The following is a 136,375-nucleotide window of genomic DNA, read 5'->3' on the forward strand; positions in this document are numbered from 1 at the left end:
AAAGGCTACTTTGATCAGTAAAAGCAAGATTTCTGCCCCCCCCCAAAATCATCTCCAATTGTTAATTTGTTTTGTCCTTTAATGAAAAAAAAGTTGTTCAAAAGTTTTGACCCGTCAACCATCATTGACACCCACACACACACACCCCTCCAAATACCCCACTCCCCCCGTTTCACACACACACACATCCTGCCTCCCCCCTCCCAATCTTACTTGGTGAGGGCGGAGGGTGAGCCCGAGCGGTGGAAGTGGACTATCTGCCACTTGCCATCGCGGCGGTGCCAGATGCGCGTCTCCTCCGACTGGGCAGTGCGGGGCATGCCCTGGGCGTCCAGGTACTGGGTGATGCGGATGTAGGCAATGCAGGCCGCCTCCTCGCCCATCAGGTGGATGTGGGGGTTCAGGATGGTGGTGTGGACTGGTTTGCTATTCTTGGACCACACTGGGGGGAGGGGGGGGGGGAGGGACAGGAACACACACGCACACGGCGCACACACGCAACAATTCACACACACAAACACCCACGGGCACGCACACACATATCAGACAATTAGACAAGGCGCAGGGATAATGGATGTTATCATTATCTCTGTCTGGTCACTGTCTAAAACTCTGACAGCATGAGAGAGAGAGAGAGAGAGTGTGTACATATGTGCGGATGTGTGCGAGCGTGTGTATGTGCGTGTGCGCGTACAGTTTTCAAAGTAGAAGTGGTGGAAGTCCAGGCCCTCTACCAGGTTCCCCAGAGCCTCTGGTTCAAACGCCGTCACACTGGGGTCACACATCTTCCTGTGGGGAGGGGGGTGGGAGGAGGGAGGGGAGCATAGGGGGAGGAAAGGGAAGGGAGAGGAGAAGGGTGGGAGAGTGGGAGGAAGGTGGAGGGAGGGAGGGAGGTAGGGCAGGGGCGGAAGGAGGTCGATTGGAGGAGGGGGGTGAAAGGGAGAGGGAGGGAGGGAGGGAGGGAGGGAGGGAGGGAGGGAGGGAGGGAGGGAGGGAGGGAGGGAGGGAGGGAGGGAGGGAGGGAGGGAGGGAGGGAGGGAGGGAGGGAGGGAGGGAGGGAGGGAGGGAGGGAGGGAGGGAGGGAGGGAGGGAGGGGATTAAAGGAACAGGGAGATGAGAGTAGGGGAGGGGGAAGGGGGGTGAGGAGGGGAGGAAAGGAGGAGCAGATGAGAGCAGAGAAAGAATGACGTAGGAAGTAGATGCACAAGACTTTCCCCTCCCCTCCTGTCCTCCTTTTCTCTACTCTCCACTCCTCCCTTTCCTCTCCATTCCTCTCTTTCTCTCCCCTCCTTGTGAACAGGTGTCAAGATGACCTATCCACCCTATTCCTGTGTATGTGCGTGTGTGTGGGGTTTGTGTGTGTGTCTGTGTGTGTGTGTGTGTGTGGGAGGGGGGGGATAGGGGTGTCATTAGAAGTGAGTGTTACTCACGTGTAGCTCTCAAAGTCTCCATTGCTGATGGCTTCAATAAGCTGCTCCGTCACTTTGATGATCTCTTGTTTCCTAACTGTAAACACACACGCACAGACACAACCACACGTTCACAACCACATGCACACATGCCCAATTATGTTATTTATTGCAAACTGATAACACACAACGTAATATGTATTCGTCCTCTATCTTACAAACACACACACACACACACACACTCACACAGGCACACATAACCACGCACATATTAGCCAGTTTGATAAATGGGACTGCCACTGAGTTCATTATTTCCCGGTATAGCTGCTGCTCAGTCAGGAAGATAAATGATCATTAGTGGTGTTCTGGCAGTGAGATTTGGTTAGCTTGTTAAACTGTACTACAGTAGCTCTGAGATAGCTGTTAGCCTGTTAGCCTGGCCTGTTTGCTTGCAAGACTGGACTAGTTCTGAGATAGCTGTTAGCCGGTTTGTTTGTTTGTTTGTTTGTTTGTTTGTTTGTTTTTCAGGCTACACTACCTCTGATAAAGCTGTTAGCCTGTTAGCTTGTTTGACTGGACTAGTTTTGAGACAGATTTTATCCAGTTAGCTTGTTAGACTGGACTAGGTCTGAGATTACTATTGATAGTTGACCGGCTGTATTTGGCCCAGCCTAGCTCAGAGATAACTGTTGACGGTTGACTGGCTGTCTATTTCTCAGCTTAGCTCAAAGAAATCAAAAAAGGATAGACTGACTGTGATCAGCCTAGCTCAGAGATAACTGATGATGATAGACTGGCTAATCAGCCTAGCTCAGATAGTTTGATTGATGGTTGACTGCTTACATAACCAAAAACACAGCAGCAGCTGCTGCTGCAACATGTGAAGCAGCATTTCATAAGATACTGTAGGTAGGAGGTAATGTTTCTGTGTGTATCTCTTGGTGCATTGTTGAGTGTGTGTGTGTGTGTGTATGTGTGTGCGTGTCTCAGTGCGTTGTTATTGTTGTATGTGAGTATCTTGGTGAGTTGTTAAGTGTGTATGCGTGTGTGTGTGTGTACATGTGCATATGTATATTTGTGTGTCTGTGTGTGCGTCTCAGCGTGTTAAGTGTGTGTGTGTGTGTGTGTGTGTGTGTGTGGGTGTGATCTGCCCACACTGAGTGCTGAAAGCGCCAGCAAAGAGAATCATTTCCTCCCACCCAGCTTAGTTCTGAGAGGGAGGGCTTGCTACTGGCATATGGATGTGTTTGTGTGTGTGTGTGTCTGTGTTTGTCTATGTGTGTGTCTGTGTGTGTGCCTGTGCGTGTATGTGTCTGTGTGTCAATGGATGTGTGTGTTTGTATGTGTGTGTGCGTGTGTGTTTGTGTGTGAGAGACATATGGAGGACAGTGGCACTTCCAGCTAAACAGGTTGCCCTCTCTCATTTTCTCCACATAATAGAAAGAGAGAGAGGGAAAGAGAGAGAGGGAAAGGGAGTGAGAGAAAGGGGGAGAGAGAAAGGGGGAGAGAGGAGGAAAGGGATAGGGATGCAGAGGAAGAGAGAAAGAGAGGGAGGGAGAGATGAAGAAGGCGAAAAAGTGAGAGAATAAATCACAGTACCAACTTCAGTCTCTATCGTTGTCATGACAATAAAAGCAGATGAAACAGCTGAACCCAACTTCAAACATCAGCGGCTTACATAACAGTGAGATACATCACACAGCACTAACTAACTGGATAACTGAATGACTGGTTGAGTGACTGATTGATTCACTTTCTACCTGGCTGGCTGGCTGGCTGGCTGAATAAATGATTGGTTGAATGACTGACTGGTTGACAGGCTGGCTGGCTGGCTGGCTGGCTGGCTGGCTGGCTAGCTAGCTGGCTGACTGGCTGCCTGAATGATTCGTTGAACGACTGACTGGTTGACAAGCTGGCTGGCTAGGTGAATGATTGGTTGAATGACTGACTGATTCACAGACTGGCGAGCCGGCTGGCTGGCTGGCTGGCTGGCTAGCTAGCTGACTGGCTGCCTGAATGATTGGTTGAATGACTGACCGGGTCTCCAAGACTCCGTCAGATAGTGATCCACCATGGCTGGAACGCACAGCTCTTCACCTGTCCTCCCACTCCCTCGTCCCTCTCTAACCTTCATCTATCCATCTCTTCAACGCTCTCTCTCCCACTCACTCTTTTTCACTGTCTCTGTTTTTTTCCATCCCCTCAGTCCAGCTTGCTAGTCTCCCTCATCCACTCTCCTTTGGCCCTCTCCCCTCCTACATTTCTCTCTCCTCCCCGCTCTCCCTCCTGTCCTCTCCTCCTCCTTGTGTATTTGAAGGTCGGTAATCAGACCAGATCAGAATCAGAAACCATAGGATAGGTGCGTGTGGTTCCATTTTACAAGTTTAAGTCCAGTGCAGCTCCAGTCTAACTCCATTGCAACTACAGTGTAACTTCAGTCTAGCTCCAATATAACTTTGGTGTAACTCCAGTCTAATTCCAGTGTAACTGTGATGTCACTCCAATCTCACTCCAGTCTAACTGTAGTGTGACTCCAGTGCAACTCTCTCTAGTTTTAAGCTCTGCACTTCCAGTGATGGTGGATGTCTATACTATATATAGCATTATGGAGTGTCCCTTTCCCAGTCACTGACAGACACGTCCCAACAGCTATCTGTGTGTATGTCAGCGAGTGTTGATGTGCTTGGGTGAGTGTGCGAGTGTGTGCTTGCGAAAGCGTGTTGGTGTGCGTGTGCGCGTGTGCTTGTGAGGGTGTGTCGGCTTACCCCTGGTGTCCTCATCTTCTATAGTGGTGTTGGTGCTCTCAGAAGATTCCTATGAACGACAGACACTCCATTAGACACACACACACACACACACACACATACACATACCCACAAACACTGACGCAAGACACGCACACACCTAACAACACACAGAGAATGTCTACAGCAGCCTGCATCCTGCCCCTTTAGAAGAGAAACCAGTCAGAGAGTCAGGTGGTTAGCAGGACAGGGAGAAGGGGAAGGAGGTGGGAGGGGGGGGGCACACCTATACTGGGAGGATGGTTGTCTCACAGATCCGTCATGTTAGAGCCAGCCCCAGACAGTAGCGACGAGGCTGGGTTAGAGGATGGGATGTGTGTGTGCGTGTGGGGGGGTGTATATGTGTGTGTGTGTCTGTGTTTGTCTGTGTGTGTGTGTGTGTGTGTGTGTGTGTGTGCGATGGGATGTCCACAGAGATAAATCGACAAAAAGAAAGTCCAGCTCCATTCTGAATGAACCACAGCTGTTAGCCACGCGTTCATTGGACGATTTTTTTAGTTTGTTCGCGGGAGTTATTCTAGAGTTCCTTCTGGCCAGTGCGCTAATCAATCACTTTCCCGAGTGTTAGGGGGCGGGATAAAGCCAGGCGCGGCACTGAGGGGGGGGGGGGCGCGCGGTCGACAGGAAGTGACATCACTCACCATCAGCTGCACGCTGGAACTGGACTTCCTTTTCTGGAAGAGAAGTTAGAAGAGGTTAAGGAGCGACAGAAGGGATGGACGGATGGAGGGATGGAGGTATGGAGGGCCGATGACAGGCCGGGCAGGACACGCAAGTGTGCGCGTGCGAGTGTTTGAGTGTGCACGTGCGTGTCCACGTGTATTTGCTTGAGTGTGAGTGCGAACGTGTCCGCGTGTGTGTGTGCGCGTGTGAGCGTGTGTGTGCGTGTGTGTGCGTGCATTCCTACAGCATTCCTCTCACTCTGCTCCTGTGGTTAGCCGCTGCAAAGCATCCAGGGAGCTTGGAGAGAGTCACCTGTGACCCTTTTTAAAACACAGAAACTACACGCACACACACACACACACAAACATACAAACACATGCATACACACACAGACATATACACATCCACATATATACACATGCACACACACATACTTGTACACAGACACATACACACATATGTTCACACACACTCACACATAACACACACACATACATATATACGGTATATCTATGCACAAACAGTCACTCACACTCACCCGTATACACATCTACAGACACACCACACTTGTATAGAGGTTTGATGCCCTCTTGGACATCATCGTGTCAACCATACAGGGTAGGAGATCTGGGAAGTAGGGATGGGTTTGTGAGTGGACCTGTCTGTCAGTGTGTAAGTGTGTGTGTGTGTGTGTGTGTGAGCCCTACCTTCACACCGTCAGCCTTCTTGTTGGCTCCGCTCTTCCCCCCTGAGCGAGAGAGAAACAGGAAGAGGGAGAACACAGCCATGAGGACGGGCACAAACGCCCAAAAGAGGAGGGCGAAGGGCATGACCCCTGACCCCTGAGCCCCTCACCCCTGACCCTCGCTCTTGGAAGAGACCGCCTTCAAAGGGGGAGGTAGGAAAGAGTAGATTCCATGGCAACGGAACGAGGAAAAAGGAGAGGAGGAGCGGAGGTTTCCGGAAGGGTGTGGTGGGAACCGTGGGGTCAGACGGTCGTTGCTGTGGAGACCGCAGAGCTCCGTGGATTAGCGTTCATCAGAGCAAACGTGTTTCCGATATTCTCAGACCCAGACCCAGACAGCCTTGAGAAGCAGCAGGCAGGCAGGGTGAGAAGAAAACTGGCTGGACTGAGGAGCCCCACCACCCAGCAGAAAGAGAGGAGGAGGGGCCCTCACCCACCCTCCCAACCGCCCCAATCCCCCACGTTCCTGCCACGCCGCCCTCCTCCCTCCCCCCCAGGGAGGCCAGATATAGGAGCACTTGAGATATGGCACATTCCATACCTTCTCTCTCTCTCTCTCTCTCTCTCTCTCTCTCTCTCTCTCTCTCTCTCTCTCTCTCTCTCTCTCTCTCTCTCTCTCTCTCTCTCTCTCTCTCTCTCTCTCTCTCTCTCTCTCTCTCTCTCTCTCTCTCTCTCTCTCTCTCTCTCTCTCTCTCTCTCTCTCTCTCTCTCTCTCTCTCTCTCTCTCTCTCTCTCTCTCTCTCTCTCTCTCTCTCTCTCTCTCTCTCTCTCTCTCTCTCTCTCTCTCTCTCTCTCTCTCTCTCTCTCTCTCTCTCTCTCTCTCTCACCATCACTATCTGTGTGTCTCTCTCTCTCTCGTGTTCTCCACTGGTCTATGAGCTTGAACTTGAACTCTCTCTCGCTAGCATGCTCTCTCTTTCCCTCTCCCCCTTTTGACTTTTTCCCTGCGTCACCCTCTGAAAACTCACAGCACCTTAACTATCAGGAGGGGGGCATGGGGACCAGGGGGGTCGGTGGGGGGGCATCGGGGGGGGGGGGGGTTAGAGGGGCCTCGGGGGGACCGTGGGGGGTCATGAAGGGCAGGGTGGTTTCCCCTCATTCATCAACATGCGTCTATTTTTAGCAGTGGTCTGTCCTGGTCTCACACAGACAGACATCCACACACACACGCCCGCACACACACATACACACACACACATACCCGCACACACACACATACACACCCGCACACACATACTACAGACCTACAGACGTACATACATTATTGTTAGTAGACGTAGTAGTAGTGGTAGTATTATTATAGCAAGTAGTAGTATTAACTTTGTTCATGACAATTGGTGCTGTTGTTGTAATTATAATGACATTGGACAAGTGTGTGTGGGTGTTAGTGTTAGTGTGTGTATGTACAGAACAGAGAATGTATAAATAGACTTGTGATATGTTATCTGCTCATAAATCTGCCTGGTGTTCCCTGTCTGGGGGGGATGAAGAGGAGGGGAGGAGGGAGAGAGAGAGAGGGAGGAAGGGAGGAAGGGAGGAAAAGATAGAGGGAGAGAGGGATGAGGAGAAGGGAAGGGAAGGAAGGAGGGGTGAGGAGGGGAGGGAGTAAAGGAGATAGGGGAGGGAGGGAGGTCTGGTCTGTGACGGGTGTTCTATTCCAGACTGGAATGAGAATGTGGACCCTAACAGAACCCAATAAAATATTTTGTGTTGCTAATATAGCCTATATTAAACGATGTGACTACAATTCAAATGACTTCATGAAACAAAAGAACGTTATCTGTGATCACGTCACTCTGAGCATGAGCAGAAAGGTGGTTATCAGGTAGGGGGTTGTTCCTGGGAGAGACAGAACTTACCAGAGAAGTTCCTTGTGGCCAGCATGGTAGTGAGGATGGCACCCTGTAACCAATCACAGACAAGTTATCATCCCTCTTCTCCAATCACACAACAGTTATCATTCCACTCCATCAATCACTGACAATATATCACCATTCCCCACTAATCCTCAAGTCAATTTGTTGACAGTGGTTGAGAGTATTATGTTTCCTTTGTTGCCAACAGGGTGATTATGTGTTTCCTGTGTGCCGCAAGTTGCTGATCCAAGTTGCTGATGTGTGATGATCCGAGGGCCAATCCCAAGAAAAGCAGGAACAAGGGGGTGCAGGTTACCATGGTGACCAACAGGACATACCTTGAGCTTCCGTCGGGCGTTGAACTTCTTGAGACACTCTACTGTCTCCTGTCTGTGCATACAAGAGGCCACGGTGGAGCGATGCTGAGGGGGGAGCGGGAAGGGGGGAGGAGGGCAGGAGAGGGAGAGAGAGAAGAAGAGAGGGAGAGGAGTGAAGAAAAAGGGAGAGTGAGACAGAGGGACAGGGAGGGAAAGAGAGGGAGAAAGAGGGAGAGACAGAGGGAGGGAGAGAGATGGAAAAAAGAGGGAGAAGGAGAGAGGGAGAGAGAGACAGCGGGAGAGAGAGAGAGATAATGTTATTCATGAACAAGGTAAGGTTCAACAGAGTTTCCAGGATGTGAAAGGATCTACATCAGGTTGATTATCCTCATTATCATCTAGACAATGACTTCACTCCCGCCTCCCATCGCCCCTTTCCTCCCCGTCTCCCCTCTCGTCCTCCTCCTTTCCCCTCTCCACCTCCTTCCCCATGCTCCCCTTCCTCCCCCCTGCTTTCCTCTTCTCCCCCACGGCTCTCCCCTTCCTCCCTCCTGCTCTCCCACCCCCCTCTGCCCTCCTGCTCTCACCTCCTTCCCCCTCCTCCTCCTCCCTTCCCCCTCCTCCCTTCCCCCTCCTCCCCCTCCTCCTCTGTCCTCCCTTCCCCTTCCTCCATCCTCTTTCCTCCCTCCTCCCTGGTCTTACAGAGATCCAGGGGTGTTTGAGGACCTCAGCAGCAGTGATGCGTTTGGCAGGGTTGATGGTCAGCATCTTGTTGATCAGATCCTTGGCCTCGGGGGTCACTGTGTCCCACTCTGGAGATGGAAACTGTGGAGGGGGGAGAGGGAGCAGGGGGAAGGAGGGGGGAGGTGAGGAGGGGTAGCAGGGGGAGGAGGGGGGAGGTGAGGAGGGGGAGCAGGGGGAGGAGGGGGGAGGTGAGGAGAGGTAGCAGGGGGAGGAGGGGGGAGGAGAGGGGAGCAGGGGGTGTGAGGGGGGAGGTGGGGAGAGGAGGTGAAAGAGGGGAGAGGAAAGGGGAGCAGGGGGTGTGAGGATGTGTGAGGGGGGAGGAAGGGAGAGGAGGAGGAGCAGGGCAGGAAGGAGGGAGGGTTGAGGAAGGGGGCACCTTCTAGCAGGTCATCTCTATAGATGCTATTACATGAATGTGAAATCATAAGATGACATATATCCACAGAGAGAGGCTTATGGAGTAGCTCACGTCATACGCCCCCGCCTTGATCTGCTGGTACAGTCTGTGCTGGTCCTCGTCCCAGAAAGGGGGATAACCCACCAGGAGGATGTACAGAATCACACCTGGCAACCCACACAACATGCAACATGTCAGAACATACACACACTCTCTCACACACACAGTACACACAGACTGTCTCACGCATGGGCACACTCCCACCCACACACACACAGATGCTCACACACAGTTCACACACTCACACACAAGGGCTACACACACACGGGCACACGCACACTCAAATACACACACACACGTACATATACACTCACGCACGGTACACCCACACTTACACACGAACATACCTTATACCCAAACACACACACACAAACCAACCTACTGTCACAGACACACACACACACACACACTCCTACTCACCACATGCCCACAGGTCCACAGCCTTGCCATACGGGTCCTTCCTCAGAACCTCTGGTGACAGATAGCCTGGGGTTCCAGCGAAGCCTGCATACACACCAAAACACACACACCAAAACACACACAATCACACATGCACACAAACACACACGCACACACTCAAGCACACACGTGCAGAAACACACACGCATACACACAATCCATTTGACGTTTAATGTTATAACGGTACAAATGGTGCACACAGAAACACCTGTACACACACATCTACACACAAATACACATCTACAGGTACACAAATATACACATAGACACCCCACACACACACTCACACACACACACACAGACAGACATTTACTCAAACACAGAGATAGAGACAAAGACATACAAACACCCACTCACACTGACACTCACCTGAACACACACCATACACACACACGTACATACACACCTACACATCCATACATCTACACACAAAGTCGCACCGACACACCGAGATACACACCTGCACAGATGCACACACACAGACACGCTTGCACATACACACAGACACCTACACATAGACACACGCCATACGTATCTACACGTCGACACACAAAGATGCACCTACACACATACACACACCCAGGGATACCGGCACAGATACAGACACACACACACCTGCTGTACACGCGCACACACGCACAGACCTAGAGTGTGCAGACACGTCGACACACACCTACGCCCCTACATGTCTGCACTCCTACACACACCTACGGCAGGGCTTGTGAGAGACAACAGCGTGACTCAGAGATAATGTTCTCTAATGAGCCTGGAGCCCCATCCTCTCCTCACCCTGTCATTAGACTCCTTAGGCTTCACCGCACACCCCAGAGTGTGTGTGTGCGTGTAGGTGTCGGCGTGTGTAGGCGCGCGCAGGTGTGTGTGTGCGCATGTATGTGTGTGTGTATGCGTACACATTAAATCATTTTTCGAGCCTGGAGGCTGAAGTCATGACCAAGACATACCTCTCCTCTCCCTCCGTCCCTCCCTCTTCTCCTTCCTTCCTTCCTTCCTTCCTTCCTTTCATTTCTCCCTCCCTCCCTCCTTCCCCCCCTCCCTCCCTCCCTCCCTTAAATGAAAGAAGAGTTGTCAGTTCATGTAAACCTACCAATTTTTGTCCTCTAGTTTGTGGCTGTTCAGCTCGGATTAAATATGCCATTATATTACTGTACATTTCAATACTGTAATAATGATTTTACAAAAATGAAAAAAATGTCCATATTTCCCTCTAACACTAATGGTTTTCCTGTTTTTACTTCATAAACTTTGTATCCCAAATGTTTTAATCACATCAAATGTGAGATTTCATTCCGAAATTGAGTTCAGCGGTAGAGCATGAGTCCGTAGTTCAAATCCCGACTCTGAATAAAATCTTTTCAGTACAAATCATTTTGTTTTTGATTTCAAAAACAGACCGAAAAAAGAGAGCAGCAGACGGTTAAGTAACACGCTTGAAATCATGCTGGATGGAACCACTTGATTCACAATGGAAATGTAGCATCAAGCTACGCGGATGACACGGCAGCAACGAGAGCTGCCTCCTGCAGTCGTGGAGCGGGGGGGTGAGGGTTGCGATGATTCATCCCACCCATTCACGTTCACGCCATCCACTGGAAGTAAAACATAAACGTACACGGGCCTACGTGTCTGTATCTGAATCGGCGTGGGATGCAAATACAGGGCAAGGTGGGCGGGAAAACCCAAACCGAAAAGCCAGCAAGTCTTTCTTTGGACCAAACGGAGGAACACGAAGGACAGAGCCCTTCTTCCTAAGGACAGGACACCCAGAACGAACCGACAAACTGACAAAGACACACCAGGGAAGCCACCGTGACTGCACACGAGGACCAAACGAGACACAGGTGAAACCACTCCAGCTGAAAAGCAAACTGAAGCGCGCTCACACTGAGCAAGACAACAGGTGTAGCTCATCACTCTGATACTGAGAATTGGTCGGAAGAATCTACGCAGAGTGAAAGCTGCAATTGAATCGGTAATCGTGGAGTCCACCGACACTTTCGAAATAACTTCTAAGTTCACCTTGACCTGGATCTTGACTTTTTTGACCTTGCTATAAGCTCCAAATTGAGCAGTCTCTTCTGGGTCATTCTGATGTGTCACATCACACATACATACGAGAGGCCGTATAGGCCATAATTCATGCTTGGTTTCACATACATGCCATGACTTCACATATATACCATTATACTCTCACATATATACCATTATACTCTCACATATATACCATTATACTCTTGCACATAAACAACTTGGTCTCACATACGACACCATAACCTCACATATACACTATTATACTCTCACATATAACTATTATACTCTCACATATTCACCATTATACTGTCACACATACACTTTTATACTCTTGCACATAAACTGGCAAACTCTCCTACACAGACAAAAATACCCTTGTATATATACCATCATACTAAAGTATGACAATATGTGTAAGAGAGATAAATAGTATGTGTGAAACAGAATGATAGGATATGTAAGTAAGATTACTATTCTATGTGTATAAGAATAGTTATATGTGCAAGAGAGAATACTTGTCTATGTGAGAGTTTGATTGAAACGGAAAACAGTTTGATTGAAAAGGAAGTAGTATTGAATTCTCAGTTCGTGATTGGCTTACGGCCTTGTAGCTAGAGCACTGCTTGCTAAACTGGAGCAACAAGGCACAATTAACAAGCAGTAAAATTACGCTTAAAATAAACATTTACAGTTTTTTGTTAGCGAGTTTAGCACGGTAGACATGATTTTTCATTAGATGTACCTTCTTTAGCTAGGCCCGTTTGTTTTTGTGGAAGTTAATGGAAATGAGGAGGACATTACGTTGTTTTTTACAAATACAATGCGGTGTGTTCATGACATTATAAAGGGAACTGACAGCATGGGTCCTGACAGCATGGTTTTGCAAAGATTATTTAGCGAGGTTACACACGGACAATGTTTTCCTTTATTTTTGATTAGCCAGCAGTTAAGAGGGAGTGACAATCGGGAAAGTTTGGGTGCACTTGAGGCTACGTATGCCTCAAGTGAGGGCGACTAGGAAGACCATTTCTGATCGTTGGAGGTGCTCTTGAATCAAACATAGCTCGTTGTCTCACTTCTAATGATTTCGAATTTTCATTTGAACTGATGATCGAACGAAGACAGGCATACGTAGCCTCAAATGCACGCAAACTTTCCCGACTGTCACTCCCTCATCACCGCTGGCTATTCAAAATAAAGGAAAACATTGTCCGTGTGTAAAAATCAAGCTCGCTAAATAATCTTTGCAAAACCATGCTGTCAGGACCCATGCTGTCAGTTCCCTTTATAATGTCATGAACACACCGCATTGTATTTGTAAAAAACAACGTAATGTCCTCCTCATTACCATTAACTTCCACAAAAACAAACGGGCCTAGCAAAAGAAGGTAAATCAAAAGAAAAATCATGTCTACCGTGCTAAACTCGCTAACAAAAACTGTAAATGTTTATTTTAAGCGTCGTTCTACTGCTTGTTAATTGTGCCTTGTTGCTCCAGTTTAGCAAGCACTGCTCTGGCTACAAGGCCGTAAGCCAATCAGGGACTGAGAATTCAGTACTACTTCCTTTGCAATCAAACTGCCTTCCGTTTCTATCAAACTCTCTCACATAGACAAGTATTCTCTCTTGCACATATAACTATTCTTATTCACATAGAATAGTAATCTTACTTACATATCCTATCATTCTGTTTCACACATACTATTTATCTCTCTTACACATATTGTTATACTTTAGTATGATGGTACATATAAGAGGGTATTTTGTCTGTGTAAGAGAGTATGCCAGTTTATGTGCAAGAGTATAATGGTGTATGTGTGAGAGTATAATGGTGTATGTGTGAGAGTATAATGGTGTATGTGTGAGAGTATTATGGTATATATGTGAGAGTATAATGGTATATATGTGAGAGTATAATGGTATATATGTGAGAGTATAATGGTATATATGTGAGAGTATACTGGTATATATGTAAGAGTATAATGGTATATATGTGAGAGTATAATGGTATATATGTGAGAGTACAATGGTATATATGTGAGAGTATAATGGTATATATGTGAGAGTACAATGGTATATATGTGAGGTCATGGCATGTATGTGAGACCAAGTATGAATTATGGTCTATACGGCCTCTCATACATACACACTGGTTCAAGCCTCTCCAATGTAACACCGACATGAAGCAACATGTGTATATGTGTGTTTGTGTGGATGTGTGTGCGTGTGGACGTGTACGTGTGAATATGTGTGTGTATGTGTGATGTACCGAACCAGGCCTGTTGGTCCCCCTCCACCTCTATGGCCAGGCCAAAGTCTGCCAGCTTGACTGCTGCTCCCTTAGACTTGGACGCCAGGAGGAGGTTCTCCGGCTGGGGAGGGGAGGGTGTGCGAAGGGGGGGGAGAGAAAGTGATGTTTATCACAGCATCTCTGGTAACAGAAACATATTCACATGCTAAATGGTTGAGGTGTGTGTCTATTATGTTACACCTGTTACTGCAATCGTGAAGAATAGTACTGTATGTAATAGTACTCTCTCTCCTCTCTCTCTCTCTCTCTCTCTCTCTCTCTCTCTTCTCTCATCTGCTCTCTTTTCTCCTTCCCCCTCCTCCTCCCTTTCCTTTCTTCTCCCCTCTTCTCCTCGCCTCTCCTTTCCCATTTCCTCTCCTCCTCTCCTTTCTGTCCTTTCCCCTCTTCTCCTCTCATCCCCGTCATTTTCTCTCTCCTCCTCTGCTCTCCGCTCTTCCCCCGTCCTCCTCTCATTTCCTCTCCTCCTCCCCCATCCCCTCCCCTCTTTCTCGTTACGCCACTCTTCTCTCTCCTCTCTCACCTTTCCTGTCCCCTCTCTCTGCTCCTCCCCCCTCCTCTGCTTTTTATGACTAGAACGTGTGGGCGTGAGGATCTCTGCCGTGATGGTCTACTGAGACACGGACGAGGAGCGCTTGAAGAGAAGGGTTCTCTCTGTGTGTGTGTGTTGGTGGGTGCATGTGGGTGGGCGGGTGGCTGAGTGGGTGCATGTGTTAGGGTGTGTGTTCCATGCGTGGGGGCTTGTATGTCTTTAAGGTACCTTCAGGTCTCTGTGGACGACTCCCATCTGATGACAATGTAGCACCGCCTCCAGAATCTGTTGAATACAATGACTGATGCAGACATAGAGAGATAGAGAAAGAGAGAGAGAGCAAGAGAAAGAGAGAGAGAGAGCAAGAGAGAGAGAGAGAGAGAGAGAGAGAGCAAGAGAGAGAGGGAGACAGGGACAGAGAGAAAAAGACAGAGGAATATAGAGAGAACATAGAGAAGAGAGCAGGGAAAGAGAAGGAGTGGGCAGGAAGTCAGAAGGCTGAATTGAAGGCTATTGAGAATAAATTTGAACATTTAATCCTGGCATCCTACGCACTCCGGAGACCAAATAAGAATGAAGAGCTGTGATCTGCCACTGGAGCACACAGGTTATGTGTGCGTACGTGTGTGTGCGTTTTTGTGTTTCTTTGCGAGTGACCGAAGGTCATAGACATGTATGAGACTCTGTTCCCCCTCCACCTCCACCTCCCCTTCCTCCCCTCGTCCCCCTCCTCATCCTCCTCTCTCTCATCCTCCCCTCCACCTCCACCTCCCCTTCCTCTCGTCGTCCTCATCCACCTCTCTCATCCTCCCCTCCACCTCCACCTCCACCTCCCCTTCCTCTCGTCGTCCTCATCCACCTCTCTCTCATCCTCCCCTCCACCTCCACCTACACCTCCCCTTCCTCTCGTCGTCCTCATCCTCCTCTCTCTCATCCTCCCCTCCACCTCCACCTCCACCTCCCCTTCCTCTCGTCGTCCTCATCCACCTCTCTCATCCTCCCCTCCATCTCCCCCTCCTCCTCCACCTCCCCTTCCTCCCCTCGTCCTCATCCTCCTCTCTCTCATCCTCCCCTCCACCTCCACCTCCTCCCCTCCACCTCCTCCTCCCCTCTCGTCCTCTCAGAGGAGAGGAGAGCAGACTCACCTGGCGTCCGCTTCGCTGTAGTACTCTCTGGCTACAATGTCTTCAAACAGCTCTCCTCCTGTCACCCTGCGGGAAGGAGAGGGAGGGGGGGGGAGGTTGTGTCAATCGGTCTGAGGGGAGGCGGGGGGGAGGGATGTGGGAGGAGAGGGGGTGAGGGAGACAGGGAGGGGGGGGAGGTTGTGTCAATCGGTCTGAGGGGAGGCGGGGGGGAGGGATGTGGGAGGAGAGGGGGTGAGGGAGACAGGGAGGGGGGGGGAAGTTGTGTCAATCGGTCTGAGGGGAGGCGGGGGGGAGGGATGTGGGAGGAGAGGGGGTGAGGGAGACAGGGAGGGGGGGAGGTTGTGTCAATCGGTCTGAGGGGAGGCGGGGGGGAGAGATGTGGGAGGAGAGGGGGTGAGGGAGACAGGGGGGGGGGGGGTTGCGGCTGGAGGGTGGAGGGTGCTGTCTGAAGAGGATCCAGATGGTCAATAGACCATGGAGAGAATGGGAGATGGACAGCAGAGCACTAACACACACTAACACACTAGCACAAACTAACACACACTAAAACACACACTAACACGCACTAGCACACACACTCACACACTTACACACAGTAACACACACACTAACACACTTACACACACTAACACACACACTAACACACAGTAACACACGCACTTACACGCGCACTAGCACACACACTAACACAGACACACTATTACAAACAAGCATGTACACACATAAATATATAGAGATCCAGAAATGGAGATTACAATTTTTTACAATCACTTTGACACTAATTTCAGAACCGTGCCGTCCTTTTTCAAAACTCTAGATACAAAACTCAAAACAGTCATTACTTGTAACACAGACTGTCACATTTTCAAAGCACTGCATTGTATGTTCATATCTTTAAAGACACCTTGTGCATGCAGAATCATTAGTTCAAAAAACAAATTGATCATGAAATACCATAGGAACATTCACTTACATCATGCACACACAAGACACCCATAGATTCACCATGTAGTGTTTTGTACTTGTATTGTACCACAAAATATGTGATACATGTTTCATAAGACATCACATCACCATAAATGGACTAAGAGGGAATACTACAGACAGTGGAGTCATTGAGCAAAATCAGAAATGTATTCATGAAATACGATCCAATTCCAACATTTCTTCGTTTTTTTTCTAGTATCAAAGCAAACCTAATTAGCTACAAAGGAAAACGATGCTACAGTACGTTAAACATGTACGGCAGTGTTCCTCACCTGGCTCAAAAATCAAACAAACAAAGCAGAACAAAGGATTGATTACTCTCCTACATATCCGTCAATCCTGTCTTGTGGATTTGGCCACAAGTTTTCATCCATATTGCAGTGGATGTTTTCATTTGACAAACATCTGTGAAAGAATCTCCGGGCATGGTGAATCCAGGCCTGACACTGGTCTGCTGTGATGTAATAGTATCCCTCATCCATGGTCTGGAGAAGAGTAACTTGTTCATGTTTATTGTACACCTTCCACCTCCAAGGGGAGAAAAATCCTCAATAGGGTTGAGGAAGGGAAAGTATGGGGTCAAGTACAAGGCTGTAAAATGTGGATGGGCCTGAAACCATGCTTGCACCAATTGAGCATGGTGTCAATGGATCTCATAAACTGTAACTTTCATGTTCTAAACTTGGAATATTGTTTGTCAGTTTCTATAAAACTATGCATTACAGTAAGAGTAATGCAACAGTTACTTATATCATTTATCATTCATTGTATCAATTGACAGTTAGGTCATCGTAATGTAAGAAAATGACAGACAATTCAGATGTTATTTGTGAATTTCATTTTAAAATGGTGATACTTTGATGTTTAGTTTTGTCTCTTTGAACAGATGATTTAAGTTCAATGAACAAATGATCCAAGGTGTATCTTTATTGTATCCAAGCAATTAAAAATTGTGTTAGGGTTTTGAAAAAATTGCATTTTGATCATCAGTTGTGAGTTTTGTGCCTAGAGTTCTGAAAAAGGACATCAATGTTCTGAAATTAGTGTCAAAGTGATTGTAAAAAACTGTAAGAGATGGAGATATTTTGAGAGATAGATAGATAGACAGATAGATAGATAAATACTTACAGGTCAAATATCAGATAATGGTGCCCCTCTTCTGAAATACTGTCATGGAGACGAACTGAGAGTGAGAAAAAGAAAGAAAGAAAAAAAGAAAGTATGAGGAAGGAGGGAGAGATAAAGAGTGGAATGGAGAGAAAGAGAAAGAGAGGAAGAGAGATTCTGTGCGAGTGCTCCTCCATTGGAGAGTCAATGACCCAGGGGCGTTTCTACACGGGGGCCTACAGGGGCCAGTGCCCCCCACGGGGCCCCCCCTGAGCTGATTTTTTTTACACATTTTTCTTCTTCTAGTTGTCATCAGGAAACGAGGCAGGGACATTGCAGCCTTTTTTGCCCTAGTAAATAAAAAAGTGAGAGAAACATATCAAGGTATTGAGAGAGCTGAGGAGCTGGAAGAGGGAGAGCCAGAGCCGTTTGTATGATTTTAATGTAAAGCTAAATTAAAGTATTTTAATGTTTAAATATCATTTGTTTCCGTTTTTTAATGTGCCCCTCTGATTAAACACTGCCCCCCCCCCCTTGGCCCCCCCAGTAAAATGTGTCTAGAATCGCCACTGCAGTGACCTATGCTCTTTTGTAAAGCTCTCTCTTGGAAGTCGCTTTGGATAAAAGCGTCTGCGAAATGCATAAATGTAAATGTAATGGACATTTGCAACACAACCCTCACTCAACTCAATCTCGAAATTGGGGTTTTTCCCAGGTTTGTTTGCAACAGCAACATCAATATTCCGATAGCTTTGTGCAGTATGCGCCATGTGTTTACTGCCAATTACAGTCCCTTAGACTGGTCAAACTGGCTGAATCCTTCCTGTGTACTTTAGCTTCATCCAGGTGTACCTCGTCATCATTCATGAGTACCATGTCTTCACCTATACCTAGCATGTCCTTTAAAAGACAGCAGGTTAGCATGGTGTTAGCATTTTGTTTTCATTGCGTTGGTGTTAGCATGGTGTGTGTGTCGCTCCCTCTCCCCTCCTCCTCCACCACCCCTCCTCCAACTTTCCCTCCCTCCCTCCCTCCCTCCCTCCCTCCCTCCCTCCCATGCCTCCTACACCCCTTCAACACACTTCACTTGTGTGAACCATTCTAGCCTGCATCCAACCATTCTAAATTACATGCAACCATTCTACCCTGTCCTCAACCATTCTAGACTACATACAACCAGTCTACTCTGCCTTTAACGATTTCAACCTGTATCAACCACCTTGCCAGATACATTTAACAGCAAACTGAAGGCGTCCCTCCTATTGGCTCTGTCTGTTGTGTTTGTTAGTGTGTGGGCAGGCTGTGCTCTCATTGGCTGACTCTGCTGTGGTTGTCAGTGTGTGGGCGGGCTCTGGATGCTTGACGAATAGCAACCCCCGCTTCCAGCGAGGAAGACTGGGGAAGGTGTCAGTAAACAAAGAGTCATAACTCTCTTCCTCTCTTCCTCTCGCTCTTTTTTCCCTGCATCCCTCTCTCTCTCACTTTCTCTCTCCCGCTATCTCTCCATCTTTCTCTCCTCCCCTCTCTCTTTGTCTTCCTCTCCCCTTTCCTCCCTCCCCTTTCCTTCCTCCCTTATTCCCTCCCTCCCTCTCTCTCTCTCTCCAGTGGGGCTCTAGTGTTTCAGTTGTAAACAGGGTTGTTATTAGGCTTGTTTATGTGTGTCTACTGTCCTGCATCAGTGTGATCAAGTTGCTTCTGTAATGTCTATAGTGGTGTAACTGGTCGGGTTTTAATTGCCCATTACAGTCAAGGCTTTGAGAAAAAAGAAATCTCCCTTTCTCCCTCTCTCACCTTCCCTTCCTCCCCCTCCCTCCCTCTCCCTCTCTCCCTACCTCCCTCCCTGTTCTTATCTTGCCCTTTCCCTACCTCTTTCCCTGTCTTTCCCCCTCCTCCCTCCCCCCCCCCCCCCTCTCTCTCTCTCTCTCTCTCTCTCTCTCTCTCTCTCTCTCTCTCTCTCTCCCTACCTCCCTCTCTCTCTCTCTCTCTCTCTCTCTCTCTCTCTCTCTCTCTCTCTCTCTCTCTCTCTCTCTCTCTCTCTCTCTCTCCCTCCCAGGTCCCCCCCCCCCCCCGCCAGAGCAGGGGACTTCCCCTTTGAGCGCTCCACCATATTGTTACGCAACCCTATTTATCCTGTCAAGCTACGGGTTGGGTGTGTGAGTATGTGTGTACGTGAGAGAGAGATGATTTCCCATCTGGGCTTTTAGTGTATACAAGGCCAAGGGGGTAGATCCTTAGCAGATAGTAGCTCTCTGTATGGCCCTCCTGACACACCTCCACACACACACACACACACACTCACTCTGGCTGTGTGTGGGAAGAGACAGCTCTGTTAGCCCCGCCAGAATGATGTGCATCTCACTGAGTGCATGTGTGTGAGTGGGCGGGGGATGGGGGATGGGCTCCCCCTACAGGTCACTCCCGAGTAACCTGCAGGAACGCGCACACGCAGGATTCACTGTGACTGTGACACCCTGACCTCGTGTATTTGAGCATGCGTTCATTCTCTTTCTCGATGTCTTTCCCCCTCTCTGTTTCTCGCTCTCTCTCTCCCTCTACCTCCATCCATCTTTCTCTCTGTCTCCACTGCCCTCCTCCGCCTCGCTTTCTCCGGCTCTCTGCACTTCTCTCCCTCTCTTTTGAACCCTCCCTGCCTGTCTCCCTCCCTCTCCGCTTCTCTCTCTCCACCTCCCTCCCTTCTCCATCTCCCTCCCTTCTCCATCTCCCTCCCTCTCCCTCCCTTTCCACCTCCGTCCCTCGCTCTCTCCCTCTCTCCCTCTCTCTCTCTCCCTCTCTCTCTCCTAGACTAGAATACCTCACCATTAATAATGGAGGGTTCAGAAGCTCAGCGAGACACACTTCTAAAGATCTGAGAGTCTGCTGTGTGCGTGTGTGTGTGTGTGTATGTGTATGTGTGTGAGAGAGAGAGAGAGAGAGAGAGAGAGAGAGACAGAGAGACAGTGGTGTGTGTGTGTGTTTGTGTGTATTAGTGTGCATGTCTGTGGTGTGTGTGACCTCACCTATGTTGGAGTGTTTCAGCAGTCGACAGATTCTGGCCTCCCGGTCCAACTTCTGGTGGTCTAAAACACAGAACACACACTGTTAACACACACACACACCCTCTCACTCTCACACATGTTTACCCTCTCAACCTAATTTAGTCACACCCGCAGCCTGCACACAAACACTCACATATACACACACTTTCTTACACAGAGAACGCACGCTATTATGCACACAGAACACACACACACTCTCTCATACAATGAACACACTGTTGGTCTGAGTAACCACAAAACACACTTTCTCACACACACTGTCTATCTTTCGCACACTTACACTCTCACACATGTATACCCTCTCAAACTAACTTAGTCACACTGATAACCTGTCCGCACACACACACCAACACACACTCCTGTAAGACACTGTACCACTATAGGTAAAGCTATGCTGTGAACTCAGAAAAATGGTGTTGCTAAGCAACCTTGCTGAATATACCAAGAACAGGATTACAAAGATATAGAAGTAGAGACAGACAAACAGAAGCAGAGAAAAGGGAAGAAGAAAGAGAGAGAGAGAGAGAGAGAGAGAGAGAGAGAGAGAGAGAGAGAGAAGGGAAAAGAGAGAGGGGGAAAAGGAAAGAAAGAATACATGTATGTCTGTCTGTCTCCCAGTATGTCTGTCTCTCAGTCTGTCTCCCAGTCTGTCTGTCTGTGGAACTGTCTGATGAGCCAATTATCGAGCAGAACCAGCTTGTTACACACACTAACCCACTTACAGCTGTTACCGTGACAATGGCTGTGTTGAGGGGGACAATGTTTAAAAAGTTTGTTGAGGGAGGGAGGGAGGGAGGGAGGGAGGGAGAGAGGGAGGGAGGGAGGGAGGGAGGGAGGGAGGGAGGGAGGGAGGGAGGGAGGGAGGGAGGGAGGGAGGGAGGGAGGGAGGGAGGGAGGGAGGGAGGGAGGGAGGGAGGGAGGGAGGGAGGGAGGGAGGGAGGGAGGGAGGGAGGGAGGGGTATTCCATATAGTTGCCTCCTTCTTTGGCAGAAAGCCAAACAAGCAGCTGGTTGGAATGTCCTTAATGACTGCTCACAAACAAACAAACACACACAAACCCATTAACACACTCAAATACACACACTCACAAAAACGCATGCACACAGAATCACTGATGCCAAACAGCTAATAGTACTGTAATTAAAACTGACAAACATAAACACACACCTGGAGGCCACCACAGGGAAACCAATACACACTCCATGAACCAAACCCCCTCACACACACACACACACATACACCATGAACCAGCCCTTCACACACACACACTCCCCATGAACCAGCCCTTCACACACACATACGTACCCACCCCATGAACCAACCTCACACACACACTCACCACACGGAACCCACAACAGGACAGGGAGGAGAGTTCTTTGATGCTGAACTTTGTCTGTCTCAAACCGCTTCACCGCACCCATTCCGTCTGCATCCCAACGCGACGTCAACACGACCACACCACAACCACAGCTCAAAAGCACGACCACAGGTCAACCACACAACAACAACGCGACGACGACGACAACACAACCACAGCACGACAAAAACCCAGTGCGCCAGCAGCAGACCACACACCAGCAGAGCAGAGGCCCCAGGAAGAAGCGCCAGCAGCTCCAGATGGATCTGAGACCCACCGACTCTCTCTGAACCCCTGTGCACACACAGCCTGACAAGCCAAGTCACTGCCTCCGCCGAGTCAGCACCACGGACACACACACACACACACACGGCCACTGGGACCACACGGACAGCCTGTTTGATACCTCCCCTCATCCCAGTCAGCAGAGCAGAGACAAGGCCAGCTTCTGTCAGCCAACGAGCAGGGCAGCAGGGATGAAGAAGGCCAACCCCCTCATATATATATATATATATATATATATATATATATATATATATATATATATAGAGAGAGAGAGAGAGAGAGAGAGAGATAGAGAGAGAGAGAGAGAGAGAGAGAGAGAGAGAGAGAGAGAGAGAGAGAGAGAGAGAGAGAGAGAGAGGGTGAGAGGGTGAGGGCTGGAAGCCGGTGGAGATTTCTTCCTCCTTTTTTTGGTGTGTGTGACTCGGTTCTGCTCTCTGTTGCCTGACCGATGCCTGCTATGAGGGCTTGTTACAAGACCCTCTGCGATTTTCTCACCCAGAGGAAGAATTTCGTTTGAAAGCTTTCGCTTCTTGTTGATCTTCTCGTTGAGAAGCCTCACGTTTGTGTTGACGCTGACCCTGACTGCGTCTAACGACATTAGATGGGGCTCATGCCGGTATCGCTCATTCGTGCCAAAACACACACATACGCACGCTTGAAAGCATGCACACACGGACACACACCTACACACAGTTGAAAGCCCGCGCGCACACGCGAGCTCCCATGCGCAAATGCACGGGCGCTCACACACACATGCGCTCACACACTCATTAACCCACACACTCACTCGCACACACGCTCACACACCCATCAGGATACAAAGACAAGGACAGTTCCTTCAGACAGACTGCTTGTTAGCAACTTTGTCTCTGTATGTGTGCGTGCTTGTGTGTTTGTGTGTGTGCTGTGAAGGCATGTACACAGGTAAACGGACAGACAGGCAGACAGGCAGACAAGTAGACAGACAGACAGACAAGTAGACAGAAAGACAGACAGACAAGTAGACAGAAAGACAGAAAGACAGAAAGACAGACAGACAGACAGACAAGTAGACAGAAAGATAGACAGACAGACAGACAGACAGACAGACAGACAGACAGACAGACAGACAGACAGACAGACAGACAAGTAGACAGAAAGACAGACAGACATATAGACAGACAGACAGACAGACAGGCAGACAGGTAGACCGACACACAGACATACATACAGACAGACAAGTAGACAGAAAGACAAGTAGACAGGCAAACAGATATCCAGACAGACAGACAGACAGACAGGCAGGTAGACAAGCAGACCTCTGGCTGAGAGTTTCTTGGTGTTAATGATCTTGGCAGCGTACTCCTGTGCTGACAGCACCTTTACGCAGCGGCGCACCACTGAAAAGGCACCCCTGGAAACAAGAACACAGTCAGGAACTTTCCTTGCACACCTGGGCCTGGACTCTAGTCTGTATCTGTTTGCTGTTGTAGAAGCTGTTTCACATGTGTTACACACCACACACATCTCACACATACTCCTCACATACAGATACATACATCCCTCACACACAGGAACACACACCTCACACAAGTACATTCCTCACACACACGCCTCTCTACACACACCTCAGGCACACATTGCTCACACTCATACACACAAACACACTCACACACACACACACACATACCTTGTCAGCGATAGTGGGTGAGATACAAGTATCAGATGTGCTACTGTGTTTCCACCCCCAAATGGAATTATGTAACGTCTTTGGCTGCTTGACGTGTGTTTGTGTATGTGTGCGTTTGTGTGTGTGTGTGTTTGTGTGTGAGTGAGAGAGGTGTGTGATGTTGAGAGTGTGTGTGTGGGAGTAACAGTGTGGGCTGGGGTCAGGGACGTTCAGTAGACCCTCTCTCGCGCTACCTCTCACTCGCTCTCCTTTCTCTCTGTCTCTCTCTCTCCTCTCTCTCTCTCTCTCTCTCTCTCTCTTTCTCTCTGCCTCTCCTCCTCCTCTCCTCTCCTCTCTGCAGCCTGCAGATAGAGTACAGTCCTCTATCATGTCTCAGTATCACCGTCGTCGGGGTTTATACTGTATGTTCTGCTGGGAGAGATGCACACAACTTTCACAAGCTGGGGGGCTGCGGGGAGAGGGGGGGCAGTAGATAGCTTCGCTGAAGAAGACAAAAGCGCACACCCGCACACCCGCACACAAACACGCCAGAGGAGGCAGCAATCCCCATGGACACTGCTGTCAGTCTGGCTGAGGGGAAGGGGAAGGGGAGGGAGAGTGTGTACGTGTGTGTGCTTGTGTGTGCATGTTTATGTGTATGTGTGCGTGTGCGTGTGTGTCTTTGTCATAGTGACCAGGACCTTCTGTAACCTGGTCCATTGAAGTGGACTGAACCAAAAACAGAACTATATTGCAACATGTCATATCATTACTCTCTGTCTGTCTCTCCCTCCCTCTCTCCATCTCTCTCTCTCCCTCTGTCTATCTTTATCTCCCTCCCTCTCTTTCTCCCGCTCTCTCCATCACACAAAGAGACAGAACCCTCTGATTTGATCTACAGGATCTGGAGGACATGTTTTGTACGTGCATGAGTAAGTGTGTGCGCGTGTATATGCGTGTGTGAGTGTGTCCTTGAGGATCATTAACATCCGCAGGCTGAACGATCAACTGTCGTCAACTATCACCTGTTCCCACGGCAACATACAGCAACAAGCCTCATGCAGTCATTGTCTCTCTCTCTCCAGTCCACCCCTTATCACCCCCTGTTCTATTCCTTCACTCCTCCACACCTCTACATTCTCTCCTTTCATCTCTCTCCATTTTTTTTACTTCAGCGCTCTTAGTGTTGGAGAACAAAACCATCAGTTCTATTCTCAACATTCTAGAACAGCAGCAGTTCCATTCTTAGGGTTCTAGAAAAAAAACAGTAGTTATATTTTCAGTGTTCTCGAACAACAGCAGCAGTTATATCCTCAGTGTTCGAGAACAAAACCACAAGTTAAATTCTCATTGTTCAAGAACAACAGCAGCAGTTCTATTTTCAGTGTTCTAGAACAAAACCAGTAATTATATTCTCAGTCTTTGAGAACAGCAGCAGCAGTTCAATTCTCAGTATTCTAGAACAAGATCAGTTATTCTCTCAGTCTTCTGGAACAACTGCAGTTGTTATATTCTCAGTGTTCGAGAACAAAACCAGTAGTTCAATTCTCAGTGTTCTAGAACAGCAGCAGTTCTATTCTCAGTGTTCTGGAACCAATGCGGTAATTCTATTCTCTGTGTTCTAGAACAAAACGAGTAGTTCTATTTTAATGGTTCTAGAGCAACAGCAGCCGTTCTAGTCTCAGTGTTCTAGAACAGCTGCTCTATTCTCACTCGAACCCGCGCACAGACTTGCAGGGAAACATGAGTTCTATTCTACTGCAGGCAGTCAACAGGGCAGTGAAACAGAGAGTAACTTACTTCCCCAGTTCCTCAAAGAGCTGGAACTCCTCAGTGAAGCGTGTGCAGGTGATGGTGGCCATGCTGGAGCTAGTGGACTGGTTCACTGACTGGCTGGCTAACTGGCTGGCTGGTTCACTGCCTGGTGTGGCGGTAGTGGCACAAGAACAGCACAAAGCTTTGGTGTTGGTATCCCTCTCTTCTTGTTATTGTCTCTCCTCTCTCCTCTCTCTCCTCTCTCTCCTCTCTCTATCGGGAGTGAAGGAGGGTTCCTGGTCTGGATGACAGCTTTGGCCCCTCCTCCGTCACAAGGCCTCGTCCAATCGCACCCCTGCCGGCGAGCCTTCTGAATACACAGCCGCGTCGTCATGGCAACTGCGTCCTCCCTCCGCCTCCCTCCTGCTCTCTCCGAGCGCTCGTAACACACATGCGACACACACACACACATTTGAGCACACTCATACACACACAGACGTACAGTACAGGCTCATCCATGACACAGATATTAAATATATAACGTTTAGAGTCTGCCTTGTTTCCAGAGATTCATCAAGATTTCATTGTTGCTTTTTTCCCTCCGAGCTCCTCTCTCCTCTTTTCCTCTTCCCTCTCTCCCCCTCTCTCCCCTCCTCCCTCCCTGCCTCCCCCCCCCCCACATCTCTTCAAAGACATCCTCCATTCCTCTTGTGTAGTTTACTTCTATACCCGCTGACTTCTTTTCATTTCTCTCTCTCTCAAACACACACCCACACATCCACGCACACACACCCACACCGGCCAGTGTACACACACACACACCCACATGCATGCCCAAACAAACAGAATGCTTGAGCTCTTTCTGTATGTTAAGTTCACGCTTGGATGCACAGAATAGGTTCTGAACACAGACGAAGGACTCTGGAGACTGAGGGAGGGGTAAGGTGGAGTGGGAGGAGGGGAGGAGGAGGAGGGGGGGGAGGGAGATATGAAACCTAGAATTAGAGGGAGGCACTGGAGTGGATGGCACGGGAGAGGGATGAAGTGAAAGAGCGAGATAGGGAAGCAAAGTGAAGATTGGAAAGGATGAAGAGAGGGAGGACAGGATTCTCCACTACTCCCCTCTCATCTCCAACATGAGAGTCTGTGAGGCCAATACATTTTACATTCGGAAAAGAGAGGAGAGGAGAGAGAGGGATGAGAGGAAAGGAGAGAGAGAGGGATGAGAGGAGAGAGAGAGGGATGAGAGGAGAGTTAGAGGGATGAAAGGAGAGAGAGAGACGGATGAGAGGATAGAGAGAGGGATGAGAGGAGAGAGAGCTGGAGAGAGATGGGTGGGAAAGGAGAGAGAGGGGTGAGAGGAGAGGAGAGAGAGGGGGGAGGAGGAGGGAGGAAAGAGAAAGAGAGAGAGGGACGAGAAGAGAGACACAAGAGAAGACTAATAGGGGAAAGGGGGAGAGAGAAAGAGAAAGGAAGAGATTGAGAGAAGGTTCGACCAATGATGGGTGAGCGAGTCGTGTGGATTCTTACTTGCAATGAGTCACATGAGGACACAAAGGGGGTCATGTGACCTAAGGGAATCCAATTAGACCTCCTGGTGGCTTGTTTAAAGTTGTTTAAAGCGATGCAGGGCGATCAGTCTTCTAACCCTCCTGGTCAGAGGAGAGGCACTGCCTCCTGGTGGCACAACTCGGAAGTGCAGCTTCATGTTGATGTGGAGAGGCATCGCTATTGCATCTTCCACTGTATCTGGACACACACCACACACACACAATGCACACACACACACACACACACAAAGTACACACACACCACATACACTAAACCCTCACACACAAACAAAAACACCCACACAACCCAAACCTCACACACCCACACACACACACACACTGATCTCCTGATGGACTTTGCTGATGGAGGGCAAACGTGACTCTAGTTGGGGTGCACTTGATCCTTTGTGTAAGTGTGTGTGAGTGTGTGTGCATGTGCAAATGTGTTTACAAGTATGTATGCATGTTTTTGTGTGTAAGTGTGTATGTACATGTATGTGTGTGTGCGTGCATGTATCTCAACTGCGGTAACGTTTGTTCTTACTGTCTCTCCTGGGAACATTCCAAAATCTCCATGGCAACAAATAGGTATGCGTCATCATCATTGGCCTTGTGGTTGTCTGTCTTTTCTGCGTAGCAGTCTGTCTGTCTCTCCGACTGCGTGCCTGCCTGCCTGCCTGCCTGCCTGCCTGCCTGCCTGCCTGCCTGCCTGTCTGTCTGTCTGTCTGTCTGTCTGTCTGTCTGTCTGTCTGTCTGTCTGACTGTCTGACTGCCTACATGTCTATTGGACCAAAAGATGTGTGAAACAGAGGGAGACAGAGACAGAGAGACAGTCTGGGTGAGAGACTGAACCAATGAGCTGACCAGTCACCACATTTTGTATTTCCACCTCGACTACAGATGAGAAAACATGACTGACCACAGAGAACTTCCTGTGTTTGTCTCTTTCTGGCTCTTTCTCTCTTGCTGTTTCTGCCTCTACCTCTCGCTCTCTCTCTTACTCTGCCTTACACACACACCCACGCAGCTGCCCTCTGCCCCCCCCCCCCCCCCACACACACACACAGAGGGTCTTCCTTCTCTTTGATTAAGGCGCAGATGACATCAAGGATGATGTAACAGATGATGTCACTGTGAGATGGGTCCTCACAGCCTGGGTAAACACAAACACACAGGTACACACACACACACACACACACACAGGTACACACACACACAGGTGCGCACACACACAGACATTGAATGTATTTTGAACCAAGTGCAGTGTGAGCATGCTCAGAGCTGTCTCTGCCCTGTGAGGAACAACAGAATTGTTCGAGAACATTTTGTCCAGTTCTGCAGCTGGACGAGTTGCAGTGGTATGCATGGACCTACACACACACACACACACAAATTCTCACAACAACCTGAACTCCTGTCACCTTCACATTTGTCTGTCATGTGTCCAGGTCGTATTTTTGCCAGGTCGTGTTAGTTTGGATGACGATAGTTAAACTCCAGAAATTCCCTCTAAAAGTGTTTAAATCCAGGAAGGAAATTCCACAGGAACTCAGGTTGTTGTCTGTGTATTTGTATGCACGTGTGAGTGTGTGTGCGTGTGAGACAAACTGGATGCAATCCCCGAACACAGAGCAGCTGAAGCTAAGCTGAAAAAGACTAGAAAACATCTCGGATGTTATTGTTGCACTGTACTACGTTCTACTCTGGTTGAGAAGTTGTTGACCTGTTTTATGTTATACTTGTTGTACCTGTCATACTGCAGTAGAGATTCAGTTATTGTTCACTGTGCCTGGTAGATGAGATTGGTTTATTGTTGCACTGGGCGTGGTAAACACAGACCATTCCTCGATGCAGGCCACTGAAACACTGTTCGAACTACTCACTTCTGATGCCTGATTTCCTGCTGTACTTTTTACACACGCTATTTGTATGCCGCTGTGGATGAATGGCGTCTGCTCGATGAACAAAGTGTCAAACGTCGATAAACACTGTGACTTGACTGTTATCCTTCAGGGTTTCCTCACAGAACAAAAGAGAGTAGCTGGCAGGGGGAAAAAGAAGAGAGAGACAGAGAGGGAGAGAGGGAGAAAAAAAGGAGAGAGAGACAGAGAGGGAGAGAGGGAGAAAAAAAGGAGAGCGGGAGGGATTTTGGAGAGCAGACAGAAAGATATAAAGAGAGAAAGAGAGGGGGTGGGGGATGTTGGATGGAAGTGAGAGGGAAAGGTAGGAATGCTGGAGAGAAGAGACACAATCAGACTATGGGAGTTTTATCATTTTATTTGGCTGCATTGAGGATCAGTTCTCTTTACACAACTCTCATATTTACAGGATGTGTGTGTGCGTCTGCGTGTGCGTATCGCAAACAGTCATCTCTAGCTCCATCCCTCCGTCTCTCGATCCCTCCATCTCTCGATCCCTCCCTCCCTTCATCTCCTATCCCCCCATTCCCCCCCTCCCTCCCTTCATCTGTCTATCCTGTTAGACATCATGCGTGTGTTGAGCCTGTTAAAGAAGGACTTCAGTTTACAAAGTTTACACTTCTTCCTCTTTGTCTTATTCCTGCCTTTCTTGGAGACCTTCACCCCCACCTCTTCCTCCTCCTCTCCCACCCAAGGAACCCAGGCCCCTCCGTGGAGGTCAGGGTTTGCGCGGGGGTCGTCGTCGGGGAAACGAACGGGCACCGCCGTGCGGTTGTAGAACGCCAGGCGAGACAGGAGCTGTCGGACCACGTCCGGCCTCTGATTGGCCAGGTCGTGGCGTTCGTAGGGGTCCGCCGTGATATTGAAGAGCCAGACGCTCTTGTCGATGCCCTCGATGTTCCTCTCCAGGTTCCACCAGGTTCCTGAGAGTGTGGCCAGAACCTGGGGCGGAACCCAGTCTCCGTGTCCAGGGTCTCCCGTTAGCAGCTTCCAGTCTCCCACCCTGATGGCTGCCTGCACCGAGGTGTCAAACACAGCCAGGCCTTCCTGGACCTGCCCCCCAGGACCAGGGCTGGGGACCTGGGTCCGGGACCCGCGCCTGGGCCCCTGTCTGGAGCTGGAGCCTTTTTCCATGTAGGCCTTAGTGGGACCAGGAACTTTCCTGGAATCCTTCCCCGGAAATGCCTTGTCTTGCTTGTGGACTTTTCTGGAGGCCCGGCTTGAGCCTTTCTTGGAAGCACCCCAAGAGGTGGATGGGGTTGTACTGGGGGCTTTCTTCCCAGAGGCCTTACGGAGGCCTGCTGCTCTCCTGGAACTCTTCTTGGAGGCCTTGGCGAGACCAGGGCTTTTCCTGGAGGTGTTCCCCGCCGGCCTGCGCCCCGTTCCCTGCCCAGCCCGCCTGTGCAGGGGATTGATGTTATGGAGGATCTCCAGGCGCGGGGACTCCTTCCCCTCGCTGATGGTGGGCCACACGTTGTAGCCGTCCAGCCCCTCCGCCGCCGTCACATTGCCCCCAGCCAGGCCCACAAGGGTGGGGTACCAGTCGGAGATGTGGAGCAGGGCTCTGGAGGTCCTACGCCTGTGTCTGAGGAGGGGGCTGTGGACGAAGCCCACCGCCCTCACCCCCCCTCCCAGTAGGTTCCCTTCCGCCCGCGTAGGGGCCAGTTGCTGCCCCCCGTGAAGGGCTGAGCCCCGTTATCCGTGGAGAAGATGAGCACGCTGTTCCGGTAAAAGCCGTACTTCCTGAGGGCGTAGGTGACCTTGCGCACCGACTCGTCCACCGTGGTCACCATGGCGGCGTACTTGCGCCTCGCTATGTTGCCCATGCGGCGGTAGGGGTAGATGTAGGACTTGGGGGGGTGCAGGGGCGTGTGTACGGCCTGCAGCGACAGGAACAGGAAAAGGGGCTGGAGCGATGCATTGTGGGAGGAGAGGATGGCGCGGGCCCGCTGGGTGAACAGGTGGGTGGAGTAGCGGCCGGCGTGACCGCGGGAGACGTGCTCGCCCTCATGGAGGTCGTAACCGCAGAGACCGGGGCCGTCACATGACCCATAGGAGTAGTAGTCCACGCTTCCCGTCAGCGAGCCAAAGAAGCTCTGGAAACCTTTCTGGGTCGGAAGACAGGAACGTCTGAGGAGAGGGGCGGGAGAGAGGAGGGGAGGGGAGGAGGGGGGAAGGGGGAGGAGAAGAGGGGAGGGGAGAGAGGAGGGGAGGGGAGGAGGGGGGAAAGGGGAGGAGAAGAGGGGAGGGGAGAGAGGTGGGGAGGGGAGGAGGGGGGAAAGGGGGAAAGGGGAGGAGAAGAGGGGAGGGGAGAGAGGGGGGGAGGGGAGGAGGGGAGGAGGGGGGAAAGGGGAGTAGAAGAGGGGATGGGAGAGAGGAGGGGAGGAGGGGGGAAAAGGGGGAAAGTGGAGGAGAAGAGGGGAGGGGAGAGAAGGGGGGAGGGGAGGAGGGGAGGAGGGGGAAAGGGGAGGAGAAGAGGGGAGGGGAGAGAGGTGGGGAGGGGAGGAGGGGGGAAAGGGGAGGAGAAGAGGGGAGGGGAGAGGAGAGAGGTGAGGAGGGGAGGAGGGGGGAAAGGGGGAAAGGGGAGGAGAAGAGGGGAGGGGAGGGAGGTGGGGAGGGGAGGAGGGAGGGAGGAAAGGGGAGGAGAAGAGGGGAGGGGAGAGAGGAGGGGAGGGGAGGAGGGTAGGAGGGGGAAAGGGGAGGAGAAGAGGGGAGGGGAGAGAGGTGGGGAGGGGAGGAGGGGGGAAAGGGGAGGAGAAGAGGGGAGGGGAGAGAGGTGAGGAGGGGAGGAGGGGGAAAGGGGGAAAGGGGAGGAGAAGAGGGGAGGGGAGGGAGGTGGGGAGGGTAGGAGGGGGGAAAGGGGAGGGGAAAGGGGAGGGGAGGAGGGGGAAAGGGGGAAAGGGGAGGAGAAGAGGGGAGGGGAGAGAGGTGGGGAAATGGGAGGGGAGGTGAGGTGAGAGAAGGACAAGAGAAGGGACTCAAAGTCATGAACCATTCCTCCGGTGCCTACAGTGGTACCTCCCTACCCAGTCCAACCTGCACCTCCTCGTCCTACCTGTAGAAGCCCAGGTGCCACTTCCCCACCATGTGGGTGGCGTAGCCGCGGTCCAGCAGGCGCTGGGGGAGGGTGAGCAGCTCCCTGGGCAGACAGCTGGGCTGGCGGGGACGGATGATGGAGTGCTGCAAGCCTGTGTGGATCTGGTACCTTGGAGACACACACAACGCTTAGTGACGGTGTGTGTGTGTGGGGGGTGTGGGGGTGTGTGTTGGATACACCAGTCTGTGCTGGGTGATAATCTGGGCATGTAGACAGCTACACCACTGGAACAAGAGGCTAGAGGTCTCGGTACACACAAACACACACTTGAATCGCTTTTGTGTACACACGCACACACACGCGCGCGTGTACACGCGCGCACCCGGCCTCCAGAGAGTATCGTAGAGGTGTTACATGGCATGGTGAGTTCCTGTCTCCTGAAAACAAGTTCCATTCTTGTGTGTGTGTGTGTGTGTGTGTGCGTGCGTGTGTGTGTGTGTGTGTGCGCGTGCCGTCCTTGTTCCACAAGGTGAACATCTACATTCCTGGACGGATGCTGTACAGAGTAAACACTGACTGGCTCTGCTGCTACTCTCCTCTCCTTCCTCTCCTGTCCCCCTGTCCCCCCTTCTCCGTCTCCGTCCCCTCTCCTCTCCCCATGTCCACTCCTCTCCTCTCCTCCTCCCTCTCTATTGGTCTTGGCTCAGCATACTGAGTCTGTGAAACAGCAACGGCAGCCAAAACTACTGCCCTGTGCATTTACAGTGCAGCCCTCCCTCCCTCTCCCTCCCCTCGCCCCCTCCCCCCTTTACCCCCCCCCCTTTTTCTCCCCCTTTCCCTATCTCCCTCTCCCCCAATCTTCCCCTATCTCTGTCTCTCTTCTTCCTCCTTCCTTCCCGCTCTCTCACCCTTTCTTTCTCTTTCCCCATTTCCCTCTACCTCCCCCTCCCCCTCATCTTCTTCACAACAGATGTTTCTGTTCACAAAGCATAACTGAGATGGAATATGGTAACACGCACACACAAGTACACACACACCCACACACACAAATACGCACACACACACACACACAGTCTCACACACTCTCTCACACACAGACACACACTCACAAGAGCAAAGTTTCAAGATGTACGGGAATTCATGTATTATATGTGGAGCGTCACACGTCGAATAGGCTACCCTAGGACCCTACCGTACCTGCCGGTGAGAAGCTGGCTCCGGGAGGGCGTGCAGATCGGTTGCACGTAATAGTTCTCCAGCTTCACCCCCTCCGCGGCGAGCCGGTCCAACGTCGGCGTATGGATGTCCGGGTTGTGGTACCCAACGTCATTGTAGCCTTGATCGTCCGTAAGGATGAATATGATGTGTGGAGGCCGCCTCGGTTCAAAGGCGGCGTCGTCGTCTTGTGTGTTCTTGTCCCGGTCCAGCAAGTTGGGTTGGAACGGGTCTAACGACGGGTAAGCGATGCTGAGAAGGCTGAAGAGGCACAGGGTGCTCGCGGCTTGCATTCTCACAACCTGGAAGGGTTCTGCGGGGGAATTTAACCCCGTCCGTTCGACCTTACACACAGACTCATTCTTCTCTTCACATTCTCGTGTGTTCGCATCACAAACAGACTTTCCCCAACAGTCTTGCTAAGCTACACACAATATGAGCGTCGCATGTACGCAGCCACATCTCGCTCTTTATCAGAGTGCAGCTCAACTTCCCAGAAAGTTGCAACATGTTAGGACGTGGCATACCATCTCCGTGCGCCACGCGCGCGCAAATTGCACTTCCCAGATGCAAATCACACTGTTTATATTATGCAAGACATGTACGCATTTGTCTCAATGTTTGCCCAAAACGATTGATTTCGTCTTCCTACTCGTGAAGTCCTAACCCCGCCCGGGTCTCTCGTGGACTCATCCCAACACCGTGTAACCGGAGAGCACCCTTTCGGTGCCGCGAGGCAAGGTGCATCTCGGCCCGAGAAAATCCAAGGCTCGAGGTTACCTCCATGGTTGTTCATTGAGGGGTTAACTTTGTTACATTGTTACTGTATTATGACTAAAGTAGTAGCAACGAATCAAGCTTATATCTAACGGGAGACTTCACGTGAAACATCTTGTTGATATTAAGATCGATTGTTAGTCGGTAACATTCTGATGAGGGCAGAAGTAGATCTGATGAGTGATTGTATTCAATATCGACGCCTGTACACCCACTGAGAGAACATTGGAGAAGAGAGAAAGAGAGAGATGAACAGAGGGAAGGAAGAGAAAGAGGCCATGGAGAGACGGATGAGAGGTAAGGATAGAGAGAAGGACAGAGAGAGAAAGGGGCAGGTATGGAGAGGCATCTGGGGGGGGGGGGGATAGAGACAAAGGAGGAGAGCGAAAGATGGGGTATGGAGAGACAGATAGGCAGACAGGAGGAGGAGGGATGCCAGATGTGACTCATTAGGTGTAGTGGATGAGACATCAACTTCCTGTCTGCTTCAGAAAATACAGTTCTACTGAGACGGCTCGTTCACATGCAACATTGAACCCTGTCAGACACACCCACTCACAAACACACATACACACATACTCTCTACCTCTCACGCATGCACCTAGGCTCATACACGAACACACACACATAAACTCTCTCACACACACACACTCACAAGCACACACATACTCTATCACTCACACACACAGACTCATACACAAACACACACACACACATAAACTCTCTCACACATATACAAACATACTTTCCCTCACTCTTCTGTTTGTAAAATAAGAGTTTGGAGCTGTTGGTCTGCCTACCCGGTTCCTTGTCTCCCTGCCTCCCTGCCTCTCTATCTATCTATCTCTATCTGTCTACCTGTCTGTCTGTCTGTCTGTCCATCTGTCCGTCCGCCTGGCTGTATATCTACTCTCTTCTGCTCTCTTCCTCTCTTTCTCTTTCTCTCCATTCCACTCTTTGTGTCTCTCTCTCTATCTCTCCCTCCTCATCCCTAGTTCGCCTCCATGACAGTATTTCAGAAGAGGGGCACTGTTATCTGATATTTGACCTGTAAGTATCTATCTACTGTCTGTCTGTCCGTCCGTCCGTCTGTCCGTCCATCTGTCCGTATCTGTCTGTCCGTATCTGTCTGTCTGTCTGTCTGTCTGTCAGCCTCCCTCCCCCTTTCCCTGTCTGCCTGGTCCTTCAGGCTTTGTGCTGTTGTGATTGAGCAGTGCAGAATGCAGAGGGCATCGTGACTCCCTCGCAGGGGAGGCTGAATAGAACACTTATTATATATCAGATTTGTGTGTGTGTGTGCGTGTATGAAGGAATGTGTGGCGGTCTCAAAGTAGCTTGTTGGCTTTTCTACCGGAATTACATAATGTCCTGCAGCCTACACTGTCCTGGCCTGCTGAAAGATACAGTCTCCTGGCCTTCTTCTCTCCTCTCTTCTCCTCTCTCTCTCTCTCTCTGCTCTCATCAAATCCAAATTTGAATCAAATCAATTATTTGTACAGCCCTTTTTACAAGCAATGTCACAGAGGACTTCACATACGCCCATAGAACTGCCCCTCAACCAACCTCAACCCTCAAGGAAGACGAGGAAAAACTCCCAGAAAAACTCCTTCGGGGAGAAAAAAGGGAAGACACCTTGGGAGGAGCAATTCAGTGAGGGATCCCCTCCTCCAGAGACGGTTAGTGCAAGAGCAGTGCCCCCTCATCCCCTTCTCTCTTTCTCCTCTCATCTCTCTCCCTCTCTGTCCATACATACATATGCATATGTGTGCGTAGATGGCAATGTATACATGTATATGTAAATGTGTATATACAAGTAAAAACACGATTATACCTGACATCATCAGTGTCCTTTATGAGCTTTGAACCCCCCCCCCCCCCACACACACACACACACACACAGCCTGCTCCAGTGCAGTAGAGGTGGTTGGGTGAGGCCATGACCCCGGGGGCGACCCCCCAGGTCAGTTGTCATGGCCGTGGCTGGAGCTGCATGTGTGTGAGAGCTATGTGGGGAATGTAGCTGGCGCCATGTTGGTTGGAAACACCGTAGATCACATTACACAGCTGCACAGAACCAGGACACAGCACCTGTCTGCCTGCCTGCCTGCCTGCCTGCCTGCCTGCCTGCCTGCCTGCCTGCCTGCCTGCCTGCCTGCCTGCCTGCCTGCCTGCCTGCCTGCCTGCCTGGCCCTTCCCCCTTCATTTCCAACAACAGTGGCAGGGTTGTGTACAAGCGCTCGTCTGTCTTCAGCCCGATTTACACGGTGGTGCATGGCGCCCTCCTTTGACCGTTCCAGGGAATCAAGATGCGAGAACAATAACGTGTTTGGCATAAAATGTTCATTCGACATAGTGACGTGTTGGACGTGCATAAGGCACTCACTACGTACAGAAAGTATGTCATGTGCAACGATGTTTTATATTAAAGTGTTTGAACATGAAAGCAATTTTTTCTGTTTAATTCAGCGGAGTCATGAAACTACTTGTCCCAGCATGCAAAGAGAGGGAGAGAGAGGGAGAGATAGAGAGACATAGACAGAGAGAAAGAGAGAGAGAAAGAAATAAGGGGGCGTTGTAGATTCATTCATGCAGACGTCTATGCGAGGATGAAGTAACCTTGTTTATCCGTTTAGTAAACTCATTATATTACAAGTACTTGGTCGTGAAATCGTTATATTCTAAGACGATGACTTCAAAGGAAGCGGATGCATCCGATAGTGCCTTGCTTTACCTAATTTATCAGCATTTAAAGGAAAACGGTTATCAGAAAGCTGCGAAAGGACTGAAGAAGCATGTTGCTCAGGTAAATAGTTGGATTAAACTATCTCTCCAGCGTTTGTAAAGATTTTCCCGTGTAACGCAGAAAAATACTTAGGATATAGCTCAATATAATACGCTGCAACGTGTGTTGCAATCCCCTATATGCTAAGTCGACATCTGTCATGTTATGCAATCTCGGACGTCAAATCGTGTAATACCTTTAATTAAATGCAGGTGAAATGTTAATTAAACGCAGAAGAGAAAGGTCGGTTTGTCGGTTGGGTCCTGTGTGAACGGGACGCGTGTTGGGCCAGTGTCCTGGCTGCTAGCATGTAAAGAACATTATGTAACAGAGGGACACATGGCAGCATGTCTCCGACCCTCTTGGGCCCATCGCTTTTGAGTTGTTTTTCAGGCAAAAACATGGACACACAAACTGTATTATGTAGTATATGTAAACCCACATGCAAGTATGCTGCTCTGGATCAAAGCATCTGCAAAATAAATACAATGTAATATCGTAACAAGAGTATATGTAAGTCGTTGAGTTGTTTTTGCCCCCCCACAGTCGGAGAGCCCAGAAGAGTTTCTCTCTCTACACGATATCTACTCAGCCTGGACCAAGTATGAGCTTAAACCTGTACATTAAACAACTTCAATACTAGTCATATTCAAAACAACAATGCAAATCAAGCATGAATAAAAGATGGGTTCACTTAAATCAATTCCCCCAAAATATTTTTGAAGTTACTTTCTTGTGTCATGACAATGTTGCAATAAGGCTATTGTTCATATGTGTGTATGTGTTTGCACATGTGTGTGTATGTGTTTGCACATGTGTGCGTGCCTGTGTGTGTGTGTGTGTGTGTGTCCAGGATCTCAGCACTAGGTCAGGTAGCTAAGCAGGAGGCCGAGGTGGACTCCACCACGCTGAAAAAGGGCATCAAGGCCGACCCCTCCCCCACCACAACAGAACACAACCTCTGTCTGCAGCAGACCAAAGAAGAAGAGTTAGATGCCAAGCCAGTTACAGGTAACCCCGGCTCTGAATACTGTATTCAGTTGAAGGCATTGATGTTGGTTTATAAGGGTCTGCATGACTCGGCTCCTCCGCCTGTTCCTGATCTTTCGTTCCCATCGAAATGCATCACGAGACCTCCGACCAACCAGTAGTCTTCTGTCGACTGTTCCAAGGACAAGTCTCAAACTGATGGGAGATTGAGCCTTCTCCACAGCTTTGGAATCATTTTCCCACGGCACATAAAAACGGCATCAACATGTGATGGTTTTAGATCTCCTCTTAAAACTCATTTATTTATTGTTGCATATGGCCATAGGTTGGTACCGGGGTCAAATGTTTGTGCACTGTCTGTGATTGGGTTTTGTGTCCTGTTGTGTGTGTTTTAATTATTCAATATTGTACAGCAATTTGGCAGCTGTATATAAATAACAGCTGTTATTTTTTAAATGTGCTTTATAAAATAAAAATGTGTTGATTGATTTATTGTATGTGTTGGAGAGGTGTGGTTTCTGTATGGGTTGTGGTCTAAGTTCTGTAGAGGTTGGGGTCTGTGTTCGGTATGGGTTGTGGTCTAGGGTTGTAATCCGATGCTGGTGTCCCCCAGATCTCCTGCCCCCCCCTGCTGAGCTGCCCAGCGCCACTGACACCCCCCTGAAGACAGCACCCCCAGAGGAGGAAGAGGAGGATGAAGAAGAAGAGGAGGTGAAGGAGGAGGGGGAGGTAAAGGCGGAGGAAAATGAGGATGAGAGGGAGGAGGAAGAAGCAGACGGAGATTGGGAGAGAGGTTGCTAGTTGGTTAGAAGTGAGGACGACGACGCGCTAGAGACAGACGTGATAAGAAGGTTCCGGTCCGTCCTACATGTTGACCTCTCGCTGTCCCACCTGTCCGTCACAGAAAGCAGCCACTCAGGACACAGAAGCAGACAAGACAGAGCCTGGCCCCGCCCTCGCCACTGCCCCTGACAGCGAATCAGAGAGCGAGGAGGAGCTTCCGCTAACCCAGGTAAAAAGGACAGCCCAGAAAGGGTTGTGCTAGATCTGGGATTGGTCGAGTGGGGGGGAGCTAAACCAAACCATGTCTTATTTGTAGAGCTCTGTAAAACTATCTCTCTCTGTTTCTAACAGGTGGCAGCTGAGACCCCAGCATCCCCTGCCCCAGCCTCTAAACCTGCCCCAGCCTCTAAACCTGCCCCCAACTCAGACAGTGAGAGTGAGTCAGAGAGTGAAGAAGACATTCCTCCACCACAGGTGAAGACACACACAGACACACAAACACACGTACTCACCCGCACACATATACACACACATACACTAACCCTCCGTCATGGGTTAACTGGTTGAAACTGGTCTGCCGGCCGGGTCGGGAGGGTGTGGTGTTGAACAAGTGGACCGAATAATCGGATATAACGTATCTTCACGCAACGGCGCGTGCGCGCCAGAGAATGTGTTTGAGGCATTCGTGTGTGAGCAGGCCCACAGCCACGGAGTGACATATCTGATGCTCAGTCACTGTGCTAATGTGTGTCTAGACCTCAGCATGGCTGGGTCTCTCTGGTTTCCTGGCTGCTCCGGCCCGTGGGTGTGTGTTCTGGACCGGCGGTTCTGTCAGGCTTTGTTCTGACCCACTGGGCCGTGAGGGTTCCAGGGTTGTTTGGACAAAGTCGACATGACCTGGGTCCACTGGCTTAGGCCCTCACACTCTGGGGTGGGTCTGGCCCCAAGGTCCATATGTGAAGGACGAGAAACGTTGATTACCCATGAGCCTTTGCAGATTATGGACACTGACATGGGACGTGCTTTACATTTACATTTAGCTCTTATCCAGAGTGACTTACAGTAAGTACTGGGACATTCTCCCCGAGGCAAGTAGGGTGAAGTTCCTTGCCCAAGGACACAAAGTCATTTAGCACGGTGGGGAATCGAACCGTAAACCTTCTGATTTATAGCCCAATTCTCTAACCGCTGAGCCATCTGACCCCTGCTTTGACTCCCCTGATAGCCTGGTAGCCAGGTGGAAGGCAAGATAAGCTAACTTTGGCCTCTAAGTGGATTTAGCTGTTGTTGGTTGTTGTTCAACCTCACTCTGGCCTGACCACAGTCCCAGAGACATGCAAAGCCTCAGGGCTCCTAGTCCCAGATTAGACCTAGTCCCAGATTAGGCCTAGTCCCAGATTAGACCTAGTCCTAGATTAGACCTAGTCCTAGATTAGGGTTACACTAACAGTAACTCTGAATAGGTATTAAGTGTCTCTCCACGCCCTCAGAAAACACCAGCCAAAGCGCCCCAGGAACAGGAAGTATGAAGTTGTATTTAGACAGGAAGCAGGAAGGCGATGGTAGACAGGAAGTAGGAAGATGAATGTAGACTGAAAGAAGGGAGACACTAGGTGGTCCCGTGACATCCAAACTTCTGCATTCTTTGCTACGACAGTTAAATTCTGCAACCTTGATATATTCAACCGTTGGTGTGTGTTCACCTCTCTGTCCTGCCTCTTTACCAGAACCCAGAGTCAACCTCAAAACCCCCCAAAGTCGCCACGGAAACCGCTGCCTTTGAGACACCTGTCAGTCACACCCAGGCCCCTCCCCCTGCAGGCCAGGAGGAAGATGCAGAGGAAGAGGACAGTCCAGAGGAGGTGCAGTATGGGAGATGGAGTTTAAAGACATTGTGTGCATTGCGCTACTATTGGGTATTCATTCTGATATGTTCCCATCCGTCCAATCACAGACGGAAGAAGCTGCTCTGGCAGCACCCACTACGGAGGAGACCAAGGATGATGATGCTGAAGCCCCTCCCCCGGAGGGTAGGTGTTTAGTTCACATCCCACACTGCAGTGTCCCCTTCTCTAAATGATACTAACTTCTTTTCTATGCTTCTCCTCTGCTTTCTTCTTTCCATCCTTCTCGTCTTCCTTCTCTCTCTTTCTCGCCATCCTCATCCTTCTCTTTATCCTCCTCTCTTCTCCAGCTCCTGTACAGGAAGAGGAGGAGTCTCAGGTAAGATCCTCCACCAATTACAGTCCAGGGTCGTATACTATCGAGTATAGGTTTTCTAGTACAGTTCTTGGTCAGATTCCTATATTATCTAATACGGTCTTGTACAGAGTTTTACACGATTACAGGTGTTGTAGTACAGGGTAATACACTATCAAGTACTGAGTTATGTACCCTCGAGTACAGGTGTCATTTTCTTTGCATGGACCGGAATCAATCCGGCAACCTTCTGATTACTAGCCTGATTCCCTAACCGCTCTGCCACCTGACTCCCCATACGTAGTTATACAGTATACTATCTAGTACAGGTATTATAGTACAGAGTTATGTATTATGTAGTACATATTTTCTAGTACAGAGTGATATGCAATACTGTGCTGTCGCCTGGTTGCAGAGTGGAGAGACTGTATTAGCTGGCAACCTAAAGGCCGAGGATCAGATAGTGACATCGACCACTCTAGAGGACAAGAACGACACACCTGCCGCCCCCACAGGTAACACCATGCTAGCTCCGCCTCCCCCCCATACTCATTGGATGGGGAGGTTGAAGGAGAGAAGCCTCGTACATTTTCCACCAATCAGCTGGGAGAAAGAGGAGACAGGACATGGGAAATGGAGGAAAGATCTGTAGACTCAGTGAGTGTGTTATTGTGTGTGTGCGTGTGTGTGTATAGCTGCTGCTGCTGTCCCAGAAGTAGAGGAGGAGGTAGCCCCGCCCTCTGACCCCGACATGCCCAAGAAGAAGAGGAGCAGAGATGCCGCTGACACACCGGGCAAGAAGGACAAGAAGAAGAAAAAGAAGAGGGTGGAGGAGGAGGAAGTGGTGGAGGAGGAACAATCATCTGGGGCTCCTCTAGAGGGCAGTGAAGAGACAGAGGTCAAGCTGGACACCACGGAGCCTGCAGATGAACCAGAAGGTATGGACTGTGCGGTGTGTTTGAGAGAAAGAGAGGGAGAGGAAGGTAAAGACTTTTTTTCGTGGGTGAGAGTACAGGCACTACTCTATAACTCTCTCACCTTTTTTTTTTGACTGACTTCTTTCTCTGGCTGACTGTTTTTTTTTTTTTGGCTGGCTGTTTTTTTTTTGTCTGACTGACTGTATTTTCTCTGACTGACTGTTTCCTCTGGGGTGACTGGTTTCCCAGATGGTGAAGGCGAGACTGAGGAGGCTGCCCCTGCTGGCCGGACCATCCTGCTGCTCTCCTCCAACGCTATCAAGAAGAGGAGGAGGAGCAGAAAGAGCAAGAAGACAAAGAAGGCAGAGGAGAAGGAGGTGCAGGAGGAGGCTGCAGAAGAAAAGGAGGAAGAGGAGAGCGTTCAGACCAAAGTCACCCCAAAACAGAGCAAGAAAGCCAAGAAGAGGCAGAGGGAGTCTGTTACCAGTGAGGACCCCCCAGCAAAGGAACCCCCACCCCCCCAGACCCCGGAGGACCAGGAAGAGACCCCCAAGAAGAAGAAGAAGAAGAACGCAGAGAAAGCGAAGAAGAACACTGTGAAAGAAACCCCGGCCCCTGTCCCAGAGAAGAAGAACAAGAAGAAGAAGAACAAGAAGCAGCTTCTTGAGGAGCCGGTGGAAGAGGAAACGCCACAGGAGGTCATCTCTACTCCAGATCTTCAAGAGAAGAAGAAGAAAAAGAAGAAGAAGACGGCGGTGGCGGCGGCTAAAGCTGAAAAGGAAAATCAGCAGGAAGTGCCCTCACCTGTCCTAGAACAGAGCATCACACCGGAGAAAGCCAATAAGAAGAGTGAGTCATCCAGAATACGTTTGTTTATGTGGTCAGGTTTGGTGTATCTATTGTTAGGTTTGGTGTGTCTGTGGTTAGGTTTGGTGGATCTGTTCTTACGGTTGGTGTGTCTGTGGTTAGGGTGGGTGTGTCTACGATTGGGGTTGCTGTATATTCAGGGTTCAGTTAGTCTGGTGTCTTTAAGCTCAAGTATAGCACACCACTTTGAGCAAGTCTAACATGTCGGGATCTTTTTAACAGAGAAGAACAAACAGAAGAAGGCGAAGGCGGCTCCTGTTGCTCCTCCAGCGCCCCCTGCTGGGAAGGTGAGCTCTGCCCCCCCTCCTCCATCCTTTAGGCTTTTTATAAAACATTTTAGTTACTGTTTTATCAGCATTAAAGCAGAATAAATCCGACTTAGACTCTTTCGACCGAGAGCAACGATCGTTTCGGAGGTTTAGCGTAGTTGAACACTGTTGTCAGTGATGGTGTGTCGAGTTGTTTAAGGCTTTTTTCCCTGTCCGACGTACTGAAGTGTGTGTGTGAGAGACCTGCAGGTCAACCTAATATGCTGCTTCCTGTTTCAGAAGAAGACCAAGAAGGCCATCGTGTGGTGAGACTGTGGTGAGTGTTTGCTGTTGCCGTGAACACATGTCATAGTGATAATGTATTCACTTAAGAGACACTTTTGTTCAAAGCAACATACAGGGGGGATTTGAACCTGGGATGCCTTTATATCAGAATCTGAATTTGGTTCTATTTGCCATCTATGCAGACGAATGCTCTACCATTGAGCTGGTTCTGTAACAGACTACGTATCTGCATCTTGCTCCTGTAGGTTACAATAATAACATATTCATCTCTATAACTGAGCGGTTCAGCATAGCAAGAGAAAATATTAGTCATACAACAAAACACTTCAGTAACTTGCATCCGAAAAAGTGCTACAGTTATATTAGTATGTTGTATTGATGTAATATATGTGTTTGTGAGGCTCTGTACAGACTGTGTCCACACATTTGCTTGGGCAAGGACAGTAAAAAATAGTTATCTATACCCTACACTTCTTAAACTCTCGAAGCACACGTAAAACTAGTGAAAAGTAGCATAACGACATCACAACATTGAAAGGAACACAAATGACATAAGTGAACTGTCCATTGATTTTGAGTTGTACCCATTAATGTTGAGAATGACGTTGTGTTTCTTCTGCAGGAGAGCTTTCCAGAACCTCCTATTTCAAACGGACGGAGCTCGGGATCTTCACAACCATCTAACTCTCAACCCCACCAGTGCAGTGCCTTCGGCCCACCACCAGGGGGAGCCCTATGTCTTAAGCAGGGTTCAGATCCCATTCTCAACATTCAAAGCTCTAAAACTAGTGTCTTAAAAGATGTTGACATGTCTATCGATTTGGCAAGATTAAATAACAGACTGGTATGATTTGTGATTACCTAGGTAACACATTTCTGGGAACATGGCGTTGTTACATTTACCCTCTTTAGTTTTACATTTTAAGTTTTAAATAATTTTAGACGTGGAGCTCATCTTGAAATGAATACATTTTATATTTGCTAAACTGGACAGGTGATGATAACCCAAAGGAAAATGATGACACATTAGTTTGGGGTCTGTTCCGGTTGATTCTTCTCGAGTAAATGTGACTAGCGGGAACCACATCTTCACAGTGTTTCTCTTTACCTGTTCAGCTGATACGGTTATCAGTGTTCTGATGAGTTCTTTGCTGTAGTTTCTCAAAGCTGTGAACCTGCTCATGAATTAGGAAAGGGATTTTTATACTCTATCTACTGTATTCTATCTATGCACCTCAAAGACCCTAACTTTGAGCTCCTTACTTTACTGTTTTAGTGCGCGCACACACAAAGAGATGGGCCCGAGTCATGAACGACAACTTTGTTAAATGTCCATTTTTTGACTGCTGAAACCCTGACGTTTGTCCCAACAATGTCTTGTCTACCTACTACAACTGAAGTGTGACGTTTTCCATCTGAAGCACTCCCATTCTTGGCTTCGAAACTCCTCGGAGCTCACCACCCATCTCTAACATATATTTTAAGTTTCATGTTTACAAACCCATTTGTTCATGATCCTCCTGAAACTGTGAACAATCCTCATTTTGTCATTTCTACTTGTTTTATTGTGTTGAATAAAAATTGGTGTCACTCTGGTATCCTAATGTGTGGTTCCTCACGGGGTGATGATTGGCCATAGCTGTAGTCTGTGGTTAAAACGGGCCCTTTAAACATCAAGGCATGAAACATTCATAGAATTAGCAACATAATATACAACTAAGAAACCAAAAACGAAAACATGGACAAAGAACAGGACATAAAAAAGCACACCTATGATACTATCAGGAATAATGATCACGTTTATTTAGAACAACAAAAACAGTAGGTTCATATTAGTTTCATACAGGCCATTTACAATAGATCTCTTCTCTCTGGTTAGCTTCTACACCTTGACAACGGTCTGCAGCACTAAAGCAACCTGGTCCACTGTCATATTATCCAACGCCACACTGGTCTCCTTTCCGAAGTCTGCAAAACAAGACAACGCGTCAGGGATAGCTTTGGTGCTCGTACTGAAGTTGTTTAATAGTTGTAATTGTTATAATGAGGTTGTGATAATGAGTCGCGCCGCACCGTATCTGGCCCAAAGTTTGGGCTGGACTCCGGAGCATTCTCGGATGAGGATGGGAAAACCGGGATTCGCTGATTTCAGGGTTACATAGTGCTGCTCCACAAAGTCCCTGCGGACAGAAGGACGGTGCGCTACAGTTAGATTTAAGTTACACTAAAGCTAGCTAAAAGTATCTTGCAAGGATAACTTGCAATAACTGCTGCAGACCTATATCGGTTAGGGAAACATTTAAAACAGTGGTTCCCATCCCTGATGAACAGGGTCGAGAACCACTGGTCTATAACATGCTGGCCTATGGAGTCAGAATAGATTCACCCTCTATAGGCCTGTGTTAGTATAGCATGCAATTGAGGCGTGCCATTGCTATTCTGTGAGCTGTGTTGATGCTAAACTACACATATTTTCTCTTTCTCCCTACTGAACCTCGATGTAGACTCAGTTCTTGGGTTGCACATCGTGAAACAGTACATGCTTACCTAAAACTTCTACATGTTGGCAAGCAAACATAACCACACAGATAAGCTTGACAATATACCTCCTTCACAAGCTAGTCTCGTATTAATCGCTAGTTAACAATTCCCTCAATCAGCACCTAATAACTGTAGCTAACATGTTTGAAGAGTGTGAGTTATGACATTACCGAGCTCCTTGACTTGCAGGTGAACTCTGGCACAAATGCAGACGAATTTCGCGAAGGTTTTTGGCAAGGTTAGAGCCGATACCCCGTACCACCGCAGCAGCCATGATGATTTTTGAGTCTACGTGATTAGACCCTCCTACTTTAGGATATTTGCAAATCACAGCCAAAGAAGCCCAGATCATGTAGCCAATTGTAATCCACCATAAAGAATGACGTGTATTGTGATCCAATCACTAGTAAGGAAATACTAGACTCTACCAACAGAGTGATCGAGTAGCCAACCAGCCGTTCGACTGTTGATTACAAGGGACTGTCACTTCCGTTCTTCCGAAGCGAATTCACAGCAACCTCGTAGACAACAAGGGAGAACGCGAAAGATTAATGCTCGTGTGTTTATTAATTTGAATAGTCATTTATCGTACACTCTTCTAGGGAGTGTGACCCACATCTGCATCAAGATGCCGGAACGAGAAAGTATGTACATGTTATTTGGCATTTGCAATAGAGCTAGCTTTAACGTTATTAGCTATACTAGCTGTCCAGCTACTGCTAACTAGATCAACTCCAGAGGGACGGCTGAAGCTATTTAGATCATGGCGATATACTCAACCTAGGGTTGAAGCAACCTAGTTTTTAACTCTGTAGGGAGTTATGTAGCTATAGCACTGCTAATGATTGTACTTCTAGCAGTTTGTGCTTAGACAGTCTAGAGCAGCTTCTCCATGGCTTCATGTGCTAACGCCCGTGTCTCCCTCGCAGCCGAAGCCTACTCCAACCCCCTAGCCCCCGACAACCATGAGGTGGAGGACCACCGCTCTGCGATGCAGTAAGACGAGTGTTTATTTCTGTCTGTCTTTTTATTTGAACAGTAGCGGTCGTGTAAGCTGGTCTAGCTGTGTTGTCTTCTGTATTTATGTGTGACCTGAATATCTTCCCCCGTCACCACCAGGTCCAAGCTGACCAATGACGACTTCCGTAAGCTGTTGATGACCCCTCGCTCCGCGCCGTCCTCAGCACCACCCTCCAAGTCCAGACACCATGAGTGAGTGATGGTGATGACGATTAAAAATGTGTCATAAGGGGGCTAGATGTTTCCCAAAGTTATTCTTGGATGGCGCATTCATCAACCTTGTCCTTACTGTGCAAATGATGTTCAACTGCCGAATTTAGACATTTAGGTGTAGCCGTTGGCTACGCCAATGATAATTATGAAAATAAGTTATATCTGGTGTCAGTTGTTGTTAAGTCCAGGGGCTAACCTCCTCCATGTTTTTCCCAGAATGCCACGTGACTACAATGAGGATGAGGATCCTGCTGCTCGCAGGAGGAAGAAGAAAAGGTGAGTTGCATATCTGTCACCACGGTGCCGTTCCAGCCAGGCAGGAATATCCATGGTTATATTTTTCCGATCTGAAACTGTGAGGAACAACGGCACACCTAAATATCTGTATGACCCCCCCCCCCCCCTCAAGTCCCGACCTTTCAGCCCTGACCTCTGTCCCCCAGCTACTATGCCAAGCTGCGGCAGCAGGAGATCGAGCGGGAGCGCGAGCTGGCGGAGAAGTACCGCGACCGTGCCCGCGAGCGCCGCGACGGCGTCAACAAGGACTACGAGGAGACGGAGCTGATCAGCACCACGGCAAACTACCGCGCCGTGGGCCCCACCGCCGAGGCCGACCACTCGGCCGCAGAGAAGAGGCGCCAACTCATCCAGGAGTCCAAGTTCTTGGGAGGTGACATGGAGCACACTCACTTGGTGAAGGGGCTGGATTTTGCCCTGCTGCAGAAGGTGAGGCAGTCGGACTCCGAGCCCTGCTCTCCTCCTCGGCCTCCCCTTTTCTCTCTCCTCCTCTCCCCTCCGCCTTTCCTCTCTCCGCCTCCTTTTCTCGTGCTCCGTCTCCCCTCCTCCTCTCATCTTTCACCTCCTCCTTTTCCTCTTTCCTCTCCTCCTCCTCTTCACCCCTCCTCCTTTTCCTCTCTCCCCTCCTCCTCCCTTCCTCCCTTCTCTTGAAGTCCACTCGGCCAGTCCTCTTCAAATACAAGACCGTGTTGGTGTGATCTATGTTCATACCTGTGAAGCAGAGATGGCAAGCTACCTCCCACTGACTACTGCCTACTACTCGATTAAATAGCAACTCGCAAATCTACACGTGGTTTTTGAGGAGGTGCAGACGTTCTCTGTTTGGTCGCTGACCAAAGGATCCAGCGGTGTCGAGTATAGAACGACGACGTCACGTCCGTTTCATGCGACATCGTTAAGACGACCAGCTACATTGGGGGTGTACAATTCCGCAGTGGAAACCAAAAATACGTTTGAAAAGAGGTCGAGTGGAGCCAGTACCATGCGGTGAAAAAGCGTGTCCTGCCATTTTGTCCTCCCCTCTTCCCCGTCTCCCTCCTCTCCCCCTGAATCGTGTTATCATGGAGGAGAGATGGCCTGCCAGCTCCCACTGGCTAACGCCTTGATAGACTGCAGAAAAGATGGTGGTTCTAGATGCCCTGCTGTCCTCACCTCCTTCCCCTCCCTCCCTCCCTCGCGCTCCTCCTTGTCCTTCTCTTCCTCCGTCTGTTCTGAAGAGTATAAATATCATCTAGGACAGTCTGTCCTCTCTGTCCCTCCAGACACCTCAGGGGAACACAAACAAAATCACTCAAATATAACATCATACTTGAACAAGGTCTTCTTCCTGGCTCTGGAACGGCTAACTCTAATATTGCTAATTTAGGTTTTCTTGCTTATTTGGACTCTTCTTAATATACTACGTAGCTGTTGCTTGCCATGTGACCTAAGAAATGGTCATGTCCACTTGACAAATGCAACACTTTGACTTCCTTGCTTTCGGCTTGATACTGATGTGTGTTTGTGTGTGTGTGTGTCTGTCTCCAGGTGCGAGCTGAGATCACCAGCAAGGAGAAGGAAGAGGAGGACTTGATCGAGAAAGTCCAGAAAGAAGTCAAGTACGTCTGTCTGTCTGTCTGTCTCTCTCTTTATTTATCTCTGTTTGTCTCTTTTTCTCCCTTTCTCTGTCCCCCTCTCTGTCTCTCCCCCCACTTTGTATGTGACTCTCTCCCATGTCTGTCTGTCTCTCTAAAATTCATTTTTCCACTCCCCCCCAGGAGAGAGGTGGAGCCGGAGGAAAAGATTGAGTTCAAGACTCGTATGGGTGAGTGAGCCACTGGTCTCCAGTGCCGCCATGTTGAGCCGGCCAGATGCTCACCTGATGTTAGCCTATAGCTAAAGCTAGTTACGTTAGTGATGTTCCCGAGAACTGGCCTAACTAGCATGTTGCTAACCCTAGCTGTGTTAGCAGGCATTTGGCTAACGCTTATTGGTTAGCATGTGGCTAAAGCTAGCCACTTAGCAGGCTTGTGGCTGACACTCCCTGGTTAGCTCGTGGCTAACGCCGGCTGCCGCCGCGCCCCACAGGAAGGAACATCTACCGTATCCTGTTCAAGGGGCGCCAGACGGAGCGCAACGAGCTCTTCCTGCCTGGCCGCATGGCGTACGTGGTCGACCTGGAGGACGAGTACGCGGACACTGACATCCCCACCACGCTCATCCGCAGCAAAGCTGATTGTCCTACCATGGAGGTACACACACACACACTTGTACACACACACACACACATCCCCACCACTCTCATCCGCAGCAAGGCTGACTGTCCTACCATGGAGGTACACACACCTCTCACTAGAGTCTGTCTTTTAAGTGTGTGTGTGTGTGTGTGTGTGTGTGTGTGTGTGTGTGCGATTAACCCCCCCAGGCCCAGACCACCCTCACCACCAATGACATTGTGATCAGCAAGCTGACCCAGATCCTGTCCTACCTGCGCCAGGGGACACGCAACAAGAAGATGAAGAGGAAGGAGAAGGGTAGGCCTGTGTGTGTGTGCGCATGCTTCTGGGCACACTTGAAGAATACTGTACCTACTTTGTATACCTCGCGTGTGTGTGAAGTATCGATCTCTCTTTCTGTGTTTGTGTGTGTGAACAGGTAAGCTGGATGAGAAGAAGGCTCCGGAAGCAGATATCAGGTGAGACCAGCTCAGACTCGCACCTTCTTTCCTAATCCTGCATGTTCCAGACCCCTGATTGGGTGAATCTCTCTCCTCCTGGCCTCCTCTCTCCTCCTCCAGCGATTCACCTTTTATCGGATTCAAATGTTTATTTATGAAAAATGATCAATCCAACTTCAAAGGATTCGTGTTCCGTATCACTATTGACCAGAGACTACACCTACTGATGACGTTTCGCTATCGAACATCGGATCATCACAAAAGTAGAAACAACGAACAAAACCTCAACCCAAGTTACAATGCGTCTGTGAAAAGATTTTTTGCGCACACAATATATACCGTAATTTTCGGACTATAAGCCGCGCCTTTTGGCCCGTTTTTGGACCCTGCGGCTTGTATAACGGTGCGGCTAATCCATGGATTTTTAGGGTTAACGGTTAATACATGGGAGCTTCCTCAAGCTGCCATCTCTTTCCCTACAATCCCCTCTGTGCACGAGCCTTTACATATGGTAATCAAACATTAAAACACCTGCGGCTTATAGTCCAGTGCGGCTTATATATGGACACATCATTCAGTTTAGCTGCTGCGGCTTATATAACGGTGCGCCTTATAGTCCGAAAATGACGGTATATATAATCCCAGATTGTACTCAAATGTCATATCTCGAAAGTAGACCACATGAATCCAACCGAGTGCAGGAAAAGTGTTTGGTACGTAACTAGCCCTCGGTTCCTCCCGCCCTCCTCAGCATCTTCGAGGACATCGGCGACTACATCCCCTCCACGTCCAAGGCTGTGAGGGACAAGGAGAAGGACCGCCACCGGGAGCGGGACCGGGAGAGGGAGCGAGAGCGCGAGCGAGAGAGGGAGCGGGACCGGGAGGAGGAGAAAAGGCGACACAGCTACTTTGAGAAGCCCAGGGCCGACGACGAGGTCGGTTCGCCGGCGCCTGATCACATGAGCGCGTCTTTGGCGCCGTTACTGTTAATACCGGATCACATGGTCCTGGCCTCTGACAACGGAGTGACTCATGTTGTCATCTCTGTGTTTGTGCGTGTTTGTCCGTGTGTCTGTCTGTCTGTCTGCAGGCCCTGGAGATCGAGCCGGGTAAGCCCCTCTTCGTCTTTAACCTGTCCCTCGTCCCTAACCCTCCTCGACCTCTCCCTGACCCTTCTCCCTGTGTGTGTGTGTATCTGTTTACAGCCCCAGTGTCTATCAAGGACCAGATCAAGCTGATCAATGAGAAGTTTGCCGGAACTGCTGCCCAATGGCAGGCCGAGGAGACATATCCTTCTCGATGCTCATTGGCCAATCCCTCTGTCCAGGGAGTGTTTGCGTGTGTCGGTTGGCCTGTCCGTGTGCGTGTAGTGTGTCGGTTCTCCTTGACTCGTCTCCACTGCAGGTAGTCGTCGTGAGGAGAAGCAGCACCTGGGAGATTTCTTTGGGATGTCCAACAGCTACGCAGAGTGTTACCCTGCCACGTACGTCTCAGCCCGCCACAACGCTAGAGCCAGACCTTTTTCGAGCTCCCCAGAACCTGACCCTGCCAGAACCCCAGAACTACACCCTGTTAGAATCCGTCCCTGCTGGAACCTTCTGGTCCATATATCTAAATTTCACATTGTGACTGAGAATTTAACTGGGATCTCTGTCCTCTACCATGTCCTATTCTCTGGTCTCTCCCTTCTCTCCCCCCCCCCAGCATGGATGACCTGGCAGTGGACAGTGACGAAGAAGTGGACTACACCAAAATGGACCAGGTCTGACTACACTTCCCACAATGCACCATACAATGCCAAAGATCATCCAAGGCCCTTCCCCCCCCCCCCCCCCGTAGTACAGTTCAGTGTGTTCATCGGCTGTGTGTGTATGTGTTTCCAGGGTAACAAGAAGGGTCCTCTCGGGCGCTGGGACTTTGATACCCAGGAGGAGTACAGCGACTACATGAACAACAAGGAGGCCCTGCCCAAGTAATACACACACACATTGTTGACACACTATAACAAAGAGGCCGTGCCCAAGTAATGCACCCTCCTCCTTATGTGCAAAGCTGCAGTAACAAGTGTGTGTGTGTGTGTGTGTGTGTACGCAGAGCGGCGTTCCAGTACGGCATAAAAATGTCCGAGGGGAGAAAGACACGGCGCTTCAAAGAGACCAATGAGAAGGCAGAGCTGGACCGCCAGTGGAAGAAGATCAGCGCGGTGAGTACACCAGGATGTGATGTCCCTCTGGGCTCCCCTCGCGGGACGTGATGTCGCGCGTAGACGTCTTGGAGGATGTGAGCTCACCACGTGCCTTTTCCTTCACAGATCATCGAGAAGAGGAAGAAGATGGAGGCTGACGGGTATGTTCCTCTCTTCTTGCCTCTCTCTCTCGTCTCTCCCCTTCCTGCCTCCTCCTCACCCTCTCATCCCTCCGTCTCTCCTCTTCCTGCCTCCTCCTCACCCTCTCATCCCTCCGTCTCTCCTCTTCCTGCCTCCTCCTCGCCCTCTCATCCCTCCGTCTCTCCTCTTCCTGCCTCCTCCTCACCCTCTCATCCCTCCGTCTCTCCTCTTCCTGCCTCCTCCTAACCCTCTCATCCCTCCGTCTCTCCTCTTCCTGCGTCCTCCTCACCCTCTCATCCCTCCGTCTCTCCTCTTCCTGCGTCCTCCTCACCCTCTCATCCCTCCGTCTCTCCTCTTCCTGCCTCCTCCTCACCCTCTCATCCCTCCGTCTCTCCCCTTCCTGCCTCCTCCTCACCCTCTCATCCCTCCGTCTCTCCCCTTCCTGCCTCCTCCTCACCCTCTCATCCCTCCGTCTCTCCCCTTCCTGCCTCCTCCTCACCCTCTCATCCCTCCGTCTCTCCCCTTCCTGCCTCCTCCTCACCCTCTCATCCCTCCGTCTCTCCTCTTCCTGCCTCCTCCTCACCCTCTCATCCCTCCGTCTCTCCTCTTCCTGCCTCCATCTCTTCTTGCCTCCTCATCCCTCTATCCTCCTCCTGCCCCTCTCTCATCCCTCCATCTCTCCTCTTATCTCTCCTATCTCTCCACCTCCTCCAGGGATGTGAGGGGAGGGAGTAGATCTAGCAGTATGGGTGTTGTAGTCCCAGTCTGGTTCTATGCTGATGTTTGGTGTTCTCTCTCTCTCCTCAGGGTCAGCGTGAAGAGGCCCAAGTACTGAGAGCTCGTCCTGCACATCCACCCCTGCTTCCACAAAACCCCGCTTGTAAATTTAGGACGTGTCAGATGTTTAGATTTTCCATTTCCAGCCTCTCCTAGTTTTGCTGCCATTATTATTATTAATATTACTACTACCATTAAGATACTATGTTATTTCAACATTATTCTTTTAACATTTATTATGTTACTTCTGTTCCTGCCGTGGTCATATGTGATATCCTAGTCTGGGCCCCCTCCCTCCATTGCTGAACTCGAAGCAGTGAATCCAACCAGTACCTCTGGTTGATCTGGCTTTATTTTTTTTAACACAACACATGAATAGGAAGACATTTGTACAGATCCGAGCAAGTTTGTATAATAAAGTTTTAAAGTCAAATATGTTGTATTACATACACTATACACATGTTATAATAAACGTGAGCTGAAAATGTTGAGTTCTTTTCCTTCCCGGACCATAGCTAACTGAAGAGGTGCGGTGGTGGAGGCGAGGAAGAGGAGGGTGGAGGTGCAACGAAGATGTCAGAGAACGGTGATCTGCTCGTCACATTCCTCCACATTGGTGCCCTGCAGACAGAGAGAGAGAGAGAGGGTCACAGCTAGGTAAACAGGTAGCCAGGCAGGTCAGCAGTTAGCCAGGTAAGCAGTCAGCCAGTTAGGTAAGCAGGTAGCCAGTCAGCCAGCAAGATCAGTAGTGAGCCAGGTAAGCTTTCAGCCAGCCAGGTATACAGCCTTGAGGGGGAAGCAGGGAGGTTAGAGGTTAAGGGTTACCTGCGGGGGTTAGAGGTTAGGGGTTGCCCCCGAGGGTCAGTCTAACTCCGGGCCAGCCAGCAGAACACTCTAGACAGGGAGAAACGGAGGAACACGTGTGATTGGAGCACACCAAACGTGCTCTCGAACCTCGGTCCCAAATGCAGCGTTCTAGAAGCTTCGTGCCAAACACTATGTTGAGGATCCTTGGTACCAAACAGCATTCTACACCCGTGGCGCCCAACAGCTTGGTGGTTATGGTTATTGGTGATTAGTATGTTAGTTGAGTCTGGTGGTGACCATTTAAAGCGGCCAGATCTTAGGGGTTTTCCCCCTGATAGTGTGTGGCTGTGTGTGTTTAGGAGAGAGCGTACCATGAACAGCAGTGTATGGTGTGTGTGTATATAATGTGAGAGAGAGAGAGAGAGAGAGAGAGAGAGAGAGCGTACCATGAACAGCAGTGTGTGTATATAATGTGAGAGAGAGAGAGCGTACCATGAACAGCAGTGTATGGTGTGTGTGTATATAATGTGAGAGAGAGAGAGCGTACCATGAACAGCAGTGTATGGTGTGTGTGTATATAATGTGAGAGAGAGAGAGAGAGAGCGTACCATGAACAGCAGTGTATGGTGTGTGTGTATATAATGTGAGAGAGAGAGAGAGAGCGTACCATGAACAGCAGTGTGTGTGTGTGTATATAATGTGCGTGTGAGAGAGAGAGAGCGTACCATGAACAGCAGTGTATGGTGTGTGTGTAGATAATGTGAGAGAGAGAGAGCGTACCATGAACAGCAGTGTATGGTGTGTGTGTATATAATGTGAGAGAGAGAGAGCGTACCATGAACAGCAGTGTATGGTGTGTGTGTGTGTATATAATGTGAGAGAGAGAGAGCGTACCATGAACAGCAGTGTATGGTGTGTGTGTGTATATAATGTGAGAGAGAGAGAGCGTACCATGAACAGCAGTGTATGGTGTGTGTGTGTGTATATAATGTGAGAGAGAGAGAGCGTACCATGAACAGCAGTGTATGGTGTGTGTGTATATAATGTGAGAGAGAGAGAGCGTACCATGAACAGCAGTGTATGGTGTGTGTGTATATAATGTGAGAGAGAGAGAGAGCGTACCATGAACAGCAGTGTATGGTGTGTGTGTATATAATGTGAGAGAGAGAGAGCGTACCATGAACAGCAGTGTATGGTGTGTGTGTATATAATGTGCGTGTGAGAGAGAGAGCGTACCATGAACAGCAGTGTATGGTGTGTGTGTATATAATGTGAGAGAGAGAGAGCGTACCATGAACAGCAGTGTATGGTGTGTGAGAGAGAGAGAGAAAGAGAGAGAGAGAGACAGAGAGCGAGAGAGAGACAGAGAGAGAGCGTACCATGAACAGCAGTGTGTGGTGTATGATGAGCTCGCGGGACAGTCGGACCATGTTGGAGTTGGAGGCCGGGTTCAGGCTCAGCTGGTCGGGGAACAGAGTGGGAACAAACACCACAGCCAAGTTCTGGGCTGTCATCTTGTTATCCCCACTGTACAGCTGCACTCTGGAGAGGGGAGGAGAGAGGGAAGACATGGAAACAGACGCCAACTGTCTTGAAGGTGTGCGTGCGTGTAGTTTGATGTGTTTTTTTTTGTGTGTGTGTGTGTGTGTACTCTCTGATGTGTGTATTATTGTATGTGTGTTCTTACACGTAGAAGTGTCCGCACAGCGTGTTGAGGGTGGCTCTATTGTCCGTAGGAAGCTGCTTCAGGAGTTTCCTGTATGAGGCCAGCCTCACAGCCTCCACTGGCTCAGCTACACACACACACACACACGCACACACATGCACACACATGCACACACAGGTAAAATGGTGAGATAGAGCGAAGGCGGGCCTCTAACCTCCCACCACCTTCCTCCCAGCCACCCCCCCCCCCAGCCTCCCACCCACCCTTCCCTAGCCTCCCTCTCCCCCCAGCCTCACCGGCAGCCTCCACCCACAGCTGTGCGTGCTGGGGGGGGATGAGCGCCTCCTGCTGGCGGACGTACGTCTTGAGGGCGGCGGCCGCGTCCAGCACGCCCTGCTCGTCTGTCTCCAAGGGGGCGGAGCCCGGCGAGGCGCACAGGGCTTCCACCAATTGTCTCACCTTCGTGGCCACGCCACAGCGCCGGTACACGCCCTCCACCTTCAGACCTGAGATGAGAGAGGGGAAGGAAGGAAGGAGAGAGAAAATGGGGGAGAAGAAGAAAATGCATTGAGAATCTCGCTAGGCTAGGCTAACCACGGCTAATCGTTTGACATGAGAGCAGTCCCAGTCGCAGAGTTAGCTATAGTTGTGGGCAAAAATGGAGCTAGCCAGAAAGCGAAATATTTGAAGGAATGTAGAAACTACCAAACAGATGTGAAAATGTTATTGACAGTGGCTGGGTATTTACAATGTGAGATTGTGACACAGCAGAAATATCAGCAGTCCCATTCTTAGATTTTCAATGGAAATACAAACCAAACCATAATTCAGAACACAATATACACCACCTTCGAGTTAGCAACAGTAGGTATCTAGCCATGAACGGACTTCTCGCACTTATACACATAATTTAATAAATAATAACAATACAAATAACGTGATTTAAAGAGTGTGCCTTTCTTGTGGTCAAAACGCAAAAATCGTGTAGCTCCTCCCCTTCTCACCGTGCAGGGTGATGTGCGAGATGCAGCGCTCCACCGCGGGGGGGACCCTGCCCAGGGGGGCCGAGGGCAGCCGGGCCGCGTCCCTGCCCTCCTCCGCGGGGACGGACGCCTGTGCCAGCCCCTCGAACCACGACTGGCAGCTGTGCTCTCCCTCGAACTGCAGAGAGAGGGTCCTGGAGGGGCAGAGCGGAGAGAGGCTCAGGTCCTACCCTGTGCGCGTGTTTGTGACAGGGTCACGTGACCGGGGGTCACGTGTCGCCGACTCACCTGAGTTCCATCTGCAGCTCGACGGTGGTCTCAGAGGACATACCTGGAGAGGAGACACACGGTTACACAACGTCCTGCCCTGTGTGCGTGTGTGTGCGTGTCTTACTGTAGCATGTGTGTGTGTGTGGTCCGCACTGTAGTTTGTGTGTCTTACTGTAGCGCGTGTGTGAGGTGAGGGGCAGTCTTTCGCGGTGTCTCTGGGCGTCGGCGGAGTAGAGGACGACCGCGCCCCTCTGTAGCCCCGCCCACACCTCGTCGTGATGGCGGTCGCCCCCCTCCTCGCGGAGGGAGACCCTCGCCACGGCCTTCAGGCCCCCCAGATCAGCCTCCTCGACTGGGCCCGGGAGCACCACCTGCACACACGCACGCGTCACATCACATTTACATGTATTCGTTGAGCAGGCGCTTTTATCCAAAGCGACTTCCAAGAGAGAGCTTTACAAAGTGCCCAGGTCACTGATCATAACAACAAGATAGCCACCAAAGCATTGCGGGTAGCCAAAACAAGATGTACACATTGGAACTTATTTTTCGGTTGTTCACAAAGGGAAGAACCATAAGAGCGCGTAGTTAGGCGAGATACAATTTAAACAACATGAATACGACACGTACACGCAAATACGCATGCATTCCACCAGCCACGCACACGCATTTAAACACACACACACACACACAATTAGTACTAGTTCTTTACATTGACAGAAGGACAGAATTTGCTAGAAATAATTTCCCACAAAGCATCGAGACATGTCGTTTCCAATGTATGTACACTATTTAATCAAATATGTAATTTGTGACTTTTATCAAGCCTAAATCTTGTCATCACAGCAACTAGAGACTTGGCATTTCCTTAGGTGAATAATTGATTTGAATATGAGATTCTTATGTCACACTGCCGTGTTCAGTTGAGCTGAAAGTTGTTTTAGTAAATCGTTTGCTACCTTGGTTTAGTAATTGGATGTGCTTGCGTCAGCAAGGCACACACTGTGTTATGTCACATATATTACATGTACATTTTATTTATTTTTTTTCTCCATCATAACTCTTCACTCAGTTTTTTGCACTATATAGATAATGTCAGTGTCAACATTTGTCTTGGTCACGATTGCGTTGCTTGTATTCGATTTTACGTTTTACGCACAGTTTAGGAGTGCACATTAGCAACGACCCACAGATACGATGGGATAGTAAGACAGAAAGCGATATCAGTGAGCCCTCAGCATTAGTACCTTAGCTAAAAGTCTAGGAAAGTTGAGGTTACAGAAATGGTACCCTCTCTAGTTTCAACTGTAACTTAACAAAAAAAGCAGGCATCCAGACAGACAGACAGACAGGGTGCGAATTACGGGGGGGTTTGAGCCCCTTAATTATGACTTGGACCCCCCCAAAAGAGGTCGGGGGGGGGGGGGGGGGGGGGGTCGATATATCGTTTTTACGTGTAATCGTAAATATTACTTTACGCCCTGGAGAATAAGTTGACCCCACGGATTGCATAATTCGCACTCTGCAGACAGGCAGATACACAGACAGACAGACAGACGTACCTTGAGGATGTGTGTGAGGTGAGCCACCAGTGTCTCTCGTATGTCTGCGCTGCACAGCAGCTTGTCAGTCAGGGTCACAATCTCAAACTCATGGTTGGACCTGCGGGATTCAAACCAACAACCTCCGTCACAACACAGTGCCAGTCCGTGTGTTCACAGTGTGTGTGCGTGTGCATGTGTGCCATACCCGGCAGAGCGGTCAAACACAGAGACGACCTCTCTCAGGTCCAGAACGTCGCAGGCAGCATCGTTGTTCTCCTGGGAGAACAAGAAGCGGTCCTCCTCCAGCTTCCCATGCAGCTCCTCCTCACCTGCACACACACACGCTAAAGTTCATTTGAGCAGATATTTCAGATTTGTCTTAGACAAAAACATTTTTTTTTGTCTCTTTATCCTTCATACTGGGCTTGAAATTGCTACCATTTTGGTCGCCTATGCTCCTGAAATTGTATCTGTGCGACCTCAAAATATATGTGGGAGCATTTGTGCGAGTTGAAATAATTGTTATGATGCGATTTTTTATTTCTTTACAAAGCACTCGCTGATTAGCCTACTGCACAGTCTGTCCGCTGTGAGCAGATGCAGTGACCGGTCTGCCGTTCGATCCAACGTTACAGAACCAGTTTAACTTCATCTGTACGTTCTTAACTTGCAAATTTGACATTGGTTCAAATTAGCCGTCAATCACTCCTTGTCACTGCGCTACGTTGTCTCGTGACAGGGAGCTAACTCGCGCTCAAAGTTTGAAGAGCTGAAAAGACAACAAACGTTTTCAGTGGGTGCGCCAATATTTTATAAGTTGGGTGAACTAATGCTACCAAGTTAAAAGGTTCATTTCAAGCCCTGCCTTCATAGTTGTAGCCTAGTTTTAGTCGACGACAACCCAACACATTTCAGTTATTACGTTCTGGTCAACTTTGTGTCACACCAACAGTGTCAGTTTGTGTCTCTGTGGGGAATGGTGGCGTCTCAGGTGGAGCAAACCTGGAGTGGAGGCGGGGTCAGAGGCGGGGTCACTCCTGAGCTTCTCGTGCTGATAGGCTGGGTACTCTGGAAGATAGGATGCAATGACACGACAGATTTCAGTGAAATCAGCTCACACTGTGTGTTTGTGTGTCTGTGCGTGTGTGTGAGGTGGTGTGTGTGTATAGGTGTATTATTTGTATATTAGGAGGTTTACTATATCTTAAGCTTATCATGTAATCTATGTTCTGTGTACTTATGTTATTTCAGGTTGCTTTGCGTTGTCTTGTCCTAAGAATTTCAGCACCCAGTCTGACCCTGTGTTGTTCTGTGCATCTGACAATAAAATACTTGACCTGTGTACTAGTGTGAGTATGTGTGTTCTAGTGTGTGTGTGTATACCTTTACTAGTGACGTGTTCTAGTGTGTGTGTGTACCTGTGTACTAGTGTGAGTATGTGTGTTCTAGTGTGTGTGTGTATACCTTTACTAGTGACGTGTACTAGTGTGTGTGTGTACCTGTGTACTAGTGTGAGTATGTGTGTTCTAGTGTGTGTGTGTATACCTTTACTAGTGACGTGTTCTAGTGTGTGTGTGTACCTGTGTACTAGTGTGAGTATGTGTGTTCTAGTGTGTGTGTGTATACCTTTACTAGTGACGTGTACTAGTGTGTGTGTGTACCTGTGTACTAGTGTGAGTATGTGTGTTCTAGTGTGTGTGTGTATACCTTTACTAGTGACGTGTACTAGTGTGTGTGTGTACCTGTGTACTAGTGTGAGTATGTGTGTTCTAGTGTGTGTGTGTACCTGTACCAGTGACGTGTACTAGTGTGTGTGTGTGTGTGTGTGTACCCGTGTACTCGTTGTGTCGGAGCAGCTCAGTCTGCAGGGCCTGGCCCGCCCTCTCAGCCCGTGCCAGGGGCAAGGCGGCGGAGGCTGCGCCCGTGTGGACCCGGGCCCCAGAGCCCAGCAGGGACAGGGTCTCCACCACGTCAGGACCGCACACCACCTCACACAGCCTCTGGAGGGGGGGGGGGAGAGAACGCGCGCGCGTCACACACCGCGACGCGCACACAAATACACCGTCTCACACCACCTCTGGAGGAGAGGACCCACACACACACACACCACACCTCAAACACACACCACTTCACACAACCACTGCGGAGCAGGGACACACCCACCCCCACCTGAACCCCCTTCCCCAAACACCCTCCCTCCCAGCAGTCTGACCTTGTAGAGGAGGGCCTGGTTGGAGGCTAGCGGGTGCAGGCGTCGGTAGCGCCCCCGCCGGTACTTGGCTTGTATGAACTCTGACCTCTGCTGTACCGAGCAGTCGGGCAGGATCTGCTCTGCTGCCGGGACATTGTGACCCCACACGTCCCCGCTCGCCTGGTTACCGTGGAGAACAAACAACTGGGGGGGGGGGGGGGTGGAGGGGGGGGGCGAGAGAGAGAGGGGGCGGGGTGGTCATCACGTTGAACCTTACCCAGTGAGCAGGTGAGGTGTGTGGGAGCGGGTGAAGTATGTGTAAGCAGGTGAGGTGTGTGTGTGTGTGGTGCGTGTGTGGGAGCAGGTGAGGTGTGTGTGTGTGTGTGGGAGAACAAGTGAGGTGTGTGTGTGGCAGGTGAGGAGTGTGATGGAGCAGATGATGCGCGTGTGAGCCCTTCCTGTCTCACCTGTATGAGAGGGTCGGTCCAGACCTTGCTGTCCAACTTCAGACTCCTCACCTTGGAGAGACTGATACCCAGAGACCTGTGTTGACCTGAGAAACAAACACACACCCGTCAGATAGTCAACCAACTAGCTAACCAGTTAGCTAGCCAGTTAACCTAACCAGTTAGCTAGCCAGTTAACCTAACCAGTTAGCTAGCCAGTTAACCAGCTAGCTAACAAAATAGTTCACCTGCTACCCAGTTCCCAAACCAGACAGTTAACCAGCCAACAAGTTAGCCAACCATATAACTATTTAGCCAGCTAGATAACAAAATAGTTCACCAGCTACCCAGTTCACCAGCCAGACAGTTAACCAGCTAACAAGTTAGCCAACCAGATAACCATTTAGCCAGCTAGATAACCACACGTCAACCACATTAACAAATTAAACCAGTCGCTACGCCACTTACCGGCACACTCTTCGCAGATGACAGCCAGCAAGTTGACTGAGGCCCACTCTGGGCTGGCACTGCCACAGTCGGCACACACCTTGTTCCAGGGGCTCGCCCACAGCTGTAGCGCCACCTGGCTGCAGGAGAGCGCACTGCGGATCACCTGGCCCAGGCAGTCCACCCACACGGCCAGGTCTCTGGACGAGTCCGCCGAGAAGCTAGACAGGAAGAGGACTTAGAGGTGACTTTCCTGTCCAGAGACTGGTCTGATGGAGAGGACCAGGTTTGCGGGTTGGATGTCAAACGTAAGTCTATTCAGGTTGTTTACTTTATTAAACAACTCAGATTTGGCGAAGAGATATAGAGAGAGGGAGGGAGGGTGAGATTGAAGGAGAAAGGGAGAAGGGGATGGAGGGAGGGAGAGAAGGTGAGATTGAAGGAGAAAGGGAGAAGGGGAGGGAGGGAGGGAGGGAGGGAGGGAGGGAGGGAGGGAGGGAGGGAGGGAGGGAGGGAGGGAGGGAGGGAGGGAGGGAGGGAGGGAGGGAGGGAGGGAGGGAGGGAGGGAGGGAGGGAGGGAGGGAGGGAGGGAGATAGAGAGGTAAAGAGGTAGAGAGACAGCGGTAGAGTGACGTTCCAGGTGCGTACTTGAAGGTCTTGTATGGGGTGATGAGACTGAAGCTGTGACGTCCCGTTGGTTTGACTGACGCCACCTCCATGGAGACATAGGTCATACCTACACCCAGCTGGAAGTCCTGCACACACAACATTAGGGATGGGCATAATTAATCAACAATCGATTATCCATCATTAAGAATTTTGTCGATGACATTATTTGTTCATTGATTAAACTAATGCGTGTTCTGTTGCGTAGTGCGAGTCTTGAAGGAATGCAATTTTGTGGCAGCAATTAAACATTTTACCAAACAAAGCCAATGTTTGGAAAAAAAACGCCACAGGCCTACTCAGTTACCGGCGAGTTTCCATGCATTTCAAAAGTAAACATGAAGAGATCACGGCAAAGTGAAGTGTGAGACTATTTTGACTTAAAAATTACTTTGTTCTCTGCCAACACTGCAAAGCTGAGTATAAATACAACTCCTCCACGACTCAAATTATGTACCACTTGAAGAACGTATATACGACCCTGGTTAGTGGCGGTGCATCTTGCTCTCGGTGTTAGCACGGAGGAGCTGCGATGCACAACGAGCAGAGAAAATTACCCAACGGATCTGCAAGTCCATTAAGATGGATATGCTACCCTTAAGTTTTGTTGAGGGCAAAGTTTTCAATGAAGCTTTTTTATTTTCACTGCATTTTAATATAGTGTATAAATAGTGAATTTTAATATAAAAATGTAAATGATTAATCGAAAATCGATCGTTAATTCTCCCGACGATCGATTAAGACAATTTAATCGAATGCCCATCCCTACACAACATCATCCTCAGACCGCACATAGATAACATCATCCTCATTTCACACACACACACACACACACACACACACACACACACACACACACACACACACACACACACACACACACACACACACACACACACACACACACACACACACACACACACCCCTCAACATCATCCTCAGGTCCGACACAAGATCATCCTCTGATCAGACACGCACACACACACGATTATCCTCGATCACACACACACACACACACACACACACACACACACACACACACAACATCGTCCTCAGGTCCAACACACGATTATCCTCGATCACACACACACCTCCTTGTTGTTGTAGATCCAGAGGCGGTGCTGGTACACGGCGGCGTAGACGCGGCTCCGGGGGTCCTTCATGGTTAGGTGACCCTGCAGCTCGGGGGGGGCGGGGGGGTCGCGACCCCGGGACGCCAGCAGGGACGCCACCCAGCCCTCCTGCACAACTGGACGGAGGAGAGGAGAGGAGAGGAGGGGGCAGCACAGGAGAGGAGAGGAGGGGGGAGCACAGGAGAGGAGAGGAGGGGGGAGCACAGGAGAGGAGAGGGGGGGGCAGCACAGGAGAGGAGAGGGGGGGGGCAGCACAGGAGAGGAGAGGGGGGGGCAGCACAGGAGAGGAGAGGAAGGGGCAGCACAGGAGAGGAGAGGAGGGGGCAGCACAGGAGTGGAGAGGAGGGGGGAGCACAGGAGAGGAGAGGAAGGGGCAGCACAGGAGAGGAGAGGAGCGGGCAGCACAGGAGAGGAGAGGAGGGGGGAGCACAGGAGAGGAGAGGAAGGGGCAGCACAGGAGAGGAGAGGAGGGGGGAGCACAGGAGAGGAGAGGAGGGGGGAGCACAGGAGAGGAGAGGAGGGGGGAGCACAGGAGAGGAGAGGAGGGGGGAGCACAGGAGAGGAGAGGAAGGGGCAGCACAGGAGAGGAGAGGAGGGGGCAGCACAGGAGAGGAGAGGAGGGGGGAGCACAGGAGAGGAGAGGAGGGGGGAGCACAGGAGAGGAGAGGAAGGGGCAGCACAGGAGAGGAGAGGAGGGGGGAGCACAGGAGAGGAGAGGAGGGGGGAGCACAGGAGAGGAGAGGAGGGGGGAGCACAGGAGAGGAGAGGAAGGGGCAGCACAGGAGAGGAGAGGAGGGGGGAGCACAGGAGAGGAGAGGAGGGGGGAGCACAGGAGAGGAGAGGAAGGGGCAGCACAGGAGAGGAGAGGAGGGGGGAGCACAGGAGAGGAGAGGAGGGGGGAGCACAGGAGAGGAGAGGAGGGGGGAGCACAGGAGAGGAGAGGAGGGGGGAGCACAGGAGAGGAGAGGAGGGGGGAGCACAGGAGAGGAGAGGAGGGGGCAGCACAGGAGAGGAGAGGAGGGGGGAGCACAGGAGAGGAGAGGAGGGGGGAGCACAGGAGAGGAGGTCAGTCCCGAGTGTTTCCCCGTCGTCTCCGGGAGAGGGGGGCCGTGAGCCGTGTGCATTCGCGCCTCACCGTCGCTGTGGGCCATGAACTCAAAGTGCTTCTTCTTGAAGTACACAGAGAAGCGCCTCTTCTCCTGCTTCTTCACCGTGGTGACGCTGGACACATGGAACACCACGTCAGAGAACTTGTCCTACAGAGAGATAAAGAGGACAATGACTGTCAGAGTATTACTGGAGCACCACCTGAATACAATTACTGTCACAGTAATACCATAGAACTCAGAGATAATTACCAGGGTATTACTGGAGTGTAACTAGAAAACAATTACGACCAGAGTACTACTGGAGTATAGTGAGAGTACTACTGGAGTATAGTGAGAGTGGTACCAGAGTACTACTGAAGTACAACCAGAGCAACACCAGCGTACTATCGAGGAACTAACCAAGTACCACTGGAGCACTGACAGAGTACCACGGAGATACTATCAGAGTGATACAAGAACACCAACAGAGTGGACTCACGTTGCGTTTCTTCCACAGAGACATCAGCTGTCCGTCCAGGCTGGCCCACACGACGTTGTGCCTGCAGAGACAGGGTTCAGGGGGGTCAGGGACAGGGCTCGGGAAGGAAGTGATATCGTCCGTGACGTCGGGACCTACTTGCGACCCTTCCAGACGTCCAGCCAGCTGGAGCGAGACACCACGCTCTCCTTCCTCGCGGGGTCTGCCGGCCCCCCGGCCCCCGCGGCTCCCCGCTGCTGCTTCCTGCGGCTGACGCGGATGGTGGCAGCTCTGAGAACAGAGCAGGCCAAGTCTCAGACGGGACAGCAGTCACCCAACCACCTAGACTACATCCAGATGGGGTCGGGGTGCAACAATGTGTGTGAGTTGCGTATGTGCAGGTGAGTGGTTGTGTGTATGGTGTCGGTGTACGTGTATGGTGTGTGTGTGAGAGTATGCTGGAGGCGGAGTGTGTGTATGGTGTGTGCACGTGTGTGTGTGTTTGTGTGTGACTTTTGGAGGTGGGGTGTGTGTATGTTTAGTGTTGGTGTGTGTGGGTAGGGTGGGGCTCTCTATTGCACCGGTCTGGAGGTGGAGTGTGTGTGTGTATAGTGTAGGGCTGTGTGTGTGTGTGTGTGTGGTGTGGTGTGTACCGTGGGGCTTTCTGTTTCAGGGGTCTGGATGTGGAATGTGCCCGGTTCAGGGGAGGGGGCGGGGCTTGTCTACAGGGAGTAGGACTAACATGCACGGCGGCAGAGCTGCAACACACACAGGGTAGCGTTAACACACACACACACCCGCACCATCCACATGCACGCACCATCCACACACACACACACACACACACACAATACAGAGACACACCAACATACCTCACACAGACAATATACACAAACACCCCACACACGCATCGTACACAAAACAATCCAGAGACATACACACAATCTCACACACACACACACACACACATCAGACAGCTGTGTCCCTACCTGCTGTTCCTCTGCAGCTCAGTGTTCCCCTCCCCGGGGCAGGGGGGCAGGGGCCGCGGGGGGGGGGAGGGGGCTGGGGGGCAGTCCTCCTCGCCCCCGGACGACAGGGAGCCGGACCCGGAGCCGTCGCCCCAGTTAGGCACCACCCTCACATAGGGATAGAGCTCCGCCTCGGGGCTAGGGGGCGGGGAGGGCTCTGCCGGGGGGGCGGAGGAGCTCCCCATGCGACGTAGACTGAGGCGGTGGAGGGGGGAGGTGGGCGAGGTGGGGGAGTCAAAACTCCTGGCTGTCTGGAGGATAGCAGCTGCATCCGCTGAGGAGAGGAAAGAGGGAGAGGGAGACAGACAAATAGAGAAATAGAGAGGGAGGGAAGGAGAGAGAGAAAGAAAGAAAGAAAGAAAGAAAGAAAGAAAGAAAGAAAGAAAGGAGTGAGGAAGGGAGTGAGTGACAAAACATAAGAAAGACAGACAAAGAAAGAGAGAAAGAGACACAAAGATGTAGCGCGCGATAGACAAAAAATTAGCTTTGACAGGTAATTGGTCTCGTCATGTCTCAGTATGTGCGTGTGCTGGACAAAGATGTTCACAGCGTCAAAGTACATGTGCCTGAATCGCCGATCTTACATTCTTCCAAACCAGTTTCCAGTAAACAAGAGGGAACATTTAGTGAGGGAACGTTGCGTGCTGGCGTGATAGAACCATACAGATTGTATTTACACACGTAGGAATGTTTCACTAAAGTTGACAGCTAAAGCTTAGATCTGGGGTTAAGGTTGAGGTTAAAGGCTAGAGGCTAGGAGTAAAACAAAACACAGCAGTTATCTACAGCAGTAGTCTGTCTGCCTACCTGTCTGTCTGCTTACCTGTCTGTCTGTCTAGCTGTCTGTCTGCTTACCTGTCTGTCTGTCTAGCTGTGTTTGTCTGCCTGGCTGCTTCCCTTATTGTCTGTTTACCCTGCCTGCCTGCCTGCCTGCCTGCCTGCCTGCCTGTCTGTCTGTCTGTCTGCCTGCCTGCCTACCTGTGTTTGTCTGCCTGGCTGCTTCCCTTATTGTCTGTTTACCCTACCTGCCTGCCTGCCTGCCTGCCTGTGTTTGTCTGCCTGTGTTTGTCTGCCTGGCTGCTTCCCTTATTGTCTGTTTACCTTGTCTGCCTGCCTCCCTGTCTGAAGACCGGATCAGCCAGTCATTCCCTACCTGGGTGACAGGTGACGGGTATGTACAGTTGACAGTTGATAACTACTTAGTACAGGTTTGAGCCAAAGCTGAGCTTGACTATTGTACATGAACAGCACAAGCATGCACTTCCTGTATCCATCTGACTGTATGTTCAACCTTGCAGCCAAGCAGGAAATCACCATGTCAACCATTCCAATATGACACAATAAAAACACGGAATCGTGTCATCACGACATCATAAATCCCACCAGCCTCTGACGTCAGCTTTAACTGACAGGTGCTGCAGCCATGGCAATAAGCATCATGCCTCACCGTTGCCGTGACGTCCAGGGGAGGATGCAGAATGGTCCATCTCTGGGGACAGGACGACACTGTAAAGGAAGAACAACACACAGCTGTGGGCTGAGGAGAAGAGGAGAAAGGGAGAGGAGAGGATTGGAAAGGAGAGTAGAGGAGAGGACGTGAGAGTAGAGGAGAAGGGAGAAGAGGAGAGAGGAAAGGAGAAGAGGAGAGAGGAAAGGAGAAGAGGAGAGAGGAAAGGAGAAGAGAGCGAAAAGGAGATGAGAATGGAACGAAAAAAATCAAGGGAGACGAGAGAGAAAAGAGGACTATAGAAGGGAAAGAAGGAGAGTCTGACCTGTCAATGGAGGTCTGTACAGTGATTCCAGAGCGTTTGTACCGGTTGCGAGGTTTCGGCACGGGAACCGGCAGGTCCGTATACAACTCTGAGGACATCTGGGGACACACACACACACATCAACACACACACAAACACACCACCATGGACACACACCTCCTCAAGGTATTATCAGACATTAAGTCCTACATCAGAACCGGTCTGTTCTCTAACCTCATAGCTTAATCATGCATTTCATGAAACTTGAATATGTTTGACAAAAAACTTGAATTTGAACTAGTACTACTAAACTTGAATGTAGTCCTGTAGGAGTGAGTCATATGAAAAATAAATAACTTCACCCGGGACGGCTTGGCAACAAATTAGATTTTGAAAATATTAAACCGAAACTGGGATCCAATCAGCAGTTCAGTGACAAAGAATCACTACCTGCGCTGCTTGAGGTGTTCAAAGGTGAAAACACGCTGATAGTAGGTCACATGAGCAAGCAAGTAGCACGAACAAGGTAACTAATAAACATCAAATACAATCCAAACAAACAATTACACACATTGTGTGTTCAATATAGAATAAAAACGGGGAAAAAAACGTTTAACTTTCACATGTATACACACGAAAACCTTTTCATCAGTAAATCAGACGTTTACCTTGTTAGTTGCCGCAGTTTATTGGTGTACGAGTGATGACCACGGTAGTTCAAGGAGTTCTGAGGTACTCGTACATATACTGCTGTTCAATGTGCGTCAGCGGTGTTTTGTTCACGTGAAACTGCGTTTCAATCTTACCTGGTTGTGATATCACACGTCCATGCGGTGCACCTGTATAACCAGTTAAACAGGTGTGTTATGGGAAAGAGGCGGGTGTGCTGGCAGCTGGGACAATCTCGGGCACGGCATAAGTCTAAATAACAGTAGCTTAAATATTATATCCTTCCAGGAGCACACCGAATCATTTGGCGTTTTACCTTGCGGAGAAGATAGTAAGAAATTGGTCAGACAATGTCACGTAGCGTCACCATCAGCTTCAACGTCACTTGCCTCATATCAAATCAAATGTATTTGTATACCCATTTTTAAGTGAAGGAAATAAATAATAAATAAGTATTAATAATAACTACAGAAACAGAGATTCCTACTTCTAGCGAAAACATGTAGGTTAGATTCAATTTATTAGCTATAATTAATAGTTTCCTCCCATGGGGTTCTGGGGATGGAGGTTGCCAGGGTCGAATTCGACTGAACGTCAATTTTGATAAAGGTGTGCAAAATGCAAAATTAATGTGATTGTGATAAATCACATGTGAATATGATAAATGAAAATATGATTGCGGTCACTGGAGAAGGAACTGGGGATTGGCTCATGACATGATCCCGGACACCGTGATTGGGCAGGAGGGCGCAGGATACTTCGAACACACTCCAATCAGAAGGGGGTAAGAAAAAACACCACAATATACGTAATTTACATTCTACGTTTAAGTTAGTGAAATACTGCTTATTATGTTATCAGTATTATAAGGTTATAAGGTAATTCGGTTGAGGGTAGTTGTATGTACTAGAAAGGTATCCTAAATATCAAGAATAACAATGTACACAGTTTTTTTTGTGAGTTTAATATAATGGTTCACAGTAACAAATGAAGCTTTTAACGGACAGTTCATTTAGACACTGGCACTCATAACCGATCAGTAATGTATGCATGATTACAACTTCCAGTTATAATCACGTATTGTATATAATATAATTGTATCCTATGTTAGACAATGTGACAGAAAAATAAGTTCAGTTCATAGTTGTGAACACATGCAAAATGATTTATGTTAGGTCACACATTTTTGTACCTTAAAAATGTGATTATGAAAACATTTGCAGTCCATGTATGTATGTATGTATGTATGTATGTATGTATGTATGTATGTATGTATGTATGTATGTATCTATCTATCTATCTATCTATCTATCTATCTATGTATATATTTATCTATCTATCTATCTGTCCTTCTGTCTTTCTGTCCTTCTGTCTGTCTGTCTGTCTGTCTGTCTGTCTGTCTGTCTGTCTGTCTGTCTGTCTGTCTGTCTGTCTGTCTGTACGTCTACCTACCTACTTGCATGTGATACTGGATATCTGTCTATCTATCTAGTATGTACTCTTCTAGTCTATTCAGTCCCAGTCCAGTACTGTATTAGTTTATCATACTACAATATGATACACTGTCATAAACCCGGGCCACATGTCTCGCATTGATCAGCCAGACAGTGGATGAACAGGCAGTAAAACAGGCATCAGTTGGTCAGAGAGCATATAGGCCTGCAGCCTTCCCAGAATCCTCTTCAATTCCGGGCGCCTCCTTCATATCCTGCAACGCCACGCTCTCCTTAAGCTCCTGCTTCTTCTGTCCTGACGAACTCTTGCCCCTGCGCGCACACACACAAGTACACAAACACACACACACAAGCACACACACAAACGTGCAAATATTCCCCCACACACATACACACACACAATTTGTCTTATTTAAATACAGCAAGGTAATGAAGCCACATCAAGCCTTGTGGAGCCAAACCCTCCTCTCCTCCCAGCCCCCAGTAACCTCGGTGACCCCAGCGACCCCACAGCAACCCCATGGCGACCTCACCACTTCTCCTCCGTGTCCTCGATGGTGTCTGGCAGTGGCACGTCGAGCGTCTCGGGCAGGAAGCAGGCAAACACCGCGGCCACTAGGGCGGCGCCCCCGTACACCATGCCGGGCAGGGCGGGGAGGACCTCGTCCAGGATGAGCACGGCCGGGGCCGCCATGCTGCCCAGCCGGGACATGGTGGAGGTGAAGCCCATGCCCGTCTGTCTGCGGGTGGCGAGGAGGAGGGAGAAGGGAGTCAGGCGGCCGAGCGGTGAGGGAGTCGGGCTAGTAATCAGAAGGTTGCCGGATCGATTCCCCGCCGTGCCAAATGACGTCGCGTCCTTGGGCAAGGCACTTCACCCTACTTGCCTTGGGGGGAATGTCCCTGTACTTACTGTAAGTCGCTCTGGATAAGAGCGTCTGCTAAATGACTAAATGTCAATGTAATGACAGGAGATGGTGGGGAGGTTGACATTTGGGGGAGGGAGGAGAGGAGCAGAGGGGATGGAGAAGAGAAGAGAGGAGGGTTACCTGATGACAGTAGGGTAGAGTTCTCCAGTGAAGAGGTAAACACAGGTGAAGGAGGATGAGGTAAAGGCCTTCCCCAGACAGGCTAGCGTGGTCCTCAAGGTCTGCATGTCTGAGAAGACAGCAATACACACGGCAGCCGTTACAATTAATACACACTGTCTCTTTACTATTGCTGCTGAGTGGGCTGTGCAAGTCAGTAGCATCTCCAATAGCTCTTTACCTCTGCTGCAAAACTAGCTTGACAAGCTTTATGTTAAATGTCTGTCCTATGGCGTTTTCAGGTTATATAGGCCATTTTAGGCAGGTAAGTATATAGGCCTTTCATTAATCCAATATTTTCCAGTAGCCTACTTTTAAATGCTAAGTGAGTTTTGAAATGTATATACTTTGAATTCACATACTGTATATTCACCTCCATGCATTGTAAAATGGTGCATTTATTCACTTCATTTATATTTAAATTTGTGTTTGCCATGTTTCCTATGATGTAGTATTCACTCATGCTATGTGTGTGCTTTGTAATATGTTGGCACTTCTCATTCTCCAGGAGAGATAGTCGATTGACTCATTTCAGAGAGGTCAAGGAATCATTTTTACATTTCTCCTATACAGATGTTAGCGGAAATGGCTGATCTGTTTTTTTGCTTCCCTCTGGAAAATTAATAACCAATAACACAAGTGTTTCCTACATACTATTATTATAACCAATAATAACCAATAATTATGACCAATACACTGTTCTTATTGGTCCCGAGAAGTTCTAAGAAGTCCGCAAAACCGTTCTGCAAACGTTTTTACGGACCTAGCAATAAGCGGTTGTCTTAGAGATGTTGACAACATGGCGTCTGCTTTTTCGTTTATCTTCCAGACTATTGTTGTAGTATGTAAGAAACCAAATATGGACTTTGGACTAGGTCTCGGTCAACAAACGTTTTCACAAATCTCTGCTGACAAAGGCGTTTCCAGACCTGTCGAAAAGTCTGTAAGTCTTGTATTCCACCCCCACCCCCCCCCTCCCCCCCCCTCCCCCCCTCCCTTTCTTCTGTAAAGCACATCGTGTTGCCATCTGATGTGAAATGCGCTATATAGATACAGTTCGATTTGATTTAATTCCTCTGTGTGTGTGTTGTGTCAGACCTGAAGGGACAAAGATGTTAGCAAAGATGATAAGCCCGGACACCATGAGGCAGGTGGCCTGGGTCACCCTCCGGCCGAGGTAAGTGAGCATGCCCAGTGCCACCAACTTGGCAGGGAAGTCGACAAACCCAAAGATGATTTGCATGAGGTAGATGTTCAGACCGAACTTCTGCAGGTCCATGGCAATGCCATAGTAAGCAAAGCTGGTGGAAAACCTAGAGAGACCAGAGATGGACCAATTACAGACTACGTACAGACCAGAGAGAGACCAGTTATAGACTAGATGTAGATACAGAGACACACCTGACAGACCAGGAAGAGAGCAGAGAAAGACCGTAGTGACCATAAGTAGACCACATACAGACTACATAACATATAGACTTGGCCTACAGACATACAAATCACATACATACCACATACAGACCTCATACAGTCCACTTATAGACCAAATATGGATCTTATGTAGATTATATAGAGACCACATACAGAACACATACTGACCACAAATAGATATCATTGACATATAGACAACATGTAGAGTAAATACATACTACATACATACCACATACAAACTACATATAGACCACATACAGACCACATACAGACTACATATAGACCACATACAGACCACATATAGACCTGATACAGACCACATATAGATAACATAAAGACCCCATATAGACCACATTGAGACCACATATAGACCTCATACAGACTACATATAGAGCACATACAAACTACATATAGACCACATACAGACCACACATAGACCACAAATACCCTGTTTACACTTGGTTTTGGGCGATCTGATCACAAGTGGAGAGCCCAAAGTACAAGTGTAAACGCCCACCAAGGCCCATTGTGATCAGATCCCTCCAACCACCTGCCTCGTCTGCGACACACCTGACCCCACGTCCTTTGATGTGTAAACACCAACTCATCTTGACACATCCCCCCACAAAGGAGGGAAACTTAAGAAACACAAAAGCTTGGCGCTTTGTGCAAGCGAGGCAGGCCGCTATGACACTTGAACACGAAGCAGTGAGCCGGACACCTCACGGGAGCGAACGCGAGGCATCCCAGCAGGGCGCCGTGTTCGGTTCGCCCAAAGCCGTTTCCTAGCCAGGTGGGAACAGGGTGGAGCAGGGCAGCAGAATGGGAGGGGGGGGGGGTCATGGATGGTCATTCCTCACCAGACAACCATGAGGCAGATGGAGACCCTCCTCATGACCTGCGTCTTCACCAGGCTGTAGGCCGTGTACACAGACTTACTGGACTGGATCTCCTTGTGCATGTGAGACTCCACCACCTGCACAGACACACACATACGCGCCCAGGCACACACACACGCGCGTGCGTTCAGTATGATTGATACCTACAGGACTTGCTACACGTGGTGCAAACACACATATCTCACACATGCACACACACACAGCACACACACACACCGCTACGGTGATCTTGTCGACCATCTCTGGCTTGCCGTTGGTGCGAGCCACACGATGCAGCAGACTCACAGCCTCCTTGGTCCTCCGGTTCAGAACCAGCCAACGGGCCGACTCATAGAACCACCTGCCAGCCGATAGCAGGACAGCACAGAAACACACAGCCAATAGGAAGACAGCACAGGAACACACAGCCAGTAGGGAGACAGCACAGGAACATGCAGCCAATAGGAGGACGGCACCAGAACACACAGCCAATAGGAGGACAGCACAGGACAACACAGCCAGTAAGAGGATAGCACAGGAACACGCAGCCAATAGGAGGACAGTACGGGAGCAGATAGCCAACAAGAGGACAGCACAGGAACACAGAGATAGTCCGATATTATTGTTAGATCATACATTTGTCTGAGTGTGTGTGACAGTAGTTTGTGTATATATATTAATGTGTTTTTATGAATGTGTGTGTGTGTTATTGTTGTGCGGGGCAGACGGGTAGTGAAGGTGGAAGGTGGACATTGATGGCATTGGAGTAAAGCACACAGGATATTTCTGCGGGGACACTGCTTTGTCACAAAACAGAATGGGTGTGAGTGTGCGTGAGCGCGTGTACACAATGCGTGTGTGTCAGTGTGAGTGTGTGTATACGCTGTGTGTGTGCGCGCGTGTGTGCGTGCATAATGTGTGTGTGTATGTGTGTCCGGGTGAGCGTGTGTATACACTGTCTGTGTGTGTGTGTGTGTGGGCGTGTATTCACCTGTCTGTGTTTGTGTGTGTGTCGGTGTGTGTGTTTGCCCGTGTGCTGCTCACCAGCTGTAGAGGAAGAACAGGAAGAAGGGCGCGCACACGGCGACCTGCAGGTGGCGCCAGTCTCTGACACTGTAGGCGATCCCTGCCAGCAGCATCTGACCGAACGTGAAGAAGAAGGAGGTCAGCGTGCCCACCACCGTCCGAGACTTGGTGGGGATCCACTCCACCTCTGTGGACACACACGCACACACAGAGGGGGGTCGGGGGGTGGGGGGAGGGGGAGAGAGGTGGAGAGGGGGTGAGGGGGAAGTGGGAGTTTAAACGAGACGTGTGTCTACGTATGTGGTGTGTGCGTAGGTGGGTAGTGTGTGTGTGTGTGTGTGTGTGTGGGGGGGGGGGGGGGGGGGTAGCGAGTGTGTGTGTGTGTGTGTGTGGGGGGGGGGGTAGCGTGTGCGTGTGTGTCTGTTAGAGGGACCCACTGAGGGAGACGGCGTTGAGGATGATCCCGGACACGGCCATGCCGGCGAGGAAGCGGAAGGTGCAGAAGGCCACGTAAGAGGGGGACAGGGCCGTGCAGGAACCCAGCACGGCCAGCTGGAAGTAGGACCACACCAGCAGAGCCTTACGACCGAACCTGCACACACACACACACGCACACAGGAACTCACGCGCACGCACACACTCGTACACATGGCAAACACGCATGTATGCACGCAGGTGCGCCCAGTCACACATTACCATACACAACGGAAAGAAACAACGACATTACATGAGATCGCTCACTAGAAGAACTGCATTACTTCACTTCTTTGGTTATTCAATAATGTAGCTGTCCTGTAGTATCATACAATGTAGTTGTACTGTAGTTATTCTATAATGTAGTTGGACTGTAGTATTCTATGCTCTAGTTGTACTGTAATAATTACATGGTAGTAATGTAGTCATCGATGTGTTCTATACTGTTGTTGCACTGTTATAATCCAATTCTGTAGTTGTACTGTAGTATTTCTAATGTTTTACTGAGGTAATTCTATAGTTCAAATGTAGTAATTCAACACTGTGGAAGAATGTAGTAATGCTATGGTAGCCTAGCATTATGCTATTAAATGCTATAGTTCTACTGTAGTAATTCTATAGCTCTTTCTGCTTTGTGGACCTGGCTGCTAGTCCCAGTTTGTCTGCTTTGTGGACCTTGGCCTGCACAACAAAATAAAAAGCTTTGTACGTAAACAGCAGAGTCCCTCTGTCACACTGGGAGCAGGGGGCTTGGAGTGCACGTGTCCACACCTGCACACACACATACACTCCTAGCACACACACTTGCTTCTAATACGCACACATCCACAGCTTGCTCGCTGGCTTGTTTGCGTGCTCACAAGCAGGGTCTCCCAGAGTGAGGCTGTGAAAGTCTCAAACCGTGAAACAACAAACAGAACTGTGTTCTCTGAGGAATGTTAATCCTCCTGTCAGCTGCTCTGTCCACCAGCACCAGCACTGACCAGAAACCTGACCCGAACCCTGACTAGAACCAGAACCAGGACCCTGACCGGTACCCTATAGAACTCTGACCAGAGCCCAGATGCCGAACCCAGACCAGAACCCTATAGAACCCTGATCAGAACCCTGACCACAACCCTGACCAGTACTCTGACCAGTAGCCTGCAGAACCAGATCCCTGACCCAGAAATCTCAACAGAACCCTGGAGAACCAGAACCCTGACCAGACCCTTCTTTAGGTTAGTATAGGTTTATAAGGTTAGTATAGGTTACTATGCGTATTAGAGGTTTAGTATGCTGTATTGTATATTGTATTTTATTTTGTATATTTAGGAGGTTTATTATTTTCTAGCTTATCATAGATGTAATCTATGTTCTGAGTAATATAAGTTATGCTATGTGTGTTATGCCAGGTTGCTTTGCGTTGTCTTGTCCTAAGAATTTCAGTGCCCAGTCTGACCTTTTGTTGTTCTGTGCATCTGAATAAAAGACTTGAACTTGAACCCTGAGAGAGGGTGAAAGGTCAGGGGTGATAGATTGGAGGTGAGAGGTCAGTGGTGAGAGGTCAGGAGTGACGAGTTGGAAGTGTAAGGGTCAGGGATGAGAGGTCAAAGGTCACCCACCTGTCCGACAGCCCCCCGAAAATGATGGCTCCAGTCAGGACTCCGCCCATGTAGACGGTCTGACTCATCTGCTTCAGAGGGCGCAACGTACACACCAAGTCCCACTGTGGAGTACACACACACTGTTAACACATGCATGCACACACACACCATATACACATGCAAACCATAAACACATGTATTCACACACATGCACACACCATATAATATGCACACACAGACATCACAGACACATATGCAAGCATGCACACTCACATGCAAGCAAATGCACGCACGTGCACGGACAAGCACACACACACACACACACACACACACAAATACACACGTCATCATCTTCATCATCTTCTCCATCACTTACACCACTTAATCACTTATTTTATGAGGGTTTCATCACTTTATACACATTACCAACGTATCCGTGCCAAAAATGCGCCACGCGCAAAGACATTTACCCACTCCGTAGTGCGTGCAGCCCCAATTGCTCACCTCTGTCACGATGGTGGAGAGGAACTCCGTCCGGTCGTACGTCCACCCGTCCAGGCACAACTCCGTCTCGGGCTCCGTCCCATTAGCGAACGTTACCGGTGTGCTTGCGTTGCCCTCGAGGAGATGCCACTGCGCCTCCACGTACCGCGTGCACTTGTCCAGTCTGTTCCCGCCAGCGTCGGTCGGGATGAAGACGCGCAGCAGTTGACTCTCATCCACATCCTCGAGGGAGACGTTGTGAGTCCTCGCAATGGAAGTTCTGTTCGGGATGGTACAGTGATGCCCCGGTGTTCCCGCCGTGAAGTTGTTGAGGAGGTTCTGGCTAGCCATCAGCAGACCGGGAATCGAGATCAGCGTGACGTGGAGCCACTGAAACCGTCCGAACCCGCCAACGTCATTCAGGAGCTCCGCGAACCCCATACCGGCGAAAGACACTGAACGTCGTTACACCGAGTAGTAGTAGAAGTTGTCCTCAGTCTTGAGAAGCTCCGGGAACGTTGTGACAGTCTTTGTATGGCTGAGTGTGGATACAGCGCGGAGACCCGGAGCGCATCTACTCCAAATCTTGTTGTCAGCTTTGAAGTTAATGTTCCACCTGAATAGTTTTTCCTTGAGGAGCCTGACAACTTATTTTAGTGTCACGGTGTTACGACATGGAGATAAAACCAATCCGACCGTGCAATCATTCATGGAGCCGTTAATGGTTGTCAAGCGTCCGTCGTACTGGGTCATGTATGGGACAGACCCCGGCCTCCGACACCGCGGGCCCGCTGGGAGCGAGTGGTCATGTGTGCGTTTGCAGATGAGGTGGTTGGGGTACTGTGTTGGAGCCCTCGGTTATACTTGCTCGTCCTTGACTTTGATTCATAGCCTTAAGTTTAAACTGTGGTGGTATAATTACGGCGATCCTGGTATCATTAACAGGATATTAAACACGCAAAAAAACATATAGATGCATTAATACAAACTCAAATACAAAATTGAGCTCTCTCCACAACTTCAGCTCACATGTTAGTGGTCATTACATTAGCACCTCCGCGGTGTTAAATCCTGTGGAGGATTTACCGGCTGTGCCAGCATGGCGGGAACAGCGAGGCTCAGAGGAGACCTCATTGACATGCTAATCTCGGTACCGAGACCTAGTCCGGTCCAAGACATGCTTTATGATCATGTAGCGCTGGCGCTCGACTGCTTAGTATGCACCCCGCAAACGTGGGTCGCCTCCGTCTTGGTCCAATATCATGGCCAGACCATGTCTCACCATGGAGACCTTGGCGTGAGAGAGTTCATGTCTGATAACATGCGTATAGCCTATCTGTCTGTGTCAAAGATCCGAAACAGGCGGTAACCAGGTGACATAACCAGGCGGTAAGGCTGTGAACATGCAGTAAGATTTTGAGCAGGCAATCAGGCAGTAACCAGGCTGTTTCCAGGCAGTAAGGCAGCAACTGGGCTGTAATCAGGCAGTAAGGCCATGAACAGGCTGCCAGGCAACAACCAGGCTGTAACCAAGCAGTAAGTCTGTGATTAGGTGTTAACTGGAGAAGTTGTTATTGGACAAATGGATCGGATAAACCACTCATCTGGTGAGGGTTCTCTTTTTACCCCTCTACCCCCCCCCCCCCCCCCCCCCCCATCCCCCTATAGAGCAACCAACAGACGGAAAATAGGAAATAACCACCAGGAAATAGAGGAGGTGCTGGACAGGAAACAGGAAATGGCTCTTAGGAAATATTGAAGCTATACACTGTCAGAGCAGAGAGGAGCCGAGGGTGTGGACTGGGGATTGAAGCGTGGTCTCTGTAAATTGTGTAGACTGTGTTTGTTCTGCTAATCAGTCTCTGCCCAGTTATCCATTTCCTGCTCTTGAGATTCTGCTGAGTCATGGATTAAACGTTCACATCTGACCCAGTCCATGATGAACTCCTCTCAGGCCGCCCCACCGCTCGCCCTACACGTATGTGCGTGTGCCATTGAGTGTGTGTGTACGTATGTGTGTGCATGTATGACCGTGTGTCTCCGACAGCATGAGGCAATTCACTCCAGAAATGTTTGTGCATGTCTGTACGTGTTTGTGTGTCCAATGCTGAAACGTCCCCCACGGTGCCTCCCTGAAGCTGCGTGTCTGTGCTCATGTATGTGTTTGCATTGGTGTATGTGGGGGGGCCCACATACACAAAGTCTAGCCCAGCTGTGCGCGAGTGTCTATCATGATGGACATGATACCCCACCAGGTCCATCTTCACTTTCCGAGAAAAGTCCTCGGAGCAAAAATCGGAATCATCGCCTGCGATCCATGGGAGGCTGGAACACAGAGTTCTGGAACTGGATGACCATGAACAGTTTTCTATAGCCTGTGTCCCGCTGCCAGCCGAGTCTGCATCATTTGTATCTCGTCTTCGGACAGAACTCACACCTCCTTGTGCGACGTTAACCCACACAAACAGTCATGGGCCCTCGTGTTGTTACATTTCACAGAGTGAAAGCAGAGGGCGGCGCTATTTCATTTTGATCATGTCGTCGCGTCATCTGCACTTTCGCACTTCTAATGTCCAAGTTGTCGAAGTCGTTCGTCATTCATTGTTTATTACACCCTGCCACTGTGTAAATAACTACGTGTATACCGTGTGTGTGTGAAGCGAAAGAAGGAACTTTTATTCATCTGACAACCTGTGTTGCACACTTGTGCACACTGATACTACATCACGGTCTGTGATGCCAGGGTTGAGACATTGTTGTTGCCGCGCGCCTGACAGCTGAGACGTGGTTCCTCTGCACTGTGACATGTTACAGATTGTTCCCAGGTACAGACCGTTCCCTGACTTGCCACCGAAACAGTGTGCCCTTTTGACCCTTCGTTTTCCGCTGTGCTAAGAGTGAGACGCAGGTGGGAGAGAAGGGGCTGGGGGGGAAAGGACGGGGAGAGCAAAGGAAGGGGGGTGGGCGCATGGGGGCAAGAAGGACATGGGTTTACGCGTAGAAAGGGAGGCAGAGGATCGAGGGAGAGGAAGGTAGAGAGGAGAGAGGGGGAAGGTAAACAGTGAAGGGAGGAGAGGGGAAAGAGAGGAGAGAAGGCAGAGGAGGGAAAGAGAAGGTTTAGAGGAGAGGGAGGAGAGTGGAAGGTAGAGGGGGGGGGGGGAGAGGAAAGAAGGTAGAGAGGGTCGAGGAGGGGAAGAGAGAAAGTGGGGAGGTAGAGAAAGGAGAGTGACAGTAGGGAGAGAGGGGGGAGGTTTGAGTCGTAGAAAGTGAGGCAGAGAGGATATAGGCAGAAGAAGGTAGAGGAGAGAGAGGGGAAGGTAGGGAGGAGAAAGAGGGGAAGGTAGAGATAGGGGGGAAGAGAAGAGAGAAGGTAGAGGGAGGGAAGAGAGAAGAAGAAGAGGAAAAGACAGTTCTCATGGTTTCCTTCTCTTTTATTTCAAGTTGATGAGCTGTTTTCCAAACCCTCAGTGCACAGAAGCTCCACCTCAAATCAACAGAACGACCACAAGACTTCATCTCCCATACATATAAATTAAAAATGATCGTTATTTCCAGACATTTTTTTTTTTTTTTTTTACAAACTACAACTAAACTACCACGACAGATTGGTTGTCATTTTTTTTTTGTGTTTGTTTTTGTTTGTTTTTCCTCCACACACAGACACAAAACAGATGAGTACAAACGTTTGCTTTGAGAGGTGCAACAGTAGTGAAACCTCAGTAGCCCGGTCACTTGAAATGTTGCCAGACGCGCGCGCACACAGGGCCCAGTTCACATGCTCGACACCTGCATCCGTTCCTCCCTCCCGCCCGCCCTCCTCCAGGTAATGGTGCGATGACAGGACAGGTAGCATACGTGTGGTAGCACAGGCTAGCACCCACCCAGTCACATGAGCTCAGAGGAGAGGAGGGGACGGAGGGAGCATGTGTACATTGCTTGGACAGGGCCCGTGTCTGTAACAGTATTCACACTCGGTACATACACACCATCCAGGTAGCAGCTGGCAGACAGACTAGGCAGGCGGGCAGACAGACGAGAGCCACACACAGACAGGTAGACAGACAGACACACACACACACAGAGACATACGTACAGACCGACACAGAGACAAGTAATCAGGGAGACAGTAGTGCTGAGCTGCTATGACAGACAGGTGAGCTGCACTCTATACTATACTGGCTAGTTACAGACAGAGTTACACCGGTTCAAACAGGTTCAGACTGGTTCTGGTGGTTGACAGGATTCCAGTGGTGGATGGGTTGATCACTAGTATTATATTCTGCTGTTTCACAAGCATGGGGAGGGATGGGGGATGGAGGGGAGGGGGGGAATTAAGGGATGGAGAGGAGTGCAAGAGAACAGGATGGGGGGGGGGGATAGGTGGAGGGATGAGGAATCACTCTGCTTTAGTGCGCTTTATGGCTCCTGGGAGCTTGTCTTGAAGCCTGGAGGAGATGAGGAACAAAAAGATGCAGAATGTTAGAAACCAGAAAATCGTAGAATACTAAAAAAAGATCTAATCAATTACCAATCAAGTTACAAGTCTCCTAACCAATCACTGGGGAGACACGCGCCTCCTAAACAATCAAAAGCGGGAGACAGCTTTCCTAACCAATCACAGACGGGGACGGGGGGTGTCTTACTTGGCCATGGTCTCCTCCACCCGGGAGCGAATCAGATCAATGTATCGATCAATCTGGGTCTGGTAGAAGACGCAGGGGTTAGCAAACAGTTTGGAGGCACACACGCACACAGCGAGGCATAGGAGTATAATCATACCTTGTTCTTCTCATATATCAGAGGTGTGCTGAAAAAGATGATGTCAGCTGGGGGGAGAGAGAGACAGAGAGAGAGACAGAGAGAGAGACAGAGAGAGAGACACAGAGGCAGAGAGATCATGTTAAAGGAAACCACTATGTGGTAAGTAAATAGAGACTGTTCCTTGACTCTTGATCCTTGATCTTCCGTACTTTCCATTTGCACTATACGCGAGTCGCGGGATGAAAACCAACGCTAAAGGAATGAAACGTTCTACTTTGTGTTGCTGGCTAGGTGTTGCTATGGGGTGACTTGGTGTTGCTAGGGCGTGGCTCGGTGTTGCTAGGGGGTGGCTCGGTGTTGCTAGGGGGGTAACAGGGGAGGCTGTGTGTTGCTAGGCACCGCCGGGTCTTACCCAAGATGAGGATGGTGATGCCATTGAAGACAGCTCCCACATAGGTCATCAGCCACATTACACCTGCCAACTGGAACACACACACACACACACACACACACACACACACACACACAGCTCAGAACACACACTCCTCAGAAGTGCATGAATGGTTGGTAGGTGGGGACTTTGAGGGAATCCATGCGGTGTTTGCATGTTTGAGTATAAGGTGATGTGTGCATGTGTGTGTGAAGTGGTGTGTGTATGCGAGTGTGCGTGTGCAGTGATTTTGTTTTATTGGTTTCACACAACATGTGAGGGTGTGGTAGAAACCTGTAATGGCCCATATGAAAGATCACACCCAAAAGACATACAAAAGCTTAAATATGAACATGCAAAACCACCAAAACATTCTAAATATTAGCATTCAAAATTTGCTCATAAAAAAAGTCAAGAATAGTACAAATTGCAGAGAAGCAGTTGTAACTGCAATATTCACATAATGAACAACAGTTTGTATGTGTGATCATTACAGATACAATTCAAGTGTTTTGAAAGTAAGGCATCTCATAGACAATGACACGAGGAATCTGTTTAATGTGCATTTTCATTCCAGAAGATAATGATAATAGTAAAAGCAAGTACTTGATAGAAAATGGGACATTTTATACAAAGGAATATGAAGAGGCCTAGCCTGTCTTGATGGTAACTAGTGGATTCTGAAGAAATTAATTACGTAAAATAAAAAATAAATAAGGTTTGAAGAACGTTGTCAAATTTGTGTGTGTGCATGCAGACCTTGAGGGAATCCACCAGGTCCTCCACTAGTAGGAGACGGCGCGCCTGTCTGGTGAAGCGGTTCACGTAGGCCAGCGACACATCCACTCCCTTCCGGAAGGTCTCCGCAGGGATGCTGATGTCACGCTCCATCAGGGCCCTGCCGCACACAGGGTTAAACGTTAAAGGGGAAGTCCGCTCAAAATACAGCTCTATAAAATACAGCTCTGTCGAGTGCACTGGCCCTTTAAACAAAGCCCTAAAAAAGGTCCAGTCCACTCGAAATGTAAATCCAGTACAGCATGTATTAGATGGGGCAAGAGTCTGGCACGCACTTGAAGGGGTGGCCATCATCTGACTTCTGCACGGCCTGGATGACAGACTTGTAGATGCGGAAGGTGATGGAGACGCAGAGGAAGGCCAGCAGCAGATAGGACACTACGCTGATCACGCTGAATGTCGCCAAGGAGACCAGCACCACCAGGGATAGGCCGAACGCCACCGCTGACTTCTTGGGGTCACGCCAGTAGACCAGCTCTAGAGCTGGAGATGGACACACACACACACAGAGAGAGAGACACACACACACACCACATACAGGGGATGGAGAGGGTAGGAGAAGAGGGGAAAGAAAGAACAGTTTGAGTGTTGATTGCTCTGAGAGCTCAATCCTTAAACAAACGGAACAAAATAGTGTCTATTCAGGCTGGTCATTCTTCTTTGGCACCACCTTCCATTAAAAATGCCACATACACTTAGGCTATATTCTACAAATACATTTGGAACAAAATTGTGTCTATTCAGGCTGGTCATTTTTCTTTGGCACCACCTTCCATTAAGAATGCCACATACACTTAGGCTATATTCTACAAATACATTCTACTTGAATTCTGTTTATTCGCTAAAACCTTACAGGGCACCAAGTCACAACAGACTTGTCCCACACAAGCACACTGGCAGAAGTGCTACGTCATTGTGTTTCCTGACAGCCATCTTGTAGTGACCAACATTGAGCCAGCGAGTTTCCTCATGCGGCCCCAACCTCCATCCCCAGCCTCACCCCTCAGCCTCCACCCCCTAGCCCCCCCCCTCCTCAGCCTACATCCCCAGCCTCACCCCTCAGCCTCCACCCCCTAGCCCCCCCCCCCTTCCCCAGCCTCACCCCTCAGCCTCCACCCCCCTCCTCAGCCTCCACCCCCCTCCTCAGCCTCCACCCCCATCCTTCATCCCCTACCCTGAGCCTCCACACTCCATCCCCATCCTCAGCCTAGCTAGCAGGATAATCCATGTTACAACACAGGGGCTCACATACCTCAAAGACATTTCCAAGGGTTAGACCACGCTGGAATGGAGTCATGCGTTAGGCCTTACACTTCTTGGGTAACCGACACAATAGAACCTTATAGTGGTCCATTATTTCCCGGTCACAAGCTCACAACAAGCTGCTAAACAGGCGCTCTACAACGGGCAATTGTGTCAGCATGCTCCGAGTGTGTGTGATATCCACTTGTTCGACTGGTCGAGTTTCATCGTTTATGTTAGTGGACTTTGACGGGGTAGTGGTTGGCAGACAAATGCTCGTCAATGTGATGATGATGGGCACAAACTGCTTGAGCAAAGGAAACCAGAATTTGATGGCTGGCTAATTACAAATTTCCTTCTTAAAAACTGTCACTAACAGTTACGATGTGCTACTGTACACCATGGCTAATGCAATATCAGAACGTACGTAAATACTTTACTAAAGTAGAGACGTTAAACTGAACGTTACACTGGGGATAATTGGCCGCATTGAAAACACCTGCCGCTACATCCACGGCCTACGAAAGTGTGGACCACAGCAGGATGTTAGTATACCATTACCACAAGCACAGGCTGTTGGGTTAGCTAGACATCTTTTTTTGCCTAAACATAACGTCGGGTTCTTTCGTTTCAGATTATCTAGCTAGCCGATTTGGCTGGGCTTGCTACACATGCTAGCTAGCAGACATGTTCGTCAATCACTGTCAAACTGCCAAACCCCGCGCCCTGGCTCTAGCTAGCTGGCTAGAAGTAGCAGGCTAGAGCTAACCTAGCATTTTCATCATACTGTTCTTCCGAAATAATGATGCTGCTGAACGGGAGAAACCAGCAACGCAAACATACTGTTGAAAATGGGTTTCGACATTACGAGTTTGACATATATGGAGTCCCCGCTATACATTGAATTCGGTTCGTTGATGCAGCTGAATGAATACAGACCTGATAACGTGGATTCTTTCATCGCTGCGGCGGAGTTTTGAGAGGACGAGATGTGAGCAGACTGGGCCGTAGGGTCCATTTTTAGGATGATACTGCCTATAAAGCAAATGAACAAGAAACCCCCAAATTAGACAAATACTACAGACATGTACACTCAGCTTAAATTTGGGAAAATTTGGATTGATTACGCAAGTCGCGATAGATGACTAGCTGGCTTACAACTAGTCCTGCCGTTGCTGTGAAAATTGTGTTTTCTCAGCACAACGAGGGGCGTGTCTTTGAGAGTGGGGGCTTTGAAGGTGTGGTACCCCATATTCCGTTAAAGTAACAGGCCACCTACATTTGAACCTGCCGAAAATTGGAACGGAGGGGGGGGGGGGCGTGTGTGTGGACAGAAAAAATACAGATAGAAAATGTATGTTTGTTTGATGTGTGAGAGAGAGAGAGAGAGAGAGAGACAGAGACAGAGACAGAGACAGAGACAGACAGACAGACAGAAATAGAGCGAAAGAGAGAGATATAAAGAGATAGAGGGAACGGGAGGGAGAGAAAGGGGGAGAGAGGAGGAAGGGGATATGAACAAAGCGAGAGATAGAAAGAGAGAGAGAGAAATAAAGAGAGATGAAGTGAGCCTCAGAGGGAGAATTAACTTAGGTTCTTTAAATAACTTGTTGTGTTTGTTCACAATATGCAATTCGGGCACCTCATGTAATTAAGGAACTTCAGACAGCATCACTGCCCTACCGCTAGCTGTTTTTAGGCTCCCGTGCACAGCCTGTGATGTTGCACGAAAGCTGTGTAGTGGACGGCAGCGGAGGAAGTGAATGATATTCACAAAGGAGTCGGCTACGAAACAGCCCGTGCGCCTGCTCTTGCCGCAGCAATGGATGCAATCGGTGTTTCCTATACGAACCCGTTAGATGACTACGAGCTAATACACCGAATTGGGAGCGGCACATACGGGGACGTCTTTAAGGTATTTCCATAACGTCTTTCCTAATTCCACATACGAACACGTTTCCACACCAGTTCAAGTTCCATTTACGGTCTCAAAGGTGGCCCTACACCGAGGAAGCTGCATAACCGTTTTTCTCTGTCCCAGGAGACACCTGTTGTTCCGCCGTGTTCCGTGACCGACTGCCGCGTCAGTTGGCCATCACGGTCCAAAATGGGCTTAGAACTAGTATTTGTTGCGGCTGGTGTTAGTTTGTCAGTTGGCTAGGTTCACTTCTGCATCCATTTACACATTACATTGCATTCATTAACCAGACGCTTTTATCCAAAGCCACACACAAAAAGAGCAGAAAGTACAGCAGTATATCAGAAGTGCAGTTCTAACAGTATCTGTGGTCACTCTCAAGGAACGTTGTGCATCCCTGTCTGTGATCACCTGGAGAGAATGCCTCAGTGCAAACGTGTTGTGAGGTAAACTCTGCAACTGATAATCAGTCTGCGGTGCAGTCTAGTCATATTATTATTATCATTATTATTAGGCAGTATGGTTGCATCAGTTCCAGAGAGTTATGTTGTTGTTTATGATGATGATGCTGCCTGACTGATGTCAACAAGCCCGTGGGAACAGCATCGGCGGAAGCTAACTTCCGGTTCCTGTGCATGTTATATTATATCATATGATACCTACACTTACATACACTTGTTAAATCTATTGAGGTGTTGTTATGTTCAGGGTTGGCTGGCTGGTTATGCGCGTCTGCGGAGAGCATAGAGATGTGTAAACAGTTAATGACAGTAAGCCAGAAAATTGAGAAAGTGAAGGAGGAAGTTAGTAACTGTGGATTTCTTAACTGGGTTGAATGAGGCCCTTTAAACACGGACAACACAACCATGCTGCATCGAAACCATAGGAGCCGTACTGTACCGTAACCATAACCGTAACAACCAGGGCTGAAGGGGCTGTGCTGGGGTCCAGGCCTGCAAGAGGATCTCTGCTCATAGGAAGCCTCTTACTCTACACACAGGAAACAGGAAGTGGGGTACCGCTACAACGTAGTTCTATTTGAGAGTGTTATCATGTCAGATTATTTATCATCCTGACAGTTTTCATGGGTTTTTGCACCCTCATCCCATCCCATCATTTGTTTCCGGAGGTGTTGAAACTCTCGGCCCAAATGATCTGATATGTGAATCACACATCCCCAGAACCTGAGAGCTTGCAGACTCCATTGGACCTGCAATGACAATAGACAACCCTGTCCCACACCCACAGGAAGTGAGATTGCTCTCCTGGTCGTCATAGAGACAGGCTTACTTCTGCATTTACATTTCCAATCCCTTTTCTGCAGTTCTTGTTAAGATATGCTCCGTCCTCCACACCTGAACATTGTTATGGTGATTACCACTATTATTATCATGATGATGATGATTATGATTCACTGTATAATTGCGGTGTAGACCGGACTCAAGAGGTCACTGGTTCAAATTTCCCCGTAGGTCGCTTTTTCTAAAAGGAGCTTCTGAATGAACCCATTGTTTCACCCTGTTTCACCCTCCTTCAGGCTCGGAACCTCCAGACGTCTGAGATTTCTGCCATCAAGGTGGTCAAACTGGACCCTGGTGAGTGCTCCTCATCCTCCTCACAGCTCCAGCTATTCTACTACCCTTCCAAACAGCATTGCCTCTGCCTGGCCCTCCAGACACCTCTCCCTGTCCCTCCAGACACCCCTCCCTGTCCCTCCTTGTCCCTCCAGACACCCCTCCCTATCCCTTCAGACACCCCTAACTGGCCCTCCAGCCACCCCTCCCTGTCCCTCCAGACACCCCTCCCTGTCCCTCCAGACACCCCTCCTGGCCCTCCCTATTCCTCCAGACACCCCTCCCTATCCCTCCAGACACCCCTCCCTATCCCTCCAGACACCCCTCCCTATCCCTCCAGACACCCCTCCCTGTCCCTCCAGACACCCCTCCCTATCCCTCCAGACACCCCTCCCTATCCCTTTAGACACCCCTCCCTGTCCCTCCAGACACCCCTCCCTGTCCCTCCAGACACCCCTCCTGGCCCTCCCTGTCCCTCCAGACACCCCTGCCTATCCCTCCAGACACCCCTCCCTGTCCCTCCAGACACCCCTCCCTATCCCTCCAGACACCCCTCCCTATCCCTCCAGACACCCCTCCCTATCCCTCCAGACACCCCTCCCTGTCCCTCCAGACACCCCTCCCTATCCCTCCAGACACCCCTCCCTATCCCTCCAGACACCCCTCCCTGTCCCTCCAGACACCCCTCCCTGTCCCTCCAGACACCCCTCCCTGTCCCTCCAGACACCCCTCCCTATCCCTCCAGACACCCCTCCCTATCCCTCCAGACACCCCTCCCTGTCCCTCCAGACACCCCTCCCTGTCCCTCCAGACACCCCTCCCTATCCCTCCAGACACCCCTCCCTGTCCCTCCAGACACCCCTCCCTGTCCCTCCAGACACCCCTCCCTGTCCCTCCAGACACCCCTCCCTGTCCCTCCAGACACCACTCCCTATCCCTCCAGACACCCCTCCCTGTCCCTCCAGACACCCCTCCCTGTCCCTCCCTGGCCCTTCAGACACCCCTGACCCCCCTTTCCCCTGAAACTCATCCCTTAAAATAGCTCATGATTGATTGACATACATTTTTGTATCGTCGATTGATAAAGAACCGCCACTGCACTGGGTATAGGGGTTCTCTCCCCCTGCCGTCTACCGGCGATGACATCACATGTTCTCTGCTGTCCCCAGGTGATGACATCACATGTATCCAGCAGGAGATTACCATGATGAGGGAATGCTCACACAGAAACATAGTGGCGTACTACGGCAGCTACAACAGGTGAGCTACGCACACACCTTCGACACACACTTCCCACACACATGCACACACGCACTCACAGCACACACACACACTACACACACATGCACACACGCACTCACATTTGCCATCCTTCCTAGTGATATTATTGACTGGTTGTTACGTGCCGTTTGTCAGGAACAACAAGCTATGGATCTGTATGGAGTTATGTGGAGGAGGATCCCTGCAGGATCTCTACAGAGGTAAACCACTCTGTTCTCCCTTCACCTCCTCCTTCATCTCCTCCACCTCCTTCATCTCCTCCACCTCCTCCTCCTTTATCTCCTCCACCTCCTTCATCTCCTCCTCCTCCTTCATCTCCTCCACTTCCTCCTCCTTCATCTCCTCCACCTCCTCCTCCTTCATCTCCTCCACCTCCTTCATCTCCTCCACTTCCTCCTCCTTCATCTCCTCCACCTCCACCTCCTTCATCTCCTCCACCTCCTCCTCCTTCATCTCCTCCACCTCCTCCTCCTTCATCTCCTCCACCTCCTCCTCCTTCATCTCCTCCACCTCCTCCTCCTTCATCTCCTCCTCCTCCTTCATCTCCTCTTCCTCCTTCATCTCCTCCACCTCCTCCTCCTTCATCTCCTCCACTTCCTCCTCCTTCATCTCCTCCACCTCCACCTCCTTCATCTCCTCCACCTCCTCCTCCTTCATCTCCTCCACCTCCTCCTCCTTCATCTCCTCCACCTCCTCCTCCTTCATCTCCTCCACCTCCTCCTCCTTCATCTCCTCCACCTCCTCCTCCTTCATCTCCTCCTCCTCCTTCATCTCCTCTTCCTCCTTCATCTCCTCCACCTCCTCCTCCTTCATCTCCTCCACCTCCTCCTCCTTCATCTCCTCCACCTCCTCCTCTTTCATCTCCTCCACCTCCTCCTCCTTCATCTCCTCCACCTCCTCCTCCTTCATCTCCTATACCTCCACCCCCTCCGCCTCATCCTCTGACTTTGACTTTGTCGTCTTGTATCCGTAGTGACGGGCCCTCTGAAGGAGAGACAGATAGCGTATGTCTGCAGGGAGACACTACAGGTGAGACCTGCCTGCCTGCCTGCCTGCCTGCCTGCCTGCCTGCCTGCCTGCCTGCCTGCCTGCCTGCCTGCCTGCCTGCCTGTCTGTCTGTCTGTCTGTCTGCCTGCCTGCCTGCCTGCCTGCCTGCCTGCCTGCCTGCCTGCCTGCCTGCCTGCCTGCCTGCCTGCCCCTGCCTGCCTGTCTGCCTGTCTGCCTGTCTGTCTGCCTGCATCATGCATGCCTGCCTGCCTGCCTGCCTGCCTGCCTGCCTGCCTGCCTGCCTGCCTGCCTGCCTGCCTGCCTGCCTGCCTGTCTGTCTGCCTGTCTGTCTACCATTTCAGTTGAGATGTGATTATTGTTCATCGTGCCTGGTATGATGTGGTTAATGTGGTTGCTTGGCACTGTGCATGGTAAAGTCATACCAACCAAAATACAGACTGTTCCTTGACTATGACTAACAAAACACTGTTAGAACTATGCACTTCTGATTCTTGATTTCCTGCTGTAGTTTCAGTGCACACTATCTGTATGCTGTATTCATTGGATAAAAGGTAGTCTTATCATGTATAACTGTATCCTGTTTAACTGTATCCTGTTTAACTGTGTTTGCTGGCAGGGACTGGATCACCTCCACCAAGCTGGTAAAATGCACAGAGATATAAAGGTGAGACTGGAGTTGAATGAACTGTGTGTGTGTGTAATGTGTGTATATATAAGTATGTCGATTGTGTGTGTGTTTGTATCTATGCAGTGTGTACATGTGTACTTAGTGTGTTTCTAACTTTGGGTGGATCTTCCATGTCCTGTGAGGTCATTGTATGAGTGTGTGTGCACTGTGAACTCATTTTGTCAGAGTGTGTGTGTATGTGTGTGTGTGTACTGTACTTTGAACTCATTGTGTCAGTGTGTGTTTCTCTCAGGGAGCCAACATCTTACTGACAGAGAGAGGAGACGTCAAACTGGGTAAGTCAGCACTCCTCCCCCCCCCCCCAGCTCATTCCTCTCCACCAACACTGTCAGCACTGACCATCTCAGTATCTCTGACTATCTCAGTCTAAGCACCTCCGCACTAATCTTAACCCCCACTCCCTTACCCTTATCTCCCTAAAACCCCATCCCCCCCTTCCCTTCCTCCTCCTTTCCTTCCCCCTATCTTTCCCCCTTCTCCCCCAGCGGACTTTGGCGTAGCGGCCGAGATCAACGCCTCAGTGGCCAAAAGGAAATCCTTCATCGGCACCCCCTACTGGTGAGCCCCCGAACCGCCCCCTTGTGACCACGGTGTTGGTCCTGTGTTAGCCCTGTGGACTGAAGCCTTGCCCTGCCCCTGCAGGATGGCGCCCGAGGTGGCAGCGGTGGAGAAGAAGGGCGGGTACGACCAGCTGTGTGACGTCTGGGCGTTGGGCATTACGGCCATCGAGCTGGCTGAGCTGCAGCCGCCCATGTTCGACCTGCACCCCATGAGGTGAGCTATGCGAAGCTAAACCAATGCAATGCTATTTTATGCTATGCTATGCTAAACCATGCTATGCTAGGCTGTTGTCTGCTATGCCATGCAAGACTATGCTAAGCTATGCTAGACAATGCTATACAAAGCCAACCCCTACTATGTGAAGCTACCGATGCTATGTTAGGATATACAGTACTGTGCTAAGCTGTACTATACTCTGCTCTCTCTTCCAGGGCATTGATGTTGATGTCGAAGAGCAACTTCCAGCCTCCCAAGCTGAAGGACAAGGCCAAGTGGTACAGTAAACTACTTCCTGTCATGTGACGAGTGAAAGGTGCGATCCATGGGTTGTACCGGGATTGTGTGTGACCGTGTATGAGGCTCATGACTGCCCCCCTCCCAGTAGCATCCATAGTAACACCCCCCCCCCCCCCCCCAGGTCAGCTGCCATGCACAGTTTTGTGAAACTGTCTCTGACCAAGAACCCACGCAAGAGACCCACAGCAGAGAAGATGCTGCAGGTAGGAGCTAACCTCCCCCCTGACCCTCCCTCACCTCCCTCCTAACCCTCACCTCCCTCCCTCTCTCCTAACCCTCACCTCCTTCACCTGGCCCCCTCCCATACATGTGTCTGATAAATGAGTATTCGGTATGACCCCGTTTAATGTCTCCCACCGTGCGTGGAAGGATGTTCGACTGCTCCTCTAGCCCTCTGACCTCCAGGTCCCACCTGTCTCCATGACCTCTGACCCCTGACCTCCCTCTTCCCTCTCCCAGCATGTCTTCGTGACCCAGCTGCTCACCAGGAACCTGGCCATCGAGCTGCTGGACCACGCAGGGAACGCCGACCTTCTGACCTCGCACACCATGGACGAGTCGGACCTGGAGGTACCCCCCCCTCTCCTCCTCTCCTGTTTATCACTCTGCTTCTGTTTCCTCCGGCCTCCTCCTCTCCTCCACTCTCCTCTCCTCTGTCATTTCTGTGGCTTCATTTTTCCTTGTGTGTTGTGCGCGTGTGTGGGGTGTGTTTATGTGCATGTGTGTGTGTGTGTGTGCGTGTGTGTGTGTGCAGACCTGCAGTGCATTCCCTGATAAGATCCAGTCATTGGCGAGACAACAGCCTCCCCAGAGGACACAGTCGGAGGAGAAGTGTGAGTGACCCCCCCCCCCCTCTCTCCACACACTCACACATACACACACACACCCCACCGCACATACACGCACATGTACCCTCACCACGCACACACACACATGAGGTCCAGTTGTCTGAGGGTTGTTTTGTGTGTGTGTGTGTGTGTGTCAGTTGGTCAGGTGCTGTTCCCCTGCCCTCTGAGGAAGGAGACAGAGCCTGATCTGGTGGGTCACAACCCTGCTACCCCCCTCCCCCCTGGCCCTCCCCTTTATGTTCCTCTCTCCTCCTCTCTCTATCCTCCTCTTCCCCTTTCTCTCTCTCTCTCTCTCTCTCTCTCTCTCTCTCTCTCTCTCTCTCTCTCTCTCTCTCTCTCTCTCTCTCTCTCTCTCTCTCTCTCTCTCTCTCCATCCCTCTTTCCTCCTCTCCCTCACTCTCTCTCCCTGTCTCTCTCTATCTGTCTCTCTCTCCATCCCTCTCTCCTCCTCTCTGTCTCTGTCTCTCTCCCTCTCTCTCTCTCTGTCTCTCTCTCTCTCTCCATCCCTCTCTTCCTCTCCCTCTCTCTCTCTCTGTCTCTCTCTCTCTCCATCCCTCTCTCCTCCTCTCCCTCACTCTCTCTCCCTCTCTCTATGTCTCTATCTGTCTCAAGATGTCTGTCTCCTACAACCCCCCCTCTCACTCTACCCCACTGTCCCTCTGCTCCTGTCCCACACTCATATCAGCTAACACCCCCCCCCCCCTTTCCCCCTCTAGGGCAGCTATGAGGACTGGTGTATGGTTGAAGAGGAGAGCAGCTCTCTGTAAGTCCCTCCTTCTCTCTCTCTCCTTCTCTCCCTCCTTCGCTGTCTCTCTTCCTCGCTCTTTCCCTCTCTTACTCTTTGTCTGTCTGTCTCCTCTCTCCATTTCTCCCCCCCCCTCTCTCTCTGTCTTCTCTCTGTCTTCTCTCTCTTACTCTTTGTCTGTCCGTCTCCTCTCTCCATTTCTCCCCCCCCCTCTCTGTCTTTGTCTCTCTCCCTCGCTCTGTCTCTCCTTGCCACGTCTTGCTCTCTCCCTCTTTTAACTTGAACTGTCTCCATGGGTCAAATGTGTTTGCAGTGCTCCCGTCGAATATACCATTGTGCTATGGGGGTGTTACTGGTCGTTTTGAATACCCAAGAAAGGCTTTTAGAAATCCAAATCTCTCCCTCCCTCTGCCTCTCCCGATGCCTCCCTTTCACCTCCTCTTTTCTTCGTCTCTCTCTCTTTCTTCTTCGCTCCCTCTCTCGCTGTCTGCCTTCCAGGGGTCTACTAGAGAGTGTGGAGGAGGCCCTTCAGGGCAGGTGAGCCTTTCTAGAACACAGTAACTTCAGCGCGATACGTAACTGTGTGGTGTATGCGTGTGGTGTATCGTGGTGTGTGTGTGTGTGTGTGGAGATTGTGTGTCTATGTGCGGCGTGTATGCGTGGTGTATGTATGTGTCCCTGTATACATGACGAATCTAAGCTGAAGCAGATATGAACTTAGTTTGTGTCGCGTTGCAGGAGTCTGACCATGAAGAGGGCGCCCTCGGGTGGGGTAAGAGAGAACTGCAGACACACTCAGCCTTGCTCAGGCCACAGAGAAATACACCAAAAACACCATATCTGTGTGTGTGTTCATGGTATGTACGTGTGTGTGTGTGTGTGTGTGTGTGTGTGTGTGTAGGACTCTCCAGAGGAGGACTGGGGCGGCACAGTGAAGCGAAGCCCCGCCCCCTTGCTGTCGACCGTCCCCATTTACCCCCCCGAAGGTTACCCAGGTCATACAGACCCCTCCCCCTCCACTGGCCCCACCCCCTTCACTCCCACCAGCGCATCAACAGAGCAATCAAAAGCCTTTTCATCAGACACCATACTCTTCAGCAACTCCCTTTTCACTGATGACTCCGTCTTCTCTGAGCTCACCCTGTCGGACTCCCCAGAAGGTACACACACACACACTCTCCCTCTCACACACACACATGCATGTACACTCACATACACACGCACACTCTCTTCCCCCCCACACACTCACACACCGTGTTTGTTGCTGCAGAGGGCAACAGTGAGGCGCAGGGTCAGAGGGCGGAGGAGAGGCCCCGCCCCCTCCCACCCCCAGCCTGGACCCTGAGGAGGAACACTGAGGACACGGTCAGACTCACACACATACTCTCCTCTTTCATTGTTACACACACACACATACTCCTCTCTCTCTCTCTCTCTCTCTCTCTCTCACACACACTTCTCAAAAAGTGGAGGACACATTATGTGATGCTTTTTTTTCCAGGGGGGGGTTTGTCATGGACTTCCACCCACACCCAAAGTCCACGTGAGTATACGTCTCACTGTAACACCAGAACCAGTCAGTCAGTCAGAACCAGTCAGTCTACTCTACACACCTCAAGACTAGAACCAGTCAGTCTACACACCTCAAGACCAGAACCAGTCAGTCAATCAGAACCAATCAGTCAGTTTACTCTACACACCTCAAGACTAGAACCAGTCAGTCTACACACCTCAAGAACAGAACCAGACAGTCAGTCAGTCTACTCTACAAACCTCAAGACTAGAACCAGTCAGTCAGTCAGAACCAGTCAGTCAGTCTACTCTACACACCTCAAGACCAGAACCAGTCAGTCAAGTTACATACCTCAACACCAGAACCAGTCAGTCAGAACCAATCAGTGTAGGCAAGGCAAGTTTATTTGTATAGCACATTTGACAACAAGGCAATTCAAAGTGCTTCACATAAAACCATTAAAAGCATCAAAACATAATGCAAAAGAAAACAATATTTAAAAACAATTAAGAACATTCAATAATACATTAAAAACAGTCAAAAAGCAATATATAAAATAAAATTTGCACACCTCACCTGACCACCAGAACCAGTCAGTCAGTCTATACACCAGAACATTCAGTGTAATACTTCCCTCCGGCTTGTGAGCTCTGAGCTGTAAGACCTTGCTTCTCCAGATGGGGGCGTGTTTCTCCAAGGTGTTCAACGGATGTCCACTGACTGTCCACTGTGCGGCCACATGGGTTCTACCCAAGACCAAAGGTAGGATCAAGAATCAGGCTGGGGTCAAACGGGGGGTCAGGGGTCAGGTTGGGGTCAGGCTGGGATCAGGTTGGATGTCTAGCATCAGGCTGGGAGTTGAGGATCAGACTGGGAGGCTGGGTCAAAGTCCTAGGTCATGGAAGGGATAACTTGATGCACCAGATCAGTGAATTCTCCCTCTCAGACTCACTTCATCTATCTCTCTCTATCTCTCTCTCTCTCTCTCTCTCTCTCTCTCTCTCTCTCTCTCTCTCTCTCTCTCTCTATCTCTCCCCATCTATTTCCCTCTCTCTCTCTCTCCTCTCTCTCTCTCTCTCTCTCTCTCTCTCTCTCTCTCTCTCTATCTCTCCCCATCTATTTCCCTCTCTCTCTCTCTCTCTCTCTCTCTCTCTCTCTCTCTCTCTCTCTCTCTTGCTCTCTCTCGCCCCCCTCCAGACCAGCACCTGATCCTGGGCACAGAGCAGGGCATCTACACCCTGAACCTCAACGAGCTCCACGAGGACAGCATGGAGAAGGTAGGGTTACTTATCTCTGAAGCCATCTTTGGTATTGTAGGGCTCCGATCGAGGGCTATAGAAATAACTTTGGTTTAATCATCATGTTCACAGCATATGCTGTATACATACTGATCCTTCTCTCTCCTCCCCTCCTCTTCTCCCTGCCCTTCCTTCTCCATCCCTCCTTGATCTGTTCCTCCCCCTGTTCCCCCACCTCCCTGTTCTCCTGTTCCTTATGTTCCACCCCTTGTTCCTCCACCTCCATCTCCTCCTCCTGCTCCTCCAGTTGGTGGCTCAGAGGTGTACGTGGTTGTATGTGATGAACAACGTCCTCATGTCTGTCTCAGGTAGTAAAGGATGACATTGTTTACGTCACTTTAAGGTTCGATTGTTTTGTTTTGACACCTTGTATTCTCCAGTCTACTTATCCAGAAATATGAAGCACTGGACCGCAAATGTAAATGTCTTATTGTATGTGACAAATGACGATAAACTAGTACGTGAAACGAGAACTTTTCCCTCAGGTAAGTCTTCTCAGCTTTGCTCCCAGCGGCTCACCTCCCTCTTCGACCAGCGCGGATGCAAGAGGCAAGGGCAGCTGTCAATCAACGCTCACCGCCTATCAGAGAGGATAAACTCCAGGTAGGCGGGCCCAGATAGTGCACTACAGAGGGAGACTGAAAGACCGACCGGGAGTTACTGAATAAGTTCTCTCTCTACAACCTTCCTTTCTCCCTCCCTTGATCACACCCCTCCCTCTCTCTATACCCCGCTCTCTTGCTCTCCCTCCCTCCCCCGCTTTCTCTCCAGGAAGTTCTCCATATCAGGGAAGGTTCCAGACACTAAGGGTTGTCGGCGCTGTGCTGTAGGTGAGGAAGGCCGGAACCTTTGGGGAACACAGAACGGGGTTTTTTTCTCTGTATAGCTAAATGTCCTATCTCCCCCTTCTCCAATTCTCCTCCCTCCCTCTCTCCCTCCTCTCCATCTCTCCTCCCTCCCCCATCTGGTCTGCCCCCCTCTCTCTGCCCCCCCTCCTCTCCTCCCCCCTGTGCCCCTCCCCCTCCTCCCCAGTGCGTAGCCCCTACACAGACAGTGTGTTCCTGTGTGCACTGGTTCCTACAGGCCTGGTTCTGCTGCTCTGGTACGAACCCCTGCAGAAGTTCATGCAGTTGAAGGTGAGTCCAATGGATGGATGGATGGATGGATGGATGGATGGATGGATGGATGGATGGGTAGGTGGGTGGGCGGGCGGGCGGGTGGATAGATTGATGGGTAGATGGATAGATAGAATGAAATGTATTGATTAACATCTGTCCACCCCCCATCTGCCTCCCCCCCTCCTTCCCCTGCCCTCCTGCCCCCCCCCCCCTCTCCCCCCAGCACATAACCATCACCCTGCCAGAGTCTCCTCCTGTGTTTGAGCTGCTGGTCAGAGAGAGGGAGGAGCTTCCACAGCTTTGTGTGGGCGTGAGCAGACGCCAGTCACCCGACCGCAGCCACGCCCCCGGACACATCAGCTTTCACATCATCCCTCTGGATGACTCTCCTCCGCTAATCCCGCCCCCAACATGGCCGCCGCTACAGGTGGTGCAGGTGACCCAGAGGGACAGGGACTCCGTCCTCATCGTCCTGAAGGGTGAGGTCTACACACACACACACGCATCACGCACACAGCTGGACTGAGACTGTCATGGAGGGTGACGTCTACACAGATACAGAACAGGACCATTCTGATTGGTTGTCTCTGAGCAGACTCGGTGGAGGTGGTGAACCTGGAGGGCATGGTCAACCCAGGAATGACCTCCATGACCTTTGACTTTCCCATCCAGACTCTAGGTAAGACAGGAAGTCTGTAGCCTCAGCTGACTGACTGATTGGCTAACTGATTGACTGACTGTTTTTCTGTCTCCAGTGTGTTTGCAGGACAGTGTTCTGGTGTTCTGGAGACATGGCCTGAGGGGGAGGAGCCTGGACAGAGACGAGGTGATTGTCCAATCATACAACAGATATCAGTTATAATAACCACGGTTATAAAAGCTACAGTCATCAGTAAAAACTACAGTTATAACACCTACAGCTTTCGGTTAAAACAGCTACTGTTAAAGCAGGTACAGTTATAACAGACACAGAAGAGCTAGTTATCATTTATAACAGCTACAGTTATAACAGCTATAGTTATCAGTATTGCTTCAGTTACAAATACAGTTATTAGTTATAATAGCTACATTAAAAAAAATACAGTTATAACAGGTAGGCTAAAGTTATCAGTTATAACAGCTACACTTATATCAGATACGGGTATCAGTTATAACAGCTACGGTTATAACAGGTACGCTTATTTGTGTTTACGGCTCTCAGTCATAACAGCTACAGTTAACCGCTACAGCTAACAACTACAGTTATAACAGGCAAAGTTAACAGCTAACAGCTACAGCTAACAGTTGTAATAGCCAGAGTTGTAACAGCTCCAGTGTAACACAGGTGTGTCGTGCCCCTACAGGTGACTCAGGACATCACTGATGAGAGCCGAGTGTTCAAGGTCCTGGGAGATACCAGGTAGAGTAGGATCAGACTCACACGCACCTCTCTACTGACCTGACCACACACACCTCTCAGCTGGCCTGCTGGGTTAACCACCCCCCCTACTCCCCCAGGGACATCATTCTCCAGAGCACCCCCACCGAGGACGCTTCCTCCCCCAGCAACCTGTATATCCTGACTGGACACGAGAGCAGTTACTGACAGGGAACCAGACCAGGGCAAGGACCAAGGACAAATACCAAGACCCGAAACAGTACCCAGACCCAGTTCTAGACCCAGGACCAAGACCAGACCCACGACCAAGGCCAGAACCAGGACAAGATGGCTGTCACTTCCATCCTGGTTTATCAATGCTTCTCAGCCAGGACTACTAAATGTTTCAGCTGTTTTTTGATCCAATTTGGGGAAATAAACGTCTACATGTATTTATTTATTTTATAAATAATCATCCCTCAGTGTGCTGTGTCTTTCTACATCGTACACCCAACCTTACACCTATCACTTTCAACAGAATTATCCTTGAACCGAGTATTAGCCCGTTACTGTAGCAGTAGCACTGTACCGTGCAATGACTATCCTTTTACAAGATGCTGCCCGGAGCCCCTCGTGGCAGCTGATTCAGCTGCTGCGCGCTTGAGCCAATCACGCCAGTCTCGTAGTAAGGTAGCGCGAGCCTGAGTAGAGAGCTATTAAAGGAACCGAGACCGTGTGACCGGCTGCTGCGCTCAAACAAACAACTCAGGTAGGCGACCGAGCGGCCTAACAAAAACAATTGTTTAAAGTCTTAATCTTAAAACAGTAGTTTATTATAATATGCAATACTTTTAATGGTTGTACGGTTATATTTTCCTGAAAATAGATGAGTGATGTTCATTTGTAGGCTAAAGATGAGAATGTTAAAACAAAATCTCAATTGGTTGATTAAACCGTGACCCACTTAGATTAGAAAATTGTTACATTCGTTAAATTATTTGAAACAGATCAGTTGAATATGTTTTGTAGTCGGCGTATTAAGATGGCTGGCTGGACGCTAAGCCATTCTAACCGCGACCGTCCATCAGATGTCAAATAACCGCTACAAAAATAATCATTACTTCAAGTTTAAAATTTTAATTATTTTCTTTCTGTATCCGCTACAAATAAATATTTTTCCAACTGGCATCTCTACTTTAGTTTGCGCTTTGTTGGTCTGCTGACTGTCGCCTCCATACCAGTCCTGGCTGGCTGATTCAGCCTTCGCTTCTGACTGTGGCTGCGCTATGCCTCGCAACTTTAACAAACTGCATTATTGTGTGCTATATTTCAGACACGTTATTAAAAAGGACAGGGTTTGTAGTCCACTTTTATAAATAGAATCTGAATATGTATTGAGCGTTGACACTGGTGTAATGTTGAGTGTAATCCAAGGTTGTGTGTCTTTGCGCTCGGCCATAGAAGCTTACAACAGCGAGCTGAAGCCATTTTACAGAGCGTAAGCTCCTATTGCCTCAACCCCTCGCTTTAAAGTGAGCTCGTCAATTCATAGCTTTGCGATCGCGTCATGAAAGTTAGTTCAAATATACCTCACATCGTCGCTTTTTCAAAGAGCAGGGGGAGGATTTAAAAACATAGTTCAATTTCAAGGGTTGTTTCTGTCATGAGAAGACATTTCACAAAATGGGAGATAATTAAGGATAACAAGGATGTTAAATTGGTGACTACGTAATGCCATAGCTTTTGTGGACGTTGGACACGTTCATGAGGTCTAGTCTCATTCTTCATCACTTCAATACTCTGGATAGCTTATCAACATAAACGAATGGTGACAACGTGGGTTTAATCATATTTACCCTCAAATAGTCTTATTAAACTCTCTTGTTGCATGAGGGATAGGCTGAGCATATAACGGTCCAATTAGATGAATAGTCGTATTACCTGTGGTTTATGCACCTCTGAAGTGGATATTACAGACATTAGTTGAGTGCAGTAGGCCGATTGTAAAGCTGCTGTGACCTTGGGGCACAGTTCAATCAAGTTAAATCATAAAACGGTGCATAAAATCTGTTACGGTTTCTGGGTTAAAGGACACGTTCCTTCAAATACGGCAAGTAAGGACGTCATGTCTGGTGTGCGTGTGTGTGAGGTGTTACCCAATCAGAAGCAACCTGTATAAACATCACAATATTAAGAAGGTAGTGCGAAGCTGGCAACGTTTCACACTGGGGGTGTTTAAACACACAGTTTTCTTTAAATGTTTTGCTACGTCTTGTCAGGCTTGTATGTTCCGCTGGTCTTACAGGAAGTGTGACCCACTGTTTCCTGGTGTTTGCAGGAAGTGTAACCAAGTGTTTTGTGGTCCTACAGGAAGTTAAGAGAGACTGCATCAACTGCTACTCAGGATGGCCAAAGGTGACCCTCGGAAGCCCAAGGGCAAGATGTCCGCCTACGCTTTCTTCGTTCAGACCTGCCGCGACGAACACAAGAAGAAGAACCCAGATGTCCCGGTCAACTTCTCTGAGTTCTCTAAGAAGTGCTCCGGAAGGTGGAAGGTGAGACAAGCAGCTCCTATACACACACACACACACACACACACACACACACACACACACAGGGCCTGTTTCTACTCCTACAGACAGCCTGCTCCTATACACACACAGACACACACATAGGGCCTGCTCCCACACGCACACAGCCTGTCCCTACAGTCCTGTATGTGTTGTCTTCCTGTAGACCATGTCTCCCAAGGAGAAGTCGAGGTTCGAGGACCAGGCCAAGCAGGACAAGGCTCGCTTTGACCAGGAGATGAAGGGTTACACACCCAGCAAAGGTGCGGGCAGGGGCAAGAAGGCTCGGAAGGACCCCAACGCCCCCAAGAGACCGCCGTATGTTTACACCCTCTCTGACCTCTGACCTCTCACGACGGACCTCCATAACACAGAGCCTAAACACTGTCCGTGTACACTCTGATCCTCTCTCTGTTTCTCTGTCTTGTGTTTCTGTATGTCTGTCTTTCTCTCCCCCCCCCCTCCCTCCAGGTCTGGGTTCTTCCTCTTCTGTGCTGAGCAACGCCCCAACATCAAATCCCAGAACCCCAGCTTTGGCATCGGGGACGTGGCTAAGAAGCTGGGCGAGATGTGGAACAACCTGTCCGACTCCAGCAAGCAGCCCTACGTGGCCAAGGCCAACAAGCTGAAGGATAAGTACCAGAAGGTGCATAGTTCTAAGAGTGTTTTCGTGGCCTGTGTTCCGCCTGGCACAATGCACAGGTACCACATCTCAGCTTCCAGCCACAGTGTAATAACAACCACGTCAGCTACCAGGCACGACAGCCGAGCTAATTGCTGAGAGTTCCTGAAGTCATTCTTGTTGCATTAATGGCTGCCATTTTGAGGAGGCAGTAAGGGGGTTTGTTTACCGGGCTGTCTCACTTCCGGTTTCTAAGACACTTCCTTCCTGTCCCGCAGGATATGGCAGACTACAGAGGGAAAGGCAAAATGGGCGGGGCGTCCGCCTCCAAATCGAAGAAGGCTGCAGACGACGACGACGACGACGAGGAAGACGACGACGAGGAAGACGACGATGACGACGACGACGACGACGAATAGCGGGCCGTTCTTTTCTTTTTCCTTTTCTAGACACGATTTATTTTCTTTTTCCGGCCCTTCGAATGGTTCGGGGGTTACGACAACACTGGCTTTAAGTTTGTACGGGATCACCTTACTGTAAGACCACCGTAGGCCGTTCAGAGTCCCAGCTCTGCAGTCCGTGGAGGTCTTGTTCCTTGTTGACATCTACAGAACCTAAGGGCTGCATGTGACGGTTCCCCTTTCTCTGCAGGCCAGTGTTCTCCTGACCCCTCCTCCTCCAGACAGCCCTGTCTGTGCTAGTAGGATTCCTCCCCTTATTTAGGATTTGTGCTGTGTATATATTACGGTGTTGGAATAGATGTAGGGTTTGTTTTATGAAGGACAGCAGGTGGAGTGAGAGGCCATGGTTTGGAGAAAGAAGCCCTGGGAGGTCGTGACCCTGACCTGTAGGAAGGGAGAGGTTTAAGAGGTCAAATGAGAGGGGTCTAAGAGGGGTCTAAGGGGTTTAAGAGGTCCCCCCCCCCTGCGCTCTCCTGGCTCTCCCTAGTCTCTCCCTGGTCCTCGCTGGGCTCCCCCTTGGTCTCTCCCCAGTTATCCGCCCCTGGGGGCTCATTTATAAAACTGAGTAGATTTCACTGAAAAACGTTGCGTACAAACAAAACACAAAGTGCGTGCGCACAAATGTATTCTGATTTATAAAACACATGCACATTCCGCTTAACATGCACGTTTTCCTTTATAAATCACAATTTACTGGAAATGAAGCGCGCGTACGCAAACATTTTGTCCCACCCAAGTAACGCCCATAATTGCCTATAAAGGGTCAAATTAATATTAATAGGGTTAGGGTCCGTAACACTTTCTGGTGTGACTGTTATGGCCATTATCACATTGACAGTTAAGCGCAACGAACATATGAAAACATATGACACTGAGCATTCCTGACTAAAGCAACAGCATCAGTTTAAACCAAATTTGTCTTTATGTTCACCAAATTATTTATGAGAATACATTTCATAACATGCAAGAAGTGTTGACTGATTATCGATCCAATCAAATATGATTCCAGATTAAACTGTACACATATTGAAGGGGTTATTTTGCATAAAAAGATATCTCGTTTTTGTGCGTGCACTCTAGTGAACTCTTCCTATGTAACACGCGTGAGGTTATATTTAGATTTCTTTTTCACAATGTTATCAACTTGAAGGCTTCTCTCGAGTTTCATCCTCCTGCCATCGGAGTCGCAGTTTCCCATTTCTCAAGGTTTTGTGCATACGCATGCATGGGTAACAATGTGCATGGAGGACTCACGTGAAGTTTGTTTTTGATCAATTCCAAAGTTTGCTGTACAAACTGGTGTTTGCATTAATTTGTGCGTACGCAACGTCAATAAATGAGGCCCCTGGTCTCCTCCCTGCTGTCTCCTTGCTCGGTCACAACTATCAGGTCTGTGTTTTGAATATTGCGTTTGGATGGACCGCTTTAGGTTGAAGGTAACCTTGTGCTACTGAACGGAAGGTTTTGACACCTGTAATGTATTATATGTTTAGGGTGGTTCCAAATAAAGTACTAGATTTTTACATGTGCTTCTTTTTTTTCCTGATGGCATAACAGCTGCATAAGAAAACGTGGCTGGGGCGGGGGTGGGGGGGCAGGGGCAGGGGCAGGGGCAGCCAGACTACACCATGGTTGGACCAGACCAGGCCAGAATTAGTACAGACCGGGGTTAGACCAGGGTTAGACCAGACCAGGCCAGAATTAGTACAGACCAGGGTTAGACCAGACGACCAGGGTTAGACCAGACCAAAATTAGTACAGAACAAGTCACACCTTTGTAAGGTGTGACTAGGAAAGGCCTGTGTCACTAATGTAAGTCAGAGTTCACAATATTTCTTAAGTGTATAATGCCAAGCAACTTTGAACAAGGAAAATAGAAGGAATGACAAGGCCATTTCTGGGAGCCCTATCTAAAGACCTAAACAAAAGCTATCTAGCATACAGTGTCCCTTTTCAGTGCCTGCAAAAGGCACTGTTAATCATATTGTATCCTCCCATATTGTGATACCATATACTCTCTTGATTTCCTGTATTCATTGTTCAGTCTTCTGTGATACTCAACTTGAGTGTAACAGACATCTGCACCTTACATATGTGTAATAAATACATTGATTTTGGCTTGAACTTGTCTTTAACTAATCTTAACAGTTCCTTTCATTGACTTGACACTTTCAGAGCAAATGGCTATCAGAGAAACGTCTTCACCAGGGTTAGACCAGACTAGACCAGGGTTAGACCAGACTAGACCAGGGTTAGACCAGACTAGACCAGGGTTAGACCAGACTAGGCATGACATGTGATCATCTGCCTAGAGAGTATTCCTACTGTGTTTAAATTCGATTGATTGATTGATTATTGTGGAGAGATAGCTCAATCTAGGAACGTCATTTCTCCAGCGGCAGAGACTAAGCTATCAGCCAGCCAGATGCATCAACTCCGAGACATCACGGGTCCAAAGAGCAATCGTTCACAGCGCATCTATTACAGGCAGACTCGTTTTGCGTGTTTTTGTTGCGGGTGCCGCTTACTTTTGTGTGTATCATCTTCGGATCTATGGCGGCGGAGGAGAGATGTTCTCTGCATTCCTTTACCGGCACTGTCATTGACTTCATGGCCGGGGCTATGGGCAAGTACACTTTTAAAACTTTTTTTTATTTTATTACTTGGAAAAGGCTACTGATAAATATTACGTTGCCTCCTGTACAATGTTTGAAAGTTCCGTTTTGGTATACAACAACAAACCTCAAGCGTTGCAAACAGATTCGATGTTTATTAGAAGAACATATAGGCTAAGTACGATAGATTTATTGATGAGATTTATTGATCAGGTGGTGTTGCGTGCGTGCTGAGCGGCCAGCCGTTCGACACGGTGAAAGTGAAGATGCAAACGTTCCCGCGTATGTACCGAGGCTTCCTTCACTGCAGCCTGCACAGCTACCGACAGGACGGGCTGCGCGGACTTTACCGTGGCACCGCAGCCGCGCTTCTCTCTAACGTGGCGGAGAATGCCGTGCTGTTCGCGTGCTACAGCTCCTGCCAGCAGGTCACCAGAATCGGGTTCGGTCTGGATGAACACGCTCCGCTCAGGTGGATTCCTCTCCTCTCCCAGGGCCGGCCCTATGGTTTTGGGGGCCCTAAACAAAAATAGTGTAGGGGGGCCTTTCATTGGCAAAATATTTGTTTTACTCATGGTTTTTTTGGGGAGGGGGGGGTGGGCGAACCAATCGCAGGGCCCTAAACAAATGTTTAATTTGTTTATTGGTTCGGGCCGGCCCTGTCCTCTCCGCAGTACCGTGTCTAACCCCAGACTCTTCCCTCCTCCTCAGTGATTTCCAGAGCGCGGTGGCTGGCTCCCTGGCATCGGTCGCCTCCTCCCTGGTTCTCAGCCCCACAGAGCTGGTCAAGTGTCGCCTTCAGGCTCTGAGTGAGCTGAGGGCGCTGGGCAGAACCAGCATGGAGACACACGTGTAAGTGTGTGTGTGTGTGTGTGTGTGTGAGTCAAAACAAATGTCATTTGGATAGGCCTTTTTACAAGCTATGACACAAAGGGCTTGACACTTGCCCGTAGAACTGCTATACCTACCTAAACCCTCAAGGAAGACATGGAAAAAGTCCCAGGAACACCCAGAGAGAAAACGTATAAGAAAACTTTGAAGGAGCAATTCAGCTGGGGATGCCCTCCTCTAGACTCAGTGTGTGTATGTGGGTGTGCGTGTATGGGAGTCAGACAGGTCATATTTGCCATCCATACAAAGGAATGTGTGTGTGTGTGTGTGTGTGTGTGTGTGTGTGTGTGTGTGCAGCTCCAGCTGGGCCGTGGTGAGGGAGATTGTGAAAGCGGAGGGCGGGCGTGGCCTAATGCAGGGTCTGACCAGCACCTGGCTGAGGGAGGTGCCTGGATACTTCTTCTTCTTCGGTGGTTATGAGACCTGCAGAACACTGCTGACCCCTGCCGGAGGACGCAAGGAGGACCTGGGTGACCTCTTCTCTCCTCTCTTCTGGAGACTCGTCTCCTCTTTCTTCCCTCCTCTCCTCTCTCATCTCTCCTCCTTAACTCGCCTCCTCCTCTCCTACAACCCTTTCCTCTCTCCTCCTTCTCTCTCCTCTCTCTTACTCTCCCCCTCCTCCTCCTCTCCGCCCTCCTCTCTCTCTCCTCCCTCCTCAACTCTCCTCCATCTCTCTCCTCCGATGTTCATCTCTGGTTGTCTAACTGGCCCCTCCTTCTTCCCGGTCAGATGCTGTGTCTCTATTGGTGAGTGGAGGAGTGGGCGGGTCGTTGTTCTGGTTGTCTGTTTACCCAGTGGACAGTGTGAAGTCTCGTATCCAGGTGCTCTCCATATCCGGTCCTCAGCCCGGCTTCCTGCGCACCATGGCTACCATCCTCCGGACTGAGGGTAGGCCACGCCCCTCCCATCCCACATGCGTGTGTGTGCGTTCCCGGGGTGTGCGTGTGCTCACGCGCGTGTCCGTGTTTTGCAGGCGTGTGTGCTCTGTACTGTGGTCTGACCCCCACCGTGCTCCGAGCCTTCCCCAGCAACGGAGCTCTTTTCCTGGCCTACGAGTGGACGAGGAAGGCCCTGCTGTCCCTGGCCTCCACACACCCAGCTCCACCTGACCCCTGACCTCCACCCAGCCAGCTACCCCCCAGCCAGGGGCGGATCTAGAGATTTTCATTCGGGGTGGCAATGGGGTGGCAGAAGGAAGTTGTTGGGTGGCCTCCTGGAGGCAAATCAAAACCCAAAGTAAGGGGGTACAGTACTCCCTATGGTAAATGATAAGGCTAGAACATTGTACTTTAAATTAAACAGTAACAATATTGTTTATTGAAATGTTCTGTAATGTACAAATAATATTTTTCCATGGGAAGATTGGGGTGGCGGTATTTTTTATTGGGGTGGCAGCTGCCACCCCTTGCCACCCCTTAGATCCGCCACTGCCCAAAGCTTACCAAAATACGTGGCCATAATGTAACTACGACATCACTTGATGACCAAACATTTGTCACCGCAATGTAACCGTATTACGTTGAGGCAACCAGAAGTCCTGGATTTGGAACAAGGTCATTTGGTTATGTCTGGTTAGGCCTCCACCCAGCTTCTGAGGGTTCATCATCTTTCTGAAGTTTTTGATTGGTTATCGATGCTGGTCTGTGTCTTTCTGTGAAGTCATTATACTTTGCTTGCTAAAAGAGCTAAGCACCAAGTTGATTTGATTTCCTGTCCACCAATTACAGTAACAACCGATGCTCCCTGCCTTGTTGTATATATTTGTGCTATGCTAGCTGCTCCAAGGCATGGCGTTTTCCCTTTAGATAAACCCACTATGCCAAAGATAAACCTATTTCCATTGTAGTCAATGGTTAAGAGCGTCTGCTAAATGACAATGTAAATGTAGCCACTGCGTGACAGAACTGAATAAAGGTTCACCTCTGTTCCTAACTTCTTGTTATCAGCCCAATGTCCATTAGAGGGCACTGTTCCTCCCTTATGACTGGGGAATAATACAGGAGCAGACCCACAGGAGGTCTGTGTATGTAAGTCTGAGGAGGGGGGTGAAAAGGGGGGGGGGAGACTATGGGTGATGTGTGTGTGGGGGAGTTGCTGTAGGGTGGGAGGGGGCTGGAGGAGGTGTGGGGGGGAGGCTGGTGATATGTGTGTGTGTGTGTGTGTGTGCGGGGGGGGGGGGTGTTGCTGTAGGTGGTGTTTGTGTGTGTGGGGTTGGAGGTATGTGTGAGGGTGATGGAGGTGTGTGGGGGTGTGAGGGTGGTAGGGGGGTCGCTACAGGAGGTGTGAACCTCACGCTGCCACTCTGAGCCTGCAGGGAGGTTTAATATTTCAGCCGAGGACTCTGGAACCCCTGGGGATGAATATTTCATCCCCAGTCAGGAACACGTCCTCGCGGCAATGCTGAGAAAAAACCCGCTCACCTCTGAGACAGCAGCTCGCGCCTGGACTGGAAGACAGCACCTCTTTCTGCTCTCTCAGACACCATGACAACCGCAGGAAACGTACACCGAACCCCCCCGGCTCACGCTACACCAACACGAATCCGGTGAGTGTACCTCAGCGCGCGCAGTGTAGGGTACTGTGTGCAGCAAAGCGCAGGAGCGCTTCAACGTCGCTGCTCACTGACATACGCCACATTCAGCTGCCTCTAATCGTGGAGAAGATAAACCTCTCCCGCTCCAGGAGTGCTGGACACCAACACCTACTTCAGATTACCGGTTGCTTTCCCTCCAGGCGAAGAACGAAAATGGGAAAGGTAGGAGATAAGCAGAGCTTGCAGCGTGGATAATTCTTGAGCTTCGTTACCGGCGGTAGAGCCACAGCCAGGAGACAGAAACAGGACCGCTCTCCTGACCGGACGGTCAACCGTCTCTCTGTCCTGACCGTACCGCGAGGCTGACGGGGTGCCTGACAGAGGATTCCAAAACTGTGAAGCAGGTAAACAAGCTATCGATCTCAATGTATGTATTCTGTAAACAACACGGCGGCTGTGGTCTAACTGCGCCTTTGAGGTAAAGTCATGTTGTTAATTCTGCTCGGTCGCCACGCAGTTTTAGAGGTAAAGTCTTTTAGTTTATTCTTCGGTTGAATTGATGAGACCCCATTTAGAACATTTACCCTAACCCTCACATCTGGCTTAGTGTGGCTGTGTGAGTGTGGTACAGTATGAATGTGTGTGTGTGTGTGTGTGCGTGCGCGAGACAGAGAACAGGGGTGTAGTACAGTCGGAAAGTGCGTATGTGTGTGCTGCCTAGGTAGGGGAGAGGCTGGGGTTGGTGGGGGAGAGGAGAGAGATATGAGAGTATAGGAGGAGGAGAAAAGGAGAGAGGGGAGGAAAGGAAAGGAGGAGGTTGGAGATAGGAGAGAGGAGAGGAAAGGAGGGGAGAGGAGAGAGGAAAGGGAGGAGAGGAGGAGGAAATATTAGGAGAGAGGGATAAAAAATCTGTGAAAAAAGTGAATGATGTGTACCATAACATTGTTTTCTGGTTGATTCCACCTTAACAGCAAACGCTCGTACACATGCACACACATACACACATACACACGCACAGGACGTGAGACAGGAGGATAGTTACATCACATCTGTGTGAACAGTGAGGCTGTGTGCTGCAGTGCATTGTGGGTATGTTCCCTGGGCAGCATATTTCTACGTCTCCTCAGATGGGCTTTCATGTCACACCTGCGGCCGCACACCTGCGACCACACACGCACACACAATACGCACCATACACACACTGTACACACGCACACACACATTCCCACAACGAGGAGAGACGGACTGAAAGTCTGTGTATACTGCTCTGTCTCTCCTAACCCACATGGTGTTTTTGCACGTGTGTATATTGGGTGTGTGTCTATGGTGTGTGTGTGCTTATGCCTGTGTGTGTGTGTGTGTGCAGCATGAACCCCCAGCTGTACTACAGGAGGAGTGGCAGGGCTCCGTACCGGGACCGCATCCCCCTGCGCGTGGTCCGGGCCGAGGCCGAGCTGAGCCCTGAGGAGAGGGTCTACCTCACCGCCGTGGAGAAGGTGAGGACCCCCCTATCTCACCTCCCTCCTCCCGCCTCTCATGTCCCCCCTCTCGACTCCCGTCTCCCCCTTCCCATCGCTGTGCTCTACTGCAATCGGCTGGCCTCTACTGAAATCTAACAATGTATGTGTGCGTGTAAATATGTATTAGGGGTGTAAGTATTCAGTGTACACATATTTTGATATTGAACTGTTCCGTTCTCTAATCCAGGATACACTGGTAGGCACGCTACGCTAAGCTAGCTTGTTTGTGTGGTGTGTGTATGGTTTTTGGGTGTGTGGCGTGTGTATGGTATGGGGTGTGTGTGTATGGCGTGTGTATGGTATGTGTGTGGTATCTATGGTGTGTGTGTGTGCAGGGTGATTATGCAGGGGTGAAGCAGGCTCTACAGGAGGCAGGGATCTATTACAACATCAACCTGAACTGCCTGGACCCTCTGGGGCGCAGTGCGCTGCTCATCGCCATCGACAACGAGAACCTGGAGGTGATGGAGCTGCTGCTGGACCACGGCGTTGCCATGGGAGACGGCCTCCTGTACGCCATCAGGAAGGAGGTGGTGGGTGCCGTGGAGATGCTGCTGTCGCACAGGCGCCCCTGCGGAGAGAAGCAGGTAGGGAGGGTGTGTGTGTGTGTTTGTGTGTAGGGTAGATGTGTGTGTGTATGAGAGACACCAAAAAAAACAGTTTAGTTGCTCCTTCTCTGACCTAAAGGGGGATTTATTGTACCCTCCCTCCCCCCTCCCTTCCCCAGGTCCCATCCCTGATGATGGACAGCCAGTTCTCCGAGTTCACCCCGGACATCACCCCCATCATGCTGGCGGCCCACACCAACAACTACCAGATCATCAAGCTGCTGGTCCAGAGGAAGGTGGCGGTGCCGCGGCCCCACCAGCTCCGCTGTGACTGCGCCACGTGCGTGTCCAGTTCTGAGGTGGACAGCCTGAGGCACTCGCGCTCGCGCCTCAACGTGTACAAGACCCTGGCCAGCCCCTCGCTCATCGCCCTCTCCAGCGAGGACCCTTTCCTCACCGCCTTCAAGCTGGGCTGGGAGCTCAAGGAGCTCAGCAAGGTCAGGGGGAGTTATGACATGTTCATCCCAGGTTCATAGCCAGCTATAACATGTTCATGTCAGGTTCATAGTCAGCTATAACATGTTTATGTCAGGTTTATAATCAGCTATAACATGTTCATCCCAGGTTCATAGTCAGCTATAACATGTTCATGTCAGGTTCATAGCCAGCTATAACATGTTCATGTCAGGTTCATAGTCAGCTATAACATGTTTATGTCAGGTTTATAATCAGCTATAACATGTTCATCCCAGGTTCATAGTCAGCTATAACATGTTCATGTCAGGTTTATAATCAGCTATAACATGTTCATGCCGGGTTCATAGTCAGCTACAACATCTTCATGCAGGGTTCATAGTCAGCTATAACATGTTCATGCCGGGTTCATAGTCAGCTATAACATGTTCATGCCGGGTTCATAGTCAGCTATAACATGTTCATGCCGGGTTCATAGTCAGCTATAACATGTTCATGCCAGGTTTATAGTCAGCTATAACATGTTCATGCCAGGTTCATAGTCAGCTATAACATGTTCATGCCAGGTTCATAGTCAGCTATAACATGTGCATGCCAGGTTCATAGTCAGCTGTAAAATGTTCATGCCGGGTTTATGTTCATCCCAAGTTAATAACCAGATATAACAGGGCTACACCAGGTTAACAACCATTTATGTAATGTCTGTACCAGGTTCACAACCAATTATAATGTTTGTACCAGGTCAATAACCATTCAAAACATGTTCATACCAGGTGAAAAACCAGCTCTAACATGTTTACATAACAGGTGGAGAATGAGTTCCGTCAGGAGTACGAGGAGCTGTCGCAGCAGTGTAAGATGTTTGCTAAGGACCTCCTGGATCAGGCTCGCAGCAGCAGGGAGCTGGAGACCATCCTCAATCACCGTGACGACCACAGCCAGGAGCTGGACCTGCAGGAGAGCCACGACCTGGCCAAGCTGAAGCTGGCCATCAAGTACCACCAGAAGGAGGTACACACACACACACACACCTGCAGGAGACCACCAGAAGGAGGTACACACACTACACACACACACACCACACACACACCTGCAAGAGAGCCACAACCTGGCCAAGCTCAAGCTGGCCATCAAGTACCACCAGAAGGAGGTACACACTCACACACACACCTGCAGGAGACCACCAGAAGGAGGTTTACATTTACATTTAGTCATTTAGCAGACGCTCTTATCCAGAGCGACTTACAGTAAGTACAGGGACATTCCCCCCGAGGCAAGTAGGGTGAAGTGCCTTGCCCAAGGACAAAACGTCATTTTGGCACGGCAGGGAATCGATCCAGCAACCTTCTAATTACCAGCCCGACCCTCTCACCGCTCAGCCATCTGACTCCTCGTTTTGCACACACACCACACACACCTGCAGGAGAGCCACGACCTGGCCAAGCTCAAGCTGGCCATCAGGTACCACCAGAAGGATGTATACACACACATGCTAACTCTAACTCCACCCTGGTCTGCTGCCTCTTTCTCTAACTCCACCCTGGTCTGCTGCCTCTCCCTCTATCTCCACCCTGGCCTGCTGTCCCTGGTGTTTGAATGTCATCTGTTTGCTGTTTCTATTCTGCAGTTGTGTCCTTCTGAAACTTTCATGGGGAGAGAGAGAGGGAAAAGAGAGGAGAATTCATTTAAGGGGAATGAGCAAGCTGTGTGCAGCAGAGCCTGTACATGTTTAAACCGATCGAAATGAACACACAAATAAAAGATTCCTCCCAGGAGAATAGAGACACAGAGCCAAAGAGAGGGAAAAGAAAGGGGAGGGCATGAGAGGAGTGGAGGGAGGAGAGGAGGAGAGACAATGAGAGGAGAGCAGGAGAGGGGCTCAGTGGAGAGGGAATGAGAGGAGAGACCATGAGGAGAGAGGAGGGAGGAAAGGGGGAGGAGAGGTGGGGGGGTCTTTGGCATGAAGCATGTTGGGATGGGAAGCACGGCAGAGTTGAGCTCAGCGAGAGCTGCTGGTTCTCTACAGTGCGTGAGTAAGAATAGAACTGGGGTCTCCTTTATTCATGCTCCTCACCTGGGATGACAGCAGAAACCGTGGTAACGCAGGCAGTTCTCTGATAGGCTCTTTGCTGGACGCTGTCATCTGGAGGGGATGCATACTGAGGCTCTCCTTCCCTCTCTCATCCCTTCCTCTCTCTCTTATCCCCTTCTTTCTCATACCTCTCACTTTCTCCCTCTCTCATCTTCCTCTCTCTCTCGTATCCCTGTCTCTCTCCCCCTCTCATTGCATTCTCTCTCATCTGTCTCTCTCATCCCTCTAATAATAATAATACATTTGATTGGTAATGCACTTTATATGTCTCTTTGTCATCTACCTCTCTCTCTCTTATACACACCTTTCTCTCATCGCTATTTCTTTTTTTATCCCTCTCTCTCCCATCCCTCTCCCTCTTTCTCATCCCTCTAACTCTCTCATCCCTCTTTCTCCCATCCCTCTCCTTCTCTCTCTCATCCCTCTCTCTCTCTCCCCCCTTCCCACCTCCTCCTCTAGTTCGTCTCCCAGCCCAATTGCCAGCAGCTCCTGTCTACTCTGTGGTACGACGGCTTTCCCGGCTGGAGGCGGCGCCACTGGGCCGTCAAGCTCCCCACCTGCTTCCTCATTGGCCTGCTCTTCCCCGTCTTCTCATTGGTCTACCTGCTGGCGCCCCGGAGCGCCCTGGGAGCGTTCGTCAGGAAGCCCTTCATCAAGTTCATCTGCCACACGGCCTCCTACCTCACCTTCCTCTTCCTGCTCCTCCTCTCCTCCCAGCACATCGTCAGGACGGACCTGCACGTGCAGGGCCCGCCCCCCACTGTGGTGGAGTGGATGATACTGCCCTGGGTGCTGGGTAGGGGTGTGTGTGTGTGTGGGGGGGGGGTTGTTAGAGTGTGTGTGTGTATTGGGGTGTGTGGTAGAGTTTGTGTGTGTGTTGGGGTGTGTGTGGAGCGGATGATACTTCCCTGGGTGCTGGGTAGGGGTGTGGGTGTTGGGGTGTGTGAGTGTGTTACGATGTGTGTTAAAGTGTGTGTGTGTATTGGGGGGTGTGTGTGCCCCACCCTGTTGAGGTGTAAGTTAACTTATCAACGTGGACCTTTGCACGGGCCATCTGTACCCTTTAACCCCCCTGATGGCAGGCCTGGGTAGAGGGTATGTGTTATCTCACTAAACCCAAGCCTCTGTGTGTGTGTGTGTGTGTGGTGTATATGTATGTGTGTATGACTGTGTACAGGGTTCATCTGGGCAGAGATTAAGGAGATGTGGGATGGAGGTTTTACTGAGTACATTCATGACTGGTGGAACCTGATGGACTTTGCCATGAACTCGCTCTACCTAGCTACCATCTCCCTAAAGATGGTGGCATACTTCAAGGTGAGGTGTGTGTGTGTGTGTGTGTAAAGATGGTGGTCTACTTCAAGTAGGGGTGTAACAATATATTGTGGCACAATATCTCGCAATGGAAACATTTTACACCGTGTTACATGTATTGTGAGCTGAGTGTATTGTTACATCCCTAACTTCATATTACTCTCCTGTCAGTCAACTCTCTCCCCTCTCCCCCAGTCTAACTCTCCCTCTCCCCCCTCAGTCTAACTCTCTCCCCTCCTCTCCCCCCAGTCTAACTCTCCCTCTCCCCCCTCAGTCTAACTCTCTCCCCTCCTCTCCCCCCAGTCTAACTCTACCTCCTCTCCCACCCACAGTCTAACTCTCTCGCCCCCTCTTCCCAGTCTAACTCCCCCCCCGTCTAACTCTCCCCCCTCTCCCCCCACAGTCGAACTCTCTCCCCCCCAGTCTAACTCTCTCCCCCCTCAGTCTAACTCTCTCCCTCCTCTCCCCAGTCTAACTCTCTCCCCCCTCAGTCTAACTGTCTCCCTCCTCAGTCTAACTCTCTCCCTCCTCTCCCCAGTCTAACTCTCTCCCTCCTCTCCCCAGTCTAACTCTCTCCCCTCTCTCCCCAGTCTAACTCTCTCCCCCCTCAGTCTAACTGTCTCCCTCCTCAGTCTAACTCTCTCCCTCCTCTCCCCAGTCTAACTCTCTCCCCCCTCTCCTTCCCCCCCCTCAGTATAACTCTTCCAGGCCCAGGGAGGAGTGGGAGGTGTGGCACCCCACCCTGATAGCGGAGGCCTTGTTTGCCATCGCCAACATCTTCAGCTCCCTGCGGCTCATCTCCCTGTTCACGGCCAACTCTCACCTGGGGCCCCTGCAGATCTCCCTGGGACGCATGCTGCTGGACATCCTCAAGTTCCTCTTCATCTACTGCCTGGTACACACACACACACACACACTAGGGGCCATCAAGTTCCTCTCCATCTACTGCCTGGTACACACACCTGTCTGTGTGTGCGCGTGTGTGTGTGTGTGTGTGTGTGTGTTGGGTCCAGTCCTTGGGGGATGAAGGGGTCCAGGCCTGGTGTGTTTAACCTTGGCAGAGGGCTGACAGGGAGGGCAGGGGGGGTGCAGGGGGGGAGTGGACGTGGAGACTGAGGGGACGGGGGGGATGCAGCAGTGCACTGGTCTCCTGGAAGCTCTCTCTCTGTCTCTCTCTCTCTCTCTCTGTCTCTCTCTTTCTCTGTGTCTCTCTCTCTCTCTCTCTGCCTCTCTCTGTCTCTCTCTTTCCCCCCTCCCCCCCCCACCACACACACACACACACACAGCTGGACTTTCTCAAGTTCCTGCCTGGTGCGCACACACACGTCTAGTGAAAGTGTGCTTGTGTGCTTGTGCAGGTGCTGCTATCCTTTGCTAACGGTCTCAACCAGCTGTATTTCTACTATGAGACCAAGGCTGCAGACGAGCCTAACCACTGCAAGGGCATCCGCTGCGAGAGGCAGAACAACGCCTTCTCCACGTAAGACGTGTGTGTGTGTGCGCGCGCGCGTGCACGTGTACCAGCGCGAGAGTGTGTGTGCGTCGTCCGCTGTAAAAACACCTGTGACTGTTGGAGAGCTGTTCCCTCTGTCTTGTTGGAATTCTGTCGGTGTAACGTCCCCACCCCCCCCTCCCTTGGTCCCGCCCCCCCCCCCAGGTTGTTCGAGACCCTGCAGTCTCTGTTCTGGTCTGTGTTTGGCCTGCTGAACCTGTACGTCACCAACGTGAAGGCTCGCCACGAGTTCACAGAGTTCGTGGGAGCCACCATGTTTGGAACCTACAACGTCATCTCCCTGGTGGTGCTGCTCAACATGCTGATCGCCATGATGAACAACTCCTACCAGCTCATAGCTGTGAGTACTGATACTAACATGCTGATCGCCATGATGAACAACTCCTACCAGCTCATAGCTGTGAGTACTGATACTAACATGCTGATCGCCATGATGAACAACTCCTACCAGCTCATAGCTGTGAGTACTGATACTAACATGCTGATCGCCATGATGAACAACTCCTACCAGCTCATAGCTGTGAGTACTGATACTAACATACTGATCGCCCTGATGAACAACTCCTACCAGCTAAGGGCTGAGTTCTGGTACCAATACTGATACTACACTGATACTGTAACAATGCAGTAGTACTAAACACCAGTACTGTACTAATTCTACAATAGCACTAAACTAGTATTCTCATTTGCTGTACTACACTAATACTATTTATTTAGTCACAGGGCTGCCGACTGTCACGCATTGGCCGTGAGGCACGCGCATTTCAACCAGTTCACACGCTCTCACTCCACACCTTGTATTTCTCACGCTGAGAAGGCACCGCCAACCAAGTAGTCCTGCCAACGTTGTAAACAGTAATAGACGAGGCGCAGGCACACGGAGTGAAGCAACAGAGACGTGCGAACACGCGTGAAAGCTTGTCTTGGGGGTGGGGTGGGGGGGCTGCAAAATCTTGTACGCAGCAAAACTCCAAGTTTTTTTTAAAAGTTGACAGCACTGTAGTCAGTATAACATAACCCTAAATTAGCTCAAAGCTAACTGCCGCTCCTTTTTTTTTTTCTTTATGACTTAAATATAATATAAAATATTGAAATATTTCAGTATTAAACTGATCACACCACTTGCCATAAAAACATATTTGATGTTGTGAAATTATACACGACAAACTACTTTGCAGACGTAAATCCAGGCCAAGTGCAGCTTATCTTGCCACCCACCGTAATGCATTTTTATCCAAAGCTGAATCCACATTGGTGTCCATCAGCAACTGACATTCCCAAAAACGAGAGGAGGCGGGACTAACTGGAGGGAGAGTGGGTGTGGCTAACAGGAACAGAAAGTGTGTTTGAATGTTTGTGCTAAGGCTGTCAGCCACCAGACCAGAGGGTCTACTCACCCAACCACCTCTGCTGCCCCCAGGACCATGCAGACATAGAGTGGAAGTTTGCCCGCACCAAGCTGTGGATGAGCTACTTTGACGAAGGGGGCACGCTGCCCCCCCCCTTCAACATCGTCCCCAGCCCCAAGACCCTGTGGTGCCTCTGTGTCTGGCTGCAGAGATGGCTCTGGGGGGGGGGGCACGCCCCCCACGACGACACGCAAACGCGCAACCTCAGAGAGTTCACGGTATGATGGCCGTGCGTGTGTGTTGGGGGGTTGTCAGTGTGTGTGCGCGCATGTGTGAGGGAGTGCAAGGTCGTGTGTGTGTGTGTATGTAGGTGTGTGTGTTGGGACACAACAATGATCGTCCTGTTTTCTGGTTCAGGAACGTCATGCTGATCAAATGATTCAAAACCAGCATTATCAGGTAAGGACACACGTCTTCTGCACAACCACAGCCCTCTACTCTAGCAGTAACAGCCCCCAGAACAACCCTACACTAGCAGTAACAGCCCCCAGAACAACCCTACTCTAGCAGTAACAGCCCCCAGAACAACCCTACTCTAACAGTAAAAGCCCTCAGAACAACCCTACTCTAGCAGTAACAGCCCCCAGAACAACCCTACTCGAGCAGTAACAGCCCCAGAACAACCCTACTCGAGCAGTAACAGCCCCAGAACAACCCTACTCGAGCAGTAACAGCCCCCAGAACAACCCTACTCTAGCAGTAACAACCCCCTGAACAACCCTACTCTAGCAGTAACAGCCCCCAGAACAACCCTACTCTGGCAGTAACAGCCCCAGAACAGATACTGTGACAGTAACAGTGTGTGTGTGCGCGCGCAGGAGGTGATCAGGAACCTGGTGAAGAGATACGTAGCAGCTATGATCCGCAGCGCTAAGACAGAGGAGGGTCTGACCGAGGAGAACTTCAAGGTAGGAGGAGATACTTCACAGTCCTTTAGACAACGAGTGTGCTGCCTGCTCATTTCCTGTCCCCCTCCCTCCTCCAGGAGTTGAAGCAGGACATTTCCAGCTTCCGCTACGAGGTTCTGGATCTCCTAGGTAACAGGAAGCCTGAAAGGCGGACCTACTCCTCCAGCAGTGACGAGGGGGGCGGAGCCAGGCCAGATGAGGTGGGAGGGGCTAAAGCCGGGGGCGCATCCTTCAGCCCGTCACTTGACCAGAAGGGCCGGACTGACTCCGCCTTCAGTGTCTCCGCCCTCTTCAGCTCCGTGGCGAGGGAGAAGGGGGCGGAAGAGGGCGGGGGAGCCGGGGAGAAGCTGAGGACCGTCTCCCCGCTGTGGTGGGGGCGTTTGGGGTCAGGGACGGGTGGGGGGGGTCTGCAGCGGTTCTCCAGGTCCAAGAGAGACTCCATCAGACGCCTGGGGCTCCTCTTCTCGCGCATGAACGGACACATCCCTGCTCCGCCCAGGCCTGCCGCCCATCCTAGCACGACTCTGCCGCAGGACGCCTATGTCATCTCGGATGGAACGCTCGGCCAGCCCTGCCCCACCCAGGCCTGCTGCCCACCCCAGACCTGCTCTCAGATTCCAGAGGACTTCAACAGGCAGACCTCCCCCTCCCAGCACCCCCGGCCTCAGACCAAGCCCCCCCACTCCCCAACCCCAGTTCCCCAGCCCAGCAGCAGCAGCCTCCAGCTCCCAGCCTCCTCCCTGGATGGGACGGAGGCCGGCTGTGATGACCCAGGCTCCGAGGGGGGGGAGGAGCACGACGAGTCCATTACCACAACGCTGTAGACTCCCCATCCCAGAAATGGAACATTCCAGTGGAAACCAGCTGGAGGACGACAAGATCCAGAATACCCCCGCTTCTTTCTGAAGATAGGACAGTCCGCGAAACCTCTATGTAGTGACGAAACCGACTCATTCACATACACACACACACACGATAGCAACAATGCAAGCTATATCTTTTCTACTGCAATATGGTTGCACGGTCCTCTACTACCCTCTAGTGGTGGCATTTTTCCACCAGGTAATAGAAGCACGAGATCTACATGATTTACTTTTCTAACATGGAAGTTTTATTTAAACCCACTTTTATGCAACTCCTGCACACTGAGCCATGGTTGGCTGAAAGCATGTAAACCAGTAAAAATTATTTTATTAAGCTGCAGAATCATGTGTTAGAAAGGCTGTGATTGGTGGCTGGGCAGTGGCGCGAGGCTGTGATTGGAGAAACACACTCTTTTATTATTTGAAATATGAAAAGAGAACAGAACACACGATGGTACAAAGAACACAAAGACATCCCTGTTAACTTAGAAGGGAACCAACATGGCTACTCCTGGTCACCCCGCCCCCTAACATGGCCACGCCCACCCTGAACACCTGGGCTGCAGGTAACGAGAGACATTCTGACTGGAAACAAAAGACTATCTGCTACATGAGGTAGATTAGTGTGTACCTGTGTGTGTGTGTGCGCGCGCGTGAACGTGTGTGTGCACGTGTGAGCACGCGTGCATGTGCCCGAGTGAGGTGCGTACCTGCGTGTGGCGTGAACGCGCGTGAACGTTTCTACATACTGGGGGGTATGAAGTGGGTGTGGTGAGTGGGCGGAGCCGAGACGTAGGCCAGGTGGGAGGGGCAGTAGGAGGAGTGGGGGCGTGGCTGCGGGGCGTGGCTGGGGGCGTGGCCGGCCATCCAGGGCGGGGCTAGGTAGTGGTAGGACAGCATGCAGGAGTCGTAGGATTGGACGTGGGGCGGCTCCTGGTACACTGGGTACAACACGGCAGGGGGGGGGGCGGCCAGGGGGGGGTCCGCACCTAGGGGGGGGCCTGGGGGACAGGGGGAGGAGAGGGGGACACAGTGATGCTGTCCGTTAGACGGGTCTGACCTGGTCAACTGTCTGGCTCTATACCGGTAAGTGGTGTGCGTGTGAGAGAGAGCGCGCTGACCGTGGTGGTGTCCGTCCCCCAGGGCCTCGGGGGCAGGTCGGGGATTGTCGGGGGGGTAGGCTGGGGGGGCGGGAGGGTCCTGGGGCGGGGCAGGGTAGGCTGGCTGGTACTCTGCGCTGGGGGGTTGGAACACCTGCTGGAACTGCATCACTGACTGCCAGTAGAACTGCTGATACCACTGGGGGGGGGGGGGAGAATGGGAGGAGGAAGAGGATGGGAGACGGAAGGAAGGAGGGGAGCGGAGGAGAGCGAGGAGGAGGGATTGGTTATTCTGGGTGACACCACACTCACTACAGTGTTTTTTTACAAGCTGTGTTTCAATCCTTATGTCCTTACGCACGTACGTAATCCTTACGCAACAACAATCAGGGCACAGATGTTTCCCAACCCCTGTCCAGTAGTGCAAGCCAATTCAAATGTGCCCATTGTCATGGAAACACTGGGATGTGTCGACTCACCTGAACTCCCAGGTTGAAGTAGTACTGCAGAACCTTTGAGTCTGGGGAGACACACACACACACCATCAGATTGGACACACTCGCACACCAGCAGACTGGAGACATACACACAACACACAGGCTGGACGTGCGGCCGTCTGACCTCGGGGCAGGTCTTGGCCGTGGGGGTCGTAGGAGCAGGGCGGTGGGGGTGTGGCTGCGCTGATTGGCTCTCCCATCTCGTTCACCAGCCAGGGAGAGGGGGGGGGCAACTGCATCGACACAACTGCGCGCACACACACACACAGACAGGCAGCAGGGCAGGTGTGTGTGAGTGTGTGTGTGTGTCTAGTATGAACATGCATGGTGTGTGTGTGTGTGTGCGTGTGGCATACCTGGTCTGCCAAGGGCATGAGGGGGCAGCCCCCCCCCCTGGGTGTGTGGTGGCGGGGGGGGCTGGGTGTCAGGGGGGGTCTGGGAGGAAGAGGAGGAGTTAGAGGTGAAGATGGCTGCTGGGGCAGTGTTGACAGCCTGGGAGGAGGAGATGACTGCAGACTTCACCACCACCTGGAGCACACACACACACACACACACACGTCACAGTTTCTATCCTGCTGTCATAGAGAGTGTGTGTGGTGCGTGTACAAGCGTGTGTGTGTGTGTGTGTGTATATAGATTGTGGGTACCTGTTGTGAGTAGCTGTAGGTAGCAACACCCTCCTGTGGAGATCCAGCACGAGAGCCTCCCTCCTGGATGGTCTAGTAGAATAACAGGGTTTAGCAGTAGCAACAACAACAACAACAACAATAACAATAATAATAGTAGTAATAATAATAGTAATAATAATAGTAATAATAATAGTAATAATAATAGTAATAATAATAGTAATAATAATAGTAATAATAATAGTAATAATAATAGTAATAATAATAATAATAATAATAAAAAAAACTACAATAATGTGTACCAGGTTGGCTGTAGATTCAGTGGCAGCATAGACTGAGGGGCTCTGGAAGCCTGTGTCTGAAACACACACACACACACACACAGAGAAATCACAACTAGTCAGCAAGTCCTTTAGAATGATCCAAGTCTGGAAAATGTCCACTCACCTTGAGCTGCATAGATGTACTCCTCAGAATAGTCACCTGACAGCATGTTACACAGACAGGGAGACAGGATACAGGAAGGATTACAGAGCGACAAGGTTGCAAACTAGGTGCATGAAGTGTAACAGTATACATTCCATGTTGGTGGAAAAGGGGTAAGAGAGTCAGAGTTACAAAGCTACTTCCTCCCCCGGTGCAGCTGCTTCCTCCCCCGGTCTAGCTGCTTCCTCCCCCGGTCTAGCTGCTTCCTCCCCCGGTCTAGCTGCTTCCTCCCCCGGTCTAGCTGCTTCCTCCCCCGGTGCAGCTGCTTCCTCCCCCGGTCTAGCTGCTTCCTCCCCCGGTCTAGCTGCTTCCTCCCCCGGTCTAGCTGCTTCCTCCCCCGGTGCAGCTGCTTCCTCCCCCGGTCTAGCTGCTTCCTCCCCCGGTCTAGCTGCTTCCTCCCCCGGTCTAGCTGCTTCTTCCTCCCGGTCTAGCTGCTTCCTCCTGCTGGTCTAGCTACTTCCTACCCTGGTCTCCTGCATTGCTACCCTCCTCCAGGTCCTCCTCTGAAGAGTTGAGGGTGTGTTTGGTCTGAGGGGGCAGCGGGCTGGGTCCTCTCTGGACCCAGTAGCTGGGAGAGGACTGGGCCTGCACACACACACACACACACACACATTCAGATTAGAAGTACAGAAGAAAAAAAAACGAATAGGAAATGAACGTAAAATAAATAAATAAAGTTGTCTCCTTGCAGCTGAAGGTAAACACTACTTAGGTTGCTTGTGTGTGCATGTGGGACCTGCAGGGCAGGGAAGGCCTCCTCTCCCTCCTCCAGCTGGTAGTAGGTGATGGTTCCCAGGTCCTGGCTCTCCTCCTCCCCTCCCTCCGAGGCGTAGCTGAATTGACACTCCTTGTTCAGGGACTGCCTCCGACTGCGACTGTAACACACAAGAGGAGTGTGAGAGAAGAGACTGTGTGCGTGTGAGGAAAGTGTGTGAGAGAGAATGGCGTGTGTGTGTCTCTCACCGGGACCTGAAGGAGTAGTTATCGTAGGTCTGGTAGCAGCGTTTGCCTGGGTGAGGGTAATACATCTCTGCACCAATCAGGTGAGGCCTGTTCAGGAAGCGGGCGGAGCTTCTGACCAGAACCCAGGAAGAGATGACCCACACGCCAAACATACACGTGCAGACAAGACACACACGCGCCAATGTACACACACACACACACACACACACAACAGGAGAGAGTCAACACCAGTCTCAAAACCCATCATATGCACCTTGTTTGCATCTTGCCGTCCTGGGGGCCTGTTCCATACAGCATGTTGTGAGGTAGCAGGGTGTTCCAATGCAAACACACTGACCTGGGGGGGCCGTAGCCCCGGGGGGGCCGGGAGGGAGGGGGGTGCGGGTGGTAGGGGTCGTAGGGCAGGCTGCCGGGCGGGGGTGGGGGGCCAGCACGGCCGGGTGGGATACCTCCAGGCTGGAAGCGAGGAGGGAGGCCGGGCGGGGGGGGGCGGCTGTACGACACCATCAGCATCTCCTTCCCCCTGGGCCTCTTGAAGAACCTCCTCCGCCCACGGCCCTCAGAGTCTGGGGAGGGAGGAGGAGCAGGAGGACGAGCGGACAGGAGGGGGAGAGGGGAAGGAGGAGGAAAGGAGATGGCCGAGGCGAGAGGAGAGGGGGGAAAAGAGTGGACTTTAACATGGGGTGTTTTGGGTTGTCCAGGGTACTAAGCCTACATACCCAGTTCTCCATGGTTCTAAGGCTACATACCCAGTTCTCTAGGGTTCCTAGGCTACATACTCAGTTCTCCAGGGTTCTAAGGCTACATATCCAGTTCTCTAGGGTTCTTAGGCTACATACTCAGTTCTCCAGGGTTCTAAGGCTACATATCCAGTTCTCTAGGGTTCTAAGGCTACATACTCAGTTCTCCAGGGTTCTAAGGCTACATATCCAGTTCTCCAGGGTTCTAAGGCTACATACTCAGTTCTCCAGGGTTCTAAGGCTACATACGCAGTTCTCTAGGGTTCTAAGGCTACATACTCAGTTCTCCAGGGTTCTAAGGCTACATACCCAGTTCTCTAGGGTTCTAAGGCTACATACTCAGTTCTCCAGGGTTCTAAGGCTACATACCCAGTTCTCCGGGGTACTGTTCTGGCCGGGTGTAGGAGGAGCCCTTGCGGCTGGGGGTTATGTTCCACGCTGGGACAGGGTTCACTGGCTTCAGGTTGGTAAGAGGCACCAGGTGTCTGAACATGGAACCGTGCATACATTTAGTCATTTAGCAGACACTCTTATCCAGAGCGACTTACAGTGAGTACAGGGACATTCGCCCCGAGGCAAGTAGGGTGAAGTGCCTTGCCCAAGGACACATCATTTTGCACGTCCGGGAATCGAACAAGCGACCGTCGGATTACTAGCCCGATTCCCTAACTGCTCAGCCACCTGACTCCCATCACTAGTCACAACATGTATACACGGTAAGTGCTGTAGAAGGTGTTTATTAAACAGTTATGAACTGTGGTGTTCTCACTTCTCTCCAAGCTCCTCGATGAACACGGTTACAGCACTGGTGTGGGTCCCCACTTCCTGGATGAAAGCGTTGTAGAACTTCCCCTTGGGGTCCAGACGGACCTGAGGACCACAACAAAGTTCTGACCCAACAGCTTAGGAGGTTCTGACTAGTGATGGGCGTTTTGATTCCTTTCAAAGAATTAAATCATTTGATTCAATTCACCCAAAAGATTTGTTCGCCAATTTGCGAATGAGATCCGGTGATTCTCTCGTTCAAAAACTATTCCTTCTTACATTGGATTCCTTCAGTGAATCCTCCCTGTATCTGAGGTCCATGTGTGATATGCCAACTGAGATTTCACCAAATCATAACTTTTTAAATCTTATTTTTATAAAGAATTGAATTACAACACTGACCAATGCTTTGGAAAAGTTAGTGTGAAAAAAAGCAAAGATCTGGTGATTCATTCTCGAACAACAATCATTAAACAAATCACTGAACGATTCTCTCGTTCACGAACATCTGGTAATTCTTGTAAGCGAAAGAGATTCAGTGATTCTCTTGTTTTCAAAAGTGAACGAGTTAGCAAAGAACCGGCACAGTTCTAAACAGCTTCTTAACTTCTTGTAGCTCCTTAAATTCGCCAAAAGCATAACTTTACTCAGAGAATCAAACAAACAAATCTTTTGGGGGGAGGATTCAGTTTGTTCACTTTAAAGACTTTCAAAAATTCAAAAAGAACAAATCATTCGCAAACCACCCATCACTAGTTCTGAAGAAACACCCCAGAGGTTCGGACCAAACAGTAACACAGGGTTCTGACCCTAAAGCAACACAAGGTTGCTGACCCAACACACAGAGGTTTAGAGCATGCTGCAACTGGGGCAGTTGTATGTTACAGTGCAGCAGTGATACCCACCCTTCATGTTACAGTGCAGCAGTGATACCCACCCTTCATGTTCCAGTGCAGCAGTGATACCCACCTTTCATATGGTGTTACAGTGCAGCAGTGATGCCCAACCTTCATGTTACAGTGCAGCAGTGATACCCACCTTTCATATGATGTTCCAGTGCAGCAGTGATACCCACCTTTCATATGATGTTCCAGTGCAGCAGTGATACCCACCCTTCATGTTACAGTGCAGCAGTGATACCCACCTTTCATATGATGTTCCAGTGCAGCAGTGATACCCACCTTTCATATGATGTTCCAGTGCAGCAGTGATACCCACCCTTCATGTTCCAGTGCAGCAGTGATACCCACCCTTCATGTGATGTTACAGTGCAGCAGTGATGCCCAACCTTCATGTTCCTGTGCAGCAGTGATACCCACCTTTCATATGATGTTCCAGTGCAGCAGTGATACCCACCCTTCATGTTCCAGTGCAGCAGTGATACCCACCCGTCATGGTACGGTAGGCGTGTGTTTAGGAGAGGAGAATGTTACCTGGCACTTGTCTCCTAGGAAGTACTGTCTTCCAGCAAACACCATGTAGTCGCTCTTCTGCATCTCTGGTGTACACACACAGGGCACACGGTCACACAGTCTCATTGAGGTGTCCTTCAGCTTCCTGGGCTGGCCCCGGCGCGTCTCCTCCTGGCTTACCTTTGCGGCCGTCGTGCCACACGTCAAACTCGACGTTGCGGTACATCTCGGTGTCCAGGGCCTTCAGCACCTTGTAGGGAAGAGACAGCCTGGAGGGGCCCTCTGTAGCCTGGGGGGGGGGGGGAGGAGAAATGTTTCAGTAAAACACCACCCTGGTGGATATGGTGCTTTAAATGACATAGCAACGCTGATTCCTGCCCTGTACAGTCTTAAACTTCACTGAACGGCCGTCTTTCTCCCAATCAGAGCAGCCGTCTCATTCTTCTCTCTGTGTGATTGGTCCTCCTCACCTTGGGTTCCTCTGCCCCGGTCTTGTTCTTCTCCTCTGAGCCCCTCTGCCCCCCCAGCTCCCAGTCGTCCCTGCAGCACAACAACATTGATCAACAACAACACTTGGGAAGCTTGGAGTTTCAGATGTTAGGGTGTAGTGTAGTCGTCGTCATAGCAACCTCTGGGCTCTATCCTCTGGAGTGTCGTAGCCCGCATCCTCGCTGCACACCGACAGGCTGTTCCGATAGCGACGGCCTCCGCCCCGGAAACCCTCCAAGACAGCCTGGAGCTCGGCCTCCTCCACGCCAAGCACACGCGTGTACAGCAGCTCGTACAGGATCGCTGGGATTGGGTGGAGAGACAGAGGCGTTTGCTTGCCCTCTTACCGTTTGGGTTCCTTTGCAGGACAGTGGGGGGGAGGAGCCTGGAGCTCGTCAGGGTAACCTGGGCTTGTTCTATTTAAGCTCTCAGCCTGATTGAGAGCTCTCTCTCCCTCTCTACGACCCGTTTGTGGCTTGGTGGGCCTTTGGTTCATGTTAATAAACAACGGGTAATCTTTGAACCCTGTGTTCCCCTTTCTGTCATGGTAATAGAGCCAGTCATGGCACTGACAAACTAGAGCTATTAGCAAGCATTTAGCTTGGTCTGGACTATAGATGGGTAAGGGTACTGTAAGTGTTAGGGGCAGGGGTAAAGTGTTAAGTGGTCAGTGTTAGGGGTCGAGGTTAGGGTTAATGCTCAGTGTCTGGGGTCAGGGGTGGGAGGACTTACACTGGCAGAGAGCTGCATCTATTGGGTAGTTCCTGGGGTAGACAATGTCATAGTGGCCGTTGTTGGAGCAGCATAGCAAGATCTGGACACACACACACACACCTGCAGGTTAACCATGTACACACACCCACACACCTGTACTACACACACACACACACCTGGTCTACCCAACCACACACACTTCCTCACCTGTTCTACATAGTCCTCCTCAGTGATCTCTGTTGGTGGCTTCCCAGGATACCTGTATATTAGGAAGCACCGCCTGGTTCTCACGCACACACACACACACACACACACACGCACGCAAATGACCGTGGGCCATAGACCAACAGTAAGAGATTGTTCCCTCCTCCTTCTCCTACACACCTGTACAGCAACGAGAGAGCCTTGATCTCCACCTGTCCAGCTGTCTCCTGAAGAATAGCAGAAAAGCACAAGCATAATAACATAACAGGATTCTAAGTTCTATCCTACTACACTAATATATATAACTTGACAGGGTTCTAGGTTGACTAGAGAACATGACAGGGTTGTAGGTTCTGTGGAGAACATGACATGTTTCTACCTAGAGGACAAGACAGGGTTATATGTTCTGACACAGTTGATATGATATGACAAAGTTCTATGTTACGACTATAGAACATGACAGGGTTCTTGGTTCTGACTGGAGAACATGACCGGGTGCTGGGGATGACACATCCTCTAACACATGCAGGAAAAGATGCCGGTCCAGGAGTGTGTTCTCTTGGTCTACTGGTAGTCTACCAGGCAGACTTACCTTTGGATCTTCAATACGTTCCAGGTACTTCTCAAATGAACCTTCCACATACTGGAGAAATTTGGAACAATTATAGATTCAAGTAACACATTTAATACTCAAATTAGTATTTCATTTAATACTGAATTAAAATGGGTAGTGTAGCGGTGGCAGGTACTTACTGGTTCGAAGTTGCAGCGGTTTGTCTTCATGAAGCTGACGCAGTCCTTCCGTATCTTGCTGTGGTAGTTCTGAGAGTAGTACAGCTGGAGAGAGAGAGAATACACGGTCACCTTGACTCTTGAGGGCACCGGGCGAACACCTGACCTGCGAGACACGGGACCGGTCGGTGACGTCACCTTATGTTAAAACTTGGCTAGCGTGGACTGGCGAGCAGATCACAGCTGCACTCGGCCGAAACTCTAACCGGAATTTTCGGTCTACAAATGATGATGTGTTGTTTAACTTAAACGTGACTCAGGTTTTCCGAAGACGGATGCACGTTACCTTTGTCTAACCATAACGTCTACCTTTTGTTAACAACGAAAAACAATAAAACAGCATTTAAAAGGTTGTGATAGTAACATCAAGTAAATGTTCATTCATTTAGGAGAAGTTTGAAGACAACATGGCTAGGATAGCATAGCATACCTGCTCAGATACAGCTCGAAACAGACAGGACGCGTCTCGTGCCATCATTTTCCGGTAGAGACCGATGCTGGCCAGATACTCGTCCATGTTTACGAAATACTTCTTTAGCGCTTTTTGCATTTTAAAGAAATTGTACATAAAAAACAATAAATATGCTAATCTTCATAGCTTTCCGAGTTAACGACAAAGAACATGAAGTTCGAAAGTTTCCTTCCGAGTTTGAGGAAGGAGACAGCTGCTACAAATGACTTCTGATTGCGGAGTGCCGCCAGACCGTCACTCACTCAGAACTGTCATAACTCTTAATTGGAAAATAAAAGTTTCCAGAGCTTTGTACGCTTGACATTGAATCACCCCCCTTTCTACACATTTTCCATTCGTTTAAGCTTACTCTCGGCTTTAGTCAGGTAAAACGTAGGTAAGATTATAACTTTAAACAGATTTGGGGGAAATACCTCAACAATGTATGCACGAAATGTCTTGCTGCTCTCCTCGTGGGCCTTGCTTGTGTTCTGGCCAGGGTCGTAGGGATGTCAAATGTTTTATTGCCTATACGTGTAGCATAGGAACTTTTTATCTCCAGTTATTATATAGATAATAATGTTGTAGGCCTACATTATATAAATCACGAGGTAATCAACTCTGCTATGTTGGTGCATATTATCTCCATATTTTGCAGACCCCTACCATAAAAATAAAAAAAATCCTACAACATTACAAATAAATCATATATGATTTACTCCTATAAATAAAAATAAATGTGTATTCTTAATTGTTTGCCAATACACATTTTTCTTTAACAGTCACTTTTCTTCTAACAACTTTTCTTTCATTTTTTTTAAATAATTTAATCTTCTGACATGTTTTCTGTCCACTTCATAACTGTTCTGATAAACATGACAGACTGGTTGAAGCCGCTTTGCTCCAAGTTACTTCGGAACCAGACCTTGAGTCTTCCTGAAGCACTGAACCTCTCCTCTGCTTCAGCAGATGAAGCAGGAACCACCATAAAACATCTAACAAGTGCTTCTACCTTGTAGAAAAGACTACAAACACTCAGACAGGCGGGCAGCCAGTCTGACGATCGCTTCAGTGCCTGTGCTATGCTGGTGGTGTGTTTTGAACACAAACAACAGCACTGGGTACAAGACCAACAGATGATGACTACCACTCCTGAGAGGTGATTCTGATCCAGCTTGTCGAGCTTCTGTGGGCCAGCCTGATTGAAGCGCTCGTTCAGCTTCACTTCAACGGTGTGAAGCCTCTTGGAAAAAAACATTTGAACAGATGTGGAAGAAACCTGGATTTCGGATGTGAGGCATCTGAAAGGGTTTTAAATTCCACTTTTCGATCATGTCTGTGGTTCTGCCATACATTTGTTGAAATGTTTCCTCTGAAACAGCAAGCATACCATCAGCTGTAGCTGTTTTTTTCTGTTATCTCCTATGCAGACATTTCTCCATGATATCAGAGGGTTAAATGAGTCCCAGGACTGTTTGCCCTCTTAAGAAGCCCTCCTGCTGCTGTTGCTGTGTCTTAGCCATCAGATGTAGCTAAGGCCTCCAAGATGTGCACTAAAGACTCACACTGACCTATCACTGACTCATCAGATACTCACACTGACATATCACTGACCTATCACAGTCTCACACTGACCTATCACACTGACCTATCACAGACTCACACTGACCTATCACACTGACCTATCACAGACTTGCACTGACCCATTGCTGCAGTCCACCTGGTTGGACATTTTCTTCTCCAGAGTTTTAAACAAGTAGTTACACATCTGGCAACATCTTTGAACATGGTTTTAATTTATCCTGCTTGACCACAAGGGCAAATATCTGATGTAAATTTTGGGGGGCACAATTACATTGACATTTTCTCAAGAACGGGGGGTGGGGTGGGGGTGACGACAGAAACCAAAAGTTGTGCTGTAACACATAGCCTATGTTAAACTTCAAAAACGCTTTAATGATTTGCCTTCGTTGCAAATGATCATATGACTACTATTGAAATGACTTAGTTCTGACAAATCATCTTTTTCCTAGGATTGGAGGGGTTGTGACTCCCCTCATTCCCCTGGGACTTCCACCCATGAACACAGACATCCCGACTTCCTTGTGTATCCACTGCAGAGTGCTACATGTCAGAGAGGACGATGTACAGGCAGCCTGTGTCACACGATTTATACAGTGAGGGCCACAACGGACATAAAGATCTAGTGGCTGCTTTCTCTTAGTATAGCTTGTGTTCCTGTTGTTTTCCCCTGACATATTTACTGCGCCATCATGCGCAGCACGACATCCATTGCAACTTTTGTCCGATTCTGTAAGGGACCTTCATTTTCTCTCCTCTGGCCAAGGATACGTGTCATAATCCAACACATGCTCCACATAAAATATTGTTCTTTCCCTGACAAGTCCTGCATTCAATTAGTTTAAATTAATCAGATCAGATGGCTGAATGGTTAGGGAGTCGGGCTATTAATTAAAAGGTTGTTGGTTCGATTTCCGGCCGTGCCAAATGATGTTGTGTCCTTGGGCAAGGCACTTAACCCTACTTGCCTCAGGGAGAATGTCCCTGTACTTACTGTAAGTCGCTCTGGATAAGAGCGTCTGCAAAATGACTAAATATAAATGTAAATTAAGTATTGCGGAAGCCGTGTTAGATTGAGGACTGTACTGACTGTGTTTCTGACAATGCTGATGGACAATAAATGTAAGATTTCATTCTGAACTCGTGGGCTGGAATAACCATGTTGTCAACCATGCAGAGAGAATGAGGTCATCCTAAGATCTCATCATCAGTGCAGATATTTCCATTTTGGTCGGAGACCGAAACCCTGTAGAGCTGAAAGCTGCACAGTACACACTATTTTTGAGAGGTATAGTCGTGCTCTCTCTTGCTGGAGAGCTCTGACTGGGCACACATTTAGGTTGGGGGTGTGGTGTTACTGCCTGGACCGAGGAAAGGGGCAGACATTGTAGTGTGGATGATTCAAAGCTTGTGGGTCAGTCTGAAGACAGTAAACAGGAGGCCTGATGTAGGGCAGTAAAAGTTACTGCAATTACGTTACACCGAGGGAGTGAGTGTGTGTTGTGTGTGTGTGTGTGAGGAAGAGAACAGGACGATGCTCAAATAATTTAGGTTGATGACTGACTCATAGTTAAAAGTAAGTGTATTAATTATACTTGTTTTCAGACCATATCAAATATAATTTGTATATCAGACAGGTGCGGAAAGGGCTCATTAAAGATCAAAAAATGTTTCTGTAAAGGTTCTTACAAAATATAGTTTGTAATTATTGTGTTTTTATGGGACCTACATAGGAGTCCATTACCGTGCTACGTGAATTTGTTTTACATAAGTTAACGATTGTAGCCTATGTCCCACAGATCTGCTTGATTAGCACGCAGGCTAATTAATGGAGAAAATTCAGTATTTATGGTCCTTTGAACTTCAGCCCGTGAATACTGCGCTAACAAAGTTGAAAGCCTAACGAGGTCTCCTAACACCGTGTACGTTCCGGTTGTTCTCCAGGGTCCACTCAGAGAAGGTGAGAGGAAAGGACGGTTTCTAGTCCTTCAGTTAGCCTAACAGTTATTTCTGTTTGGGTTAGGTATTCATCCTTTGACAACATTTTATCAATCCATTGTAAAATATTGATTTTCCATTCCAGTACACGATACGACACAACAATTTCCATTAATAATATGTTACAATATATTACCCTACAATGAATAGCCTATGGGCCTATATTTGTCTAAAATAAATCCATTACGTATACAATTTCGAAGAGAATCATGTTGGTATATCGTCACAGGTTTCACGAAAAGAGTGTATCCAGCACGAGGGGGCAGTAAAGCTCAACACAAGCTCGTGAGCCAGGGTATGTTCTCTCTTGCGCTTTTCCGTCGAGGAGCCGGTATCCGCGTGCCGGGAATACTTCACATAGCAAAGCTGTAGAACTTTTATTGAAGAGGCTGAACCGTTGTTTTGATCGTATCTATTTAATAATTCTGTAAATTACCTGGAGTGTAGCCTAATAGGCTAACGGCACGTCTCGGGTTGAGCCAAGATCAAAGACTCATTTTTGCATTTTATATGCAGCCTTTATATCCTAATCACACCAACGCCCTAATCACGGTATGTCAAAAGGTAGCCTACATACAGTATATGTAGGTTTCGCGTTCCTTAGGCTATAGCCTACATGTAGGCCTACTGTCTCGCGTAGGTTTTATAGATTCACTGACAAAGCCGTCCATCATCACTGAGTTCATGTCTGACCGTGATATCTGTACAGGCACTACTGCAGGCCTGTTTCTCCGGTTATGATACTCCGCCGTACACCGGCGAAGGGCTGTCTAAAACTATGGGACATGGAAAGTTGTAGCTTCGTTCGTCTGCTTGGTTTTAGAAAGCGCGGTTGAAAGTGAACATTGCGTGCCACCTTAGTTCAAGGCCATACCATGTTTGGTTGCAGACACTCATGCACACAACAAACTCTCTCTTTCTCTTCTCTCTCTCTCTCTACTTTGGAACCGTGTCCCAGCGGAGGTCTCGCGCAGAGAATGGCCTAATCATTTTTCTTTGCTCTGATAATGAACATCTGGCGCCAAGGTGCTTAAACCGAACCACGGAAGAAAATGAGCACGAAAAAATACAACGCAATAAAACTTATGCCCCTTATTTTTTACGGCCTCAATATTAAGTTTGTAGAATTTAGCCTATAGCGCTTCATAATCAACAAATGCAACGGATACAGTCGTGTACAGTTGAACTGAACCCATTTCCTTTCTGCTCAAACAATTCGTTTGCTTAATTAGACCTCGTTCTTTGATGTGGAGGTAAAAAGGTCTAATCAGTTTCCTTATTAGAGGTTAAATGTTTTGTTTGTGGATTCAATTGTCTCAAGATGCGATGGAAAATCCGAATCCCTTATGCACCATGCAGTATGCACGCTTGGTAAATGTAATAAAGAGCAAAATAATTGTTGGAAAAATATCTTTTATCTACTGACTTAAGGAGGCTGATTAAAAAACATGTTCTCAGATTAAAGCGTTTCCCGCCACTTTATCTGATAGTAATGCGGAGGAGCTCGCGGCTGTATTATAATCACTTAATCGGGGGCTGCGTTAACGTAGCTGTGTTATAACCGGGCTGCGGTAACCGGCCTGTGTTGACGGAGACGTTTCAATTCGGGACTTTCCATAAATCAGATGTTTTTAGTTTGGGCTCAGGATGTCTGGGGAGGGGTGTGGAGGGGCGAGTGGCGCTCAGCGGGAGCAGACTGGCTTTACATGTCACACGGAGACGGAACAGTTTCAGTAAATTATGAACTGATTTTAGTAAAGATTTTTGTGAGGGATTTTATACAAATTGGAATTAAATAAATGTGTAAATTAAAATTAATATAGCCTGTACGAATGAATAGGCCTGTATTTCTGGAGGTAGGGCCTAAGTTTCACAAAAAAATACATAAATGTTTAGAATGCATGTATAAAATACAATTTAAAAAGGACATCATTCATGAAGTCAGCGGACAAATTGCACAGCCTGTAAGATCGTTAAATTGGTGTGTATTTTCCTCCGACAGCTTCCTCAAGATTTTCCTATCAGTAGGCTATACGCTGCCTCCTAGTCTGCCGCGCGTGGGAGCGCGGAGTGATTGGAGTGCACCGGGCCGGTGGTGTGATGCTGTGTATTTGCCTAAAAGCCGTAGGCGACGTGCGGGCATCACGGTAGCTTCCCCCCCCCCCCCCCCCACCTAATGGATAGGGAAACACTCACACACTCAATTCTTTTAATGAAAACACTGCATTAATTTTATTTTGTGGCGTGTCATTGTAATTCAGGAGATGTTTTTAATCTTCAGATTGCCCGGGAACAACTAGCCCATCTAAAGAAAAGCTGGCACCGGCCCATCACGTTGAGCGCGCGGCCAGTGGCCATCCTTATTGAATGCTGTTGTTGAACACGGTAAATGGGGCAGACTTCACGTGACACTCTCCAGGTGAATAATAACGTATTTGGGTTTTAAACCCATCTGGGGGCGGAGATACGGGGATAATAAACCCACAGTAATGCTTCTTCATCTCCTATACTGTCTCTCTGGACTGAAATATTGCAACAGACAGACAGACAGACAGATAGACTGACTGACTGACTGATTGACATTAAACAGAAAAGGGAGACAAGGAGATAGACAGACAGGGAGACATGATCAGAAGAGAGTAGAGAGAACCAGAACAGCTTTACGTTAGCCTAACCCAACCTTAACCCACAGAGACAGAACTCAAAAGGACATTTGCTTTTTCAAACAAAAGGATGTTGTTTTTTAAAGGCCAGGTACTTTTGAATTATTCACACTGTGGGAACACACACACACACACACACACACACACAGAGTGGTCTGTATTTATACCACTCATGTACTTATTGGTTTCTGCAGTAACAGCTGTACCATGCTGTCACTCATCTTGTCCATTTCAGGCCTCTTGGTTTGGGTCTTCTGTACAAATAACTTATTTAAGACAAATTCATCATTGCCACAATCCCTCTCTCTCCCTCTCTCTCACCCTTTCTTACTCTCTCTCTCTCTCTCTCTCTCTCTCTCTCGATCTCCATGTTTCTCCGCTTTCTCTCTGTCTCCCTCTCTCTCCCTCTCCACTCTGTCTCCACCTCTCTTTCTGGGTGACATGTGTGAGTATTGCTTTTATCCTGTCCCTAACTCAGTGCTGAACAGACACTTTTCCCTCTCCTGCTGGTGAATATTTTAAGTGTGCGTGGTGGCGCTCCAATGCTCTGGGTCTAGATGGGAGGGGGGCGCACGGGTGGAGGAGGGGGTGGGAAGGAGGGGGCAGAGGGTGGAGGAGGGGGGTGGGAGGTAGGGGGCAGAGGGGCAGGACAAATGGAGCACGTAACAACACAGGCTGGAGAACAAGACTCCATTAGGATTTTAGAGGAGAAAGTGGATTTAACTGGCTGCCAGACACACATACATACGGTAACACCATGCACACACACACACACACACACACACACACACACACACACACACACACACACACACACACACACACACACACACAGTGGCACATACAAAAACACTATGCACTTAGTCACACTCACACACAATACACACATGTACGTATATATTCAATAACACCATGCACTCACAGTCACACAGGGTGATCAGGCAGGCCAGAGTGAGATGGATATTGAGAGAGGGATATTCAGAGAGAGCAAAGGGAAGAGATAGAGAAAAGAAAGAGAGAGATGCAGAGAAACAGTATGAGACAGAGAAGTAGGGAGACAGGGGCCTAGACCAAGTCCTAACCCAAACCTAGAACAAGCCAGACCAGGCCAGACCAGACCAGACCAGACCAGACCACACCAGGGCAGGCCAGGCCAGGCCAGACCAGACCACACCAGGCCAGGCAAACTTAGAGACCCAGCATAGGTTCAGGCATTTATTTACCATCTTAAACTTCAAAGAGTAGGTAGGGAAAGAGGGGAGGAGGAGAGAGAAGAAGAAAAGGGAGGAAGAGAGGGGAAGAGGAGAATGGACAAGGAGACGGGAGAAGGAGAACAGAGGAGGAGAGGAGGGCTTTGTCCCCTATTGGGCCTTGTTACAGGCGTGTTAGGGTTGTGTGTGTGCACGCTAGGGGTATGTGTGTGTGTTAGGGGTATGTGTGTGTGTGTGTGTCGGGGGTGTACCTAGACAGTGTGTAGTAGAACAGTAAAAGGGACTTCAAAGGAGGGCTGTCTGTCTGGAGGGGCTGGCTCTAATGCTAGGAGTTCCTCAGCCTTAATTAGGACTAACCTGAACACCAGCCCTCCACCAGGGACTGGAGCCTGTCTCACCCTCTCCCCTCAGCACTGAGATGACCTGTCTCACCCCCAACTTCAGCTCTGTGATGACCTGTCTCACCCTCTTCCCTCAGCACTGAGATTACTTGTCTCACATTATCCACTTAGATCAACTTATTCACTCAAAGCACTGGGATCACCTGTCTCACCCTCTCCCCTCAGCACTGAGGCAACCTGTCTCACCCTCAGTATGAGATAATCTGTCTCACCCTCAGCACTGAGATAATCTGTCTCCCCCTTAGCACTGATATAATCTGTCTCATTCCCTATCTTCAGCTCTGTGATGACCTGTCTCATCTTCTCCCTTCAGCACTGAGATCACCTGTCTGTCCATCTGATGTTGTGATTCAAGTCTTGTCCTGCTGAAGTTCTTCTTCATGTTGTTATTGGTGCTGTTGGTGATGTTAGACATGGGGCCCATAGTTAAATATAATTTTATTTTGCAGACTCAAGGTCCAGATAGAAAAGTACACATGACATATGAGTTATATGTGTACTATTGGAATGTCTCTGTGGTTGAAAGCATCTGCTTAAGTCAGGAAGTGGTGTTAGTCAACCCGGGTTTTTAATTGGAGCAGAGTCCGGAAGCAATGCTTTTCACCC

At 49.7% G+C, this 136,375-nt stretch overlaps 13 protein-coding genes across 18 annotated transcripts; 6 read left to right on the top strand and 7 right to left on the bottom strand.

Moving 5' to 3' along the window:
• Positions 1 to 209: 209 nt before the first annotated feature.
• On the bottom strand, positions 210 to 25,790 carry camk2a (calcium/calmodulin-dependent protein kinase II alpha). 3 transcript variants are annotated; one of them, XM_084683779.1, is made up of 18 exons: positions 25,729 to 25,790; positions 23,579 to 23,673; positions 20,600 to 20,659; positions 17,604 to 17,658; positions 15,489 to 15,554; positions 14,572 to 14,644; positions 13,773 to 13,875; positions 9,416 to 9,499; positions 9,008 to 9,102; positions 8,497 to 8,619; positions 7,816 to 7,899; positions 7,481 to 7,523; positions 5,584 to 5,624; positions 4,855 to 4,887; positions 4,175 to 4,223; positions 1,431 to 1,506; positions 695 to 789; positions 210 to 442 (listed from the first exon to the last, which is right to left on the bottom strand). In XM_084683779.1, the coding sequence occupies exons 1-18, from the start codon at positions 25,788 to 25,790 to the stop codon at positions 210 to 212; spliced, it is 1,470 nt and encodes a 489-aa protein (XP_084539905.1). The 3 variants fall into 3 exon arrangements, with proteins under 3 accessions (XP_084539905.1, XP_084539907.1, XP_084539908.1); XM_084683781.1 differs by lacking the exon at positions 4,855 to 4,887; XM_084683782.1 differs by lacking the exon at positions 4,855 to 4,887 and having other exon boundaries at positions 5,584 to 5,609; positions 7,472 to 7,523.
• A 3,879-nt stretch (positions 25,791 to 29,669) lies between these two features.
• On the bottom strand, positions 29,670 to 34,024 carry arsib (arylsulfatase family, member Ib). Its single transcript, XM_084683951.1, is given in 4 exon segments — positions 29,670 to 30,774; positions 30,777 to 31,282; positions 32,208 to 32,357; positions 33,387 to 34,024. Coding segments are annotated over 4 exon segments (2,046 nt in total). The 5' UTR covers positions 33,698 to 34,024; the 3' UTR covers positions 29,670 to 29,695.
• A 2,728-nt stretch (positions 34,025 to 36,752) lies between these two features.
• llcp (lisH-containing low complexity protein) lies at positions 36,753 to 44,877 on the top strand. 3 transcript variants are annotated; one of them, XM_084683952.1, is made up of 15 exons: positions 36,753 to 36,984; positions 37,510 to 37,565; positions 37,817 to 37,974; positions 38,567 to 38,682; positions 38,858 to 38,965; positions 39,088 to 39,210; positions 40,464 to 40,598; positions 40,691 to 40,766; positions 40,931 to 40,959; positions 41,351 to 41,450; positions 41,631 to 41,873; positions 42,102 to 42,701; positions 42,942 to 43,006; positions 43,268 to 43,304; positions 43,896 to 44,877. In XM_084683952.1, exons 1-14 carry the CDS (start codon positions 36,868 to 36,870, stop codon positions 43,295 to 43,297), a joined length of 1,956 nt encoding a protein of 651 aa, XP_084540078.1. In that variant the 5' UTR covers positions 36,753 to 36,867; the 3' UTR covers positions 43,298 to 43,304; positions 43,896 to 44,877. The 3 variants fall into 3 exon arrangements, with proteins under 3 accessions (XP_084540078.1, XP_084540079.1, XP_084540080.1); XM_084683953.1 differs by having other exon boundaries at positions 43,271 to 43,304; XM_084683954.1 differs by having other exon boundaries at positions 38,567 to 38,664.
• A 177-nt stretch (positions 44,878 to 45,054) lies between these two features.
• ndufa2 (NADH:ubiquinone oxidoreductase subunit A2) lies at positions 45,055 to 46,140 on the bottom strand. Its single transcript, XM_084683955.1, has 3 exons — positions 45,985 to 46,140; positions 45,347 to 45,453; positions 45,055 to 45,241 (listed from the first exon to the last, which is right to left on the bottom strand). Exons 1-3 carry the CDS (start codon positions 46,086 to 46,088, stop codon positions 45,156 to 45,158), a joined length of 297 nt encoding a protein of 98 aa, XP_084540081.1. The 5' UTR covers positions 46,089 to 46,140; the 3' UTR covers positions 45,055 to 45,155.
• A 161-nt stretch (positions 46,141 to 46,301) lies between these two features.
• On the top strand, positions 46,302 to 53,588 carry ik (IK cytokine). The gene is made up of 19 exons (XM_084684051.1): positions 46,302 to 46,458; positions 46,744 to 46,810; positions 46,934 to 47,026; positions 47,264 to 47,323; positions 47,491 to 47,773; positions 48,872 to 48,942; positions 49,102 to 49,148; positions 49,412 to 49,575; positions 49,749 to 49,857; positions 49,979 to 50,018; positions 50,752 to 50,935; positions 51,091 to 51,109; positions 51,206 to 51,285; positions 51,398 to 51,483; positions 51,705 to 51,762; positions 51,884 to 51,972; positions 52,095 to 52,203; positions 52,312 to 52,346; positions 53,134 to 53,588. The coding sequence occupies exons 1-19, from the start codon at positions 46,443 to 46,445 to the stop codon at positions 53,159 to 53,161; spliced, it is 1,638 nt and encodes a 545-aa protein (XP_084540177.1). The 5' UTR covers positions 46,302 to 46,442; the 3' UTR covers positions 53,162 to 53,588.
• LOC146245677 (arf-GAP with Rho-GAP domain, ANK repeat and PH domain-containing protein 1) lies at positions 53,438 to 68,372 on the bottom strand. Its single transcript, XM_084684054.1, has 24 exons — positions 68,270 to 68,372; positions 67,623 to 67,720; positions 67,298 to 67,356; positions 65,812 to 66,115; positions 65,476 to 65,580; positions 64,982 to 65,113; positions 64,844 to 64,904; positions 64,392 to 64,512; positions 63,215 to 63,372; positions 62,106 to 62,212; positions 61,479 to 61,678; positions 61,032 to 61,117; positions 60,586 to 60,768; positions 60,205 to 60,373; positions 59,376 to 59,441; positions 58,579 to 58,702; positions 58,392 to 58,491; positions 57,002 to 57,200; positions 56,848 to 56,890; positions 56,581 to 56,753; positions 55,873 to 56,082; positions 55,598 to 55,703; positions 55,290 to 55,452; positions 53,438 to 53,724 (listed from the first exon to the last, which is right to left on the bottom strand). The coding sequence occupies exons 2-24, from the start codon at positions 67,718 to 67,720 to the stop codon at positions 53,680 to 53,682; spliced, it is 3,012 nt and encodes a 1,003-aa protein (XP_084540180.1). The 5' UTR covers positions 68,270 to 68,372; the 3' UTR covers positions 53,438 to 53,679.
• A 1,035-nt stretch (positions 68,373 to 69,407) lies between these two features.
• oatx (organic anion transporter X) lies at positions 69,408 to 77,171 on the bottom strand. Its single transcript, XM_084683987.1, has 10 exons — positions 76,709 to 77,171; positions 76,223 to 76,326; positions 74,582 to 74,736; positions 74,163 to 74,331; positions 73,356 to 73,479; positions 73,101 to 73,216; positions 71,908 to 72,122; positions 70,771 to 70,879; positions 70,258 to 70,464; positions 69,408 to 70,036 (listed from the first exon to the last, which is right to left on the bottom strand). Exons 1-10 carry the CDS (start codon positions 77,126 to 77,128, stop codon positions 69,913 to 69,915), a joined length of 1,743 nt encoding a protein of 580 aa, XP_084540113.1. The 5' UTR covers positions 77,129 to 77,171; the 3' UTR covers positions 69,408 to 69,912.
• Positions 77,172 to 80,097: 2,926 nt separating this feature from the next.
• Positions 80,098 to 85,204, bottom strand: LOC146245679 (reticulon-3-B-like). Of its 2 annotated transcripts, none has more exons than XM_084684076.1 (8): positions 85,077 to 85,204; positions 84,858 to 84,953; positions 82,952 to 83,159; positions 82,638 to 82,776; positions 81,861 to 81,930; positions 81,467 to 81,513; positions 81,331 to 81,389; positions 80,098 to 81,132 (listed from the first exon to the last, which is right to left on the bottom strand). In XM_084684076.1, the coding sequence occupies exons 1-8, from the start codon at positions 85,168 to 85,170 to the stop codon at positions 81,084 to 81,086; spliced, it is 762 nt and encodes a 253-aa protein (XP_084540202.1). In that variant the 5' UTR covers positions 85,171 to 85,204; the 3' UTR covers positions 80,098 to 81,083. The 2 variants fall into 2 exon arrangements, with proteins under 2 accessions (XP_084540202.1, XP_084540203.1); XM_084684077.1 differs by lacking the exon at positions 85,077 to 85,204 and adding an exon at positions 85,046 to 85,064.
• Positions 85,205 to 85,417: 213 nt separating this feature from the next.
• map4k6 (mitogen-activated protein kinase kinase kinase kinase 6) lies at positions 85,418 to 98,820 on the top strand. Its single transcript, XM_084683754.1, has 31 exons — positions 85,418 to 85,833; positions 87,374 to 87,431; positions 88,580 to 88,670; positions 88,827 to 88,891; positions 89,665 to 89,720; positions 90,316 to 90,363; positions 90,620 to 90,662; positions 90,873 to 90,945; positions 91,030 to 91,161; positions 91,380 to 91,442; positions 91,586 to 91,667; positions 91,924 to 92,034; positions 92,219 to 92,297; positions 92,450 to 92,502; positions 93,029 to 93,075; positions 93,556 to 93,594; positions 93,796 to 93,829; positions 93,959 to 94,217; positions 94,328 to 94,422; positions 94,559 to 94,600; positions 95,248 to 95,332; positions 95,768 to 95,847; positions 96,116 to 96,176; positions 96,354 to 96,471; positions 96,640 to 96,698; positions 96,901 to 97,004; positions 97,210 to 97,465; positions 97,582 to 97,665; positions 97,742 to 97,812; positions 98,330 to 98,385; positions 98,484 to 98,820. The coding sequence occupies exons 1-31, from the start codon at positions 85,741 to 85,743 to the stop codon at positions 98,569 to 98,571; spliced, it is 2,625 nt and encodes an 874-aa protein (XP_084539880.1). The 5' UTR covers positions 85,418 to 85,740; the 3' UTR covers positions 98,572 to 98,820.
• A 211-nt stretch (positions 98,821 to 99,031) lies between these two features.
• hmgb3b (high mobility group box 3b) lies at positions 99,032 to 103,519 on the top strand. Its single transcript, XM_084683888.1, has 5 exons — positions 99,032 to 99,112; positions 100,714 to 100,898; positions 101,080 to 101,231; positions 101,385 to 101,559; positions 101,814 to 103,519. The coding sequence occupies exons 2-5, from the start codon at positions 100,749 to 100,751 to the stop codon at positions 101,952 to 101,954; spliced, it is 618 nt and encodes a 205-aa protein (XP_084540014.1). The 5' UTR covers positions 99,032 to 99,112; positions 100,714 to 100,748; the 3' UTR covers positions 101,955 to 103,519.
• Positions 103,520 to 104,549: 1,030 nt separating this feature from the next.
• Positions 104,550 to 106,618, top strand: LOC146245682 (mitochondrial ornithine transporter 1-like). The gene is made up of 6 exons (XM_084683435.1): positions 104,550 to 104,622; positions 104,825 to 105,083; positions 105,323 to 105,463; positions 105,800 to 105,972; positions 106,232 to 106,390; positions 106,476 to 106,618. Exons 1-6 carry the CDS (start codon positions 104,550 to 104,552, stop codon positions 106,616 to 106,618), a joined length of 948 nt encoding a protein of 315 aa, XP_084539561.1.
• Positions 106,619 to 109,402: 2,784 nt separating this feature from the next.
• Positions 109,403 to 118,811, top strand: trpc5b (transient receptor potential cation channel, subfamily C, member 5b). Its single transcript, XM_084684080.1, has 13 exons — positions 109,403 to 109,531; positions 109,891 to 110,142; positions 110,283 to 110,600; positions 111,385 to 111,588; positions 113,129 to 113,465; positions 113,847 to 113,986; positions 114,678 to 114,878; positions 115,342 to 115,463; positions 115,641 to 115,836; positions 116,917 to 117,123; positions 117,263 to 117,304; positions 117,724 to 117,813; positions 117,891 to 118,811. The coding sequence occupies exons 1-13, from the start codon at positions 109,403 to 109,405 to the stop codon at positions 118,635 to 118,637; spliced, it is 2,985 nt and encodes a 994-aa protein (XP_084540206.1). The 3' UTR covers positions 118,638 to 118,811.
• Positions 118,812 to 119,072: 261 nt separating this feature from the next.
• On the bottom strand, positions 119,073 to 128,332 carry alg13 (ALG13 UDP-N-acetylglucosaminyltransferase subunit). The gene is made up of 24 exons (XM_084684081.1): positions 127,895 to 128,332; positions 127,426 to 127,509; positions 127,265 to 127,315; positions 126,853 to 126,899; positions 126,676 to 126,748; positions 126,487 to 126,568; positions 125,895 to 126,057; positions 125,736 to 125,805; positions 125,446 to 125,554; positions 125,287 to 125,351; positions 123,858 to 123,958; positions 123,458 to 123,573; positions 122,686 to 122,914; positions 122,349 to 122,456; positions 122,122 to 122,260; positions 121,850 to 121,970; positions 121,347 to 121,382; positions 121,202 to 121,257; positions 120,921 to 120,992; positions 120,630 to 120,801; positions 120,398 to 120,520; positions 120,256 to 120,296; positions 119,798 to 119,975; positions 119,073 to 119,677 (listed from the first exon to the last, which is right to left on the bottom strand). Exons 1-24 carry the CDS (start codon positions 128,030 to 128,032, stop codon positions 119,418 to 119,420), a joined length of 2,634 nt encoding a protein of 877 aa, XP_084540207.1. The 5' UTR covers positions 128,033 to 128,332; the 3' UTR covers positions 119,073 to 119,417.
• Positions 128,333 to 136,375: the final 8,043 nt, after the last annotated feature.

This window comes from Hypomesus nipponensis, chromosome 20 (genome assembly GCF_054491055.1).
Source record: "Hypomesus nipponensis isolate SF chromosome 20, ASM5449105v1, whole genome shotgun sequence".
NCBI lineage: Eukaryota > Metazoa > Chordata > Actinopteri > Osmeriformes > Osmeridae > Hypomesus > Hypomesus nipponensis.

Excerpts from the sequence above, each read along its gene's own strand:
- hmgb3b (XM_084683888.1), top strand. The coding sequence starts at position 100,749 with ATGGCCAAAGGTGACCCTCGGAAGCCCAAGGGCAAGATGTCCGCCTAC. Across the intron at positions 101,232-101,384 it reads AACGCCCCCAAGAGACCGCC|GTCTGGGTTCTTCCTCTTCT; the intron begins GTATGTTTACAC and ends CCCTCCCTCCAG. Across the intron at positions 101,560-101,813 it reads TGAAGGATAAGTACCAGAAG|GATATGGCAGACTACAGAGG; the intron begins GTGCATAGTTCT and ends CCTGTCCCGCAG.
- llcp (XM_084683952.1), top strand. The coding sequence starts at position 36,868 with ATGACTTCAAAGGAAGCGGATGCATCCGATAGTGCCTTGCTTTACCTA. Across the intron at positions 38,683-38,857 it reads AGGTGAAGGAGGAGGGGGAG|AAAGCAGCCACTCAGGACAC; the intron begins GTAAAGGCGGAG and ends TGTCCGTCACAG. Across the intron at positions 40,767-40,930 it reads TGAAGCCCCTCCCCCGGAGG|CTCCTGTACAGGAAGAGGAG; the intron begins GTAGGTGTTTAG and ends TCTCTTCTCCAG.
- ndufa2 (XM_084683955.1), bottom strand. The coding sequence starts at position 46,088 with ATGGCTGCTGCGGTGGTACGGGGTATCGGCTCTAACCTTGCCAAAAAC. Across the intron at positions 45,454-45,984 it reads CCTGCAAGTCAAGGAGCTCG|GGACTTTGTGGAGCAGCACT; the intron begins GTAATGTCATAA and ends TTCTGTCCGCAG. Across the intron at positions 45,242-45,346 it reads CAAACTTTGGGCCAGATACG|ACTTCGGAAAGGAGACCAGT; the intron begins GTGCGGCGCGAC and ends CTTGTTTTGCAG.
- ik (XM_084684051.1), top strand. Across the intron at positions 49,149-49,411 it reads TGAGTTCAAGACTCGTATGG|GAAGGAACATCTACCGTATC; the intron begins GTGAGTGAGCCA and ends CGCGCCCCACAG. Across the intron at positions 52,347-53,133 it reads AAGAAGATGGAGGCTGACGG|GGTCAGCGTGAAGAGGCCCA; the intron begins GTATGTTCCTCT and ends CTCTCTCCTCAG.
- oatx (XM_084683987.1), bottom strand. The coding sequence starts at position 77,128 with ATGGGGTTCGCGGAGCTCCTGAATGACGTTGGCGGGTTCGGACGGTTT. Across the intron at positions 76,327-76,708 it reads TCTCCACCATCGTGACAGAG|TGGGACTTGGTGTGTACGTT; the intron begins GTGAGCAATTGG and ends TGTACTCCACAG. Across the intron at positions 73,480-74,162 it reads CTGTTCTTCCTCTACAGCTG|GTGGTTCTATGAGTCGGCCC; the intron begins GTGAGCAGCACA and ends ATCGGCTGGCAG.
- LOC146245677 (XM_084684054.1), bottom strand. The coding sequence starts at position 67,720 with ATGTCCTCAGAGTTGTATACGGACCTGCCGGTTCCCGTGCCGAAACCT. Across the intron at positions 60,374-60,585 it reads ACCAGGCCCTCCTCTACAAG|AGGCTGTGTGAGGTGGTGTG; the intron begins GTCAGACTGCTG and ends CCCCCCCTCCAG. Across the intron at positions 53,725-55,289 it reads ACCACACACTGCTGTTCATG|GGCACCAATGTGGAGGAATG; the intron begins GTACGCTCTCTC and ends CTCTGTCTGCAG.
- LOC146245679 (XM_084684076.1), bottom strand. The coding sequence starts at position 85,170 with ATGGGGTACCACACCTTCAAAGCCCCCACTCTCAAAGACACGCCCCTC. Across the intron at positions 81,931-82,637 it reads ACCTGGTGGATTCCCTCAAG|TTGGCAGGTGTAATGTGGCT; the intron begins GTCTGCATGCAC and ends TGTGTGTTCCAG. Across the intron at positions 81,390-81,466 it reads TGATATATGAGAAGAACAAG|ACCCAGATTGATCGATACAT; the intron begins GTATGATTATAC and ends GTCTTCTACCAG.
- alg13 (XM_084684081.1), bottom strand. The coding sequence starts at position 128,032 with ATGTACAATTTCTTTAAAATGCAAAAAGCGCTAAAGAAGTATTTCGTA. Across the intron at positions 121,383-121,849 it reads TAGCAATGCAGGAGACCAGG|GTGACTATTCTGAGGAGTAC; the intron begins GTAGGAAGTAGC and ends ACATGCTGTCAG. Across the intron at positions 120,802-120,920 it reads CCTACAGCTACTCACAACAG|GTGGTGGTGAAGTCTGCAGT; the intron begins GTACCCACAATC and ends TGTGTGCTCCAG.
- LOC146245682 (XM_084683435.1), top strand. The coding sequence starts at position 104,550 with ATGGCGGCGGAGGAGAGATGTTCTCTGCATTCCTTTACCGGCACTGTC. Across the intron at positions 105,464-105,799 it reads ACCAGCATGGAGACACACGT|CTCCAGCTGGGCCGTGGTGA; the intron begins GTAAGTGTGTGT and ends GTGTGTGTGCAG. Across the intron at positions 106,391-106,475 it reads TACCATCCTCCGGACTGAGG|GCGTGTGTGCTCTGTACTGT; the intron begins GTAGGCCACGCC and ends CGTGTTTTGCAG.
- map4k6 (XM_084683754.1), top strand. The coding sequence starts at position 85,741 with ATGGATGCAATCGGTGTTTCCTATACGAACCCGTTAGATGACTACGAG. Across the intron at positions 90,364-90,619 it reads AAATGCACAGAGATATAAAG|GGAGCCAACATCTTACTGAC; the intron begins GTGAGACTGGAG and ends TGTTTCTCTCAG. Across the intron at positions 93,595-93,795 it reads GAGGAGGCCCTTCAGGGCAG|GAGTCTGACCATGAAGAGGG; the intron begins GTGAGCCTTTCT and ends GTCGCGTTGCAG.
- trpc5b (XM_084684080.1), top strand. The coding sequence starts at position 109,403 with ATGAACCCCCAGCTGTACTACAGGAGGAGTGGCAGGGCTCCGTACCGG. Across the intron at positions 109,532-109,890 it reads ACCTCACCGCCGTGGAGAAG|GGTGATTATGCAGGGGTGAA; the intron begins GTGAGGACCCCC and ends GTGTGTGTGCAG. Across the intron at positions 110,601-111,384 it reads AGCTCAAGGAGCTCAGCAAG|GTGGAGAATGAGTTCCGTCA; the intron begins GTCAGGGGGAGT and ends TTTACATAACAG.
- camk2a (XM_084683779.1), bottom strand. The coding sequence starts at position 25,790 with ATGGCCACCATCACCTGCACACGCTTCACTGAGGAGTTCCAGCTCTTT. Across the intron at positions 14,645-15,488 it reads TACAGCGAAGCGGACGCCAG|TCATTGTATTCAACAGATTC; the intron begins GTGAGTCTGCTC and ends TGTCTGCATCAG. Across the intron at positions 5,625-7,480 it reads GGCCACAAGGAACTTCTCTG|GGGGGAAGAGCGGAGCCAAC; the intron begins GTAAGTTCTGTC and ends TCTCTCGCTCAG.